At 35.2% G+C, this 136,836-nt stretch overlaps 15 protein-coding genes and 2 long non-coding RNA genes across 19 annotated transcripts in view; 10 read left to right on the top strand and 7 right to left on the bottom strand.

Moving 5' to 3' along the window:
• LOC140789137 (probable carboxylesterase SOBER1-like) overlaps positions 1-4,041 on the bottom strand; it is a 9,656-nt gene extending 5,615 nt beyond the window's left edge. The window contains exons 1-5 of the mRNA XM_073138744.1: positions 3,759-4,041; positions 3,236-3,288; positions 2,525-2,648; positions 2,322-2,443; positions 26-133 (exon numbers count right to left, since the gene is read on the bottom strand). Coding sequence (XP_072994845.1) covers positions 26-133; positions 2,322-2,443; positions 2,525-2,648; positions 3,236-3,288; positions 3,759-3,909 — 558 coding nt within the window. The 5' untranslated portion in view covers positions 3,910-4,041. The remainder of the gene's footprint in view (positions 1-25; positions 134-2,321; positions 2,444-2,524; positions 2,649-3,235; positions 3,289-3,758) is intronic.
• Positions 4,042-6,876: 2,835 nt separating this feature from the next.
• Positions 6,877-15,238, top strand: LOC140789954 (mediator of RNA polymerase II transcription subunit 11). The gene is made up of 4 exons (XM_073139880.1): positions 6,877-7,052; positions 7,148-7,264; positions 8,111-8,305; positions 14,907-15,238. The coding sequence occupies exons 1-3, from the start codon at positions 6,999-7,001 to the stop codon at positions 8,285-8,287; spliced, it is 348 nt and encodes a 115-aa protein (XP_072995981.1). The 5' UTR covers positions 6,877-6,998; the 3' UTR covers positions 8,288-8,305; positions 14,907-15,238.
• A 2,159-nt stretch (positions 15,239-17,397) lies between these two features.
• Positions 17,398-20,079, top strand: LOC140789865 (small ribosomal subunit protein bS21c-like). The gene is made up of 2 exons (XM_073139738.1): positions 17,398-17,848; positions 19,677-20,079. Exons 1-2 carry the CDS (start codon positions 17,478-17,480, stop codon positions 19,795-19,797), a joined length of 492 nt encoding a protein of 163 aa, XP_072995839.1. The 5' UTR covers positions 17,398-17,477; the 3' UTR covers positions 19,798-20,079.
• An 8,281-nt stretch (positions 20,080-28,360) lies between these two features.
• Positions 28,361-50,501, bottom strand: LOC140788808 (methylthioribose kinase-like). Its single transcript, XM_073138271.1, has 7 exons — positions 50,431-50,501; positions 50,127-50,337; positions 35,565-35,874; positions 33,612-33,786; positions 33,294-33,495; positions 32,425-32,639; positions 28,361-28,765 (listed from the first exon to the last, which is right to left on the bottom strand). Exons 1-7 carry the CDS (start codon positions 50,484-50,486, stop codon positions 28,591-28,593), a joined length of 1,344 nt encoding a protein of 447 aa, XP_072994372.1. The 5' UTR covers positions 50,487-50,501; the 3' UTR covers positions 28,361-28,590.
• Positions 36,704-38,699, top strand: LOC140788810 (uncharacterized). Its single transcript, XR_012109096.1, has 2 exons — positions 36,704-37,525; positions 38,210-38,699. It is a non-coding gene; the product is annotated as an uncharacterized lncRNA (long non-coding RNA).
• A 1,549-nt stretch (positions 50,502-52,050) lies between the features above and the next one.
• LOC140788709 (methylthioribose kinase) lies at positions 52,051-63,198 on the bottom strand. The gene is made up of 6 exons (XM_073138106.1): positions 62,882-63,198; positions 59,319-59,628; positions 57,372-57,546; positions 57,054-57,255; positions 56,185-56,399; positions 52,051-52,455 (listed from the first exon to the last, which is right to left on the bottom strand). The coding sequence occupies exons 1-6, from the start codon at positions 63,068-63,070 to the stop codon at positions 52,281-52,283; spliced, it is 1,266 nt and encodes a 421-aa protein (XP_072994207.1). The 5' UTR covers positions 63,071-63,198; the 3' UTR covers positions 52,051-52,280.
• Positions 63,199-73,024: 9,826 nt separating this feature from the next.
• Positions 73,025-74,336, top strand: LOC140788527 (transcription factor MYB77-like). Its single transcript, XM_073137792.1, has one exon. It carries the CDS (start codon positions 73,178-73,180, stop codon positions 74,066-74,068), a length of 891 nt encoding a protein of 296 aa, XP_072993893.1. The 5' UTR covers positions 73,025-73,177; the 3' UTR covers positions 74,069-74,336.
• A 6,918-nt stretch (positions 74,337-81,254) lies between these two features.
• LOC140789491 (putative invertase inhibitor) lies at positions 81,255-82,081 on the bottom strand. Its single transcript, XM_073139205.1, has one exon. The coding sequence runs from the start codon at positions 82,027-82,029 to the stop codon at positions 81,415-81,417; it is 615 nt and encodes a 204-aa protein (XP_072995306.1). The 5' UTR covers positions 82,030-82,081; the 3' UTR covers positions 81,255-81,414.
• Positions 82,082-83,474: 1,393 nt separating this feature from the next.
• LOC140789139 (elicitor-responsive protein 3-like) lies at positions 83,475-85,065 on the bottom strand. Its single transcript, XM_073138745.1, has 6 exons — positions 85,020-85,065; positions 84,823-84,927; positions 84,600-84,726; positions 84,121-84,192; positions 83,986-84,034; positions 83,475-83,564 (listed from the first exon to the last, which is right to left on the bottom strand). The coding sequence occupies exons 1-6, from the start codon at positions 85,063-85,065 to the stop codon at positions 83,475-83,477; spliced, it is 489 nt and encodes a 162-aa protein (XP_072994846.1).
• Positions 85,066-88,525: 3,460 nt separating this feature from the next.
• Positions 88,526-89,588, top strand: LOC140789140 (elicitor-responsive protein 3-like). The gene is made up of 5 exons (XM_073138746.1): positions 88,526-88,574; positions 88,679-88,783; positions 88,886-89,012; positions 89,322-89,393; positions 89,477-89,588. The coding sequence occupies exons 1-5, from the start codon at positions 88,526-88,528 to the stop codon at positions 89,586-89,588; spliced, it is 465 nt and encodes a 154-aa protein (XP_072994847.1).
• A 6,249-nt stretch (positions 89,589-95,837) lies between these two features.
• On the top strand, positions 95,838-97,960 carry LOC140789594 (elicitor-responsive protein 3-like). The gene is made up of 7 exons (XM_073139357.1): positions 95,838-95,922; positions 96,023-96,127; positions 96,503-96,629; positions 96,941-97,012; positions 97,092-97,146; positions 97,556-97,622; positions 97,711-97,960. The coding sequence occupies exons 1-7, from the start codon at positions 95,874-95,876 to the stop codon at positions 97,737-97,739; spliced, it is 504 nt and encodes a 167-aa protein (XP_072995458.1). The 5' UTR covers positions 95,838-95,873; the 3' UTR covers positions 97,740-97,960.
• A 1,394-nt stretch (positions 97,961-99,354) lies between these two features.
• LOC140789298 (16 kDa phloem protein 2-like) lies at positions 99,355-101,645 on the bottom strand. 2 transcript variants are annotated; one of them, XM_073138953.1, is made up of 7 exons: positions 101,370-101,645; positions 101,169-101,273; positions 100,647-100,773; positions 100,394-100,465; positions 100,256-100,304; positions 100,076-100,136; positions 99,355-99,622 (listed from the first exon to the last, which is right to left on the bottom strand). In XM_073138953.1, the coding sequence occupies exons 1-7, from the start codon at positions 101,413-101,415 to the stop codon at positions 99,534-99,536; spliced, it is 549 nt and encodes a 182-aa protein (XP_072995054.1). In that variant the 5' UTR covers positions 101,416-101,645; the 3' UTR covers positions 99,355-99,533. The 2 variants fall into 2 exon arrangements, with proteins under 2 accessions (XP_072995054.1, XP_072995055.1); XM_073138954.1 differs by having other exon boundaries at positions 100,076-100,133; positions 101,370-101,595.
• A 2,998-nt stretch (positions 101,646-104,643) lies between these two features.
• On the bottom strand, positions 104,644-110,768 carry LOC140789631 (protein RER1A-like). Of its 2 annotated transcripts, XR_012109223.1 has the most exons (4): positions 110,238-110,741; positions 106,062-106,242; positions 105,869-105,981; positions 104,644-104,941 (listed from the first exon to the last, which is right to left on the bottom strand). XR_012109223.1 is itself a non-coding variant. In XM_073139400.1 (3 exons), the coding sequence occupies exons 1-3, from the start codon at positions 110,624-110,626 to the stop codon at positions 105,925-105,927; spliced, it is 627 nt and encodes a 208-aa protein (XP_072995501.1). In that variant the 5' UTR covers positions 110,627-110,768; the 3' UTR covers positions 105,795-105,924. The 2 variants fall into 2 exon arrangements, 1 of the variants encoding a protein (XP_072995501.1); XM_073139400.1 differs by lacking the exon at positions 104,644-104,941 and having other exon boundaries at positions 105,795-105,981; positions 110,238-110,768.
• A 9,038-nt stretch (positions 110,769-119,806) lies between these two features.
• LOC140789611 (cysteine proteinase mucunain-like) lies at positions 119,807-123,064 on the top strand. The gene is made up of 5 exons (XM_073139379.1): positions 119,807-120,660; positions 121,145-121,380; positions 121,492-121,632; positions 121,780-122,229; positions 122,764-123,064. The coding sequence occupies exons 1-5, from the start codon at positions 120,180-120,182 to the stop codon at positions 122,860-122,862; spliced, it is 1,407 nt and encodes a 468-aa protein (XP_072995480.1). The 5' UTR covers positions 119,807-120,179; the 3' UTR covers positions 122,863-123,064.
• An 810-nt stretch (positions 123,065-123,874) lies between these two features.
• On the top strand, positions 123,875-129,065 carry LOC140788071 (protein trichome birefringence-like 11). Its single transcript, XM_073137178.1, has 4 exons — positions 123,875-124,535; positions 125,232-125,621; positions 127,439-127,597; positions 128,269-129,065. Exons 1-4 carry the CDS (start codon positions 124,102-124,104, stop codon positions 128,636-128,638), a joined length of 1,353 nt encoding a protein of 450 aa, XP_072993279.1. The 5' UTR covers positions 123,875-124,101; the 3' UTR covers positions 128,639-129,065.
• A 699-nt stretch (positions 129,066-129,764) lies between these two features.
• On the top strand, positions 129,765-134,942 carry LOC140788069 (uncharacterized). The gene is made up of 7 exons (XM_073137177.1): positions 129,765-129,922; positions 131,803-131,897; positions 132,148-132,227; positions 132,342-132,394; positions 132,519-132,631; positions 133,329-133,390; positions 134,600-134,942. The coding sequence occupies exons 1-7, from the start codon at positions 129,832-129,834 to the stop codon at positions 134,892-134,894; spliced, it is 789 nt and encodes a 262-aa protein (XP_072993278.1). The 5' UTR covers positions 129,765-129,831; the 3' UTR covers positions 134,895-134,942.
• LOC140788070 (uncharacterized) lies at positions 130,265-131,235 on the top strand. The gene is made up of 3 exons (XR_012108955.1): positions 130,265-130,394; positions 130,503-130,581; positions 131,192-131,235. It is a non-coding gene; the product is annotated as an uncharacterized lncRNA (long non-coding RNA).
• Positions 134,943-136,836: the final 1,894 nt, after the last annotated feature.

Genomic DNA, 136,836 nt, shown 5'->3' on the forward strand with positions numbered 1-136,836 from the left:
ATGAAAGAAATAATGCAGGGACTACCTTCAACTCACAACTCACACCAATTTTATGTAAGAAATTGCAACCTGCTTGCCCAGCCTCAAATAGTACAGTCTCATCAGCCATCCCATGAAACCATAATATTGGTGTCTGCATAAATTAAAACCATCAGTCTACTTGAGCATTTAAGAGTATAATTACTAGCTAACCTGTAAAAAAAAAATTCATACTTGATTAATAGACCAATCGAAGAAAAGTATGTATTCGTTATGTGAAGTGGGCTTTGGGGAGATTATTACATAAATTATACAAAACAATACCCTTGTCAAGGATAACCAATGTTTTGAAGCATAATAAACATTTGCTCCTCTCACCAAACTTGGAAGATTTTCTCTCTATATATTCTTTTCGTTTTCATTTTTCTTTACTATTTCTAAAAATATCTCTATAATCGGAGATAGTGTTTCTAAAAAAGGTCCATGTGCTAGTCAAGCTCGCGGGCTCGGCTCGAGCTATATTAGGCTAAAAAAACTCTTTATATATATATATGCATAGAATTATTAGATCTTAGATCTAATGGTTATTATGATGTATATAAATAAATAAAAAGATCACTTCTACCATGGCACATCAACTTACACATTTTCAGGTTTGGATATGGTTTAACATCAGGTTATATATTCAATCCTTCGATTGATCTCTAACAATTTCTTAAGAGAAATTTCGCAAGTTTTAAATGTCCGCATAGCTTGTTATTTTACAACATGTCAGGTGTTAACATGTAAAAATATGACACACTTGATTTGAATTTCCAAGGTGAGTTGTATTCTATCTCTTCATGTGTTAGTTTATGATAACATATATTTCGTTTGCTGACTCAAGTGTCAAGAGAAATATTATTATAAGGTTTGACGCCAGAATATTTATAGAGAAAGTTTCAGTTTGCCTCATCTTAATGATATTGAACTTCACACCCTACGTTTCTACTATTTAGCAAAAATACTTTGTATGATTTAATTCAAAACGGTCTTAACTCATAACAGAAATGCATCAACAATAGTAGACAACAACAAGCTGCAACTCCCAACTATTTGGGTATATTCTATTTCGACCAAAGTTCTCCGTTGTCTGTTGGATGTCCACAATGTTATATTTTTTTTAACTTTTTAGTTCATTTGGCTTGTTTAGGAAAAAATGCTTACTGTCCACCTGATCTTCTTGTAACCCATCCATCTAGCATCCAGGTCCATTGTCGTTAATTCTGAGCACTTCATTGCATAATCTTCCAATCACTGTGACTGGTCTGTTATCCAAAACATTCACCCTTGATCTCCATCAGTTAATTGTAGGTCAAGGTATTTCACTATTTCCTCAAATTATAACCTTCTTACTTTTGATAAAGATCTTGCCAATTACCACCTAACCATATTGACCATTTATGTGACAGGAGCAGGCAATGTTTTAATATTCTAATTTTCCTACTACTAATTTCCAAGCTGATAGAGTACCACTTCTTGTATTTCTACTACTGATACAAAAATAAAAAAAGTAAAAAAGAAAAGGAAGACTATCCTAATCTCACTTAGTTGTGAACAAAATTCTGTTTTACATATTTCTCATTTGCATAATTTGGATATTTCTGAACAACTTCAACTCAATTGCTCAACCATTCAATCAACTATAGATTTTACATTAACAGGACAGTTAATATTGCCAATAATAATAATAACAATAACCTTAACAACTTCTCATTTTGCACTTCATAATTGCTTATATAAGTGACTTAACTGCAAAATAGTTGATGGAGGACCTGGGCCTACATAGAACTGAAAGGTGGAAAAGGATTCATGTATTTACAACAAAAGATTGCAACATAAGCGCCTGATTCATGTACGTGAGAGCAAACTATTTGGCATGAAGCCTCTAGTATAGTGTCATTAATATTGTATCATTTTCTGAGTTTGCTCAGAAGGAATACTTTTAAAGTTCTTAGTGCTATATTGAATGGAGGAAATGTAATGAGACAGAAGCAAGTGCATGCCTATGTACATTTGTTTTGGTCCACCTAAAGTCTGAACTGATGTAAACTTGTGATTATAGCTCAAAGATGGGATGCCTTGAAACTTGCTGTGAATTTAATTGTACTAAGGAATATAGACTATATAAAGACCTGCAATACTAAGATAGACCAAATATTGTTTAGTTTTACACTTTTACTATAACTGGGTGAAGAAGTTCAGCTACATCACAACTAATAATTCCCAAGCAATCATAACCATGCTGAAGAAGCAAATGCCCAGATAAGAAATCCATACATGTAATTGCTTCAGTTAAATACCTTTCTTGCTTCAAGTGAAATTTGTTCTGCAATTGATGTAGTTAAAGGAACTGAACCGCTGAAGATCACACCTCCTCCCAAAGTTTTTGGGTAAAGCAAAACACTTGCTACTGCTAAGGCACCTGCCAAAGTACTACTAATTTGTAAAGGAAGCCCATTTCTCTGTGAAATTTGAACAAGTTCTACAATTCAAGATGGTCTACCTCCTTGGCTAAACCCACAAATAAATATGTTATCAGGACTTGTTCCAGCAGTTACTTCCCTATTAATCATAGCATGCACATTCTGGACAGCTTCAAGCACTCCTTTTTCATCTCTCACGGTTTTCTAATGGACAATATTATGTTAGGATACAAGTAACAAACGTATATAGGTGGCTCGTAAAAGATATACAATGTAACTAGCTAGCAAAGGTGGAGCTAAGAGGAAATTCTGTCTTGTCCCTTTTTCTTGATAAATGATATTTGCTTCTGAAGATACATGACTCTTTCTTCTGTCTCTTTCAAAGTTTCACAGTTTCACAGGTTGTGCCACTGGCATGACAGTCCCTAAGCAAGACAGCCAAAGGAATAAATGCCTATAAGTATTAGCAGATGAAGTAGGAACCTAGTAAACTATCGGCCCATGCTTGAGACGAGGAGATTTTGTTCAACTTTTAACCATATGTTCATTTTTAAGAACTTTATGTTGCTCACAAGAACAAGAGTCTGAGTTTATTTTATGCCTTTCTAAGGTTAATCCATTTAACGAAAACATTGTCCATATATTCTTGACAAAAAAAGACATTATGGCTCGATAAGATACAAATTTTAATGATTAGAAAAAAATAAAAAATATAAACCATGCGCCAATGCAACCATATCAGGTTCTTTCCAATAGAATCACAGAGATATACTTCAGTGGGAATAAATTACAGCGGTAATAGGTACTTCAGGAATGTCAAACCATGAAGACATAATAGCACCACCTGCAAGAAAACCTGGACATATTAGCATTAGTAGCATTCTTAAATTTATAGATAATTAATTGGAATATCAGAGGTTCTTTTTCTCCTCTGTCTGCAAAATTTAGTTGTTTCCAAATTGACAGTAAATTGTTCCCATTGAAATAGGATCTACCATCGTGATACAACTGAATTAAATTGAAGCTTTGTTAGTAAGAACAAGCGGGTTTAACTTAAATGAGCTCCAACTTTAAAGAACTGATACAATCTTCATAAAATCAATTTGGCAGAGACAGGGAAAACAGCAGAGCATATTAATTTTTACCATCATAAGTATAGCCATCGCAAGGTTCGAAGATTTAGTTGGCCTAAACCATCAAAATCAGAAGTTCAACGAGTACCAACCAACGATTAGCCATTACATGAAGCATATTTATTATCCAAGGAGAAGAGAGAAATAATATAGCCCAAAAAAAGATTCAAGGAGAACGCACCCTTGCAAGTAACGGGCGAGGAAGGAGCTGTGGGAAAGGACCATTTGGTGTTATTGAACTCGGGGGAGGAAGAGAATAACTGTCGGATAGGCTCGCAGGCGGGGCCGGAGCCACCGGAGCCATGGAGCCAAAGGATGAAGCTATGCGCCATAGATGTTCGACGTTATGCCCCACCGGAGGAAGTAGCCTTGATGGTTAACACGAGGAGAAGAGAAAGTCGGAGGGTTATTGGATATGAACTTGTCTGGCAGTTGACAGGAATCAAAACAATGCCCTATGGCTATGGGTGATCCCATGTGAGAAGTATGGGTGTGGTTAAGCCAAAAATTTAAGCTTATCTTTCTCAACTAATTGTAAACCGTTAAAGCCTTGTGTTGGTAGACTAAAGTTTAATTAAGATTTAAAATATTAGAAAGTTAAATACACCAAAAAGTATTAAAAAAAAAAAAAAAAAAGGAAAGTAGATATTGAATCTATTACAAGCCTCAATACTTAGATATTGCAAACTAAACAAATTAAGATAAATATAAATAATAAGCTAATTGAGTAAATAATAGATAAGCACAACTTAAAATAAAATTCTTGCAAAGGACTAATAAAAGTTGGATACATGTTTATCTTTATTAAGAAAATAGAGTAAGTTCTATAAATACATTACTTAATTAATTAGAGTTCATAGGCTAAGTGGGTTGGACAAGATGAGACAATTTTCTTTAAATACATTACTTAGAATAAGTTCTATAATCTATATCACATTATACCTGCAACTTAATATACCATGTGTCTTTTTCTATAATTTCTATATAAACTCAAGTATGAGATTGAAATTAAATGTATAAGTTTTATGGCACCAATATTTTGTCAAAAAGATATTATTTTAATAGTATAACATTGAGTGTTAGTTAAGTTACTTATGTATTTATAATCATCTCATATAACATATTATAGTTATCTATAAAATTATAAAGAACATTATAAATAGCTCGAAATATTTTTAGTTCTTTTATTTTGTTTGCTTTTTCATATAATTATTATTTAGAACTTTTCAAGCATCATGATTGTAGTTTTGTCTTTCAAAAGTATCTATTGAATATAATTCTTTATTTTTAAAAATAATATTTATGAATTATTTTTAGTTGATCATTGTTTCTTCAATTTTTTATATATTTTTAAGTCGCAAATTATTGATTCAACGCTAATCTTTTGCAATTTGATACCATCCTGATATTAAAAATTAATATGTGTCAATTAAGCTATTTATATATTTAAGTGACACTTAGAATTAGTGTAGTAATTTTTTTTTAAACTTGATTAGCGCATACTAACTAGGTTTAGTAATTCAAATCATGTTTAAAAGATGCCATAGGAAAGGGAAAAGATTAGTTAGAGACTAATTTGAATAAGTTCAAAGGGATATTTGTACCTATAGTGCATTTGTCAATTTAAGATAAGGTATTATAATAATCAATAATATTTATAGAAGACTCAAGACATTTTCTTTTCTTTTTAATTTTTTTACATAATTATAATTTAAGACTTTTCAAATATCATATTTATCACTATATTTTTTTAAATATTATAAATGACATTGAATTAATTGCTTTGGCATATATTATTACACCTAGGTTTTAAAATAATATTTATTTCTTAAATAATGGATGAATTAACCTTCTCTTAACATATAGTTTGTGGCCTAAATTTTCTTTAAACATAAAGTTGAACTGAGTCCAATCATTTACATTATATTTAGAGTTGACTCAAAACTTTTTAAGTAAACATATTAATTTATCTTTTAGCATTCTACGTAAAACACATATATTATATAAAATTTTAATTTAAATAAATATTTAAGAATTTTTAAAAGAAATGATATATTTCTTGAATAGGCCGATAGAAGCTACCAATAAATAAAAGGTTTTGCGTGAGATAACATGGTTTTTTATCTACTACTTATGTGACAAATATGTTTGATGTCTAGCAAGAATCAATTAAATAAACCTTAAAATTTTATTTTAAGCTAAAATATGTATGTAAATATGTGAAAGAAGAGATAACAATATTTTTGCATCTCTAATTAAAAGAGAGATTAAATATAGAAAAAATAATTTAAAATTTTGTATTAGAAAGGAAGCCTACAACATTTGGGAGATTTCTTCTCTCTTCCATTAGAAGAGTGGCTCCTATAAATTTGAACAAAGAGAGATAATGCATAAAAAAGAAGATAATTTGATAAAAAAAATATAAACACTTAATTTTTGTAAACAAATTTAATTTATCTAAAATGAGGCTAAGCAATAAGTCTAACAAACCGTATTATAGTGCACTAAATGAAAATTGTAATAACTTATATGAGGCGTTAATCGTTTTTAGCAAGCCGGTTTTTTACTTCATGGGCTTAGCAAGTCGACTTAGCGGGCTTTCCGAGTCAGGTAGAGTTAAACAGAAAAAGAACTCTATTATCAAGAATAAGCTCTAAAACCCTCACTCGAGCTCTCTCCTCTCACAATGGTGGATGATAAGTGACACGCGATGGCAAGTGGAGCATGGTGGAAGATGGTTCTCTCCTCTGTAAGCTCTCTCTTCTCTCACTCTAACTTTCTCTCACCACCCGTGCCGGCGGCCACTGCCTCCCACTCTCAATCTCTCACGAGTCAATATTCCTCATTCTCATTTAGTCACTCTCTCATCCACCTCTCAACCTTGGCGGCGGCCTCCCCCCTCTCTCACACACACTGTTTCACTCGCACTCTTCTCTCTTTCACTCTCACTCCCGATTGTAGCATTCGTCTTACGATCCTTGTCACTTTCAGCTTTTCACTCCCTCTAGTTAGTAGATTACTGCTAAATTGTTAATTAGCTTTTACTTTTTTGTACTAATAAATTGTTACTTGTGAAATAGAGTGGAGTGTGGAGCATTTTTGAATCATGCTTGTGATTTATGAATACACACACATATATATATATATACCGGCTAATGCTAATAACTATACATGAATTATGATCATGTTATTTTGTTTGGTGCAGTGGACTATTGAAATTTTTATATACTAATTAGTATATTATATATCATATATAATTAATTATAATTTTTATCTATATTAAAAATGCTAAGATCTATACGGTTTGTTGACTGCCAGCATACTCCGGGCTCTTTTTGAAACATTGAAGAAAATTTTCAGTCCCATAACCTGATCTAAAACAGGAATTTAAAGCAGTCTCCACTCTTCTCTTGTGACAGGAATGGGTCCTCAGGGCCAGAGCACTTCGCTGCAGCGCCTTCACCATGTTGAGAAGGTATCGATCACAACTCCACATCCTTAAACCGTAAAATTCTTCAATACAACCCTTTCTCTTGGTCGCTTTTGGCTTCATCTCTCTCTTAATTGCAGCGAGTAGTGAGGCTACTGGAGCTTGCGGGATCCGTCATGGACGAGCTCGCCAATCCCACTGGCCCAAGAACCGATGCCCTCACCGCCCACTGCCGCGAGTTCATGCTTGCCATCAGGGTAAAAAAAATCACTTCTTTCCTCTTTAAGGTTCACGATGCCGGCATGCTCGAGAATCGAGTGGAACTGTGGAAGGTATCTGAAGGGAAATTTGGTGGAAATCTAGGAGGTGGAGATAAGATTAGATTTGGTGGGTCGGGATTGGAGATTGTGATTTTGATGTTGGGGTTTTAGATTATTTGAAATTTTCATGGAACGGCTTAGGTATCAGTCATTTTATAATTCAATCATAAAATTACTATTTACTAGGGCGGTTCACTTTAAGGGTGCTAACTATAAATCATCCTCAAATTTGTGTTTTGTATGTTTTTCCTTATGAAGATGGAGGCAAATCTTAATCGATACCATTCATACGATATTATGGTCTTGGTCATCTAGGTCTTTCATATGTAGGTAGAATTTAGAGGTTTGCTATTTGGGATAATGATAGTATTACTATTAGCTATGCCATTTTCTTTTTAAAAGAAGGGCAAGGTTTACCCTCTTTTATTGCTAAACCCAAAGAGCTACCTATGTAATGTTGGTTGGTTCTGATTGAATTAACTTTGCAATCACAAATTATTTCAAATTGTAAAACTTATCGTTGCTTTATATGAGGTTTTTATTTGATTCTCTTTTGGGGTGGCTAATGCTGTAGCCTCATCACATACATGTATGATGGATATTTGCTTCAAAAGGTTACCTTTTGCTTAATTTGTAAGAATGAGTGCATTTGTCTTTTCCTGTTTTATAAGTTGCTGAATATTTTACTATTTGGTAATTACTGTTAAAGTTTCTTTCATCTTAATACTTGTAAATAAATCACAATTTTATGATGTGATTTGAGAATCAGTGGAACTGTAACAGGAGATACAGACAACCTTACGTGAAGAAATCAAAAGTGCTTGTGAGTATCGTCCATTTGAGAAGTGCGATTATAATGCCAGAATTTCTAATGAGATATGCTGCAAGAAGTTGGAATATATAATTGAACAACTCGATGCCATGCAACAGAACATTGATCAGAGTATGGATGGAATTTAAAAAGTAGATGATTTGCTGGTAAGTGCATTATCACATTTCTATATTCGCATATCAGCATTATGTTATTCTTAGTGAAGAACCTCTCTAGTAATGCATTAGATTTGAATGCAATACTAATGCATGACATATAATTGAGTTGCCTTTCTGACATGGCCATTTATTTGAGATTTCACCTTCTAAAATGTCAGGTTCTTTCAAACGTAGAAGTCAATAATCTAGTATTATGAAGAATTTTGAAGAAGGTTAAATATTATGTGCAATAAGTTTGCTGGTATAGAATCTGGAAATAGAGCATCTCTTAAGAATATGTAATTAGTTTTCTTGGAAAATACAGGAATGAAATAAATCCTTTCTGTGCCAATAGATGGATGGTAAATACATCCTTAGTGTCTTTATTGTTAGTTATGTTCATAAAGAAATTTCTATACCTCGCTAAGACCGTTCTCTGCAAAGAATGCCATTGCCAGCTGGCATCAACACCTTGTACCGCCTCATATAAGAGTTGTTTTACATATATCCTGGCTATTGACTAGTGGTAAGAGAACTAAGAGATGCTTCGTCACATGTTCACCAGTATAGATTTGCAAGAGATTGCTCATGGCTTGAGGCTTCTTTTCAGTTGCCAGTTTCATCCTATTGAAAATTGTGTCTTCTACAGTCATTTTCTTTTTAAGGCTATCTAATCTTTCACGGCTGTGCATGTGTATGTGCATTGAAAACAAAATGAATTTTGGAATCTTAAAAGAATAAGTGCTAGCTGAATTGGAAGCGAGGCAAGCGAGTGGGTCTAACTCAATTGACATCCTCCTGGTGGTTAGGAGGTTAAATAATTGAACGTAGTATTTTCTATGCAGAATACTTCTTTTGATAGATTTTTCCCCTCTGGTAGTTGTTAGCCATGAACTGTTGTATATTTTAATTTGATTCTGTTGGAAAAAATGGATTTATTGCAAAGTAGATTAATTGGATAAAAGGGACAATGTCTTCTAGCTCCATTGCAGAAAATTAATGGGAAGCTGGGAAGTTACTTTAAGTGTCAGAAGGGTTTGAGACAAGGTGATCCACTTGCCCCTTTTCTATTTGTATTGGCTGTTGATAGGCTGAATAGAATGTTGCAGTTGGCAAAAGAGCATGGCCCAGTTAATGGTTGAAGTTCAGATATTCTTAATTTGAGTGTAATCAATTTGCAATATGTGGATGGTATTTTGATTTTGTCAAAGCTGATGAGAAAAAAGTGGCAGTGTTAAAGTTCCTCCTTTATTATTTTGGGAGCATTTTAGGGTTGAAGATAAATTTCAATAAAAGCTCTCTAGTTTATCTCGTAAGTGTTGAGGTGGAAGATGAGAAATTTGTCTCTCTGCTTAATTGCAGGATTAAACAATTGCCAGTGAAATACTTGGGTTTACCACTTCATAATCAATCGCTCAGAAAACAAGACTGGTTACCTATCATAGAGAAAATTGAAAAAAGGTTGCCAGGTAGAAAAAAAACTTTTATCATTGAGAGGCAGACTGACCTTGGTAATGTGGTACTCAGCTCCATTCCATTGTACTACTTGTCATTCTTCAGTATTTCCATGTGTGTTACAAAGAGGATTGATCAACTAAAAACAGATTTTTATGGAAGGGTACTAGTGAAAAGGCTGCTGAATATCACCAATTTAATTGCAAATGAGTTTATATGAGAAAAGAGTTTGGAGGATTAGGTGTCATTAATATTAAAGAAATGAATATTGCTCTCATAGCGAAGTGGTGGTGGAAGTTACTGGTTGGAGAGAATCATGTTTGGCTGATATAATCTGTCAGTGTTATTATAGGTGACTAAAAATGAATGAGTTCAATTTTTACTGGCATCTAATAGGGTGTCGCCCTTTTGGAGAGGAGTAATACATACAAGAGTTCCCTTTAAAGCTGAAACTCTTAGAGGTATTGGAGATGAGCTTAGTATCAAATTCTGGAAATATATTGGATGGGTGAATGCTTATTGGCTACTATGTTACCTAAATATTTTGGAATAACCTGGGATGAAAATGTCTTGGTGTTAGAAGTTTGGAATGGTCCAAATAGGAATTAAAATTTAAAATATAGAAAAATGCTTGATTCTGCTTTGCATGATGAAAATTTACTTGTATAGCTCTTAGATATGAAGTTTCGCCCAATTAAGGGGATAAAATATACTATATGATGGAAATTTGATACTCACATATTTTCACTGTGAGATCCCTATAGAGATTTTTAAATAATAGAGGTCGTATATCTTGAGTGGTTCCTGGGTTGTGGAACATGGGAATTTCTTTAAACATTAAGGCTTTCATTTGGTTTATTTCTAATAGTAGAATTAACAAGAGATAATCTATTCAGAAGGCATTGACTAGGGAATAACTACTGTAACTTTTGACAGAAGAAAATGTCAAACTGATATAACCCTAGGGTTAAGGTTTTATCACTTAGATCAAGGATTGGTCGAAACTAGCCAAAAAAAAAAGTAAGCTCAGCCTTATGCTCCCCGGATTAGCTAGTAGAATGGGTCTCGCTGGCTAGGGCTTTTGAGTGTCTTAGGTAGTAGAGAGTGAATCTAGGCTTAGGATTGGGTTTGTTGGATAGTCTAGACCTTAGGAAAAGTGAAAATTTGAGAGGGCTTATGTGTAAAAGAGGGTCAAAAGTGAGAAAGCTCCGAACCCGTTGTTTGGCTGGATCAGCTGGGGCTTTTGGCTTGCATGAGCATGCGAGGAGTTCGAGGCTAATATTTGACCAGGACGTGGGTTAGAGTCTTAGCAAGATAATGACTGGGGTTTTGTTGGGTTATTGACACGAACAAGGCTTGGACACGTGGAAGCCTCGAGCTAGCGTATGGGCGTGCTTAACGGGTTGGCTTGAGCTTGGTTTGGACTTGAGTGCATCTTGGTGCAGTTGGGGTGAATCCAAGGGTGGGAGTTAGCTGACTTGGATGTGGGGAACCATGGTTAGGATTTTAATAGTGTTTGGAGCAAGGATGAGGGCTGTTGGGGTATGAACACAGCTGTAGATTGAAGATGGGTTGGCAGTAGCTTGAGGGATGGCCATGGCCAGGACAAGGCAATGAGGGCTGTGGCTTGTAGCTGATGTAAGGTTCTCAATCAAGGTGGTGGCTGGCGGTGAAAGATGGTGGTGATAAGATGGTGGTGATAAGATGGGGCCAAGTGGAGACGGGGTGGCTCAGTCAAATAGATGGTGCGGTGTAGGCGGTGATTGCTAGTGGGGGTGGACTCACTGGTGTTTAAGGACGAAAGCCATGTGAGAATAGGAACGACTAGGGCAAAGAAGGCCGGGGAGAGAAGCTAGAGACAAAGGAGAAAGAGGAGGAAGATATGTTTAATAATCAAGCATAACATAAATCTGAGTTGCTCTCCACATTTTATAACATATTGGAGGCTAACCCGACTAGCCTAGCCGGCTCAACTAGGACTCAACTAAATTAAGAGATCACTCAGTTTAGATTGAACTAGACTTGGATTAACTTATGCGAATTAATAAGGGCTTGACCATCTCGGTCAGCCCGTGGTCTCGAGCTAATTTGGACTCTGATTAAATCCGGACCGTATCATTCCAACACACTTCTATCCACCTTGACCTCAAGGTGAGGCTTCAAGCTCCTTTGGATTGAACTCAAGTAGTTTAGGCCCCTTTGAATCTAGCTCGTCTGAGTAAGAGGCTAACTCAGCTAGATTAGGTTGTTGCGATAATGCATCTGTGGCTTAGCTCTTCGTTTACTTGTACACCATCTTATAGTACTACATGGATACCCAATTTTGTTGTGCTAGTGTATGTTTTCATTGCCCCAATAAGTAAGGTAAATTATGTTGATTGGTGCGAATAGTGAAGCGAAGCCTGATAAGATAAGGACGTCGCTTCGTGACGGCATGGGTGATCGCTAACATCTCTCAATCATAAGTGAATAACTACCGAGATCTAAGTGAGAGAGCCTTACTAAGATAGGCTACAAGTTGATCTTCTTGCATAAGCACGGGTCCAATGCTGGTTCCTAGTGCATCATACTCCACAAAAGTTGTTGAAAATTGAGGAGCACCAAAATAGGAGCGGATGCAGTAGTTGCCTTCAACTTCTCAAATACCTCGTGCCTTGTCCATCCACTTCAATTCACCCTTTTCAATAAGGCCATTAACGGGGCAACAATCTTTCCATAGCCTTTAATGAACCGACAATAATAGCCCGTAAGCCCAGGAAAGCTGCATAGGTCCTTTGAGTTTGTTAGTAATGACCATCTCACAATATTAGCTATTTTCTCCGGGTTTGCCTCAACACTTGCTGCTGAAATGTAGCCTAAATAATCCACTCTTTGTTGACTCCAGAGATGCTTTGACATTTTCACATATAGGTGGTTTCAGCGGAGTAGCGATAACACTCCCTATAGTGCTTCAAGTGGTCCTCCCACGTCACACCAAAATGTTATGAAAGAAGACAAACACATACCGATGTAAGAGGGTCCGAAGATGTCATTCATGAGTCCCTGGAAGGTTCCGGTGTGTTGGTGAGGCCGAACATCACCACCAAAATCTTATACTACTTGTTGGATATGATGATATCAAGCCCTTAAGTCCAATTTGGAGGTATGTTATTCTCGCTAGCTCATCCAGCGACTCCCCCATGACTAGAATAGGGTATCAGTTTTTGATGGTGATAACATTTAGTGCATGATAGTTAATACAAAAGTTCAATGTCCTCTCCTTCTTGCATACTAGTAGCACAGGCGATGAGTATGCACTATGACTTAGACGAATAATTCCATTATCCATTGTCTCAACAACTGATCTAGTGATGTCTACCTCTTGAACATGTGGGTAATGATATGGCCACACATTCCTTTGACCCTTAAGGGGCACTATCTCAATACAATGTTTGTGAGATCTTGCCGGTGGGAATCCTTTTGGCTCCTTAAACACCTCACTAAATTTCTGCAACAATGAGCTAGATCAAGTCGCCGCTACATCCTGCCTTCAGTAATCTGATCAACAGATGCAAGGTTGCACCTATATCCAATTGTTGCCCTTCCAAGTGCACCTCTTGGTCGCAACTTTGGAAGTCCATAGTAACTCCCCAAAGTCAAAACTAACCTTTTCAAGCCCTTGGAGCTACTAAATGCCAAGTACTACATCCGCTTCTCGAAGGGCCTGGGGGTGTAGCTCCAAGGTAAAAGAGTTCTCTTGAACTTCAAGCACTACTTTGCGACATATGCCCTAAGCACGCAACTTTGTGCTATCTCTAATGGCAAACAATCTTCCTAACCATCTTCTTATTAAGGAAGTTATGAGTACTTCCATTATCAATGAGAACTCGGATCGAGCATCTCGTCACCATTCCATCCACCCGCATATCAGAATAAGTATGCATAGAGATCTCGGCATGAACCATCTCGATCTCCTCTACCGCGTTAGTTACATCACCATCTGGTCATCCTCCTCCATATTCCTCAGCCTTAGTATCGACTCTTTATAGTTCTTCTATGAGTACCATGATAGTCGATTTTGTATATTTGTGTCTTGGGACGAATTTCTCATCGTAATAAAAGCACAAACCCTTGGCTCTTCTTTCCTTCACCCAGGCTACCACGAGGCATTTTTTAGGTGGCCTAGTATGTCCTCTGTAGGCCAAAGGCATCTTTGGACCAGCTTTGGCCATTGTTGACCGAGCCATTGGTCGTGCACCAGTTGGTCACATTGCCATGGTCTTGGGGCTGTCTTGGGGTAGTCAGGGCACGTCCAAGGGTGGGAGTTAACCGACTTAGATGTCGGAAACCCTAGTTAGGGTGAGAGCGATTAGGGTATGGATATGACAGACTCGGGATGGGCTGGTGGCCTTAAGGGATGGCAGTGGCTAGGACAAGGCGATGAGAGTTGTGGCTTGTGATTGATGGAGGTCTCAGCCAAGTGGTGGCTTGCTATAAAGAATGGTGGTGATAAGGTGGGGTTGAGTGGAGATGGAGTGGTTCGGCCAAGTGGTGGTGCACTGTAGGTGGAGATCGCAAGTGGGGGTGGAATCAGTGGTGATTAAGAACGAAAGCCATGTGAGGGTCGGGATGGCTGGAGCAAGGAAAGTCGGTGGGAAGAAGCTAGAGACAAAGGAGAAGAGGAAGAAGGCAGGTTCAATAATCGAATAAACCCGAATTACTCTCTGCAGTTTTAATTGTAGGCTAATCTGACTTGTCTAGCCAACTCGGCTAGGACTTAACTCAATCAAGAGACCATAAATATGTAATGCAAATAAATAAGGACTCAACCATCCGACTCATCGGCTTGTGGGCTTGAGATAATTTGGACTCGGACTCGGATTAGGTCTGGATTGTATCATATATATCTTTTTTTTTTTAAATGTAAATATGCATAATTTAATAGTTGGCAAAACAAACTAGGGGCAAAGCAAAGGCAAAATATATTGTAAATATTTGGCAGAAGAGGAAGTGCAGAGGAGTGGGGCTTGTAAATAAGAAACAGTGGAGAGTGTGGATGGCTGCATATCTTTGGTCTGTATGGATTGAAAAAAATAGTAGAACGTTTAGAACTATCATCCAAAGCAACTTCATAAGTTGTTTCATCGAATTAACTTCTTGTTTATTTTTTGGGCAGGTATACAAGGAGAGAACCAACAAAAGAAATCCAGACTTCTTATGTATAGGAGGAAAAAAGAGATTATTGCGTTGGATGACTTGCTATTTGGTTTGATGACTTTGATCCAGATGTTTTGGATAGTTGCTGGGATATTACTTTTGTAAATTTTGCTCATACTTGGGTATAGATGTTGTTTTGTTAGATAAACTTGGTTTAGGTGCTATATTTTGTTGTGAAATGATACATTTCCTCACTACCTAATTGGGTGTAGCTTCTTGATTAGCTTGAGCTTCTGATGTAAACAGTGGAAGTATCTATGGCAGATAGATACTCTTTTGGGTGTTCCGTAATGTTGAGCTCTGTTACCTTCTTAATTCAAGCCAGAAAGTGACATTTTTGTTGTAAAATAACAAGATGCTCACTCCATATTACATGTCGTATATATCCTTGGACACCCGTTCTCTGAAAGGTCTGTCAACCTTGTTGGACTTCATGTCAGTTTGTACTTCTCTAGGTCAGCGATGTTGTTTATCTTTATTATACCTAATGTTTTTCGCATTACATATAACCACAACCTTCCATAAGTAATCTTTTGTTTTAATCATTGTTAAAATTAACGAATTTGCATTTGCTTTTCCTTTTAACTTTTCACTTCCAAGGTCAATTGCATCCAATGCTATTTCTTGAGCAGTTATGGATGATTCATGTTAGAGGAATGTACGCAGTAGCACAAAGAGAAACAAGAACTCTCCATCAGAGAATAGCTCGAGCAACACCATAATAATAGTGAAGAAGCGTTTGATGAAGCAACTGATAGCTTGGGAAGAATCTTGACAATATTCTTCTCTTCTGAAAAGGCAACTCTAGAAATGAAGTTTCTCCACACTTGTGGATGCTTTAATTAATTACATGATGGGTTTTCATGGAACCTTTTGTGAAGCTTTTATTGCTTTTTTCCTTCGTCTAGAACTGATTATGGTTGCATCCTCTGAATCACTGATGACATTCAAAGTGGTTGCCCATCATAACATACAAAGATGACTTGTAGAGAATCATATTATCTCTGATTCATCAGATTGTTGTACTATCTAATGCTTCACTTATCAGCCCTGCAACTCATTTTTGAGGTAGCTCCATTCAACGTCAATTACGCTTTATCGACAATATAGATAAGATAAGTGTGGAACACACTTATGCAACTCGAGTTAGACGGTTTCATTTTTTTTTGTGTGCTTAATTGAGAGGAATATCACGTTTATATCCATGATTATTATTATTTTTTTAATTATTTATGAGCCCGAAGGTCTTAGGCGGAATCGAGCTTTTAGCTGCTTAGTATAGGCTTCAAGTCATATGCGTCGCCGAATAATTGCTCCGAACTAAACGTCGTCGAAACTTGCTCTAAGCCGTTGCGTTGTCAAGTTGTTTTTCTAAGCTAACCGTACTGTTGAATCGAATTGAGCTACTTCACCAAACTACCAACCACCAAATAATGCTTCACTTATTAGCCCTGCAACTCATTTTTGAGATAGCTCTATTCAACATCAGTTACGCTTTATCGACAATGTAGATAAGATAAGTGTGGAACACACTTATGCAACTCGAGTTAGACAGTTTTAGATTTTTTTTTTTGTGCTTAATTGAGAGGAATATCAGGTTTATATCCATGATTATTATTATTTTTTTAATCATTTATGAGCCCGAAAGCTTTATGCGCCACCGAGCTTTTAGCTGCTTAGTATAGGCTTCAAGTTATATACGTCGCTGAATAATTGTTCCGAACTAAACATCGTCAAGACTTGCTCCAAGCCGTTACATTGCCAAACTATTTTTCTAAGCTAATCGTACTGTTGAATCGAATTGAATTAATTCACCAAACTACCGACCACTAAATAATTTCTCCACAATATTATTTGGAGTTAGAGTTGAACTCATGACCTCCTTAGTTATGAGAAAGATACTTACAAACTCTACTTATATCCATGATGCAGAATGCCAGTATCTGTTGTTTGGTTGCCGGTATCAGTCAGGATCCAATGGAATCGGATTGCCCCAGGATTGTGATTCGTTACTTTATTGCTAGTTTTTGGATTGCATCGATCCACATTGGAGCATCAATGCATCTTTCCCTTGTGTCACGTCATGCAAGTGTTAAAAGTTCTTTATCTTTGATGCTTAAATTATATGATTCAGTCACATAACATCCAAGCATTTGATGCAACTTAAGATGCCATAAGTCTAGCACTAAGCCTACAAAAATTCCAACTTTTCTTCGAAAATAAATTATGATGTTTTCCTATATATTACTTGGAATATCTAATAACTCGTCATTGATAAGGCAAGGAAAGAAAATCTTTTTTTATGCAAGAAAAAAAATTGGAAAAAAAATATATTTTAGTCATTTATATACGTTTGTTAACTTTAATAATTAATTATCTATTAGGAAGATTTTATAAATATTCTATTAAAAACTAATAATATATATATATATATATATTAATTTATGTATGGATATATTCACCTTCTAATTTCCCTCCTCACTCTGAGAAAGGATAAGCTCTAATCTTCTATCTCCATCATCGGAAAGCCATGGCCACATCCTCCAATCTCCTCCACCTCCACCTCCCCTTCGCCAAGCCCCCTCCTTTACCCTCCCTACGCCCTTCTCGTCTCTCCCACCTACCCGTCCCCTCTTGCCTCTCCTCCTCCTCCACCTCCCTCTCCGCCGCCTCAGTCGACCCCGCCCTTCGCCACGCAAACGTGCTCTTCTACAAATCGGGTTACAACGTCCAGATCCTTGTTGACGACGACGAGTCCGAGGAGGCGCTCCTGAGGCGGTTCCGGCGCGAGGTGTCGAAGGCCGGCGTGATCCAGGAGTGTAAGCGCAGGAGGTTCTTCGAGAACAAGCAAGAGGAACACAAGAGGAAAGTCCGCGAGGCCGGGCGCAGGAACCGGAGGAGGTAAAATTTTGCCCCAATTTGGTCCTTTTTCCCCATTGCCCATCATTTGTTTTTGTTAGTGTACATTTATAAAATATTGAATTTTGTTGAATTGTAGAATGGATCTCGTAATGTATTTAAGTGGAAGTGAGAGGATAGAGGTGATTTGCCCCGATTCGGTCTATATATATATATATATTGTTAATCCCTGTCTGTTTTGTTATAATTTTTTTCTTCTTTGTTTTCTTTGCAACTTTTGGTATAACATTTCATATTAGGATAAACTAGTAGAGCTGGTAAATTTATGTTATTTGTCTGGAAGGGAGACGAATAATTTTTACATTATCCATTGGACAAACGAATCTTCATCAAATTAAGGGGCATCAAGGTTAACTCTAATATATAATCAAAGACTTTCCAAAGATATAAGTAGGACATTATTTGGTTCTCATTGCCCTCTCCAGTCTCCACCATCATTACCACAAAGCAATTAGTACTTATTAAGTTGCATGATTGTCAGGCAATCAGATGTCCTCTTTTTGGGATGGATCAAGGAGGCTATCTGTCATATATTTGCAAATAAATATTCATTTGTTTCCTTTCCTGCTCAGTATGCAAATGGAATTTTGTATGGTTTCTTAAAATTATGGCCAAAATTCTATAAGTGTATCTTCGGTGATGAACTATGTTGAATTTTCTAGATCTAGAAACATGCATAAAATCTAAAGTTTACCTAAGAGCTTCTTTTAAAGTCTAAACAAATTCTAATACATGGCTGTTGTTGATTTTGGAGGACAACCCAAATACTCATAATATTCAGCCAATCTAAAGGACCCATTCCTGTTATCGAGTCTTTATTTAAAAAGATGTGTCAGTGATATAAATATGAGGGAGCTGCTCCACCAGAGCTTCACACTCACAATAAAGAAAGATAAAAATACCAGATCAACAAGCATCAATTACTAGAAATTGACTTATTTCCTGAAAAAGATAGCTTCTTTGCATTCCAACTAGAAAAAAGAAAAGGAAAAAAAAATCATGTGAGGACGTCCGTCTATAGAATGCTGTAGTCATTCAATGGAAATGAAAAGGATGTTTTTTGCAGTTAATTTATCTCTACATTTTGTATGAATTAGTTGGAAGGAAACAGGCGTTCTGCATTTACATGGCCATAGATATAGGTTTTCCAAGCATAATGCAATGTGCCTTCTTTCTGATCCGATCCAATTTTTATATTGACAGATTATATTTTATATAACCCAGAGATCTTAAACTGCTTATAGGCAGTGCATTAATTTACTAGTTGTCTTGGCAAATTTATGTGCATTGAAGATCCCATGGTTTCGAGGATAGTTAACAACCTAGTATGTGCTGAGCTTTAATAAGTTGGGTCAGCTGTTTCGATATCACTTGACATTTTACTAGTAATAACCAAGTTATCTATTTGCTACATAAGTTAACCCCTTATCAGGTATCTACATCTCTATCGATGTGACTACATCTTTATTTTCAGCTGATCTGTCTAAACTTGCAATTACTGCTTGTGCTAAATCATCAATCTCTTTATTATTAACTCAGCATATCTGCTACTCCTTTTACTTGAGAATATCTAATCAGACTCTGTACCAGTAGGACACACTGAATTATCTTTCATATCTATGTATATTTGTTGGCATTATGCTTTCTTCAATCTAGAGCTTAAGCAGTTTAAGCATGCTTGCCAGTAATTCTTGCACCTGCTGCTGAAACAAGCAGGTCCTGTTCCACTATTCTATAAATTGTAGTAAATTGTGCTGTCCAACATCTTAGGAGTGCAAAACTACCAATGCATTGTTAACTTTCATTGCAGATGGTCTTCGTCGGGGCCAAGATTCTCACCTTCATCAACAACAGATGGTGAAGCTCCTAAGAGGGCTAGTGATGACCTAGATGACAACTGGGATATGCCAGAAGGAGACCTTCCCTATTGAAACCTGTAAGTATTTTATTGCAGAGAAATTGCAACTCCCACATTGAGCGAATTAGACTCACCAATGAGTTGTACATTGTTCTCTTTATCGACGGTTTATTTTCGGAATTTCTAAGATTTTTATGATGATGAAGTGGTTCCACATATGTATTCTAATAAGCTTGTAATCTGGACATCTTCATTTTTGGATAGTCATCTTGTTCTGTTGGCTGAGAAGTTTAGCTAATGTAAAACAACTATTCATTAGATTATAGCTAAAACTATACACTATCAAATATTGGCATGCTTTGATCAGCTTCATCTTGAACCTAAGAAAAGCAGAATCATACGCTGTTGGCTTCTGTCATAAAATCAAAGATTACCTGAAACCTCGCTTGTCTAGAAATAGGAAACTTGCTACTACTGCAAATTAAAGCCCAAACAATAACAAGCCATTGGCCTCTAATTTTGCCTACTTTGAGCATACTAGTTTAAATCAATCATATAAATAATAGACAAATAGTACATATTGAAATTTTATTAAATAAAAATGTGATAATTAATTAATTTACTAATGTACTTCTTTGAGACAGAATTGTGTTGTAACAAATAAAGAGTACAAGATACATAATCCCCTATGCACAAAACCCCTCCAGAAGATTTCACTCTCAAAGCAAAATCAAACAGAAAAAATATCCCTCCCAAAGATCTAAACCTTCAGGGGCGTTCTACTAGGCCATACAAAAATATATTTTTGGAGAATAAGTTTTGATTGACATGTGGTCTCTGGAGCTAATAGTTTGTCGTAAATTGGTCTTTGGGTTCCACAATTGAATTCAAAGCTAGTATATATATATATATATATATATATAGGATTATATTTTGTCTAGAATTATTCTCTTTCTATTTTCTTTACTCAATATATTATGTATTGGTTTTTACAATACAAATGGATCTACTCGCAGATAGATCGTGCTTAAATAATTAAAGAGACTGGTATTATTTATTGTATGAGTAACTTCGGGTTCGGATCCCAGTAGTATTAGTTTATCTAAGACTCTATCAAAATTTCACTTTTCTAATAAAATATTCCTAAGTTTCATGTGGAAGATTGAAGAAGTCTTCGAGTTTGGCACTAATAATTAAGCGAACTAATTCTTTATACCGAGAATGTGGTATAAATTCTAAATTCGTTTAGCTATACTTATTTTTTAAACTTAAATAAACTAACTTAATTCGATTTAAGCTAATATTGTGTTTAGATGTAAATCAATATATATTATTATAATAAATTTAAGAAAATTTTTTTAACAAATGTCCAAAAATACCCTTTATAGTGGGTGGTTGACGAGAGTAGAGAAATGAAAGAGATGCTAGAAAGATAAAAAATAATAGCTAATCAAAATGATGTTTTTTCAAAGATAAAATAATTATTATATTTTAATGATAAATGTAAAATATTAGATAGAAGAGGAAGAATGAAGAGGAGAAGAGAAGAGAGAGAAGTAGGTTATTACTAAATTAATTTTGAGATAAACTATTGTTTGATATTAAACCAATATAACCCTCACTATATTAGAATAAAGTTAATACTTATTCCTATCCAAACGCAGCCGAGACTCTTTGCTAAGCTTGAGACCGTCAGGAACTGAACAAAGTATACAGTCATCCCCAATCTTCAAATAGATTTCGATTACGAGTGATGACCCATTTAGATATCCACTTCCCCTTGGTATATTGGAGCTGTCTTTCTCTGTCTTCCCAATTGCCATGCATGATTGAAAGGTAAACCATTCTAAAACCTCTACCACTTATCTTTTTGTCATTCATGCATATGAGAGAGAGAGCTTTAATTTGTATTGTTTTGCCTAACATACACACTCATCCCCACTCCACGAAGAAGAACGCACTGATCTAAAAAGAGCCACAACTTCAACTACTCAAGACAACCAAACATCTTGAAGAAGTGCTCCTCTTTACTAAAAGGTGTTATAGTTGAGTAAATCCGACAGAATCATTTTAATGGGGAAGTGGTTCTATGCATGCATGGTACTATCTCTTGAAGCTTCGACGAAGCCGGATGGTCAGTGGTCCCTCGCTTCCAAACTAAGATATTTCGATAGGCTCTAAAAGTAAACTTAAATGAGTCAGAGGTTTTATATTTTAAACGGCAAACGAGTGATAGAATTTGAACTCATAAAATCTTATGCCGTTCGAGAATGAATGTTTTTATATTTTATATTGTAAGGTTTTAATGTACTTTGGCCATGTATTTCAAAATATTCTAATTATGTAAAGTTGTCTAGATTATTCCTATAAGCATATATGCAAGTCTTATGATGGACAATGCTGATTTTTGGTAGTAAAAAGAATATTTTATGCACAAATGTTAAAAGATTGGTTTCTAACTAAGTAACAACTCTTGGGAATAGAAATCAAAAAAATTACACTTTTTGTATCGGGCATTCAGATCCACTTTAGATCTTGGAGGATTTTATCTCGAGAGTATTGCGTTGAAAGCATCAACCTCAAAAATCACTGAGATTAGAAACTGACAATGAAAAGCAGTACACAATGAGTTCGAGCGAGTAAGACCTTATAAATATAGTCATTGACAGATGGATAGTAAGTCCATCTTGTCAACTATCACGAAATATAAATATGCTAAAATTTTCTTATCCCAATTACTTTAATTATTCTATTGAACTATATATAGACACACACACACACACACAATAAGAACAAGTGAGAGTTGATGTAAGAGTCAAAGTTTCGTCACTTAGTAGATTGGAAAGCACGTCGTTAACATGCATACAAAAATATGTAATAATATTAGCATGTGCATGGGAGTGGGGAATATCCAAGGAAAAAGTTGGACGTGCGATGAGGGGAAAGTATGTTGGTGAGAGCAAAACATGGATGTTTCTTTGTCCACCCCCACCTTATTTTACTTTATACATCGATCATCTTTTACTTACTTCTTCCCATGAGATAGAAATAGAAGAATTTTAAGTACCAACAAGGTGAGACACCACCTGTAAATTATTATTATATATATATATATATATATAGCTCTGAAAGCTTACTCTCTTGTGGCAATTGGTTAGGATTTAGTTGGGTTAGGGTCATGTTATAAATACGACTGCGTCTATTATAGTACAAATACAAATGAATTATTCCGATGATAAAGTGTTATTCAGATTATAATCAGATTAGATAGATTAATCCGTTTACGACCCTAATCTGATTATATAAAACTTAAAAAGTTTTTATGCTCGTATCGAGTTATCGGATCAGATTAAATTTGCTACGTATCCATATTTGTATCAGTATAAAAGATAAAATTATAGCTTTTGCTTATATAGGTTGTCTCGATTTCAATTTCTATTGTGGTTCACACTGGGTTATAAATATTAAATAGATATTAATAATAAATTAGTAGTTGAGTTAGTGCGTGGTATAAGATATAATTTTAATATTTAGTTATGTTAGGAAAGAAAAGAATTAAGACTAGAGAAGAGATGAGAGAGAAACTTATAGTCCTAAGATCTGAGATGAGAGAGAGAGAGAGAGAGAGAGGGAGGGAGAAAGAGAAGTACTAAGATGATCAATTAAGGCGTGGGAATCTGGCTACAATTTAGTGGGCACGCCACAAGAGCTACCCACTTCTCTTATCATGACCTTCTCTCACCTAATTTGTGAAACACAACTGATCACCTGCGTAGCCCACCACAGCAAACCACACCACCCCCCTCATCCACCCAACTGCCACGTACCCCTCTCTCAGATCGATCTCCTTAATTATTATGTCAACTTCTTCTATATATATATATATATATAGAGCGAGTGATAGAAGTAGTTGTTGTTGTGATGCTAAAAGAGAAAGGAGAAGGAAATAAGCTTGTCCCCGTTTGTGGTGTCATGGCAGAACCACTTTAACGCCGTTGTCCGCGCTTTGTGGTTGGTCCATATTAGATAGAGAGGGAGAGTCTTTAATTTAACGTATCGGATAATAAATATTCTTTCTAGGCGAGCGCGAGCGCGAGCGCGCGCACACCCATACACATACATTCTGCGCTCCTGCTCCCAATGTTTACATACAAGACCAACCAAAACCATTAATTATGTTAGACTTACCTTCAACTATATATATATATATATATATATATATATATATATATATATATATATATATATATATATTAAATGTATATTAAATGTAATATGTATTATTGAAATGTTCACCTATTTTGAACTATTATAAATATCTCAAACACCTGCTCTGTTAAGCTTTCATTATCTTTTCTATCCATAAGTTCTCAAGTCATATGAATATATGATATGTTTACTTATATTTGAGTACTCTTACCTTCTTATGAGGGTATCTTGAGATACTTTTAATAGGTTTAAGGGGTCTATGTGTTTTAACTTTTTTTCATTTTTTTCAAAGGAGGTACTTAAAAAATAATAAATAATTCAGAGGTCTAAGTATAATTATTTCTTACTATTATTATTATTATTATTATTATTATTATTATTATTAGTTAGGTTTTGGCTAGCTCTACTACCATGCACCCACTTCATCATTCCCCTCACCATCCTATTCCCATGCCCTTAATATCCCGAGGCACCTCCTTCTACCTCTTTTATACCCCCTCTTCCTCCTCCTTTCAAGCCACTTCACCCTTAACTTTTCTCTCTTCTTGTTCTTGTTCTTGTTCTTGTTCTTGTTCTTGTTCTTCTTCTTAGTTTCCATGAGATTGTTTCTAAGTTTTTATTGCTTTCCCTTGCTTCCTTTGCTACCTAAATGTGGGCAAACATGAGATAGTACTATCTACTAATTAGGATATATCGGTCACACTATCATGATGTCTTAGAAACTGGTCTCAAGCTAGCCATGAAGTGGATGGGAAACAAAGAAACGGAAAAGGAATACCTATATATCTATGTTCATATCTCCCGGGAGGTTTTTGAGGTGTTTCATGAGGTAATAAATCTTTGGTATATAATGAGAATGGTTGTCCTTCGTGGATAATATCTCTCGGTGTACGCGTGTAGCAAGCGATATTGGTGAGGTTCAATCTGATGACGGGCTTTACATAGGATTGTAAACCAATATCTGATTGAGCCGCGCCAATATCACTTTCTCGACAGCACTCACTCTCTACATCTCAGGTTCTGTCATCTACTTCTGTATCTTTCTCTCTTCCTCTTCTTTATTGTTATTGTTTTAATTACTAGCTAGAATTAATGATACTTATTTTTGGAAGAATTAATTACGCATAAGTTAACCAAGACAAACCCTCTTCCAGTTCAGTTCAAGTGAACACAGGTAGTGCTATGTAGCAATCTTCTTTTCTCATTGTACTATTTTTTATCTTCTTCATTAGATCACTAAAAGAATTATGGTTGCTTCTTACCAGTTGATTGATAGTGAGAAACACAGATCATGCGATTTGAATAACTTATCAATTAGTAAGGCCAAGATGCATCACCTGTATATATATCAATTCTAGATCTATGCATCATTTCGCATTGGTGCCGTTTAATAATAAAGTTTCTCCTCCTCTCATGGTCTAACGAACTTAGCCTAACTCAATTTACTTGATCATTATCCGATATATGTAGTACATGTAACAGCAATTAACTTCAATGAATAACTAAAACCAATGTAATTATCTGATAAGGATGGTATATTATAAATGATGAGGTTAGATACAAAAATTTCATCAAATAACCAAGATATTAGATGAGATAAAAAAAAAATGACCTCCATATGATGAATGCCAGGTCTTGTGTGAGAACATCCTGGGGTTTGAAGCATTCTACTCATCATTTTGTCTCAATTTAAAGTTACTGGACTCTTACCTTCTATTGATTATAGTATGTGAGTTTATTAGCTCAGAATTTATCACTAATTTCTACAACCAGTAAACAAAGGCCATCCACCTGAAACTAATATATGCATTGTCCGTTATATATGAAGATATTCAATATTACTGTTTCTTTTCCAACTGCAGGAGAGCAATTAATATTGTCAATGCTGGTTATAACTTATAAATTGGCATGTACATAACACAAACTCGATGGAAAGAATATTAAGTTCATACATATATATGATTCAGCATAGTTTTTGTCTGTGTTTTGACGACTGTTAGTAAATCAAATTAATAAGAATAGACATATAATCCTTACCTAGATTATCAATACTACCCATCGAATCAATACTTAATGTGTTTGTTTATATCAATACTTCCCACCGAATCAATCCGCTTCATATGATCCTTTGGCTCATAATTGTAGGATTTATCATCTTTTTGGAAGTAAATAAAGAAATGGCATCACTCTTCTGTCTATTTCTAATGATTCGTAAGAAGTACTTACCTAGATTTTTATTATTCTTAACCTGTTAGACCTCTTTTGGTTATGCATCACTTACCATTAGAGACAAGTACATTGGTCAAATTACAATCTTAAAGTCATAAACTTGTTTTAACTCTAAGATACAGTAATTTTTTTATGTTGTCTACTGGTATAGTTTGATCTAGTTCTAGAAAATCAGAAATATCTCTTATACATGTGATACTTCTCTAGGACACATGTGATAAGGCCATTGCATCTTAACTTGGAAAGGATTATCTTTAACACGAGAAATTTATGGGTATAAAAAATAGGGTTCAATTTATTTCACTATCTTATACTTATGCTCAAAGTTATTTTATCTCCTTATACTTTAAAAAGTCACAAAACTCTATGCTTATGACTAAGGTGAGACCTTTCTTTTTTTCTATTAAATTTAACTGAGCACCATAACTACTTTAGTCATTTAACAACATTATCTCAAAAATCTGCATGTCTTGTTTATAAACATGATAGAGTATTTTGATCATTTTAGCGTTGTTCAATTAAGTTTAAAATGACACTTTAATTAAAGTATATGAACTGATTTAAGGCTTTTTAGATGTATAGAGTAATAAAATAATTTTGGGCATAGGTACCTAGTGCTAAAATATATTTAACCCTAAAAATTACTAAATGTTTTTTTCATAGATATTCTAGAAAGAGTAACTAGCCATATTATTGTGGTTGAGCTCAAGATTATATTAGGTTTAATTGTTATAGTCGAATTTAGCAATTATCAACTATTTCAATAAACATGTATAACAACTGAAGTACTTAGGATGAAAAGGTCAATTCCAGAAGATAGAATGTATGATATAGTGCTTGAATTAAGGAAACTCTATTAGGGTTATATGGTAGACTTGTGATTTAGTAGCAAAATAGACACAGCTGAATCTACTCAATATATCGATACCTTAGGCTTTGAGCATTGTCCAATCTTAATGCAAAATGTCCACAAAACCTACAAGGAGAGATGCCATATATGCAAGTGATGTGGCATGACTAAACCTTAGAATCAATCACCATAACAAGGTATTATTAGACAGGCCCATGTTAATCCTATGATCAACTCATGTGGAGCATTATGGTGGAGATGAACTTTATATAGTACAGAGCCTTCAAATTTTGACAGGATGTTGTAATTGGATCACTGATTTTGGAACACAAGAAAAGATTTATTATTTTGAAAGGGGTAGTACACCAACCATGTTAATGAAAGAAGATATTATCTTGATATGATATGAAAGGGCAAAGGTTTAGGAATCAATGCTTGAAGCTTCGTTCATCAACCAATTTAAAAAGTAGTATAATTAAGGACAAATAATCGAGTTTTCAAGTGATGTGGTGTCCTGGAATCAATAGTAATAAGATAAATGTTAGTAGAAAATCCTACTAGGTTTCTAATGCTTTTATGTTCTTCATCTCCAGTACTCTTTGGAATTGTTGGTCTCGGCTTCTTCCTTTCAAGATTTAGGAGTCGACTAGTGGAAAAGTTTCATTCATCACACCCTTTAGAAAGAAGCTATGAGATGCTAGTAGTATTCATGCAAAAGATAATTTTGCTCTTTTGTAAATTTAATTATATTTAGTTTTTTTTTTAAATTTAGCTGAGTGCATATATTTTTTATAATTAATGCATTTTTTTTTATAATGAAGTCCATTATTATAAATAAATAAAAATTAAATACAATTAGATTACAAAACCCCGGACTATGCCCACTTTTCTCAAGGAAAAAAGAAGATAAAAAGTTGTACCATGCCAAACTTCGATCAAATTGGCTACATATAAGATGCATACTTGCTGGGATTTTATTTCCAAAATATCATGTCATACAATTTGTGCTATTCTATCAAAATGCCTGAGTGTTAAGAGTGGCTGTCATGGTTAGCCTTCATGGACGGCAATATTAGCTATAGACAAGTGAAACATGCATCAAGGGGCTTATCTCGACCTCCAAACTACTAACAAGATATGATTGACTCATGCTTGTCCTACATGTTGCCATTCATGGCGGCAAACAAAGAAACATGCATCAAGGAATCAAGGGGCTTCTTAGCTGATGTCATTTCTAAATCCATTGATGCAACTACAAATGTGTTCTTCACAAATATCTTATTTTGAATCAACACTACTTATGTTCTACAATGGATCTGCGATAATTACTTCAGCTCTAGCTTCAAAATTCGAGACAAATACTTGTTTGCATTTAGACAAACTTGAGCTCAATAATGTAACAGAGAAGCAACTGTGATATACCAAGTGCTAAGAGAGGCAGCCCATACAATAAGAGCAGATTATAACCACGGTATGATATACAAATTTGTTGAGCACTCCTTATACTGGTTAAAAAAGGGACAATATAGTTCTTAAACCATGCCACTTCTCTAATCATCCAAGTTACTTACCAGAGATCTAACACGGTCGAACCTCCTGAATTGCAGAGATAACTTGACTGATAGTTCTAAATTGATGCCGCTCCTTGAGAAGCAACTTACCACAGTCAAGAGCGCCGCGTTCGCAGAATGCTCGTTTGCCTGCATCGGCAATTGCTTCAAAATCTTCAACATGAGCAATTCCCACTATTCTCCTGCATTTAAAACAAACTAGTTTAAGCTTGAGGAGGTACCCAGATTTTAGCACTTATCCAGAGGATTACGGACAAGTATCTGAACTGTATAATTATAGAGTATTATCACTGATAACAGAACAAGTTCTAAGACAAATTATTCAACTTAAGGTACATAGATTTATTCTCCTGTTTCGGCTGTACAATGAAAAATAAAGATCATCACAATGTATCTCGACAACTAGACTGTTTAGCTATCCTACAGATGGAATGAAAAGGAAGTAGACCAGCCCAATCTCCACTCAAGAAGGCTTTGACGGTTGAAGAAAAAGCAGAAATCCACAGATGTAGGTCTCTTTGGAAGTTCAATAATGAAAACATATAAGAAGATCAATGTTTGATATAGCAGGTTTACTTGATGTCTATCTTACTATATGAACTGTAACCATTTAATCACTATGAAAGGACAAAGTTGATCATCAAATGAGAAATTTAGGACACCATACAGTTTTCTTCTTTGACTACAGTTCCCTACATCAAAACTTGCAATTGTTTCTTTCATCTCGATGTTTCACAAAAAAATAAAGGAACTGTTTGTTGTTTGTATGAGCTTAATGTGTACTATAAGATATTAAGATGGATTTTCCTAGCCCTAAAACACCCTACTTGATTTCGGGTAAGGATCTCCTATATCTTTTACTAGGGGAGATTAGTCACAGGAGGAATGATCTGCCAGTATGTCGTTTTGTACTACTAGAAGCAGTAGCATCACCTGCCTACAACAAAGCAATACAAAGTGTCCAGTGATCAAAATAATGTGTCAAATAAACTGTAAACTTTTTTTTTCTGATTTTTTTTTCAAGTAAATTAAAATGATTAAGAAGCACCTATTGCAACTTGCTATCAGCTTTGTTGATTTACAGGAAACCTCTTCAAGTTGACCTATTTGCGAATATACCGTGGTTTCAAACTTCTCCCCAACTGTCATTGGTTCCAATCAGCTTATAATTGGTGATAAGTTACCTTCCTTGACATATTCAGCAAATACCCTTGACAGAAATGTACATTTCTTTAACTTCGTTGTTTTTTCTTTAACTGCATGCTAAACCCACTCGTATAAATGAGTTATCTTTGAGTAGATTCTCTATCATGAATCTTCTCAATCTGACCTCTTACTAAGAAATGAAATCTTGAGAAAATATGAAGACAATTTAGTTATTTTTAACAATTCAACCTATACTGGACATTTTATGCAATTGATTTGCAAGTGCACAGTGCACTTCAATAATCTTCTCTAGCACAAATACTTCTTAATGTAAGTTCTTTCTAGTACCTTGGAGAGGGTCTTGTAGCTTTTAGTTTCTACAAAAGAAGCCACAAGCTCCAAGTGATCCTCAAGCTTCTGTCCTAGTTTGATAATGAGGTGATATTTTTTGGAATCTTGAAAATCTCTGAGTTCTTCCCAATGGAACTTACATTCTTCATGCGATCCATATGTAAATAAGATTCTCCAGACCAAACACCTCTCAATCAGAACTGTCAAACAGTCATTGGAAAGGTCATATGCAGTTATTGCTGATTTAACTTTGATTTGATTCTCTAGCATGAATCCACAATCTAGCTCCTTTTAGAATTAACTGAATCTCTAACTCATAAGAAAAATTACATATTAACAACATTCACCTGGGTTATTCTCAATCTAATTTGATCATCTCATTAAATCGATTTGCAAGTGGGATTCAGCATGATTTCATACAAGTACTTAATGTACAGATGCTTTGAAAAAAGCCTTGTAGCTCTTTTAGTTTCTAGAACAGAATCCACAGACAAACTTCAGATGATTTCATCATCTTCTGGTTTAATTTGATATTGTTCAGCAGCTTCAGCTCTGCTGGGACATCTTTGAGTTATTTTCTACTGAAGTTCCATGTAATGCACCCATTAGTGAGTGAATAAATAAGACTACTTCCTAGCATGGAACTTTTCACAATCTAGAAGATTCAAAGAGCAATTGGAAGGGTCGTTTGTGAACATTGCAAGTTAAAATTGACTAAACTCTCTATAGAAAGTTAGAAACCCTTCTCCATAACCTCTTGATAGCAGTCCCTGAATCTTTATGTGCCATTATGGACATATTATGTTAGTTTTATTCAACCATGTTAGTCAATGACTCAATATATGCAGTCAATTTGCAGAGTATTATGATTTAAGATTTTCTAGCACAAATAATTCTTATGACTTTGAAAAGGTCAGTAAGCTCTTCTAGGTTCCATGAGTTAACCCACAAACAAAATTCAAAGGATCTGCAATTTTTTTCTTTCTATTATTTCAGAGATTTAGGTACTTTCTATCAGAGTTGCATACCTAATGTGATTCATTTATGAACTAATTGTTAAGATTCTTGTTGTCACTGCTACGGCAGTAAAAGAGAGATGGGAAGGGAAACCACAAAGACCACCCAGCTCTCTTTGTTACCTTACACAAATTCCACAACCTCAGCCTGCCTCCACTTGAGGTCCAAATGCATCAAATTTGTAAAAATATGAAGGCAGAAAAATGGGGTAATCTGACCAATATAATAACTTGATCAATTTTGTAAAGTCATGTGACTAACTTCTTCGGCAGTCATTCTCCCTTTGCTTTAAAAGACCATTTATTATCAAATAGGTACTATATGTGCCGGTCAACATAAGGCGTGCCTATCGGCATGCCCTTGTGTACCACTGGCAGACATTTAACATAATTTTAATAAAATTTAAGGATATTTAAAGATATTTTTAAATCTTCGGCATATTGATTTTTAGTTTTTAGTTTAAAAATATATATACATTAAAATCTACATTATAGTATTTTATCTTTAGATTATTTTTGTAAATGACCTATTTTATTAAAGGTAAAGCAATAGTCAAATACAAATATTATTCAACACATAATATGATTGAATGCATTCATTAAAACTGATATTAATTATTAAACATTCCATAATATGATTAAACACATAATAACATTCAACACATCATATTAAAGTTGATTGATGATGATTGATGGAACTTAAAAAAATTTATAAAAAATGAGCTCCACTTGTCATACTATGTTTGTTAAAAAAATGAGTAAATTAATTTGATGATGATTGACGAAAATAAGAAAACTACAAAAGTATGGCTCTACATCGCAAAAAGACCAGCACAGCTCAGCACACAGCCGTGCCACTGGCACATCCTATGCCAAGTGTTGTGCCACCACTGCCACGGCCATTCTTGAGTACCGTCAACAATTCCCCATTAAATAGAGTTAATAGACAATTACTTCTTTCTTGTGGTCCCTCTTGGCTATCTACCTCAGAACAAAGAATATTCAAGACAACAATTGGCACCAAGAAATTGTTTATTTCTGAAGCATAAGATAAGCATCATCCATCCTCCAGTATATAGCTTCTTGTAGGATTTGGCAAGTCAAAACATTATCATTTTAGAATTATAAGAAGCCATGGGTGAAGAAAACATGAGAACATTGTGCGATAAACAATAGTTAAAAACTGAAGTGAACTTCTTTCGCTCATTCCATCATCGGTACAAGCGAATATGTTCTGTCACTTTGTTGCAAACAGATCTACTGCAAGCTTGAATTAATTTGAATATTATACTAAAGACAAAACAGAGATACGATTTCTAAAGGTTTACCTTATCATTTTGGCAGCTCCAAATCCAAGAGAATCATGAAATAATTCTGTCATGTACTTCTGCTGGACAAGGCGCTGAAGTTCTGGCTTATTGTATATAGAAGCAGGATATGCGTCGCCATTCCCATCTTTGTGCTCATCCCAAAGACAAATGAACTTCTTCTGAAAAAGATTCCAAGTTTCTTCAATCGTCCCTAAGACCCATTGCTTGTATGCCTGCAAAAAGAGAAAACCTTACTACAAAAAATAATCAAGTTCCTTGGAATCTTGAGCCCTAGATTTTGAGCCACTACAGAATACAGCTTCAAAAATGAGGATAATGATGATGATATTATAACAGATAGCATCTTCATCAGCACTAACAAATGCTTCATTCAAATAAGTAGACGCAAACACCAAAATCACTTAGTAAGAATCATAAACTGTACTATAGCAGTTGAAGCAAAGGATGAAGACTGACGATCTCCATAAATAATTTGGCCTTCTTCCCAGTTTCTAGAACAACAATATTTTCCCTTAACTGCCACACTGTTGTTTCTTTCCTTCTAGATTCGCAGTCACAAAGTCAATTAATGAAAATATAAGTATTTGGAATGAAGAGCTGAAGTACTTATAAGTTATAACACAGTTCATTAAATATTACATGGTAAAAGTTCATATTCAAATGACGATCTCATATGTTGTTGCATGTAAACTTTTTATTTTCCTGATTACATGTAAAAATTATACAAAAATCAAGTAGCTGGAGATCCAATCCACTTTAGTTACAACTTACTAGTGAATTACAAGAACATCTATGGAACTGGGAAACACAAAGTAGGTAACTGCAATTAAACTTAATTTTCTTTATAAAAGAAATTGCACACATACTTTACGGTCATTTCCTTCATCAGCATGCCCGTCTTGTGCAAAGTAGGCCAAAATCAAATTCCCTAAGAAGGCACCTATATCAAAGCCCATAGGACCATAAAAAGCAAATTCTGGATCAATAACTTGAGTAGAATCAATGGTCACCATAACAGAACTAGTATGGAGATCTCCATGAATTAAAGCTTGTGCTCTCTCACAGAACCTACAGGTAGGTAAATCGTTGTCACTTTCAATGCAAACCACAAATTAAGATAGAAGCCCCATGTATTCAGATTGAAAGCATGATATGAGAAACGTGATTCTACGATAGCTTAATACATTGACTTTAATCCTGCCACTTCAATCTTTAGCACATCATCTTCCCGAATTGCTTCAGCATCATGATCAAGATAAGGAGAAGTCCAGTGATTATACTGTGCAACCTTATAAGGGTCTGAAAATACAACTTGCTCAGTGAGCCTACATAGCCCCACATTACCACAAAATTCCGCAACTGCATTTGCAATTGAAATCCGTGTTAACAAGATGATAATAAATATGAGAGTTATGCAATACTCTAATGGGATGATAACAAAACACCTCTACCACATACTGTTAAAAATTCACAAAGTTGCAAAACATAGATCACTTACAAATAAATCCAGTACTTAATGCAAAACCATTAAGGTAGGTCTCTCCACTCACCAGCTGACTAATTATAACATTTCAATTGGTAGTTGCAAGTTAAGAATCAGTGATAAAGAACCTAGGATCATCTCCTAGCTCATGCCTAAATCAATACAACTGCTGGATGGACCTTCCTTAAATAAAGGTTGAGATCCGGACATCAATCACACACTGCCTCTTTTGTAGTCCAAATGAGGATCTCCTTGGGACCCTTTCTTTTCTTCTCCTCTTCTAGATCCATGTCTTCATGCAGACAATTCTTATAAACTTCTCTCAACTCTAAGCATCCAACTAAGCTGTGATGACAATTAGATTTTTCATTTATTTTGATTTTCGTATGTATTTGGTTAAATTTTATAAAATCCTAGATTTTATTGTTAACTTGTTTTTATATAATTATTGCTCGGATTTGGTTGATTTTTAACTTCAACTCTTAGTTTAGTTATAGATTAGATTAAGAAAGATCCAAATAGTTTTAAGTTGTGGTTTGATGTAATCTCCTCATCTCTATATATAGAGATGATGAAAATTCTGAAAATGAAGAGAAAAATTGAAAATGATCACTTTTGTGAAGGATACCACAAGATATCTATTTCCTCCCTCTTCTCCTCCTTTCTTCTCTCTTTTGTGGTGGATTCCACGATGTCTTTGTTTCCCACAATCTAGGTGGGGCTTTCTTCTTCTCACCCAGATCAGGTGAGTCTTCTTTCCCACACAGCTAAGTGGGCTTGATCTTTTCCCCCTACATCTTTGGTGAGTTATCTACTTCTTTTCTATATTTTCTATCTATCTAGCCATGGTAGTATGGAAATGATACTTAGAGGCACACACACACACAAAAAAAAAAGGAACTCATTGAGGCCCTATCTTTTCTCATTAGGCGTGCATCTAAGTACCTCCTTATATTTCCACATATCAGCATGTTTGCTCATCCCTAGGCCACATCAATTTGATATCAAAGTAAATTCAGATCTAGCAGATTCAATCATGAAGGAAATCTAACATATTGATCAAGTTATCTTACAAAGAGAATTTCTAAAAGATCCAGATTATGAAGATAATCTTAATTCAAGATTTGCATAGCAAAAGCAAATTATGAGAGTTAGATTTTATTAATTTTTTTAGTTTTGGATGTACTTTTTAGCTAAAATTTAGATTTGTTTAGAGTGTCATATTTGGTTAACACTCTTAAAATCTAGGAGATTTTGTTGTTTGCTTGTTTTAAGATAAATCTTGTTGGAATTTGGTTAAATCTAATATGACTATATAAGAGGAAAAGAAAAAAAATCTAGAAAAGTAACATTTGCATGAGATTCATCCAGGCTAACCTACCCTAAAGAACAAATCAAGAATTCAAGATAAACACTAGATGTATTTGACAACTTATGCATTACAACCTTTTCTTCTTAAATGTTGCGTTAGATATTAAACTAAGCAGTTTATGTAATGATATCGCAAGATGACTCCAAGAATAATCCAAATTGGTGGTTCCATTCAGGAGATACATGTCGAGATATGCTTGACTATATTTATGAAAACTTAAAGTCAAGAAGTATAGACTAACAAATGAAAAATTAGATGACCTATGTTCAAGTTCAAATATACCTGCACGTCTATGCTCTGTCGTGGAACGGTAAAGAAGAGAAGTGAAGAAGAGTGTCCTTGACATATACTCTGCCATATGTTGAGCAAGCAATGGATATTCTATTCCAGCAATCAACCCTTTTCGTAAAATTATGTGTGGAGGCTTCAAGTATCGCATGGCAATCAAAGACATAGGCCGATCAAAATGGTAAACTTCTGGTACATGATCGGGACACAAATGGCCTTGCCCCTTTAAGGCCAATGCTTCAAAATATGCACGTTCTTTTGTCATAGGCCATGACTCACCCACACAGCGAACATATGGCAGAGCCTATCATATAGATACAAGAAAAGATGAGAAAATCTGAGTATCAGTAAGAACAGAAATTTAGTAAGGGAATCCAAAATCTCAAAAGTTGATATCAGACAATGGAGAGACATGGAGAAAATTTCCAAGAATGATAGTCAAACAGTTAGAAGAAAGACAGAATTGTTTCCTTCTGGATAAAGAAAATAATGCACACAGCAATGGGATCAAAAAAACATCTCATGTTGATAGCGAGCATGATTGCAAACAAGACATAGCATGCCATACCTTATCAAAAATCTTTCAAGGCATGCATGGATTGTCTACAGACTTTTACTGAAAAACAAAAAAAAGGCATGCATGGATGAAGAGAAACATGAGAGACGATCATTTTATTTGCGCCAACTTATCGACTATTTGAAAAACTTTAGCTGTTAGAGAACGATAATTTTTATTTATTTTATTCCTATATTCCTTTTCAGTTCTGGGCTTGAGATGTTTTGAAAGGCCCAAGAAGTAGACTTAAATTAATTGGGTGAAGATTTTCTATTTAATGATAAGGTAAGCTTGGTGGGATTTGAATTCCTCCTCCAAATCCTCTGATATAACTAGGGGTAGCAAAATTTGATCCGACACGATAATTCAGCTCTTAATTGGGTTTGAGTTTAGTCTAATCGGGTTTGGGTCGTAAACAGGTCCACCCACCTAACCCGTTTAATAATTGGGTCGTGTTTGAATTTATACTACCGACCCATTTTGACCCATTTAAGTTTACAAGTCGGTTCGGGTCAACTCGCCAACTCGCCAACTCGCCAACCCGTTATATATATGTAAAAACTAAAACCCCTAACTCACTCACACACACCTCTCCACTCTTCCTCCAGTCGCCTCATCGAAAAGGGGAAAAATATTCGCCTACCTTTGTCTCCGCGGTGCCTCTCCCTCCGCCTACCATTTGCCCTAAGCATCTTCGTCTCCGTCTCAGCCTCCATCTACCGCCCGCCGTGGTGCTTCCTTCTACACCTCTGTCTACCGTCTGCTACATTACTTCAGAAATAAAAGAGAGAGAAGAGAGGAGAGAGAGAGAGGTGACCCAACCCACAAGAGCGGTTCCTTTTCTTGAACTACTGCATGTAAACCCCAATGACAACAATCCTTCTAATGTAAGAGAACAACAAATTGCACAACTCTAGTTTGTAGCCTCGACAATTTGTATAAGGAGGCGAGTAAGAAGATGAAGATCTCAAGGGATGTTTTTGACGCAAATGGGTGAGCTGTGCAAGTTCTTAGTTGATTATTGGCTATTTGTTCTTGCTTTTGGATGCTAGATCTTCACCGAGAGTGTTCTTATGAAGATTATTTCTTTATTTCTGGGTAACTTTTAGAAAAAGACTTTTTTTTTTGCCGTCAATCTTGGATTGAGAGATAAAGGGGATGGGCCAGGAGCCGCAGATATCTACAACAGAGATGGGTTTCTCTTGTCTTCCTTCAAGGCCAACTCCATTGCTACGACCAGGGACTGGCGAGATAGGTCTTCTTCCATTAAATTAGAAAGGGGAATCTAGTGAGAGAAAGGGAAGAGCTGTAGGCCAACTCCATTGCTACCTCCAAGTGTGCTCTTTTTAATCATAGGGAAGAGCTACAGGTCGAGATGGATTAGCAATTGTTATCAGAGGTGGATTTTTTAGATGTCGAATTCAGTTGTTTTTTTGTCTTTTATTACTATTCTCTAATTAGACCCTCAGTTTTGCTCGAGTCCATCTGTTTGATTTTGGGTGTTCTGCTTTAGAATATGATGAGAATATTCCGAGTGCTGATTGCAGTTGTTCCTTTTGTTATATATTTATTTTATCTTTCTTCCATTGCTTTTTGTCAATAGATTCATATGTTTCATGCCAACTACCAATTAGACCAATTGAAGCTGGAAAAGAATTTCCACCTACTGTTTAGATATCAATGCATGTAAACAATCCTGCATCAACTATTGAGACAATCTATACCAATTTGCTTTTCTAACTTTCATATAGCCGCATAGTAGAACCTGTGGTTCACTTGTTTGATGATTACTTAGTGCCATTCCACCTTGATGTTTTTGGTCTTTTGATCACTTATTTGGTGTTGTAGCCCTTTACTTCTTTCTTACCCTCAATGGAGAGTGTCATACTTGTGCCTTTAATGTCTATTGTAGCTTACTATATTATCATTATGTTCTTACCAATGATGCTACTCTGCCGGCCAATATATGAGTGCTTCCATATTCTTTCTTAACATATCCATTGTTTAGTATTCCCTATTGAATTTATCTTGATTGCTGCTTCGCATACGGACTAATTCCTTGCATTGTTCTTTTACTTATTAGTCTAGATGTTGCAAGCCTCCCGCAAGAGTGTAGGTTTACCTACCAGAACGCAACTTCATGGGCTAAAACCACCACAAACTCATCTAACCATGATTGTAACACATGGAACAATGATCAATCTACACTTTGCTATGATTGCCAATCCTGCAAGGCTGGCGTGCTGGCCAACATCAATAATGATTGGAAGAAGGTTGCCATTGTCAATATAATGACCGGAAGGATTTACTGTTTACTTGTTTGATCTGTTTAATTATTGCAATGATTTACTACAGTTTTTATGCATTGATTTGTGGCATCCTTTTCTATGTCATGATATTGTTTCTCTTACTTTCATATTAGTTATGGATGAAATTGTCTTTTCTTTCTATTTATATTTTACTTATTTATTTCAAACTATTTGTAATTTGTAATTAACTGTGAACTGTAAATTTTGTTCTAATTGTCATGAAATTGTTATATTTGAAGTTAAAACTAAAACTTGTTGTATAAATTTGTTTCTAAACTCTGTTCCATAAAATAGAGTTGAAAATTTGTTCTAATCTCTAAACTTTGTTGTATGAATTTGTGTTATGGTGAATTATTAGAATTATTATTTTTATGTTGTATGAGTTTGAATTGAAAATAGGTTATTTTGTTTGTATAATACACTATTTATATTAAATAAATTAATAAATATTAAATTTTATATAGGGTTAATATTATTGTATCATTCGTGTCGTGTTAAATAGATTAGACGGGTCGGGTTAACGTGTCATGTTAACACGACTCATTTATTAAACAGGTTAGACAAGTCGTGTTAACACAATTCTTTTATTAAACGGGTTAGATGGGTCGTGTTAACATGTCGTGTTAATATGAACCGTTTATTAAACGGGTTAGACGGGTCGTGTCGTGTTACCCATTTAATAATAGGATTGTAGTCGTGTTTGTCAAATGCAACTCGTTTATTAATTTGGTCGTGTTCGTGTTAAGATAAAGTTGACCTGACCCAACCCAAACCCGCTTAACCCGACCCGATTGCCACCCTTAGGTATAACGCTATTTAAATAGTTGACACAAAAGGTTAACTATTAGGTGACAAACCAACAATGCATACCTTTAGGCTTTATCTACTTGTGGAATAAAGTCAATTCTAGAAGAACTACTCCAATATTTTGTGCTAGAAGAAGAAAGCTAATATCGACCTAAGTTATTCTAATGTTTAGTTGTATATTAGTATAAGGAGTAATAATTATATTTGATATGATATTAAGTTAATATTAAAGTAATAAAGAATAGTGAGATTGTACTTGAAAATAGTGATATTTCATACTAAATGACCAAAATACCCTTTAATGGATTGAAAGTAATAATGCATATATAATATTTTTATTTATCTTTACTTGTGTACCTTTTAATTAGAAAAGTGCAAGCTTTTTTCCATGCAGTATAGACTTTTTTTGCCATGCTATACAGTTAGAGCTTATCAAACGGCCCACCCCGCCCGTGCTCAGCTCGACACAGCATTGTTTGGACCGACCTAAGCCCAGCTCGGCCAGAGCTTGAACTACCAATAGGTGGCGCGGGCTAGCTAGCCTTTGCCCACCCAGCTTGCCCATCGGCCCAACCTAAAAGCCCAGCCAAAAAGCCTACTCGTAGGCCGCCTATTGGCTCGCCCGTCAGCCCGCATGCAAGCTTGCCCGTTCGGCCTGACCGTCAGCCGGGCGTAAGCCCCACCTTATAGCTACAATAAAAACTAATGAAAATTTTATACTCTGTACCATTTAAAATCTTTTTAAAACCCAACTCTCTCATTGGCCTAGCCCACCAAAGCTGTACAATACTTTGTATTGTTTAAATTATTTTTAACATATTATTTTTTTCTAAAAGTAGGTTGGAATGAGAATATTTTTAAAAAAAAATAAGCTAACGGTAAAAAATTCTAAAAATAGCTAAAAATATATTATGAAAAATCAAAATAGGACCTACATTTCGTTAACCATTTTACCCTTTTAACACAAATAAACTAGTTTAGAGGGGTGATTTGGTAATTTTTAATTTTTCTCATGCTTATAAATAGATGATAAATCTTCTTAATTTCATCACACATTCTCAAATTTTCACCAAATTGAAGGCTTCAAGGTTTTGCCTTGCAATTAGCAAATTGAGGCTAATTAAGGGTCAACAAGAAGTGATCGATCTCTCTATATAATGGTATTATTATTACAAGTGATTTTCTTATTTGTTAATATGGATTCCTTTGATACTCGTATAGAATCGCAACCGGAGGGCAAAGATTGAATTAATCTTACAACCGCAGAATGAAAAGAAAGATGCTTAAGGTAACATTATAAACTATAGAGCTAAATGTCTTCAATGTGATCATAATTTTACTGCATTAACTATAAATGACACTACTCATCTAATGAAGCATATTAAAAATAAGCATAAAAAATATCAATTTGATATCGGTCAAATGTTGCTTAATCAAGGTGCTTTCAGTAATCTTTCTTATTTTCAATAGAATTATGAAAATGCTCGTAAAGAATTAGTTAAATATATTATTCGTAGAAATAAACCTTATGCTATGGGTGATCCAGAATTTGAAGGTTGTTTACAAAGAGATTTTGCTCTAGCTTTTAAAAAAATTTCTTGTCACACAATTAGAAAAGATGTTTTAAAATATTTTACAAAAGAAAAAGAAAAATTAATTTCAATATTTGTAAAATTAAAATCTACAATTTTTTTTCCTAGTGATATTTGAACTTCATGCCAACGTTGGTCTTTTATATGTAAAACCACAGATTTTATTGATGATAATTAGAAATATAAAAATAAATAATTTCGTTCAAAAAGCTTGATGAGAGTTAACAAGTTATAATATCTAAAATAGGATTTTTTTTCTCTCTTAATAATGATTCTAATAATGATTCCACAATTTCTAATCTTCAACATTTCTTCCTTTACTTTGTAGCAGTAAATTATTATATATAGATGCATGTGTCATATTATAATTTAATTGTACAAAGTAGCATAAAAGAAATTGCTGAGATAATTCATAAAATTAGGGAAATTATATATCATAAAAAAGAGCATAAATATTTGCAAATATGTGCAAAAGGTGTTGATTAAAAGCTAAAAAACTTCAATTAGATGTACAATATAGATGGAACTCTACTTATGAGTTGTTAAAATTAGTACTCGAAGATCAAAAGGCTATAATTTCTTATGTTTCTTTAGATATTAATAATGAACTAGAATGTCCTACTGATTTAGAATGGAAAAATGCAGAAAAAATAAAAGATATTTTAAAAACATTTTTTTATGCTACTAATATGTTGTCAAGCTCTTATTCTCCTACAATTACGATCGCTGATATGCAACTTGTTAATATTATTCAACTTTTTATTGCTTTTAAAAATGATCGGTCTTTACATAATGTTTTACAAAAAATGAAAACTAAATATGCTAAATATTTAACATTTTCCTTTATTTATTAGTTTTGGCGTTTATTAAAACGTCAACTTAAAATTTTCATAAAGGTTTATATGAAGATAAACAAAAAGACTATGTTTCTCGTGCTGTAACTATTAAAAGTTATTTTGAAAGGCTTTTTAATGATTATCCTATTATATATGGTTCTTCTTCCTTTATGTCTTTACCTTCTATTATTCTTCCTAAAAGTGGTAGCACTAAGAAGTCATTGCTTGCCCGACTTAAAATGAGGAGAACTTCTTCATCAATGTCAGGGGAAATCATCGTGCTTCAAGTATATTACAATTATTTTGTAAGTTGGGATGAAATAGATACTTTAGTATGGTAGAAGATAAATGAGACGAGATTTTTAATTGTTGCCACTATGGCCTGTTATACATTAAGCATTCATATGTCTACTGTACCTTTGGAATATGCTTTTAGTACAAACGGGCGATTGATTGATGAATGTAGATCATATTTGAGAAAAGAAACAATTAAAGGCTGATGTGCTTGCAAGATTGATATGTTGTTGAATCTAGATCGCACAACCATTTTGCAATTGAAAAATATAGAATTTGAGTTTTTAGATCCCAATGATTCATGTAATTTTATTTTATTTTTCACAATTAATAGATGGATTATGCAAATGATAAATAGCTGGGTAGGTGCCAACCTAGTTGGGATGTGCCCATTCTATAGTGATGCAAAAAAAAAATCCTCCTATTTTTTGTATAACTATTTGTTTAATTATGAAAATATCTTTCCATTCACTCATTTGTTTTTTAATAACTACTCATTTATTTCCATTTACTTCATTTATTTTTTGCTAAAAGTCACTCAGATCCGACAGTTAGAATGATCCGACGATTAAAATCACTGATATAGAGGTGATCCCATTAAATTTAGGAATTTAGGCGTAGGACTAGAAGAAAATGCGACCGAAGGGGTTGCTATAGGTCAGTAGGCTTGGCCCTGAGATATAAGTAGCTGCAAACATCTCTCTCTCCCACCCTCTCTCCATCTCTCTCTCTCTCTCCAAGAACAGTGGTGGATGTTTCAGGAGACGCATAAATCTTATATAAAGGAGTCCTCTCCACTATGAATGAGAAAGGTTCCGGGAACAGTAGTACCGAGGGGGAAGCAGAGGAGCAACTAGAGCGGGGTGGAGCGACTCCGACCGCACAAAGACCACTGCGAGTAACGGATCTTGACGAGGGAGGAGAGGAGAAGACCGAGGAAGATGGCGGCAGAAGAGACGGCGACGACGAGAGAGTGGGCCACGGGGAAGGGACTGAGGTGAATTGGGCGCCGGCGGCCGAAGACGTGGGGGAGGTGGATGAGGAGGGCGACGAGGAAGTAGAAGACGAGGGACGACACAAGGAAAAGACCATATGGAGATGAAAGATTGGGTGTGGCTTTATCGGAATTTTACAATCGCCGGGTGCTCCACCAACCAGTAGGTGATCCCTCGCATCTTTCAATTTTCGCCCTCTTCTCTCTTCCATCTTTCTCCTAACCTTGCCTTCTACCTATTCAACAAATTGCCCCAACGAAATCACAATAGGTTTATATACGTCTCTTATATAACACCTGAGAGCTATAGGAACAAAATGCGAGGTAGTTATTGGGAAGTAATTAGAGAAAGGAAGCAGCTTCTACTAGTGAGGATATAGGCGTGGAGAGATCATCGCAAGCCGGATTGCCTCACTAAGGGGTTGAGAGGGTCTTTTAGGGTATCGGAGGGGAGGAAGAAGCTAGAGCAGGAGAGGAAGAAGGCGGAGCCTGGCACGGCTAGTCCGCTCTCTCACGGGCCAATGGGCGGTATCGGGCTAGACATTCTAGACCGGCCCGAATTCGATCTGGCCCGACCCATTCGCGGGCGGACTGGCAAACACAGTGCCCAGCTCGGTTGGCCCGATAGGCCCGGCTCAAACCCAACCAAGGCCCGCCCAATGATCACCTCTATATACAGTGTGGATTTACATAAACAGTGCATATTTTTTACCATGTAGTGCGAGCTTTTTGCCATGCCATGCAATGCAAACTTATATATGTAGTGCAGGCTTTTAAGAGAAAGAGAGAGAGAAGAGTACACTTAATGTGACCTTAAAAAGATAGTACACTTGATGTGAACTTTGAGAGAGAGAGTATAATAATAAAATGACAAGTTGATTTGGGTGTTGTCCTCTCAAGTGCAAATATGTAATCTTTTTATTATTAATTTGTGGTATAAAGTGAGAGGAGAGAAATAATAATTATTATAGTAATATGAGCCTAAATGATTTTTTAGTTATTATACCAATATAAGGAGGCTTATTTCAGAAAAAGTTAATTCTTATTCCACAAATGAACGGAGGCTTAAAAATTCACATTAATATATGTTGCATTTCATGGACCTGGACATATACCTTAGCAGTTTATTAAACTCAATTGAAAATAGGAAAAGTTTGAAATAATATCCTACATTTAGTGATGCTGTGATTGGCACCTTATCCTTAAGCTATTTAAAATTCGAATCCTTACTTTTGCCAATAATTGTATCATACCCAAGGCCAAGGTTAATTTAAATTTTAAAATAACCAATCTATGACGAAATGGTATCTAAATAGGAATGTTCTATCAAAAACACTAAGTTTACCTACTAAATTACCTAAAGTACCATTATCTTCCATTTTTCCCGTTCATTTAACTTCAATAATGCCCTTAAATAAATAAAAAAACCATTACAAAATCCAAACTCCTTCAAGAACATTTTTCTAAAGTATGTTTTAGTATATTTGGTTAATGGTGTGTAGTTTGATTAGAAAGTGTCTTAGGGGGTGATTTTGTAACTTCGTTCATAGAGGTACATAAGTTATAGTCTAAGGTTAAGGGTAGTTTGTCAAAGTAATAGCAAGGTGATGCGGACATTTTTGATAGGACATGATAGCGTGTATACTAATGCAGAAGGCGCTGACATTTGATGATCCCTTCTATAGGGATTTGGTTATGCTCGAGTTTATTTATTACATGATATTTATGATTGATTTTGTATTTTGTATTTATTTAGGGTAACGTTTGCTTATTTCCATTAGAGGTCTATATATAGACCCATTATATTTATTTTTGAGGTTAAAGAAGATTATTTGATTTGCTCTCCTTTGTGAAAATTGGTGTGAAACCATTTTAAGTGTGGAGGTCTGAAATCCAATTTCTCTTCTATCTCTTTGAGTTATATTCCATCTTCTCTCCACCATGTTTTGCATCATTTTTGGTATCAGAATAAAAGATCCTAGTTTATGGACGCCCGTCCTCTCAGATTCTATGTTGTCCCACATTTGTTCTTCGCCCGACCGATCGCTTCACAAACACTGAAATGCTAAGAAATCCAATACACGATAAGGAACAAGAGAAATCTGTTGCCATTGCAGAATCACCAAATAAGATTCAAAGATCTTCAAAAGTTATTTGCTCTGGTATCTTTTAATGATCTATTACTTAGATCCATCTTTCTTTTTGTCATAGATTAAACAAAAATTTGGCTATTATGTTTCTTTTAGGATCCCAACAAATACCCTATTTTCTCAACTTTCCACCAAACTTCCTTTTTCTTCTCTCTACCATATCTTAATATTCAAAATTCCCTCTCCCCTAACTGAACCCAATCCAACCAAATTAACCTCAGCCTAAACCCTCTCACTCAACCAAACCCTTACCCACTAAATTGAAGCCCTCTCAATCGAACTAAAATTCATTAACCAAATACTTCAAACCCAATCCAAACTCACTTAAACCCATTAGTCACCCCCACCAACCCATTAGACTTAAACCCAAAACACATTTGATGTAAAACGTGGTGGAGAGAAGGAGATGGAGGAAACAAAGAGAGAAGAGGAATAAGGTTTCATACCTCCACCCTTAAAATGGTTTCACACCAATTTCCCCAAAGTAAGAGCAAATCAAACAATCTTCATTCACCTCAAGAGAAAATACAACGGGTTTATGTATAGACCTATAATGGAAATAAACAAAAGGCACCCTATAAAAAGAAAAATATAAAATCAATCATAACCAAATCCTTATAGGGGAATTATCAAATATTTGTGCCTCTTGCGCTAGTGCACGCGCCATCATATCCTATCAGTGATGTCTGCATCATCCTCCCCGGGTGGGAGAGAACTCGACTTTGTCGAATGTGCTCCTTTGCTGCTCTCATACTGCTCTAAGCTATCAGGGTAGTACCTCTCTAAATGATGGCAATCAAGCTATATGTAGGTTGTCCTTTCCAACAGATAGAATGTTGGGAAGTAAAAGTAAAGAGGATCTCTCATAAATAAGCTCATTAGGAGGCTCACTAGCTAGTGGGTTATCTGGAGTAAAATTTGGACCTTATAAGCTACTAGATCCTCAATACTAAAAGTAGAACTGATGCCGAAATTATTTGGTAGATCTAGAACATAAGCATTATCATTGATTTTCTTGAGAATTTTAAATGATTCGACACTTCATGCGTGCAACTTTTTGACAGTTCCAGGAAGAAACCATTTTGGATGTATCCGGACCATCACATCATCTCTAACATGAAATTCTTTTAATCTTCTTCTTAGATAAGTTTAAATTTTATGATTAGTATTATTTTAAGCAATTTTGTTACTTTTATGCAAATCATAAATATGTGATACAAATGCAGATGCAAATTTAGATAACCTATGATAATGGGTTATAGAAATGAGATCTATAAGCTATCTAGGTTTATAATCATATACTGCCTCAATTGGACTTAGACCTATTGACCTATTAACTAAATTATTATATGCAAATTCAGCAGTTGGCAATTTTTGATCTCAATCCCTTATATTTTAGTCGACAATAGTCCTTAGTAGGTTCCTAACTCCTATTAACAACTTCAGTTTGCTCGTCAGTTTGTGGGTGGAAAACAGTTGAATAGTGAAGCATGGTTTCCATTTTATGCCATAGCATTTTTCAAAAATAGCTAGTGAATTTCACATCCCTATCTGAGACAATGGTTTTTAGGAGCCCATGCAGCCTCACGATTTCATTAAAATAAAGTTTCGCAATTCGAGAGGCGTCAGAAGTTCGAGAACAGGGTATAAAGTGGGTCGTCTTAAAAAAATCGATCCACTATCACAAGAATGGTGTCGTGCTTTCGACTAGTCTTAGAAAGTCCAAGTACAAAGTCCATACTAACATCATGTTGTCGTTTAACAGATAGCCATCCTGCAAGATGAAACCATCTCTTTTTCGAGTCATTCCATCGATTAATAGGTTGTAAACTTCATGAAAATCCGAACACGATTTATCAAAGTCTGTTACCTCCGCAATCATTTTTTGAAAAAAAGGGTCATGCGACGATTAGTGCACCGGCAGTTTTGTTCTCCACTCCAGATTTGCATTGCAAGGTGTATGTATAATTTTGGAGAAATTCAACCCACCTGTCATGTTTGACGTTAAACTTCTTCTAGGAGTTGATGTCATGAAGAGCATCATGGTTAGAAAAAATAATGAATTCTTGTGGGAGTAAATAATGCCTCCGGTGGCGAAGAGACTGAATCACAACATAGAATTCCTTATAGTAAGTAGTATATCGATACCTAGTTTTATTCAGCTCCTCACTAATATGATCTTTTTGGCTTAGGATTCCACTTATACTAATTCTAGAAGCATCACATGCGACCTCAAAGATTTCAGTAAAATCGAGGAGTCACATGACGAGAGCTTCCACTATATTCCTCTAGAAAGCTTTGGTGGCACTCTTTGACCACTCAAATTCACCCTTCTGGAGACATTCAGTTATTGGAGCCATAATGGTATTAAACCCTCTAATAAACTGACGATAGAAGATAGCGAGCCCATGAAAACTTCTTATATCTCCTATGGTACAGGGCTCAGACCATTCATTAATAATTTTAACCTTGTTAGCGTTTAGACGAAATAAAACCCAAGAAAACAACTTAATAAAACCTAAGAAAATAACTTTGTTTGTTAAAAAAGTACATTTCTTAGGGTTCGCGTACAATTGTTTTTACCTCAAGACAGCGCAGACTTGACGAAGATGATCTATGTGTTGCTCCCGAGATTGATTGTAAATATGGATGTCATAAGGGTATACGACTAAAAATTGTCCCATAAAGAATCGTAATAATTGAGTCAACACTCCCATGAAAGTACTCGGAGAATTAATCAAACCAAAAGGCATGACATTCTATTTATATAATCAATCTTTTGTTTTAAAAGCGTCTTCCACTCATTGCCACGGCGTATTTAAATTTGATGATAGCCACTTTTTAAATTTATCTTTGAAAAGATCGTGGCTCATACCATTAAATCCAACATGTCATCCAAGCGAGGAATGGGAAAATGGTATTTTACCATTATTCCGTTAATGGCATGACATCCAACGCACATATGGTAAATTCTATCTTTCTTCGACATTAACAATGCAGGAACTGCGCAAAGACTTAAGACTTTACCTCAAAAAGATTTTTCTTAATAGTTCGTCAACTTGTCGTTTAAATTCAGCGTGTTCAATTGGATTAAGTCGGTAATAAGGCAAGTTGGAAAGAGATGCACCCGGGACGAAATCAATAGCATGCTGAATGTCTAGCATTGATGGTAATTTATTCGAAAGATTCTTAGAGAAAACATTCAAGAATTCCTCAATCACGAGAGTGACATTAAGAGGAATCAACTCATTAGGCTCGTTCAGAATCTCTCGAGCAACAAGAATTATAATAGAAGTTTCTTTACTCATCTCACGCTTAATGCTTCGGGCACTAATCAAGTTGACTCTACTATCAGATTGGATGAGAGTAGACTTTTTTTCAGCATTGTCATTTCTAGGCTACGAGGGAAAATTTTGATTTTACCCTCGTGTTCAAACATGCAAATATTTGAACGACCATAAATATGAATATCATTATCAAATAGTCAAGGCGTTCCAAGGATAATTTGACCCATGTCCATAGTCAAAATATTGCACCAAATCTTATCCTTGTAAGTTTTGAATTCTAACAAAAAATAAAAACCAAAAATTAAAATTTTGAAAATTTTAATGAAGGTGGTAGCAAGCGGCGACCAGTCGGCAAAGGTTGCATTGATTGTCCTTCTCTCCTCTCTCAATCCTCCTCTTCCGAGCTATTGTGGATGGCAGCGGACGACTATGGACGGTGGCAAAAATTATTTCTCCTCTCTCCTCTCTCTCTTTTACTTGATGGTTGCTTTAACTTTATTAAAGAGAAACTCAGAAAAGAAAACAGAGAGAAGCAGCAGAGTATCATCAAATTCTATGATTTGTTTCAAGATTTTAATCATTAAATTACTCAATGCATTGAATTTGGCAGCCGCCATGTCAAGGTGACGCACAGGTTGCTCCACTAGCCACGTTGGCATAAGTGAAAAACGGGTTGCCGCCTAGGCACTAAAAAGAACTAGGTAGGCTGAGTAGTTCAGCGCGCCAACTAATGAAGCGGGCCAGATTCAAGTGAAGCAGATAGGATTAATTACTAACCTTTATATAAAGAAAAAAACCTCAACTCTCCTCTTTTGCTCCTCTCTCTCTCTCTCTCACAATACTGTAAAAACCTTCCATGGCAGGCAGCAATGAAGGCAGTAGCAAGCGGCAACCAATCGGCAAAGGTGGCATCAATTGTCCTTCTCTCCTCTCTCAATCCTCCTCTTTTGAGTTATTGTGGATGGCAACGTACGACTACGGACGGCAGCAAAAAGCAATGGTACTATCTTTCTCCTCTCTCCCTCTCTCTCTCTCTCTCACTCTCCCACTCTCTTTCATTCTCTCTCACTCTCTCCACTTCTTCCCACCATGTCAAACACTAATATCGAATTACTATTATGCAAGAAGATTTGTTTTTTAACTATCTTAATTTCTTAATTTGTCAATTGCTGAAATACACTTCAATATGTTATGCTAGACAGTTAGATGTTAGAGGAATTAATTGCTATTTCTTGATATATACTATATTATATACATATAACTTTATACTAAATATCTGTATTATATATGATTATTTATTTATTTTAAAAAATTAATATTAAAAATGCTAGACATCATTATCACCCGCTTTGTCACCCACCTTCCGCCTGGGTGCTAGACATCCGCCATCTTTAGCCGCCTTTCAATATACTGAAATTACTTAATTCTCTCTCACAAGAAAGATGATTTTAATAAATTGTCAAATTTGAAATATCCATCTTGACCTTAAAACTAAAGCTGGTGGATCTTGAATTTTCAGCAACAAATCCCCCAAGAAACCAGCATCGTCAGTCCGCCACTTATCAAGAACTTACTGCCTAAGAGATTTCTATCTACCACTCACCCTTATATAAGTATCCTTTCAAATAGAGCTCTGCCAAGAAGCCAAACCCAAATCAAGCGAAGATCCACATATCTTCTATTAGGATCATTTCAAGAACATCTGATTTGCCATGAAGGCAAAATTCTAACCTGCTTGACGACGAAGGAACCGGCGGGGCCGGTGACGATGTAGACGAAGTTGAGATTGCCGTCACCGACTTCCTTGATCGTGAGATCATCCACCTGATTACCCAATTGGGCGACGAGGGCGGGCGTCTTCTTGATGTATTCCCCCAGCGACTTCCCGTCGAGGGGCCTAAACCCATCGCTCGAATCCATGGGTATTAGGGTTTTGGAGCAGCTGAAAGAAGGAAACTAGAGATTAGGATTCGCAAATGGCGAAGAGGAAAGAGACTTTTTGAATTGGAAGATGGATTGATTCGATTCATTGAACCTGACCGGTCTTTGAGATTTCTCTAACCTATGCGAATCTGTTGATGATAATTGCATATACACCCTCGAACTATAGCGAAATAATATCTTCCTTAACTATTTTTCTCAAAGTTGTTCCGTCAATTGTGGATCAAAATGAATAATCTATGTCATGAACCTTCTGAGTTATGAATGATTTTATTCAATAAAAATTAAAGATGATTAATAAAGAAAATCACTTGAGCTATGGACTCCTCCAGGATCAATCTGGGTCTTCTAGAGCAGAATTCAAGCTTTAGAAGGGTAATGCTTAGTGAATTTTGATCCACATACATGATTAGCATCCCTACATGGAATATTTATTTGATGTCTGCTATCAATAGATGCAACTCTCAAGCCTTTTATATGTAGAAATGCCATTAGCATTGTGAATACTTAGGTGACATTTGTAGATGTCCATATGATATGTATACAGTAATATTCACACCTCAAACAAACAATTCCAAATTCAATTTTTTTAGAAGATTAGGAGCAGAAAAGATAAATGTGGCCACTATAGCATACTTTTAAACATATCCAACTATAAAATTCAAAGACTTTGAATATTCAAACTGCTAGTAGTTAGGAAAACTGTCAGGATTCCCCACTAGCCAAAGACTCGTCCTTTTCCCTTGTTACCAAACCCAATCCTATCTCCTCTCATATCAACCTTAGAGTCTCTTCTTAGCTGAGTGGAGAAAAGTCAATCTCAGCACACATATGAGAAGGAAAGGAGTGACTTTGTTAAGAGCTTGCTGCCTACCATGAATCCAGTGGTAGGTGGGACGAAAGACAGTCCAATTTCCCCTTTCGTTTTCTCTCCACTTGTATGGTGATATGTGTGGACTTTTGAATACCTTCGAATCAATTTGCTTTGTTCTACATTGAATTAATTAGTTGGATGATTATGTTGGCTTAACATGATTAAATATGAGATAAATATAAGTTGCTAGTAGTATTCATGCAAAAGATAATTTTGCTCTTTTGTAAATTTAATTATATTTAGTTTTTTTTTAATTTAGCTGAGTGCATATATTTTTTATAATTAATGCATATATTTTTTTATAATGAAGTCCATTATTATAAATAAATAAAAATTAAATACAATTAAATTACAAAACCCCGGACTATGCCCACTTTTCTTAAGGAAAAAAGAAGATAAAAAGTTGTACCATGCCAAACTTCGATCAAATTGGCTACATATAAGATGCATACTTGCTGGGATTTTATTTCCAAAATATCATGTCATACAATTTGTGCTATTCTATCAAAATGCCCGAGTGTTAAGAGTGGCTGTCATGGCTAGCCTTCCTGGACGGCAATATTAGCTATAGACAAGTGAAACATGCATCAAGGGGCTTATCTCGACCTCCAAACTACTAACAAGATATGGTTGACTCATGCTTGTCCTACATGCTGCCATTCATGGCGGCAAACAAAGAAACATGCATCAAGGAATCAAGGGGCTTCTTAGCTGATGTCATTTCTAAATCCATTGATGCAACTACAAATGTGTTCTTCTTCCCAAATATCTTATTTTGAATCAACACTACTTATGTTCTACAATAGATCTGTGATAATTACTTCAGCTCTAGCTTCAAAATTCGAGACAAATACTTGTTTGCATTTAGACAAACTTGAGCTCAATAATGTAACAGAGAAGCAACTGTGATATACCAAGCGCTAAGAGAGGCAGCCCATACAATAAGAGCAGATTATAACCACGGTATGATATACAAATTTGTTGAGCACTCCTTATACTAGTTAAAAAAGGGACAATATAGTTCTTAAACCATGCCACTTCTCTAATCATCCAAGTTACTTACCAGAGATCTAACACGGTCGAACCTCCTGAATTGCAGAGATAACTTGACTGATAGTTCTAAATTGATGCCGCTCCTTGAGAAGCAACTTACCACAGTCAAGAGCGCCGCGTTCGCAGAATGCTCGTTTGCCTGCATCGGCAATTGCTTCAAAATCTTCAACATGAGCAATTCCCACTATTCTCCTGCATTTAAAACAAACTAGTTTAAGCTTGAGGAGGTACCCAGATTTTAGCACTTATCCAGAGGATTACGGACAAGTATCTGAACTGTATAATTATAGAGTATTATCACTGATAACAGAACAAGTTCTAAGACAAATTATTCAACTTAAGGTACATAGATTTATTCTCCTGTTTCTGCTGTACAATGAAAAATAAAGATCATCACAATGTATCTCGACAACTAGACTGTTTAGCTATCCTGCAGATGGAATGAAAAGTAGACCAGCCCAATCTCCACTCAAGAAGGCTTTGACGGTTGAAGAAAAAGCAGAAATCCACAGATGTAGGTCTCTTTGGAAGTTCAATAATGAAAACATATAAGAAGATCAATGTTTGATATAGCAGGTTTACTTGATGTCTATCTTACTATATGAACTGTAACCATTTAATCACTATGAAAGGACAAAGTTGATCATCAAATGAGAAATTTAGGAGACCACACAGTTTTCTTCTTTGACTACAGTTCCCTACATCAAAACTTGCAATTGTTTCTTTCATCTCGATGTTTCACAAAAAAATAAAGGAACTGTTTGTTGTTTGTATGAGCTTAATGTGTACTATAAGATATTAAGATGGATTTTCCTAGCCCTAAAACACCCTACTTGATTTCGGGTAAGGATCTCCTATATCTTTTACTAGGGGAGATTAGTCACAGGAGGAATGATCTGCCAGTATGTCGTTTTGTACTACTGGAAGCAGTAGCATCACCTGCCTACAACAAAGCAATACAAAGTGTCCAGTGATCAAAATAATATGTCAAATAAACTGTAAACTTTTTTTTTCTGATTTTTTTTCGAGTAAATTAAAACGATTAAGAAGCACCTATTGCAACTTGCTATCAGCTTTGTTGATTTACAGGAAACCTCTTCAAGTTGACCTATTTGCGAATATACCGTGGTTTCAAACTTCTCCCCAACTGTCATTGGTTCCAATCAGCTTATAATTGGTGATAAGTTACCTTCCTTGACATATTCAGCAAATACCCTTGACAGAAATGTACATTTCTTTAACTTCGTTGTTTTTTCTTTAACTGCATGCTAAACCCACTCGTATAAATGAGTTATCTTTGAGTAGATTCTCTATCATGAATCTTCTCAATCTGACCTCTTACTAAGAAATGAAATCTTGAGAAAATATGAAGACAATTTAGTTATTTTTAACAATTCAACCTATACTGGACATTTTATGCAATTGATTTGCAAGTGCACAGTGCACTTCAATAATCTTCTCTAGCACAAATACTTCTTAATGTAAGTTCTTTCTAGTATCTTGGAGAGGGTCTTGTAGCTTTTAGTTTCTACAAAAGAAGCCACAAGCTCCAAGTGATCCTCAAGCTTCTGTCCTAGTTTGATAATGAGGAGATATTTTTTGGAATCTTGAAAATCTGTGAGTTCTTCCCAATGGAACTTACATTCTTCATGCGATCCATATGTAAATAAGATTCTCCAGACCAAACACCTCTCAATCAGAACTGTCAAACAGTCATTGGAAAGGTCATATGCAGTTATTGCTGATTTAACTTTGATTTGATTCTCTAGCATGAATCCACAATCTAGCTCCTTTTAGAATTAACTGAATCTCTAACTCATAAGAAAAATTACATATTAACAACATTCACCTGGGTTATTCTCAATCTAATTTGATCATCTCATTAAATCGATTTGCAAGTGGGATTCAGCATGATTTCCTACAAGTACTTAATGTACAGATGCTTTGAAAAAAGCCTTGTAGCTCTTTTAGTTTCTAGAACAGAATCCACAGACAAACTTCAGATGATTTCATCATCTTCTGGTTTAATTTGATATTGTTCAGCAGCTTCAGCTCTGCTGGGACATCTTTGAGTTATTTTCTACTGAAGTTCCATGTAATGCACCCATTAGTGAGTGAATAAATAAGACTACTTCCTAGCATGGAACTTTTCACAATCTAGAAGATTCAAAGAGCAATTGGAAGGGTCGTTTGTGAACATTGCAAGTTAAAATTGACTAAACTCTCTATAGAAAGTTAGAAACCCTTCTCCATAACCTCTTGATAGCAGTCCCTGAATCTTTATGTGCCATTATGGACATATTATGTTAGTTTTATTCAACCATGTTAGTCAATGACTCAATATATGCAGTCAATTTGCAGAGTATTATGATTTAAGATTTTCTAGCACAAATAATTCTTATGACTTTGAAAAGGTCAGTAAGCTCTTCTAGGTTCCATGAGTTAACCCACAAACAAAATTCAAAGGATCTGCAATTTTTTTCTTTCTATTATTTCAGAGATTTAGGTACTTTCTATCAGAGTTGCATACCTAATGTGATTCATTTATGAACTAATTGTTAAGATTCTTGTTGTCACTGCTACGGCAGTAAAAGAGAGATGGGAAGGGAAACCACAAAGACCACCCAGCTCTCTTTGTTACCTTACAAAAATTCCACAACCTCAGCCTGCCTCCACTTGAGGTCCAAATGCATCAAATTTGTAAAATTATGACGGCAGAAAAATGGGGTAATCTGACCAATATAATAACTTGATCAATTTTGTAAAGTCATGTGACTAACTTCTTCGGCAGTCATTCCCCCTTTGCTTTAAAAGACCATTTATTATCAAATAGGTACTATCAACGATAGCCGTGCCACCATCAGCACAGTATGTGCCGGTCGGCATAAGGTGTGCCTATCGGCATGCCCTTGTGTACCACCGGCAAACATTTAACATAATTTTAATAAAATTTAAGGATATTTAAAGATATTTTTAAATCTTCAGTATATCGATTTTTAGTTTTTAGTTTAAAAATATATATACATTAAAATCTACATTATAGTATTTTATCTTTAGATTATTTTTGTAAATGACCTATTTTATTAAAGGTAAAGCAATAGTCAAATACAAATATTATTCAACACATAATATGATTGAATGCATTCATTAAAACTAATATTAATTATTAAACATTCCATAATATGATTGAATACTCTATAATATAATTAAACACATAATAACATTCAACACATCATATTAAAGTTGATTGATGATGATTGATGGAACTTAAAAAAATTTATAAAAAATGAGCCCCACTTGTTATACTATGTTTGTTAAAAAAATGAGTAAATTAATTTGATGATGATTGACGAAAATAAGAAAAACTACAAAAGTATGGCTCTACATCGCAAAAAGACCAGCACAGCTCAGCACACAGCCGTGCCACTGCTCAGCACACAGCCGTGCCACTGGCACATCCTATGCCAAGTGTTGTGCCACCACTGGCACGACCATTCTTGAGTACCATCAACAATTCCCCATTAAATAGAGTTAATAGACAATTACTTCTTTCTTGTGGTCCCTCTTGGCTATCTAACTCAGAACAAAGAATATTCAAGACAACAATTGGCACCAGGAAATTGTTTATTTCTGAAGCATAAGATAAGCATCATCCATCCTCCAATATATAGCTTCTTGTAGGATTTGGCAAGTCACAACATTATCATTTTAGAATTATAAGAAGCCATGGGTGAAGAAAACATGAGAACATTGTGCGATAAACAATAGTTAAAAACTGAAGTGAACTTCTTTTGCTCATTCCATCATCGGTGCAAGCGAATTAATTTGTTGCACTTTGTTGCAAACAGATCTACTGCAAGCTTGAATTAATTTGAATATTATACTAAAGACAAAACAGAGATACGATTTCTAAAGGTTTACCTTATCATTTTGGCAGCTCCAAATCCAAGAGAATCATGAAATAATTCTGTCATGTACTTCTGCTGGACAAGGCGCTGAAGTTCTGGCTTATTGTATATAGAAGCAGGATATGCGTCGCCATTCCCATCTTTGTGCTCATCCCAAAGACAAATGAACTTCTTCTGAAAAAGATTCCAAGTTTCTTCAATCGTCCCTAAGACCCATTGCTTGTATGCCTACAAAAAGAGAAAAGCTTACTACAAAAAATAATCAAGTTCCTTGGAATCTTGAGCCCTAGATTTTGAGCCACTACAGAATACAGCTCCAAAAATGAGGATAATGATGATGATATTATAACAGATAGCATCTTCATCAGCACTAACAAATGCTTCATTCAAATAAGTAGACGCAAACACCAAAATCACTTAGTAAGAATCATAAACTGTACTATAGCAGTTGAAGCAAAGGATGAAGACTGACGATCTCCATAAATGATTTGGCCTTCTGCCCAGTTTCCAGAACAACAATATTTTCCCTTAACTGCCACACTGTTGTTTCTTTCCTTCTAGATTCGCAGTCACAAAGTCAATTAATGAAAATATAAGTATTTGGAATGAAGAGCTGAAGTACTTATAAGTTATAACACAGTTCATTAAATATTACATGGTAAAAGTTCATATTCAAATGACGATCTCATATGTTGTTGCATGTAAACTTTTTATTTTCCTGATTACATGTAAAAATTATACAAAAATCAAGTAGCTGGAGATCCAATCCACTTTAGTTACAACTTACTAGTGAATTACAAGAACATCTATGGAACTGGGAAACACAAAGTAGGTAACTGCAATTAAACTTAATTTTCTTTATAAAAGAAATTGCACACATACTTTACGGTCATTTCCTTCATCAGCATGCCCGTCTTGTGCAAAGTAGGCCAAAATCAAATTCCCTAAGAAGGCACCTATATCAAAGCCCATAGGACCATAAAAAGCAAATTCTGGATCAATAACTTGAGTAGAATCAATGGTCACCATAACAGAACCAGTATGGAGATCTCCATGAATTAAAGCTTGTGCTCTCTCACAGAACCTACAGGTAGGTAAATCGTTGTCACTTTCAATGCAAACCACAAATTAAGATAGAAGCCCCATGTATTCAGATTGAAAGCATGATATGAGAAACGTGATTCTACGATAGCTTAATACATTGACTTTAATCCTGCCACTTCAATCTTTAGCACATCATCTTCCCGAATTGCTTCAGCATCATGATCAAGATAAGGAGAAGTCCAGTGATTATACTGTGCAACCTTATAAGGGTCTGAAAATACAACTTGCTCAGTGAGCCTACATAGCTCCACATTACCACAAAATTCTGCAACTGCATTTGCAATTGAAATCCGTGTTAACAAGATGATAATAAATATGAGAGTTATGCAATACTCTAATGGGATGATAACAAAACACCTCTACCACATACTGTTAAAAATTCACAAAGTTGCAAAACATAGATCACTTACAAATAAATCCAGTACTTAATGCAAAACCATTAAGGTAGGTCTCTCCACTCACCAGCTGACTAATTATAACATTTCAATTGGTAGTTGCAAGTTAATAATCAGTGATAAAGAACCTAGGATCATCTCCTAGATCATGCCTAAATCAATACAACTGCTGGATGGACCTTCCTTAAATAAAGGTTGAGATCCGGACATCAATCACACACTGCCTCTTTTGTAGTCCAAATGAGGATCTCCTTGGGACCTTTTCTTTTCTTCTCCTCTTCTAGATCCATGTCTTCATGCAGACAATTCTTATAAACTTCTCTCAACTCTAAGCATCCAACTAAGCTGTGATGACAATTAGATTTTTCATTTATTTTGATTTTCGTATGTATTTGGTTAAAATTTATAAAATCCTAGATTTTATTGTTAACTTGTTTTTATATAATTATTGCTCGGATTTGGTTGATTTTTAACTTCAACCCTTAGTTTAATTATAGATTAGATTAAGAAAGATCCAAATAGTTTTAAGTTGTGGTTTGATGTAATCTCCTCATCTCTATATATAGAGATGATGAAAATTCTGAAAATGAAGAGAAAAATTGAAAATGATCACTCTTGTGAAGGATACCACAAGATATCTATTTCCTCCCTCTTCTCCTCCTTTCTTCTCTCTTTTGTGGTGGATTCCACGATGTCTTTGTTTCCCACAATCTAGGTGGGGCTTTCTTCTTCTCACCCAGATCAGGTGAGTCTTCTTTCCCCCACAGCTAAGTGGGCTTGATCTTTTCCCCCCTACATCTTTGGTGAGTTATCTACTTTTTTTCTATATTTTCTATCTATCTAGCCATGATAGTATGGAAATGATACTTAGAGGCACACACGCACACAACAAAAAAAAAAGGAACTCATTGAGGCCTTATCTTTTCTCATTAGGCGTGCATCTAAGTACCTCCTTATATTTCCACATATCAGCATGTTTGCTCATCCCTAGGCCACATCAATTTGATATCAAAGTAAATTCAGATCTAGTAGATTCAATCATGAAGGAAATCTAACATATTGATCAAGTTATCTTACAAAGAGAATTTCTAAAAGATCCAGATTATGAAGATAATCTTAATTCAAGATTTGCATAGCAAAAGCAAATTATGAGAGTTAGATTTTATAAATTTTTTTAGTTTTGGATGTACTTTTTAGCTAAAATTTAGATTTGTTTAGAGTGTCATATTTGGTTAACACTCTTAAAATCTAGGAGATTTTGTTGTTTGCTTGTTTTAAGATAAATCTTGTTAGAATTTGGTTAAATCTCATATGACTATATAAGAGGAAAAGAAAAAAAATCTAGAAAAGTAACATTTGCATGAGATTCATCCAGGCTAACCAACCCTAAAGAACAAATCAAGAATTCAAGATAAACACAAGATGTATTTGACAACTTATGCATTACAACCTTTTCTTGTGTAAGATATTAAACTAAGCAGTTTATGTAATGATATCGCAAGATGACTCCAAGAATAATCCAAATTGGTGGTTCCATTCAGGAGATACATGTCGAGATATGCTTGACTATATTTATGAAAACTTAAAGTCAAGAAGTATCGACTAACAAATGAAAAATTAGATGACCTATGTTCAAGTTCAAATATACCTGCACGTCTATGCTCTGTCGTGGAACAGTAAAGAAGAGAAGTGAAGAAGAGTGTCCTTGACATATACTCTGCCATATGTTGAGCAAGCAATGGATATTCTATTCCAGCAATCAACCCTTTTCGTAAAATTATGTGTGGAGGCTTCAAGTATCGCATGGCAATCAAAGACATAGGCCGATCAAAATGGTAAACTTCTGGTACATGATCTGGACACAAATGGCCTTGCCCCTTTAAGGCCAATGCTTCAAAATATGCACGTTCTTTTGTCATAGGCCATGACTCACCCACACAGCGAACATATGGCAGAGCCTATCATATAGATACAAGAAAAGATGAGAAAATCTGAGTATCAGTAAGAACAGAAATTTAGTAAGGGAATCCAAAATCTCAAAAGTTGATATCAGACAATGGAGAGACATGGAGAAAATTTCCAAGAATGATAGTCAAACAGTTAGAAGAAAGACAGAATTGTTTCCTTCTGGATAAAGAAAATAATGCACACAGCAATGGGATCAAAAAAACATCTCATGTTGATAGCGAGCATGATTGCAAACAAGACATAGCATGCCATACCTTATCAAAAGTCTTTCAAGGCATGCATGGATTGTCTACAGACTTTTACTGAAAAACAAAAAAAGGCATGCATGGATGAAGAGAAACATGAGAGACGATCATTTTATTTGTGCCAACTTATCGACTATTTGAAAAACTTCAGCTGTTAGAGAACGATAATTTTTATTTATTTTATTCCTATATTCCTTTTCAGTTCTGGGCTTGAGATGTTTTGAAAGGCCCAAGAAGTAGACTTAAATTAATTGGGTGAAGATTTTTTTATTTAATGATAAGGTAAGCTTGGTGGGATTTGAATTCCTCCTCCAAATCCTCTGATATAACTAGGGGTAGCAAAATTTGATCCGACAAGATAATCCAGCTCTTAATTGGGTTTGAGTTTAGTCTAATCGGGTTTGGGTCGTAAACGGATCCACCCACCTAACTCGTTTAATAATTGGGTCGTGTTTGAATTTATAGTACTGACCCATTTTGACCCATTTAAGTATACAGGTCAGTTCGGGTCAACTCGCCAACTCACCAACCCGTTATATATATGTAAAAACTAAAACCCCTAACTCACTCACACACACCTCTCCACTCTTCCTCCAGTCACCTCATCGAAAAGGGGAAAAATATTCGCCTACCTCTGTCTTCGCGGTGCCTCTCCCTCCGTAGTTCCTCTCCCTCCGCCTGCCATCTGCCCCAAGCATCTTCGTCTCCGTCTCAGCCTCCATCTGCCGCCCGTCGTGGTGCTTCCTTCTACACCTCTGTCTACCGTCTGCTACATTACTTCAGAGATAGAAGAGAGAGAAGAGAGGAGAGAGAGAGAGGTGACCCAACCCACAAGAGCAGTTCCTTTTCTTGAACTACTATATGAAATAATGCCTCCGATGGCGAAGAGATTGAATCACAACACGGTAAATTCTGTTAATGGCATGACATCCAACGCACATATGGTAAATTCTATCTTTCTTCGACATTAACAATGCAGGAACTGCGCAAAGACTTAAGACTTTACCTCAAAAAGATTTTTCTTAATAGTTCGTCAACTTATCGTTTAAATTCAGCGTGTTCAATTGGATTAAGTCGGTAATAAGGCAAGTTGGAAAGAGATGCACCCGGGACGAAATCAATAGCATGCTGAATGCCTAGCATTGATGGTAATTTTTCGAAAGATTCTTAGAGAAAACATTCAAGAATTCCTCAATCACGAGAGTGACATTAAGAGGAATCGACTCATTATGCTCGTTCAGAATCTCTCAAGCAGCAAGAATTATAATAGAAGTTTCTTTACTCATCTCACGCTCAATGCTTCGGGCACTAATCAAGTTGACTCTACTATCAGACTGGATGAGAGTAGACTTTTTTTCAGCATTGTCATTTCTAGGCTACGAGGGAAAATTTTGATTTTACCCTCGTGTTCAAACATGCAAATATTTGAACGACCATAAATATGAATATCATTATCAAATAGTCAAGGCGTTCCAAGGATAATTTGACCCATGTCCATGGTCAAAATATTGCACCAAATCTTATCCTTGTAAGTTTTGAATTCTAACAAAAAATAAAAACCAAAAATTAAAATTTTGAAAATTTTAATGAAGGTGGTAGCAAGCGGCGACCAGTCGGCAAAGGTTGCATTGATTGTCCTTCTCTCCTCTCTCAATCCTCCTCTTCCGAGCTATTGTGGATGGCAGCGGACGACTATGGATGGTGGCAAAAATTATTTCTCCTCTCTCCTCTCTCTCTTTTACTTGATGGTTGCTTTAACTTTATTAAAGAGAAACTCAGAAAAGAAAACAGAGAGAAGCAGCAGAGTATCATCAAATTCTATGATTTGTTTCAAGATTTTAATCATTAAATTACTCAGTGCATTGAATTTGGCAGCCGCCATGTCAAGGTGACGCACAGGTTGCTCCACTAGCCACGTTGGCATAAGTGAAAAGCGGGTTGCCGCCTAGGCACTAAAAAGAACTAGGTAGGCTGAGTAGTTCAGCCCACCAACTAATGAAGCGGGCCAGATTCAAGTGAAGCAGATAGGATTAATTACTAACCTTTATATAAAGAAAAAAACCTCAACTCTCCTCTTTTGCTCCTCTCTCTCTCTCTCTCTCACAATACTGTAAAAACCTTCCATGGCAGGCAGCAATGAAGGCAGTAGCAAGCGGCGACCAATCGGCAAAGGTGGCATCAATTGTCCTTCTCTCCTCTCTCAATCATCCTCTTTTGAGTTATTGTGGATGGCAACGTACGACTACGGACGGCAGCAAAAAGCAATGGTACTATCTTTCTCCTCTCTCCCTCTCTCTCTCTCTCTCTCACTCTCCCACTCTCTTTCATTCTCTCTCTCTCTCCACTTCTTCCCACCATGTCAAACACTAATATCGAATTACTATTATGCAAGAAGATTTGTTTTTTAACTATCTTAATTTCTTAATTTGTCAATTGCTGAAATACACTTAAATATGTTATGCTAGACAGTTAGATGTTAGAGGAATTAATTGCTATTTCTTGATATATACTATATTATATACATATAACTTTATACTAAATATCTGTATTATATATGATTATTTATTTATTTTAAAAAATTAATATTAAAAATGCTAGACATCATTATCACCCGCTTTGTCACCCACCTTCCGCCTGGGTGCTAGACATCCGCCATCTTTAGCCGCCTTTCAATATACTGAAATTACTTAATTCTCTCTCACAAGAAAGATGATTTTAATAAATTGTCAAATTTGAAATATCCATCTTGACCTTAAAACTAAAGCTGGTGGATCTTGAATTTTCAGCAACAAATCCCCCAAGAAACCAGCATCGTCAGTCCGCCACTTATCAAGAACTTACTGCCTAAGAGATTTCTATCTACCACTCACCCTTATATAAGTATTCTTTCAAATAGAGCTCTGCCAAGAAGCCAAACCCAAATCAAGCGAAGATCCACATATCTTCTATTAGGATCATTTCAAGAACATCTGATTTGCCATGAAGGCAAAATTCTAACCTGCTTGACGACGAAGGAACCGGCGGGGCCGGTGACGATGTAGACGAAGTTGAGATTGCCGTCACCGACTTCCTTGATCGTGAGATCATCCACCTGATTACCCAATTGGGCGACGAGGGCGGGCGTCTTCTTGATGTATTCCACCAGCGACTTCCCGTCGAGGGGCCTAAACCCATCGCTCGAATCCATGGGTATTAGGGTTTTGGAGCAGCTGAAAGAAGGAAACTAGAGATTAGGATTCGCAAATGGCGAAGAGGAAAGAGACTTTTTGAATTGGAAGATGGATTGATTCGATTCATTGAACCTGACCGGTCTTTGAGATTTCTCTAACCTATGCGAATCTGTTGATGATAATTGCATATACACCCTCGAACTATAGCGAAATAATATCTTCCTTAATTATTTTTCTCAAAGTTGTTCCGTCAATTGTGGATCAAAATGAATAATCTATGTCATGAACCTTCTGAGTTATGAATGATTTTATTCAATAAAAATTAAAGATGATTAATAAAGAAAATCACTTGTAAAAAATAGTTAGGAGTTGGAAGCGAGCTGGTGATACTACTTAATGATCACATATTATATCAAAACCTAAATTTAATGATCATGTTACTTGGATGAATCTCTCCTGTTCCACTATTGCTCTAAGTTTATATAAAAAAAATGTATTTAATTTTTATTATATTTTGACTCTTATATATAATTATTATTATAGAGAAAATTAAAAAAAAATATGATAAAAGATTATTTAATAATCTAGTGATTTGGAGGAGCAATATAATAGCGACGTAATATATAGATAATATTTAGTTCGAAATATTAACTCAGCGACGTATACAACAAATGGAATAGTATTTAAGAAGAGTTCTTTATTCTCCGTCCACCCAAATCTAGTTGAAAAAATATTAACAACTATCTTACTCTCAATTATTTTAATATAAAAATAAAATAATCTTTAAAGCATCTAAAATTAATTACTTCAAACAACTAATTCATAATTAAAGGGACATTTTTGAGACTGTCGAGATCACCAGTTTCTTACTCTTAGGGTTTTAATTTTTGGTGCTTTTTTCTTTACCTGAGCTATGGACTCCTCCAGGATCAATCTGGGTCTTCTAGAGCAGAATTCAAGCTTTAGAAGGGTAATGCTTAGTGAATTTTGATCCACATACATGATTAGCATCCCTACATGGAATATTTATTTGATGTCTGCTATCAATAGATGCAACTCTCAAGCCTTTTATATGTAGAAATGCCATTAGCATTGTGAATACTTAGGTGACATTTGTAGATGTCCATATGATATGTATAAAGTAATATTCACACCTCAAACAAACAATTCCAAATTCAATTTTTTTAGAAGATTAGGAGCAGAAAAGATAAATGTGGCCACTATAGCATACTTTTAAACATATCCAACTATAAAATTCAAAGACTTTGAATATTCAAACTGCTAGTAGTTAGGAAAACTGTCAGGATTCCCCACTAGCCAAAGACTTGTCCTTTTCCCTTGTTACCAAACCCAATCCTATCTCCTCTCATATCAACCTTAGAGTCTCTTCTTAGCTGAGTGGAGAAAAGTCAATCTCAGCACACATATGAGAAGGAAAGGAGTGACTTTGTTAAGAGCTTGCTGCCTACCATGAATCCAGTGGTAGGTGGGACGAAAGACAGTCCAATTTCCCCTTTCGTTTTCTCTCCACTTGTATGGTGATATGTGTGGACTTTTGAATACCTCGGAATCAATTTGCTTTGTTCTACATTGAATTAATTAGTTGGATGATTATGTTGGCTTAACATGATTAAATATGAGATAAATATAAGTTACACTAATCTTGCTGTCTAAATCAGCATGTCTTTATTGATAAATTAAGAGTCTGACCCTATTTCTCAATATTCCTCAAAAACACTAGTATTCTGCAAGAGATGTAATTTTCTTCAAAGTTGATTAAGATGATTTAATTAATTCAGTAGTAGGTTGTGAAGTAAGTCTGGAGCTTGAATGAGATTTAAGCTTGAAACAACTGCATATAATATAGTTTAGACTTCCAATGAGAGTGTAATAAAAAGTGGACTTAGAATTTAGAACATTAGAATAATATTGGCAAGACTCCAAATTAAGTATATACAACATGTACGAAATAACAAACATGAATCATTTTGCTTCACCTACTAGTAGCTGTCATGATATCTTTTCTTACTAGTTGTCATTTTAAGACTTAGGTATAAGTACCTAATATTCAGTTGGTGTTGGTTAAGTATGATATTGACTTGGCACCAAGATTTGATATATATATATATATATATATATATATTATAATTATTTTGAGTCTTATTGAGCCGAGCTTGAACCGGCTTGATTATATAGACACCGATGAAAGTAACTGAATATCTAACTAGGAGTTTTTGTTTCCTTCTTTTTAAAGATATTTAGACAAAGGAGATATATATATGTTTGATAATTGTGATAATCTTTTTAAAAAATAGGTCACCATATATATATATATATACAAAATATTAAGAAGAAATTATATTTCACAAAATTCTTATATACTTTTAACATAAGTTCTTAAATCTCTCTAGAGTATTTAAAGATTTCATTAGAATAAAAAGTTATAAACGATTTGAATTTAACTTTCGAAAGCATTTAAAAAAATATACATATATGACAAATATATTAAATATATGTATATTTTTATCATATATTTGTCATTCAAAATTTATTTAAGATGTGTTAGAAGAATATTCAAATTCAATCTGCATCCGATCAAATATGATGAAAATAATAACAATTATATCTTAGTCAAAATCACATGAGATTAAGCGCTTATGTTGAAAGTATATGAGTTTTATAGAATTAAGCCAAACTACACAGGGAATGTAAAACCTCAATGTCCACGGGGATTCATACGCATAACCTCGGCCTAATTAAATTCCCATTTTGGAGTTCAAAATAACCTAAATATTGTGTTTATAGACTAATTAATTATTGTGTTGCAAAGTGTTACTTTGTCACTTGCTCAAAAGGAATAGATGGAAAGCCAAACTCATTTATTTCATGGTGGACCCAATCATGTAAGTCTTTGTTAAGGTAAGACATTCAATAGTGGCTACTTTTCTCGAACCACATGATGTTTATTCACAGATCTATGCAACTTTCTCATCAAATATAAAGGAGGACGTATCTTTAAAGATGATTCTTTCATAACCCTCATTGTCTTCTAGATCTACTGATTAATTATTTGTGTGAAACTTTTTAATTGTTGAGGAATTCCAAAATAGATGATAATGAAAACTTTATCGAAGCACGTGCAATAATATTAGCTAGATTAATTTAGTTTAGAGCAATGATTCGATAATAACCAATTAGTTATTATAAATTCAAAGGTACATAGGACATTTTGCATACGTGACTAGATTAAATTAATTAGAATTTAAGTATTTTTTTTATTGCTTAACCTTTTGTTTAATAATGGGAGTGTCAACTTTTACTAATTTATTATTATTTTTAATTTTTTTTATAAGAAAATAGATAGCTAAGAGAGAGAAATAAAATGGACTAATTTATCTTTACAGTATAAAAAAGTGATTGTTACTTTCAGTTCATATAACCACTAAATTTTTATTGAATCATTAGTCTTTGGGTTTAAAGAAAGTTATTTGGCACGCATTAATTAATCCTTGAGGCTTCTCAAGAAAGAAAAATCAAAAGAAAAAAAATATATATATATAAGAAATGGGTTGGATAATAAAAAATAAAGAAAATGTGAAAATATCCTCAATGTATTTACCAAATTGTTACAACAGTAAAAGATATTCTCCAAAGTAGCATACTATTCAAACTATTTTCTAATCTAGTACTACAGTCAAAAATTATTGTCTCAGGTAGCCATTCTTTAGTAAATTAATCAGTTTTACAATAGGCTAAAAAAAAAATAAAAAGAGTTTAGGGTTATTCGTTTTGATCATAAAATATATCGTTGTAAAGATATGAAAAAAGATATATAAGATAAAATGATAGAATAATTCCTCTCAACTGACGCTGCATTTAGAATCGCAAAACATAGATCATAGATCCTCTAAATTTTAATTTCAAAGTTGTTGTATAATAGTTTATCAATCGTTTTTCTTGAAAGCGTTTTATAGAGAAGCAATGGTAAAAAAAAGTTCATTATCTAAGGCAATAATTTTCGTTAGTGTATTAGAAAATTAATTAATCCATTAAAGATCATTGTGTAAAGCAGCAATTTTATAGAAAATAATTTAAACAGTGATGTATTTTAGAAAATATTTATTACTGTAGCAATATTTTGGTAAAAAACTCGAAAATCCTCGTCTACCACGTACGTGTGTACACAAACAAATAGAATGTGCATTGCATGGTGGATTGACGAGGAGGGAAGGCAGCAAAAATAAACTGGAATAACGTGTTACACGACGTACCTCACTCTATTAAAATATAAAAGGAAAAGTGGTGAGAGAAAGAAGGAAAGCAATCGGAGAGATTCATATGAACAAACCTTACATATCTTTTTCTCCATTATTGATTAGAGTATATCATGGTAGATTAGAAAAATATATCATATTATTTGTACTATAGAGCAGAAATACTATTCAAATTATTACACACATAGGTCTAATTATAATTTTGTATATATTCTTGATTTGATTAAAGCTATTTTAAAAATTAGTTTTCTTCTCTCCCTTACTATCTATTTATAAGGGTGTCAAAATAAAGGTGTCAAAATAAAGGACCAGTTCCGCAGAAGCTCAAACTCAGATCGACTCAGCTTAAATATAATATTTCAACTATTATATCTTCGATCCAATGTCTTCTATTTCTATCTAACCATAATCCTAAGCCTAATAAAATTACCTCTAAGAAACCCAACTTCGTTCTCTCATTTTTCTCCTTCGGTAAGTCGTCGTCTCCTCCTCCAATTAGGCTCGGACTCGAGCTCGGTCTTGAAATAAATTTCACACACGAGCTTGACCTAGAGCTAGACTTAGCTAGCTTAGACTTGACTTATTTAAAACCCTACTCCCCTATCTAATTTTATAAATAAAAAATTTCGCTTAATTTTTCCACCTATTCCCTCTCTCCTATTGCTCACTCATCTCATTACATTTTTTTTTTCCTTTAAGAAAGGGTTCACAGACATTTGATTTAATGGTCAAGCGTACAAAGAACCAATGGTGATCAATCCATTCTTTATGGAGATGATCTTGAATGGTTAGACTGGTAATAGTATGAGCGGCTTGATTGCTAAACCTGTTAGTGTATGAAACCCTAGGGAAGGGAGACATTTAACATCCACCTTTTACAATCCAAAATAAGGGTGAGATGCTAGAGTTACAAGGCTTAACCACAGTAAGTGAATTAAAAAAAAAAAATCCAGCAAACGTAGCTACCCTAGCTAGGCAAGGCATGGTAACACATAGTCATAGATTGCCCATGCAAAATCCCCTCACAAACTGTTCAAATATAAGAATTAATCCACTTGGAAAATTAATCCATGCCACTTGGAAACTTTGGCAATGTAAACTTCCATACCACCATCCTCACAGAAAATTAATCCACTTAGTAACTTGGCAATGTAAACTTCCCCGCCAACCACCAACCAGCAAAGAAGATCGATCACCTAACTTAGGAAGCAATAAATGAGAATATTTTAATTAAAGTTATGTATCAAATTAAGAGCATCTGAGTCAATTTTTTTACTTCTTGTCTGTACTTTATATCCCACGAAAAATAATTATTATGCTAATATTTTACATTACAAGTAAATAGTAGAATATGCTACCTGAGGAAAAGAAAATCTAGAATAGCTATTGTAGATATTTTTCCTTAATCTCATTTAGGTTATTATATCTTTTAGTACTTCAATTAGAAAGATATTTCTTAGAAGTTAAGCAAATATAATATGTAACACGAGTCATTTTATAGTATATAGATAGAGAAAGATGGAAAGCAATGTAACAACTAACGGCAATGTCGGGGGGATATAGACTACTTTGAGCTTTGAATTATTCCTCCTTTTATGTTGTTAATGGCCTAGTTTATTTTGATGTCGCCTTCTTTTATGATCACTATGTCAAATCCTAGGAAAAGACGCCTTTAGTTGTCCTACTTCTTTTCACATTAACTCTTTTTAGGGTTAATTATGAGGATTTACAAGTAGTTAGTCAGTCATTAACAGAGATGCCCAAGTACTCAATTTTTTTACCCTAGAAATATCTGATTTGATAATAGTAACGATGAGAGTTTTTGTTAATAAAAAATATATCACAATTAGCTCTGTCTGTATTTCTTAGATGCATGGGTGTAACGATGTGGCATCTCTACGTGATGGGTCCACCCACCTCAACAAACGACACACGGAAGGAAGCGAGGCCACCTCGGACGTCACTATCCGACAAGTCCGTGTAGACGTGGCAGGCTATCTCCACTTGGACTCCTTCCGACAAGTGGCTGTCCACCGGAGGACGACCGACTCTGACGTGGCACAGTTGCCGTGAGACGTTAGCATGCATTCATGCTAACGTTGATAATTGAGGAGAGAGGAAAGACGGAGAGAAGGTCACAACCAACGTTTGATGTTGCCTATATAATTAATGATGGAAAGGGTATGAGGGTGATGTGGATGTTTTAAGAACGGCACGTTTTCCACTTAACTTTTCTGGGCTTCAACTTGTCGTTGAGGCCGGCGGATTTCTACACACTTTATAATTATGATGGTCAGTGTTGGATTTTAGCTTAGATACGTTATTTCTAGTTTATATGATAATTTTATTAGTTCCAAGTTTTACGTGGTTAATATAATATTACCATCTTTTATTTTCTTTTTTATTTGTTTTTTTGGGGATATATATATATATATATATATATATATATATATATATTGGAACTCATGGCATTCCAGGCATCTAGAAGGGCATATTGAGAAGATTCAAAATGCATGCAGACTTTTCATCAAAAACAGAAAAAGGAAAAGAAAAGAAAAACCTGATCTATTTGATATATCTAGGTTTGCTCAAATTTTAATTCAAACCTAATTTTACGCGTAGTTGACATAGAGCTAAGTTTGAGTCTCAACCCTCGCCTGTAGTGAGCGGTTGGCCTTAGGTCTACTAGGATTTTAACAAGACTCTTTTCTTCTCTCATTTAGAGAGAGATTTTCTTATATTTCTTGATCCTCTCCCCCTCTGTTCTGAATGGTTACGATAGGAGAGAAACATTTCGAAACATTTCTCCCCTCTTTAAGAGGTTTTTCCCATTTTTCTTCTCCTCTCCTCCTCTCTTTTTTTTTTCTTTTTCTTCCTCCTTTTTCTTCTATCAATTTCTCTATTTAACCACCTCACTTGCTTCTTGTTAACCGCTAAAAGTTTTAATGTTTAATTTGGATCCAAGTTTAGATCGGTAATTTTTTACCCGGTTTAAAATTTTTCCACATAAATAATTTTGTGCTCAATTATTTTTATTATGCTTTATTTTCTGCATATTATTATCGATAGCAGATCCCGTCTCTTAATGCGTTTATTATTTCTTCTTTTTTTAATTAGTGTCATAACTTATCTTATAGATCACACTAAATAGATAACACCTCATCTACTGGCTTCTCTTAAAAAGAGAAGTTTGGGCCTCAACACAGTAGCTTGATAAATTTCATATATGAAATCTACCTAGAAAAGTAGCACAAATATTAAAGCAGGGACATAAAGAAGAAAATTGAATGTTTCCTTTTTTTCTAAAGATTAGCTTCGCTAATAAATTTCAGTAAATAAAATAAAACTTATATAATTTATAATTCACCGCACTCATGCATAATAATTTATAATTTCTCTCTCAACTAAATCTTTCATCAGAAAATAAAAAAATAAAAAAAAGATTTCTAGGCACCGTATCAACGACGAGCATGAGAAGAAGAGTTGAACACGGCAGCAAATGCTGCTCGCCGCACGTGCGTTCCGCGGCACAGGACTACAGTGTGCACGTGCAACCAGTCCACCTCCTCCACGGGAAAGTAAAAAAGAAAAAAGAAAAGAAAAGAAAAGAAAAGAAAAGGAGTCGTCGGTGGAGTTGCATGGCGCACAGCTGTCGACGCGTAAAAGTACGATCCAATCCAAATCCGATCCTTTATTATCTTATTATGTTTTATTTTTGTTTTTTTTTTAAACACTTCAGTGGGGGAGGTTGTTATAGCAGTTAGCCTTGATGGGGACCAACCAAAGTCCAAGTGTTTTATTAATATCATATATATACATATGTGTATGTATGTATACGGTACCCATAAGGGCCATAGTAGTATTTTGACCATATGAGAATGGCGTGCCAGCTATCCTAACTAGTTGCAAGAGTTCATATGCAATGTAAAAAGTATACTCACCTTCTAAGTAATCGGATCGGGTCCAGTTAAGTCTGATCAATATGTTGTTAAAATAGGTTACACTAAACGGATAATAAATGCTTGCAAGTTGCAACAAAGTACTTGGCATCCTCTGAACAGAAAAACTAAGGCAAAAAATACCCCTAAGAGAGTAATAATATTTTAGTAAATTAAATTTTTTTTTTCTTCTCTATATATAACATATAAGAATAAATGTGTCGTTTAGTTGGTCACAAAATCTAATATGGGGGTGGGTAGGATTAAGCCCCTCCTCCAACCGGCAATCCAATCAAGAATAACGTACCTCAGATAAATATGTGAATAAAGTATAAAAAAAACTCGGATAGATTACTATCTGATCTCGTACACTTTCCAATGGAAGCAACCCGGAAGGTGCAACGATGGTGCATGCATGAGGAGGAGGAGGAGGAGGAGGAGAGAGAGTCAGACAGACGAGATAGAGTTCCGTGGACTAGTGAACGTTTTAGTCAGCCTTGGCGGTTTGGAAAACTGGCAGCTGTCGGTTGGTTAGGAGGCCGTTATGAGGTGTACAGCCTGGCCTGACATCGATTGCCGCAACGATCCGCTTGTCGACTACCGCCACCTGTCCACCATCATCCGACCCACACTATTCAAACTACTTATTCCAATTTCCAACTGGTGGTGCTTTATTACAATTCGCCAAAACAATTTTATTTTTCTAATGCAATTATGAACGTGGGGGAAGTTTATCCAGGCTGGCGGGGTCAGAGAGTGCTTTCCAGTTTCCACCCATCCAGTATTTTTATCCGCTTTTGGGTTATCTTATTCGGAGTTAGGTAGAATAGTTACGAAGGTAATAATAAATGTTACGCAAGGTGGGGAGGGGCCATGACGTCGTACGTACGATTTGTGTACAAGGGTACGGATAAATATATCGAGAGGGGTCTACTTAGGCTTGGACGATTGTTATTAAAAGCAGGGTCCATAGGATAAGCATGGAGAGTCCAGTTACCGCCTTGTCACATTACCCTACACATTAGTTTCTAGAAATTAGTTTTTTTTTTAAAATTTTTATTGTAGGGATTATTATTAGTGTAGTCGATGCCAAATATTAATTAGTCTTTTTTATTTATTTTAGTACTAGTTGAGGAGATTAAGATATAATTAATTTTATTTATTAAAATGTTAATTTAATTTAAATTAATTTGAAGGATAAGAGTTGCACTGCAACAAAGCTTGAATTTTTATGTAACCGTGCAGCCAAACTTTGTTTGTCCACCTCCTACCAGTAGCACCGAGTCAAGAAAACACCACATGGAGTAGTAAATGACAGCTCAGAGGTCCGCCAAAAAGAGTGATGCATCTAAAAAATTTCGGTTTCTATAATAGGTGTCTGCGTCAGAGTCACTGCTGAATTCCACTTTAACTCTCAACCGTTGCTTCTCCCGACTTCTCCAGTCCCAGAGCTGGGAAACTCGACCGTTAGTTGGAACGGGGGGGATGGAGATTTTGCACATAACCTCTTCAATTCAAGTGATTTTACACTTTCCGTGTCTTACCGTAGTTGCGAAGTAAGGTGTGATTTTGTAAATAGTGGAACATTTAAGGGATCATGTGCAAAGGTTTTCTAAGGAGAAACGGAAAGTAACGAGGCAAAGTGGGTCCCGCGAGTCCAGATGCCAGCTGTATGAAAGCAACCACCTGCCTGGAAGAAGCGCAACGCGTGCCTCCGACGCACTACAACCGGCTACTCCCGGTCACCCGCTCTTGCCCTTCTCTCCCTCTCTTGTTATATATAACCTCCCCCACCTCTCCCCCACCTCCTCCTCGCCTATCTATTATCTACAGTTGCACTCTCTACGACATCTCCTACCTCCTCCTCCAACTTCTTACCCTTCCTCTAGGGTTGGGGTTTTGGATTCCTTTAATGGCGTCGATGGATCGGATCAAGGGCCCGTGGAGCCCCGAGGAGGACGAGGCGCTCCGCCGTCTAGTGCAGAAGCATGGGGCAAGGAATTGGTCTCTGATTAGCAAATCGATCCCGGGGAGATCGGGGAAGTCGTGCCGCCTCCGGTGGTGCAACCAACTCTCACCGGAGGTGGAGCACCGCCCCTTCACCCAGGAGGAGGACGACACCATCCTCCGCGCCCACGCCCGATTTGGTAACAAGTGGGCCACCATCGCCCGACTCCTATCCGGCCGCACAGACAACGCCATCAAGAACCACTGGAACTCCACCCTCAAGCGCAAATACTCCCCCTTAGCCGGAGGCGGCGGCGACGAATCCGGCGCCGCCTCGGCGGATCCGGCGGATGATCCGCCGCTGAAGCGCACGAGCAGCGTCGGCCTCTGCTGGAGCCCTGGGAGTCCTTCTGGGTCAGATCTGAGCGATTCGAGCCACCACAGCCATCCGATTAGCTCGCCGCCGCATCAAGCGGCTCAGATCTACCGCCCGGTGCCCAGGACCGGGGGCATCGTGCCTCCCTCCTCTTCCAACCACCATATCGAGATTTCCGCGGTCGATTCCCCGTCGATCGGCTCTACCAACGAGGATCCCCTCACCTCCCTAAGCCTCTCCCTTCCTGGATCGGATCATCCCGACCCCTCTACCGATAGGAATTCGGCTGATCGGCCGCCGTCCTTCGAGCTCAGCGGCGAGTTCTTGTCAGTCATGCAGGAGATGATCCGAAATGAAGTGAGAAGCTACATGTCGAACCTCGAGATTCGCACATCCTCCGCCGCCATGTTCATGCCTCCGCCGCCGGAAACCGTTTGCAACGCCGTCGCGAAACGCCTAGGCGTTACGAGGATCGAGTAGTTTCGGAGCGTTAACGGATTATTTAAACTTCTAACGGCCTCCTCTTTTTCCCGTTCTTCCCTTCTTTCTTCGGGATCGAGTTCTGTTCTATATACAAAATAAGAAGAGTTGGGGGGGGGGTTGGGTGAAAAGCTTGGATTTTGTACAGGAAAAAGGAGATAAAAACTATCTCAATCTGTTTTAGTTGGTAGAGAAAAAAATGGAACAAAAATCCAAGAAAGAAGAAGAAAAAAGAAGAAATATTTCGCCCTTAATTATTGTTGTATAAGTGACAGTTATCTTGTCGTTTTGCTTGTTGGCTTATGAGGTGAGTTGAATTGTGACAAGTCACAACTTACTGTATGGGATTTTTCTATTGCCCTAAAAGCCAATGACGTGGCAATTGGTAGACGGTCCAATGGCAAGATTAAAATCTCATCGCTTAAACTATTGCACTCTGATTACATGGCGAGAAGAGACAAGATAACTTGTTTTCATCTTGTTTAAATATAATCATAGAAGAGAACAGAAAAATAAAATATTTATTTAGTTCAAAAAGAAAACAAATAATATGTTTACTATTATACTCTATACCAAATATTTAACTATCAAAATAAATCAGCATCAGTAACAGTTAGAATATAAAATATAAAAACTATTACTTTTCTAATAGCTTAATAGTTAGGGAGTTTAAATTTACTTTGCTCGAAAAATATAAAACTCTATTTATTTAAATTAAATTTACTTTTTGTCCATCAAAATATCTCTTCTTTTATCTAAAAAGTATAAAATTTTATTCACTTAAATTAAATCTATTTTAGCTCATATGCACTAAGATACTTAATAATTAATTTTTTAAAATTTTCAACAGAATATCAAGAAATTAAATAAAATATATAATAAAATAGGGGCATATCTGAAATATTAAAATATAAGAAGAATATGCTTTTTTTTCTTCTCTTTCTCTCTCTATTTCTCTCTATTTTTTGCAGAGAAAAAACTATTATTTGTTTTGTCTCCCTTTGTCTCTTAAAAATTTAATCTAAATAATAAAAACTTATTTTCTCTTGTGACTTCCTCTCCTCTTCTCTTTTATCAGTCAGAATTTGATACTTAAACTATAAATTTTTCGTTCTACCTTAGATACAAATACTCACTATAAAAGTTCTAGATCATGACACATTGATTTTATTCAATTGGCTTAATAATATTTAGACATTAGATAACTATATTCTAAATATGTTTTCAAAATTACGCAGAATTTGAATTTTGAAGTTGTACTAAATTCTAATTTGACGTAGTGTTAGAAAATTATATTCTAAAGATAATCATCTGATATTCAAATAGTATGAAACTAATAGAATAAAATCAGTGACGTCATGATCTAGAACTTTTATATTAGTGTTTATTTAGATGTAGATGTTGCGGTTTTTTTATTATGATACGGATTGGACATAATCAACTCGTCTTGAATTATATTATTTTCTGTTTTTGTTTTGGATAAAAATAAGAAAACTTCAAGCTAGTACAATTGAACGATGATCAAACGCCTACACATCGTTCACACATACAAAGCGATGTTTTTAACTATTTGAACATGGTGGAAGGACGTTTGAATGCTCGTCGGTTAAGTTAACAGCCTCCAAATATGTGGAATACCAGCCATTTTGAGATTATTGATTATTGGAGCTTTTATTTTGCAACTAGGCTTGAGCCAGCTTTCTCCCTCCTCCTTCCTCCCCATTGGTATCCATCCCGAGCTTCCTTCTATGGTGGAGGTTAAATCCTCCTTCGCTTCTTCCTCCTCACTCTAGCGACCAGCCCTGGAAGCTCCCTTCCCCTCACATCTTATTCAAGTTATATTCCACCCACCTTACCATTATTTCATTCCCTAATCGTAACCATACCACCATTTTCATCAATCACGTTCATCTTGCCATCTTTTGACTTTTGGTCATTATTTCCTCCATGTTTTTTGAAATACTTACCTGATAGATGAGATTCAAATTGTGTTGGATTTCTAACTTTCAGAGCAATAACATATTTGAATCTCATATCATTTCAACAGTTAGAATGATCCATACTGCCTTTGAAAGTTTCGTGTTCAGTTTGTCCAAAATAGCAACTCAGATTGACAATCATTTTCCTCGAGGGTGATTGTAATAGTGGTATCGAGCCAAGTTTCCTCGGGGTGCATCCACAATGACACCAACCACTAGATCCATGGCAGCATAAAGGAGAGAAGAAGAAGAAAAGGAGACATCCAAGTGAGCGGGAGAGAGGAACTCTAAATCTCCACCCGCGGATACCCAAGAGCAAGAGGACCGCACACACATAACACTGCTTCCTCCACCCTCCATCATCGACCCAAACATGGAGATCCTATTAAGGTCATTTGATGCTTTGGGCCACACCTTCTTCACCATCCTCGCTCAAACCATTGAAATCTTAAGCCAAACGATCGTGCAACAAAACATTGATTTGTTGCAGGCGACCTGAGAAGGGCCAATTCAAGGACATGAGGTACTTAGATCTTCCACATCGGAAACCCCCGTGATGGTTCCACTGGTCGGCCAAGGATAAGAGAGAGTTACTACGCTCGAGTCAAGGCAAGGTGGGCCTCACCGACTAGCGCGACTTGTAGATGAAGATGATGCTGATCCCTAAATTGAGAGGGATGAAGAGAAAAATCAAGAAGCTAATAAAGGACGTCGAAGGAATCATGTATGGCTAGAGGAGCACCCACCTCCGACTAGAGCTGGAGCAAGATTCGACCCCCAATTGTGATACTAGCATCCACAAGCGTATTGTTTAGTTAGAGTTTCCCAAATTTTGAGGTGAAGATCCAGTTGATTGGATTTATCGTGTTGGACAATTCTTTATCTTCCAAGGCATGGAGGAGGACAAAAAGGTTATCCTTACATCCTTCCACCTCGAGGATGTGAAGCTACAGTGATTTAGGTCAGCTATCACTCATAGGTGGATTGAAACATGGGCGAAATTTCACTGTTTGGTCTACAAATAGTTTGGATCGTCGGGCTATGAATACTTTCATGCTATCTTGACAAAGATGACCCATAATACTACTGTTAGAGCATACCAAAAGGAATTTGAATGAGTATTTAGCCTATGCGCACCACCATGGTTGGATAGTCAGTTCAAATCCACATTCATTGTTGATTTGCGGAGGGCATTCAAGCCGACGTACAAGCTCTACGACCTACGGATCTGGGGCAAGCCATAGAGGATGCTATGCTCATGAAGGACAAACATCGAGCACTTAGAAGGGCATAAGTGAAGACAATCCTGAGACCTCCTATGCGTACTCTAACACCTGCATAGGTGGAGGAGCGAAGGGCTAAAGAGTTGTGCTTCAAGTGCAATGAGAAGTTCACCCTAGGACATTGTTCCGCACGGTAGACTAGTTTGGTGATGCTTACTGATGGTGAGGTTGAGGAGGATGTACATGAAGATGATGTCGCTGTTAGTGACGAGCATGAGGAGGAGAATGATTCAAAGGAGATACGGGTGGGCATATCATTGCAAGCATACTCTAGAGCTACTACACCATTGAAAGTCTTACAAGTAGACAACATCATTAGGAAGCATACTGTGGGTATCCTCATGATATGGGGAGTACGCACAACTTTCTAGATGAGCGGCTGGCTCGAAAGATCGGGCTTATTTATGAACCGATGGTAAGATTTGATCTCACCATTAGCGATGGGACAATGCTTCAAGCTGAGAGTAATTGTAGTATTATTCAGGTGCAAGTCCAAGGGCACATATTTGTCATGGACCTGTATCCGATTGCACTCCGTGGAGTGGATGTCGTCTTGGGGACATAGAGAATACAAAGCTTGGATTCAATCACATTCGACTTTGGAGAGATGTGCCTCATATACAAGCATAACAACGGGAGGGTGCGACTCGACGGCATTCGATCACACTTGGGAGTTACCTTGCAATCACTACTTGGCTTGCCGAGCACTGCGGACCCAGCTTATTTGATGTAGCTAGCTCCCACTGAGCTTGAGGAGACACAGGAGCCAAGTATAGCTGATGATTTTGCTCATGTCTTACATGGCTTTTCGATCCTATTTAAGGGGCCCAAAGGGTTACCACCGGCGCATGAGGTGGACTAGCGCATCATGTCGGGCGCTGGACTAGCAAACATGAGGCCTTACTACTACCCTCACGTTCAGACAGAGATCTCTAGATTGCTGACCGAGATGCTGGATCAGAGGTTCATACAGCCTAGTCAAAGTGCATATTCTTCACTTATGCTACTGATGAGGAAGAAAGACGGGAGTTGATGATTCTGTGTAGACTACCAGGTGCTGAAACTCCATCACTGTCAAGAACCAATATCTTAATTATCTCATCACTATCTTTAATTACTATCTTACTTTATTAATTAAAAAGTAATTAGAGAAACTTGTATAGAAAAAAAAGAGTGATTAAGAAATAGAAGAAGAAGTAACAACATAAGAAGAAGAGAAAAAGATTATGGGTCACTTTTCTTTATTTTTTATATTGTTCTATCAGCATTTAATGAACACTAAATGGCAGAAGGTTACATTAGAAGAAAGAAAGGAAAAGTGTCTCTTGTACAAAGAAAACCTAAATTGGGCATGAGCAACAAAATTAAAAATTAATATTATTTTTAGTGCAAATTAACCTTCTCCTTTTGCTTGTTGACTTAGAGGTGACTTTGAATTTTGGGCAAGTCAAAACTTACCGTGGGACTTTTCTATTGCCTTGGTAGACTGTCCAATGCCAAGATTAAAATCTTATGGCTTAACTATTGCACTCAGTTTTTTTTTTAAATTGCACTCCGATTAGATGGCGAGAAGAGAGAAGATAACTATTATTTTCATCTTATTTTAATATAATAGTAGAAGAGAAAAGAAAATAAATTTATTTAATTTAATTAAAAAAGAAAATAATATATTTACTGTTATACTCTATATCAAGTACTTAATTATTAAAACAAATCAGCATAAGTTACTATTAGAATATAAAATATAAAAATTATTATATTTTAATGACTTAAGTTTTTAGAGTAGTCGGTAAATTAACATAGCATCAAAGTCAGAGATAAAAGAATTCAAATCCGGTCGTGTCTATCGTTGTTTGAAAAATATAAAAATCTACCATTTAAATTAAATTCCAACATGTCAAAATTTCGCTTATTTTCTTAAAAATATAAAATTTCATCCATTTAAATTAAATAATAGCATAATAAAATAAGGGCATATTAAAAATATAAAAATAATATATTTTTATTTCTCTTTATTTCTCTCTATTTTTGCATAGAAAAATCTGACTCTCTCCTCTTATCTTCTATCCATTCAAACAAGACGATAGTAATAGATCAAACAATAAGCTCTCAAGTCTTTCTTCAGTAAAACAAAATTATTAAGATTATTACATAAAATTAGTCAGGTTTAACTAGTTGAGCTCACCTCATTTATTAAGTAGGCAAAGTTGAGCTAATCTAAATGATCTAGTTATGTGGCTTGAAGCAAGATTCCGACGGAGACGAAGACGAAGGAGGGGTGGAACAAGATTCTGACAAAATTGAAGACGAAGAAGAGCCAGAGTTGGAGAAGAAGAAGGTGGTGGAGGCTTGGCCTAAGCAGTTCGGCACTACCACCCACTCACCCAGCCACACAAGAGGCTTGCAAAACTTTGAGGTTGTAGGATAGAAAGAGCCCCTATCCTCGCTTAGCACTCGGCTAGAGGAGGGGAGGGGAGAGAAAATTGATGGAGAAGCCCCTCTCGCGAGAGGAAGAAAGTGGTGGCTGAACCCTAGAGAAAAAACATATACTTGTACCTTCACGTTAGTCAAATATGATTAAAAATAATAGTTGTAGGTTAGTTTAAACCATAACGGAGTGTGAAGTGATATAAATATAAATTATAAGAGATGAAGTGAATTTAGAACTAACAATTTTTTCTATTAAGATATTATCGATAAAATATGGTACTCGGAAATGTTGTAACTGAAAATTAAACTAAATATTTTAATGATAGTCATCATATTCCTGATTATTGATCTCACTCGACCTAGTAATCGCCGCTCACATAGAACAATCCTAGTCACCGGAAGCACGGCAACCAACAAGATGATACCGTGAATTTATTTATTTGCCTTCCGATAGTTTGTTTCATTGACTGCAGAGAAAACGACACTGGATTATTATTCAAAAAATCCAATCAAATTCAAAGAATTATCGTCTTCGCCTCCATCTCCGTTGGAATCACTCTCTCTTTCCTCTCAGTGGTGGTGCATCCTCCAACTCATCAACTCTCTACATTTGGTAACGCCAAAAATCGAGTTCGAACTTCAATGCTAATGTCTACAATGTCAAATACATGGTCTCTGCGTTTGAGAATTCTCACAGCTGCATTTGAATGCCCCCAAGTGAATTTTGTCTTCCATTCTTCTTTTGTAGTACATCTGACCTCCAACTTGTGAATATACTCATTATAAAATATCTGAACACATTACTTTTTATCACATTTGCTAACATACAAACTTTACTTAGTTGACAAAAGTTTCTAACATTACAATTTTTGAAAAATTATATCATGATTTTTCTCATTTTCGTGTTCTAAAATGAAAGCATGATGTAGAAGGAGGAATTTCACCAAATGTTATGTTGACAGTAACAATCTGATTCTAAATGTCACAAGAAATTAAATGTAGACTCAAGACTCGAACCATACTTAGAAGGAATGAACAAAAAATTTAGTGAAAAAATAATGCTGGCTTGAAGGGATATGACTAGTCATGAATGGATATACCATTTTGGGTCTGAACCGAATAACAGTTCCAAAGTAAAGAGATGTAAGTTCTAATCAAAGGGACTAAAATTGGACTTGACCCCCGGGTATAACTGAACCCAGTCGGGCAGTGCGCATGTATGAATTAAGTTGCATAGTAATATTTACTCACAAAATATGTATTCCTTTTGTGGCCCAAAGCCCATAAGAAGTTTATCACTTATATATCATATTAATATTCAATATAGTACTAAACTACTTCTCTTTATTTTTTATTACCATAATATCTACTTTAGAGCCATTTTCCATTCACTTCTCTTCATGGATTTGACTAAGTAAATATATGACAATAAAATACTTTTTAAGTTAAATTAATTTTCCTATTGAGTTATTATTAATAATGTGTAGGCCTCACTTAAAACTTAACTCAAAATTAATAAAAGTTCATTCAAATACATAAAATTTCTAACATGTTATACTTAAGAAAAGCATTGATGCGAGAATTTTTTGTTTTTTTCTTTTTGGTTAATGGTTGCAGATCCCCGCGGTTTATTACAATATTTTTCCACAAAAAATCAACCGAAAGGAGCGGCAAGATCCAATGTAATAACGCATTGCTTCCTAAAGTTCTCAATGTTCTCGATTAGCTCCTCCTTCATCTTCCCTTTCACTTCCTTGCAGCCTCTGTCGCACGTCTCGATATCCCCCATGGCCGCATTCATCGACCTTATGATGTCAATGATGGCCTTCATGTCCATTGCTGCCATCGAGATGTCTAGCCGTTGGATGGCGTCCTCGAAGCTGCCGGAGCATATGTTGAGGCACTGCCAGAGTGCCTTGTCGTTGACGGTAGCGTTCAGGGATTTGGCAATGTAGGTGGCGATGCCGGCAGCAACCTCGGCAGCAGTTCGGATGGAGATGGCGATGAGGCCTTGTCGGTCAGCACCTTGGCTCTCGGGATTCGCCGCGAGGGATTGAACGCATTGGTAGACGTAGGACGTTTTGTTGCATGCCCCTTGCACATGCAGCAAGCCGGCGGCGGGTCCTGCGGGCCGAGGCCAGTGGGCAAAGGACTGGGTAGGCACGGAAAGACAAAGGAAGAGGAGGAGAGTCTGTCGATATGCCATTTTTATTACTGTAGATTTTTGGAGTATTTCCGCTTCTTTCTGATCATCTAGGTAGGAGTTCATGTGTATATATATACGAGGGTTAGTCTATGCTTAGGAACCAGGATTATGATAAAATGAGAAGACGTGGTGGACAGAGGTTGGTGTTGCATGGGAGTGCATGAATAGAGGAGTCGAAACAAGAGGTTTGGTCAATGGATAACTTGATCAGCTATATAAAATCCCAAATATGGGATATGAGTTTATGGACCCCATGCATGTTCGTTAATGGAGTTCGCTGAATTCAAGCTGCGCCAATCCTTCAACTTAGTGGATAGCCTCGTCAACCAAAATGAAAACGGATTTGGATTTATGCTCATCAACAAAGTCTCCAAATTCCACTTCTTAATCTAATTATCCTAAGTATATCTCATTACAAACTTTCACGGGTTTCCATCCTTTCCTTGAGTTGCTACTACTCCTATATTACCTTTTCAAGGACCAAAGAGTCTTAAATTTTATTCAACAAAACACGTCAATATATTACATTAAATGCAATGAATCAGGGTTCAACTAGGTTGCTTCATCTTTAAAAGGATCCGACGTGTGCACTTGCCAAATTCCGTGTACTTATATAAATCTGATACTTAGTCATCAACTATTTATACTTGACCATCTCTATAGGTACAAGATAAAATTTTCGCAGGTATGCCGGATATGCAAAGCTGAACATGAGATTCCCAAAAATGAATTGGTTAGCGTGATTCTAACACTTTATATCTGAACTTCTCTTTTCGAGCATTGCTATGCTAAAACACGGATAATATAAAATTTAATGAAGCAAGGGTGAAACTGTAGTTCAAGCGAAGACAAGCAGCAATAAGAGATTGTTATGTTTTTATTAATATCACATGAAACTAATCCAACCCATTTGTTATTTCATTCTGCCATCTCGCAGGAATACATGCAACAACATCCTCCTTATAATACACTAGGTAAGAAGATTCAAAACGAATGTACTTTTTTGCTATTACATGTTGAAAGATTATATGGACATGGTTGTGATTTCATTCAGTAAATCTTTTGCGCAGGTCCTTAATTACCGAGAATATTGATATCAATTTGATGAAAGTAATGGATGGAAGAGATGCTCAATGGGAATATTACTTGTCCTCGAGGGAGAACAAATAGTTGTAATTTTAGAAGATAACCTATATGTTGATAGTTGGCCTGGCTTCTTAATACATAAATTTGCCATTTGACTTAAGGATATTGTCCGTGTTTAATTTTTCTACCTAGCTCAATTGCATGAATTATATATATACACGCGATCATGAGATAAAGTTGCTTAACTAGATGATATGAAAGGTTGAAGAACGAAACACACTCTTACAAGGTTTACATCATTAACCTGAGTTTCAAATGATCCATCACTCTCTCTTTACAACGCCATTATTCCTGCTGTCCATCGATAAGAACCAAATCACGCCAATATTTATTTCCAATAAGTACATTACAATCTTCTAAAGCTACATGTATGTCCAATGCCCCTCCTGTACACTACAATAAGTATCTGCTTGTTGATTTGTTTCAGTATCAGTAATGTCTGCGGTGCGGATCTGCACAAAATATTTATGAATCAAGCCACCATCATACTCATATTACGTTTAAATGTTTTTACCTAGAATATTCATTGATTTACGCTTAATTACCTGGTGGATAATAATTCTGTGGCATGTATGTCTCCGTCGGATATGTGGGAGGTGGGTAGGTCTGCGGTGGATATGTTAGCTGATGCATGAGAGGTGGATACACATAAGCTGGAGAAGAATTAGGACTAGGAGGAGGATATGTAGGTTGATGGTAAAATTCATGATGGTGAGACACAGAAGGAAGGTTATAAGGACATGATAGTGCTGGTGGAGCAGATGGACCACAGCTTGATGCACATCTATGCTGCTTGGTAAACAATGAATGATGATTTAGTGACATTCTTTTTGAAAAGGAAATTTATAAGACGAGAATGTGAACGAGGCTTACTAATGGATTTCTTGAGAAGTGCATGATCAATTTAACGTCTCCAGCATACCTGCAAACATTTGTCTTGGAACTTTCAGAACAAATTAATTCAGGTAAGTAGTTGATTGAGTTCGGGTTTTGGTTACTTATACGTACTTGGAACCATTAGTCTTGATAACGCAAATGGAATCATCAAAGCCTTCTGTGATAACTTTATTCAGCTGAACTCTGAAAAGACGAATGCAGTTGTCAATAGGAAGCATTGACATTAAACTTAAATTTGAGAAAAGGCATTCAATACCGAGTACATGATAATGTCGAGATAAACTAAAGAGTTGACTTTTATATTGAGGTTCTAATTCATCTTTAGAGTCCTATCATACATATATTTCGAACTGAAGGGGCATTTGCATTTGTACACCTAATAAGATGCATCTTTCAGTATGTCTGATGAAAATTCAGAACTCATATCTTTCAGATAGTATATTTTTGAATTAATTTTCAATATTCTAGTGGCATATATTTACATTTTAGAGTACCGATGGGTTTACATTCAAACATCAAGCTTTCTCAGAGGTGCAAGTACACATAGCTAACTTTCTGAAGGGACTAAGAGAAACTTATGATGATAATACCTTCCACTGCCAATGAAAGTATCACGCATCACACTGTTGCTATTCCACACATAGATGTTCATGTCAAGGATCCCAGCAATGAGTGTTATGTGGAATTTCTCATCGAAGACCGGCTCCGTGTCTCCATCTGATTACCAATTTCCAGATTACGATAACCCAAGAACACTTATAAATTATCCAATTTGATCACTTATAGACGTTAATTAACAAGGTCAGATCATACCAGTGCAGGTCCGTGTTTGAAACTTGCAGTTATTATATTCAACTATGACATAAGGATTTTGCTTTGTGAACAGCCCAGTGTTCTTTAGCTTGTTGCATCGCAGAACTGCATATGGACAATAAATGCATCGATCTCTAAGCTTTATAGCAGATGAGAGGAAATGAAACAAGTAACAAGCAGGATTGAAGATATCTTACTTATGACCTCAAGAGTTTGGCCGTGAATACCATAAACGTCAGACATGAAGGCAAGAGTAGGAGAAGGACAAGAATATGAGTTTAATCAAATTAAGGCGAGGTATATATATATATATATATATATATATATATATATATAAAGAAGGCGTCAGGCTAGTGATTAACTTGTCTAGTACGTAATAATTTGAAAACTTTCCTTTGAATCCAGATTGCCTTGCTTAGGCATCAGAGATATCAATTTATTTGATCCAGCTTAGTCTATTAATACTTTTTTCATTAGTAATAAATCTCAGTACTGGTTACCAGCTTGATTCTGTTGATGCTTAATTATTTGACCATTAATCAAGTGACATAAGCTCTCGGAACAGAAGTTACCATCATTATCTATTCCTTCCCATATCTAATTAATCCAACAAAATATAGTTTTATTATATCGATCGTTAACAAATTCCGAGTATAAACCAATTCAATCAACGGAGTGGAGGAGACCTGACTAGTTCATATATATTATTGCATAATCATGCGCCTAATGTAAGGCGACACCTAGTTTATTGTCAACCCACTGAAATGCTCGCGAAACAAGTTGGAGTATCAGCAGTTTCTTTTATATTTGCTCACGTAATTAAGTATTTTTAGAAGTCAACCATATATGAGATTTGATCAGTTTGATCAGTCTCAACAATATTCTAAATTTAACAAGCTATTTCTATTGCTAGAAAGTACGAGTAATAAAAAAAAGACAGGGTGTTAACGTATTCATTTAACAAGATAGATTTCCTATACTGTCGTCTAATATATCGTGAATATTTTGACTAATGAATGGCATAACTTGTGTCGTCAGACATCATCACAGAATAAACATGACGGGCTGGACCGATCTAAGATATGAGAAAGTCAAATCTACTTAATTTCAGTGGAAGACAAATATAAACTTGATAGAAAAAAGATACTAATCATGCAAACTCGAACAAGAATGTTTAACGAAACCTCGTCCAACCAAGGGTAAAAAAAATTAAGAATAGTTTTCATGGATCAAAGACTAGTACACTATCAAATGTAAATGTAAGATATACTTGTAATACATTTCATTGCATGACAATCTTGGCTAATTGTTAAAGTTGCTCGTTCTCCCAAGATTTTATAATGAACTCTATTCGTGCAGTAGACCACCAACTCTGCTAGAATTCACAGAGTTAAAAACTCACATATTAATACTCTCTAGAACAGTAATGTAGATGAACAGTTGTAGGTTATCTAGCCTCCAAGATATTCATAATGTAGATTTGGTGATAAAGTAGATCTTGGACAAAAGTAATAGAACTCCCTTCTTCTTCTTTTTAAATAAAGCTTCTATGATTTTGATGTGTAAGAGATCTCTCAAACTCTAATATATATCTTAATTTGACTGATTATTCGAACGATTTCTATTATCTGCTGATTTTTTCTTTGGTCAAGAGTTAGTTCAAAATATTTGTATGGAACTTTCCTCGCCCTCTAACTATGTTTTAAAATAGTGTGTTTAACTAATTACCTTTTAATGGTGATTGCCAATTTGTGACAAAAATAAGGGCAATGTGCTTGAAATTACTTAACTAGTCAGATGTTTAAAATCTGTTTCGGGGAAAAGCTTGGGTTGTTTATTGAAAGCATTGAAGGACTGTCATTTGAAAATAATTTAGGTATGACACATTCCTATTGAAAAAGAATTCTTCACTTATTTGAGCATGGTGAATCAATTTGATTCTTAAGCCTTTGATGATGTCTTTGGAAGCCTCAAATATAATATTTATATATAAAAGAAAATCACAAAACATCAAAAGATTTCCACACAAAAAACTCTAACACACTAATATTTTTTATTTTTTTCAGTATTATTGGCCTTAATATAACTTACGCAACGAGTCCTCAACAACTCACAAAAATTCTCCTACAGTCATTATCCGGAAGATAAGTCATATTAGAAAAGAAGTCCGACAAAGTTATATTACAATTTGACAAGATAAATTTCTATAATGTAAACAGCTGAATTTTATCATACATTGGTTCTTTTGAGTAGTGAATAGCATAACTTGTTTCACTGTACATAGCTAAAAAATGAACTAATGGTAAAATATTCTAACTGGTGTTGAAATTGTTAGTAACATGCAAGGGATTAGTTCCACATCCAAAAAATTAATGAAAGAGTTAAATATTTATATATTTCTACAACGACTCTCCTCTTCCTATTTTTTAAATTATTTTATATATGCAGTTGGAGAAATGCAGAAGAATTTCTTTGTAAACTCGATCAAATATTGTGGCCTAGTTAGAATAAATGGTGTTGACAAAAATATATGCTGTCATTCCTTATTATTTGACTTAATTAAATTGAGCATTTGACTATTTAACAAGTCCATCCTCTACTTAGCTCCCTATGGCCAAACTTCTGGTATTCTTTTTGGATCTGTAATAAAAATTGAAACAAATAAAAAAAGTCAAACTAGAGGCTTCTATAGTTTTGGTTTTAATTTGGAATATACAATTAGCCTATTTATATACACAGACATGGAAAGATCATACACGAACAGTGGTGTCAACGAGCTGAACTTGAGCAAGCTGATTTTAGCTGAATTTAATTTATTAAATATGAACACAAGCTAAGTTATATAAATGAGTTAAAATTCTAGCTTGTGTTTGACTCAAAATGAATTTGAGGTAGCTCATGTTTCAGTCATTTGGCTTGGTGAGCTAAGTTAGGATTAAAATAATAAATATAGAACCATTACATCTTAATGTAACGATTATAATACCTTATAACTAGTAATCAATTTTTATTCATCAGACTTGAATACGAAGGTCACTCTCTTTCTCTCTCTATATACACTAAGCTATATCGAGCCAAATATAAGCAAATTAAGCTTGGCGCATGTTTGATTCCTTTATATTTCGAGCTCAGATCCTAGCTCATGTTTGGCTCAATATCAAACTACTAAGTTAATCTCGAACAAGATTTTGAGTCGAATTATTCAAAAACAACAAGCTAGATTGACAACTCTATAAATATTATTATATTTGTCAAGCTTATCCATTGCTTCAACATTAAGCAATTTGATGAAGGGAGCGAATGCCTAATACCATTAATATTTTGTTGTCTCTAAGATTTATTTAGAGGTTTTAAATAAATAAAAGTGTAAATAATAACAAAAACACCCCATGTAACACAAATATTAGTTGGATTGACAATCAACTAATTGAAAAGAAATCAATGCGATAAAACTAGTAACCAATTGTTAAGCCTCAGTATATGTACTAGATTAAGATTTTGGAAAGTGTGCTTATCACAACACCATTAATCAAAATTCTTGATATATTAATAGATTAAACTGAATGAAAAGATCAAAAACCATGTCCTAGAAGAGCAAGACCAATAGTGGAGGACTAATCACCTACATCTATTTAAATCCTCTAGATTGTCCTCTCAACTGATCCACCACAATTTCCTCCTCTTCCTACCTCTCTTTGGCTCCATGTTCCCTGTCAATTATGGGATCCAAAACCAGACTCTTGAGGTCAGAGGTAAGAATCAAATTGCATTAAAATTAATATATGATTGCATCTCACTTTGTTTCTCTTCCTTCAAGTTATAATGCTTTTGAGGTGCATTTGGCATTCTTCTATAGTTTTGGGGTGCAATATGTTGAGGAACACTGAGTACTTCACAACCCAAGATCCTTATGTCATCCTTGAATATGGCGGAACCAAGTACCGAACTCGAACATGCACCGGTATGTATATCAACTATTTTAGCTGATCTATTTGGCCTAACAGGCCCTGAATTTTTATTAGTTTTTTTTCCTAATTGAATTACTTGTGTTGTCATGATCAAGATGGAGGCCGAAACCCCAGCTTCAATGATAGATTCCTGATAAGGCTTATCGAAGGGCTTCTCGAGATGAATATCTACGTGTGGAACAGCAACACCTTTATGTCTGATACCTTCATTGGCAGTGGGAGGTTGCTTAATTTTAATTCTCTTCATGGAATTAGCTATCAAGAGTGTAATTTATGTTTATAATCTTATAAGTATATTTGACTTTTGAACATGCCTAGTCGAAATTCCTTATAACTAGCTTTGAAGATCATAATTAAAATTGAATTTTTTTTTTCATTTTGATGAGATAAAATACACACAGAGAAGCAATTTTAGATCATTTTCTCATTTGGATTTTTAGTTTATATGAGAGTGATTTTTCCTGGTCAATTAATATATTTTCTTGTTATAGTGATGTCAATTGAAAATTAGATCTAAATGCAAATCCTCAGGGTTCAACTGCAGACAGTCATCGATGTTGGATACAGTGGTGATCCTTGCATGCTCCAGACTACATCTGAAAGGTAACTCGTTTAATACTGAAAGTGAAATTTCGTATACTATTTATCTGAATTCGTTCCTAGAAGTTCAAGACAAATGCTTTCAGGTATGCTGGACAAGTTAACTTGATCATGCATTACTCGGGAGCAAATGTTTCAGTAAGCCTCCTTCCAACACTCTTCATGGGCTATATATCTTTTCTAAAACCTTTTAATTAGCATTCTTTAATGCCTTAGGATTGTGTTAAACATCTGGGAAACAAAAGGGATTACACTATGTACCACTAAATCTAGGCTGTTTCTTTTGGCAAAGTCTGAAAACAAATTAAGATAGTTTGTAAATAGCAAAAGTGTAGGATGTGAGTCATAGAATCATATGATTAAAAGGTAATTAGTAGCCAGGGTATGAATCTGAGGTTTTCCCTTCTTTTAGAACATTGATATTGTGAAGAGCAAATCCAGCCTACATTTGGTTTTGTTTTTTTAAAAAAAAAGAAACAAAGAAGTGTAACAATGTTTACTTCACTTACCCAAACAATCATGTTCTTCCACAAGCACCATGTCCTGATCCTAATATTTGTCTACCTCCACAAATTCTCATGCAGCAGCAGGCACATCCACCTCTTCAGATGCATGGGCAACAGCATCCCCATATGCATTGGCAACAGCATCCTCCTCATATGCATGGGCAACAGCATCCCCATATGCATTGGCAACAGCATCCTCCTCGTATGCATGGGCAGCCTTATGATCCACACGGTAATTAAGATTCAAAAATTTATTCTTCCTGCTAATTATAATTCTTCAGAAGTTGTACATTAATGCAGGCATAAATATTTTATGCAGGCCCATATCCACCTGAACCCTATCCACCTCCTCATATGCATTGGCAACAGCATCCTTGTTCTATGCATGGGCAGCCTTATGATCCATGCAGTAATTAAGATTCAAACAGTTATTCTTCTTGCTAATTATAATTCTTCAAAAGTAGTGCATTAATGCATGCGTAAATATTTTATGCAGGCCCATATCCAGGATGTCGACGATAAATCCACTAAAGATATCGAGAAGCAGAATAAGCTTTAATGGTCACAGATTTGCTGGTAGAAAAGAGTGATTTTAGACAGGCATATTATAGTTGATGAAGAAATACTACTGTTTGTTTTTAGTCTTCTACCAAGTGCTGCATGCCTTCTATTATACATAGAAGGACATGATGAAATTACGTACAGACAGGAAGTTTGGCAAGATGTGTGCTCTGATTCTGTTTTGGACGTGTCAACTACCACTCTATGGGCTCACCCGAAAAATATTGAACTTGTTAACGTTCTGCACTAAGACTTTTTTAAGTTGAACTTGTCAGCATTTCATCTATGCTAGCTAATTGTGATGCTCTATTAAAATTTTAGTCAAAATCATAGTAAAGCATAAGTCCGTGACATAATGACTGAGTTAAAGTAAAGTCTTCTATATTACTGTTGTGGTAAACCAATCAAGTCTTGATATAAAACTTCGATCTGTAAAATAAACGCTGATCATATAATTAGATTTCAATATATATTAGCAAGAAAATAAATTATTGGAGCTCAGCATGTCTGGAAGCAAAAAATCATTGATTGAAGCATAAATATACACATCTGCCGGGAGTGGTGGATAACAAGGCTGCCCATGCATATGAGGAGGATGTTGCGGTACGTATGTCTGCTACTGGATGTGATTTGGGCAGTGGTACGTAGAAGGTGGAAAGTGGCCAAAATTCAAGACTACTAAGACTAATAATTATTATAATAATAATAATAAAAACAGATACATAACGGACATATCACTATCTGAGGAGACAAGGGTACTCCTCAGCCGGCCCTAGCATAGCACTCTACTAGGGTTTGGTTTTTTTTTTCCTCGCAAGAGGGCTTTCCCCTACCTCCGATGATTCTTCTCACCGTCGATCTTCTCATCGTCTTCGACGGGTTGCCTCTTCCTCTCCCCCTAGTGGGTTCTCCCCTCCCTTTCTCTCTTCTTTCCCTTCTCTTCCTCCCTCGACTCTTTCCCCTTCCTCTTTACTCGTCCATTCCTTACTACCCTTCATCCGGGCTGCCATCAACAGTCGCCACTTTCTAAGCACCGTGGTACCTGTCCGATCCCCTCCTCGACCTCTGTGTCACCACGGTCGGAGCTGAAGACTGCGGATCTAGCCGACCCACTCTCTACTCGTCCGTTCCTTGCTATCTCTATCGCATCGCCTCAGCCTCTGTCGCTGTGCCTCGCCACGTTTCGCCATGGCCTTCGGCGCTGCGCTTGTGCCTCGCCCCATGTAGTCTCGACCTTCGTCACCGCGCCATCACCTTGCCTTGTCTCAACCTCCGTTCGTCTCGTCTTGTCTCGACTCACCTCGCCTAGCTTTCGTCACTGTCGAAGCTAGTATATGCACTATTTCTTCCTATTTTGAGCCATCTATTTTTTAAATTTAAATCTGTGTCTGTGTGGATGCAATGAGATGTAAGAGGCAGTAGATCCTTGCTCTTCCATGTTCTTAGATTCACAAGTCTATCCAAATGGAGTTTTTAGGTGTTTTGTTAAATTCACCGGACGTCATCATTGGCGTGCATGTATCCTTGTCAAAGGTGGCTCCTTAGTTGGGTGCTTAGCTTCTCAAGACTCATGTTGTTCTACCTATAGTACTGCCTACTGGCTAAGCGAGAGGTTTGCCATTAGAGTGTTCTATCCCCTCTACTTTTATTGTGCTTGAATACTTGTTATGATACATGCATTAATCATTGTTCAGACTGTACTAGAGCCAAGTGTGGGGCTTGCTTCTAGGGCTCTTGTCCTATTTTTTCTTATCATCCTTTATATCAAGTTGTAATCAGTATATTGAAATAAATAATATGATCAATCTACGGATTTTCTTTCAAAAAAATAAAAATATAACAAAACAAATACTGAGAGGAGTGTTAGAAAGAGACTTGCTGATGCTTGTCTTGAGTGCACATGATCAGCAAACGTTTTTATCAAACTTTAATTAGGAGCAAATTGATCAAGTAACTAGTTAATCGATTAAGTTCCTGTTTCAGTATTGGAGATGTACTTGGAATTCTGAGTCTCCAGCATGCAAGGCAAATCATCAAATTCTTCCAACATGACCTTTCGCAGATTAACTCGTTTAATTTTATGATAACCATAACCAAAACTGAACTTGTTCTTTACTTTCTTGAAGTTAGCTTAGGCCAGCACTCAAGAATGCAATGCTATCCACGCCAACTAATTAGTTTCAAAACATCCGGATCAATAATTGGGTCATTCGAATGGAATTCCAGTGAAATCCTTTCGATAAACATTCAAATAGCTTCAAAAAATGAAACGCAGTATCTTTCTTTTGTTTTCCATCTTTCATTAAATCTTAGGATAACTTATGTCATATCTCTAATACTCTTTTTTCAAAGATTAGATGTTACAAAAATATGAGAAAAATAATATTTAAGAAGCAAAAATTGTTTGGCACAGAATATTTTTTTTTTTTCAAAATGACAAAAAGTATCATCGTATGATTTATTAAGATGGAGGACTTTAAAGAGATAAAGTATGAGTATAATAATAGCCATTTTTCTTATGATTGCTCTTTCAATAGTAATAAATATTATTTTCTAAAAGATATGTGTTTTGTTCACAAAATTGTCAACTATCATAAAAAGATACAGTAATTGGCCATTTTTTGACAATATAAATTTTCTATTACATAATATCTAACAAGTATAAAATCCTAATAATACAAGAGCACAAGTGTACCAAAGAGTTTATCCTACAGAAACTTGTGAATCATATATAATGAGCATGCATTTACATCTTCAGTTCATAGCATATGAAACAAATCATGTAATAGAATAAATATCATAATCACTTTCATCATCATATATGCAAGATAATAGTCAAATAGAAGCCAACTCTACCTCTCTTCCTTTTTGTCACATATTAGCAGTCCAGCCACAATGTAACAATCAAAGACTAGTCAAATAATTTCAAATACCCCCAATTTTGTCGCAGTTAGCAAACACTATAAAAAGGTATTTAGTAAAACAAACAATATTTTGAAACATAGAAAGAGGGAGAGGAAAGTTCCATAGAGATTACCTTGAACTTTTGGAAAAAAAATTCAGCAAATAATATATAAATCATTCCAACAATCACTGAGAAAAAGATAGATTAGAGTGAATGTCAAATATGAGATATATGATTTGCTGAAAATTATCAGAGAAAAATACTAAAAAAAATTCATGACACACAAAAAATTATATATATATATATATATATATATATAGAATTTGTCTTAACTTCTACAACCACTCATCTAAAAAATAATTCTCCAAATGCAAGCCAATATCCGCAACTCAAGTCATATTAAGAAATAAGTTTGACGAAATCATATTATAGTTTAATAAGATAAATTTCTACGTTGTAAACAGCTGTATTTTATTATATATTTGATCTTTTGACTAGAGATTGGATAAGTTGTGTCATTAAAACATAATGTACTAAAGAATAAACTTGTACAATATTCTGACGTTGAAGTTTCCAATCACATATTGTTCCACATCCAAAAAAGAAAAATATAAGGATTTATATATCTTTGTCATGACTCTCCTCTTCCTATTTTTCAATTATATATCCAGTTAGAGAAATGCACAATATAAAAGGATTACTTTGTGAACTCAAGAGCAAATATTGTGATCTAATTATAATAATTGGCATTAACAAAAATAATCAATATTGGTTTCATCTTCAATTTTCCTCGTTCTGAGAATATGTCAGAAATAAAATAGATTCGAGTGAATATCAAATAAGAGAGATATAATTTGCCGAAAATCCATCACAAAGAAATACTATAACAAAACACACACATATATATATATATATATATATATATATATAAACTTTTTTCAATATTATTGGCCTTTACTTAACCTATATATATGCACCAAGCCCCCTCACAAAAAAGAATTCTGCTACATACAAATCAATATCTCCAAGTTAAGTCACATTAAAAAAGAAGTCTGACGAAATCGTATTGTAGTTTAACAAGATATATTCTATATTATAAACAGATGTACTTTATCATATATTAGATTTTTCTGACTAGTAATCTCACTGGGCATAGCTAAAGAATAAACTAGTTGCAAATTATTCTAATTATGGTTGAAGTTTCCAATCACACACAATGGATTAGTTCCACATCCAAAAAAAAAATAGAGTTTAAACTATTTATATATCTCTATAATGACTCTACTCTTATTTTTTTTAATTATTTTATATTTCCAGTTACAGATATGCACAATATAAGAGGATTTGTTGCTGAACTCAAGAGCAAATAGTGTGGTTTAATTAGATTAAGTGGTGTTGACAAGAATAATCAATATTCGTTACATCTTTTACCAAATTAAAAATATATGCTGTCGTTCCTTATTATTTGATTCAAATTAAACATATTGACTATTTAACAAACCCATCCTCTACTTAGCTCTCCTTTGCCAAACATATAATTTGACTTAGTTTTAATTGAATGTATAACAAGCTTATTTATATGCAATGACATGGAAAGATCATACATGGACAGGGGTGTCAATGAGCAAAACATGAGCAAGCTGGGTGTTGCTTGTGTTCAACTAGAAATTAAATTTATTGAACACGAGCCAAGTTGTACAAACGAGTTGAAATCTTAGCTTGTGTTCAGACTCAAAAAGAGAATTCTAAAGTAGCTCATATTTCAGCCATTTGGCTTGGTGAGCTAAGTCATCCTGATTTATAGCTCTACTCAACTGGCTATGATTAAAGTAATAAACTTATAGAGTTAAATATTTATTATTAGATCTTAATCTAATAATTAGAAGACCTTACAAATTGTAATCAATTTTCAACCATCAGATATGATTACAAAATAGGCTTGGCTCAGATCTTAACTCGTATTTGGCTCATTTAATTTAATTAGTGACTCAATCTCCAACAAAATTGTGTGCTAAATTGTTCGCAAACAACTAGCTAGATTGACAGCCATATATATATATTATTATATTTGTCAAGCATCTTTGTTGGTTCAACTGCTAAGCAATTTGATATACGAATGCCTAACACAATAAGTATTTTTTTTCCTCTCTAAGATAAATAAAAGTGTAAGTAATAACAAAAATTAATCCATGTAACACAAATATTTAGTTGAATTGGCAATCAACTTATTATAAAGGAATCATTAGTAATCAATTGTTAAGGTTCAATATATGTAATAGATTAACATTTTGGAAATTGTGCTTATCAGTTATCACAATACCATTAATCAATTTAGTTGTTACATTAATAGATCAAACTGAATGAAAAGATCACACACCATGTCCTAGACGTGCAAGGGCAATAGTTGAGGACTAAGCACCTACATATACTATTAAATCCTCTTCTTCTCCTTTGCCTATCAACTCATCCATCACAATCTCCTCCTCTTCCTACCGAGATCTCTTTGATTTCATGGCCGCTGTTAATTATGGAATCCAAAACCAGACCCTTGAGGCTACAGGTAAGAACTCAATTCCATTAAATTGTATGCTTGCATCTCACTTTGTTTCTCTTCCTTCAAGTTATAATGCTATAGATATGCATTTGCCATTCTTCTATAGTTTTGGGGTGCAATATGTTGAGGAACACTGAGTACTTCACAACCCAAGATCCTTATGTCATCGTTGATTATGGCGGAACCCAGTACCGAACTCGAACATGCAGTGGTATATATAAGTATTGGGATAATTTTATTCAGACCATCTGAATCATTATTGTTTTTCTTACATACACTATGTAAATTTTTTTATTACCCATATATATCTCTTGAACTAAAAAAAAATATTCACGTATGTTCTCTTTAAAAAAAAAAAAAAAAAAAAAAAGTAACTGTATGGATCTCTAAATCAAAATAAATTTTGATTTGGAATGTATGTGGTAAAAAAAAATTTCAGAAAGTATATATAAAAAATAATAATATCCAGTCTTAATTAGAATTATTCTTTAATTATTTTAGCGGATCTCTTTTTGCCTATCCCCTTAATTTTTATTAGCTTTATTTCTACTTGAATTACTTGTGTTCTTGTGTTCTCATGACCAAGCTGGAGGCAGGAACCCCAGCTTCAATGATAGATTCCTGATAAGGCTTATCGAAGGGCTTCTCGAGATGAAAATCTACGTGTGGAACAGCAACACCTGGATGTCTGATACCTTCATCGGCAGTGGCAGGTTGCTGAATTTTAATTCTCTTCATAGAATTAGCTATCAAGAGTTCAATATATATGTTTATAATCTTATAACTACATTTGACTTTTGAAAACATACCTACTCAAAATTTCCCGTAACTCGCTCTGGAGATCATAATTTTTTTTTTTTTTTAACCATCTTGGTGAGATAAAATACATACAGAGAAGCAATATAGATAATTTTCTCATTTGGATGTTTAGTTTATATGAGAATGAATTTTCTGGTCAATTAATATGTGTTCTTGTTATGGTGAACGTGTCAATTGAGAACTAGATTTAAATGCAATTCCTTAGGGTTCAACTGGAGACGGTCATCGTTGATGGATACAGTGATAATCCTTGCATGCTCCAGACTACATCTGGAAGGTATAACTAATTTAATACTGACAGTGAAACTTAATTCATTTACTACTTATCTGAATAAATTCAAGACAAATGTTTTCAGGTATGCTGGACAAGTAAACTTGATCATGCGTTACTCAAGGAGAGCAAATGTTATAGTAAGCCTCCTTCTAAAACCTTTTAATTAGCATTATTTAATGCCTTAGAGTTGTGTTAAACATTTGCAAAACAAAGAGATTAACACTAGGTGCCACTAAATCTAGGCTGTTTCTTTGGGCAAAGTCTGAAAACAAAATTAAGATAGTTTGTAAATAGCAAAGAAGGATAGGATGTGAGTCATAATATCATATGATCAAAAGGTCGGTTTGTGGATATCTTGAATTTTTCTCTTCTTTTCGAACATCAATATTGCGAAGAGCTAATCCGACCTACATATGATTTTGTTTTCAAAATGAGCAGCAAAGAAGTGTAACAATGATTTACAGTGCTCTTCCACAAGCTTCGTGTTGTTATTATACAAACCATCCTGATCCTAATACTTGTCTTGCTCCATGCGTTCTCATGCAGCAGCAGGCATATCCACCTGAACCTTATCAACCCCCTCATATGCATGGGCAACCTTACAATCCACACGGTAATTAAGATTCAAACAGTTGTTCTTTTTGCTAATTGTAAGTACTTCAAAAGTAGTACATTAATGCATGCATAAATTTTTTATGCAGGCCCATATCCAGGAGGATATCGACCATAAATCTAATAGAGATATCGCAAATCAGATTAAGCTTTAATGATCACAGATTTGCTGAAGAGAGGGTGATTTTAGACATGCATATTGCAGTTGAGGAAGAATATTACTGTCTGTTTTTAATTTTCTACAAAGTGCTGCATGCTTTCTGGTACATAGAAGGCCATGAGGAAATTATGTACAGGCAGGAAATTTCACAAGATGTCTTCTCTTTGTATCTTCTTCTAGACACAAAACTATGCAAAGTTGAGTATTAGAACTCTTTTCACAGACTTTATATTACAAGGAAACACTCTAAACCTGGGTAAATTACTAATTAATAATAATTGTAGCAGTTATATACAAGATGAACTTAACTACTGCCCGAATGATCCCAATGACTATATTTTTTTTTTTTCTCTCAAACCCACAATGCAACATTTTTGATAATCGAATCTGTAACCTCACTGTAATCCTTTTGTCTCAGTCCTTCCATCTCAGTAATCTGCGTAAAATAGTTCTTCGATATCTAATGTAGATACAATGAGTAAAAAAATTGGTTCACCATGTTCCATCCAAACCCACGATATTTTTTTCGAAATCCTCTCCAAAAGATAATATAACAACTCCAATAATCCCAAAAAGATACTCTCCTCTTTAAAATTGCAAAATGTATTTTGAAAAATTAAATCTACACCCGTGTTTTTGAACCACTTTTATTAGGTTTGACTACATCTATTAACATGAGTATGACCCCTTGACTGGGTAAATCCAATTATATGAGAGGTTGGGCAGGTTAGACCTAGATCAGGCTCAGGCCGGACATGGAAGAATCATGGGCTCATTGGCATTTTGAGCAGCTCCATTCTGATCGATGTAAGCATTTGGGTGCATAATATCTTATAGTGATTACATGATCTATAGAACACCAACACTGAGGTTGTTACATAGAAATTAAATTGAACATGTGGATAATGTCCATATACTTTTAGATGCCTCAGATATACTAGTATTTCAACAGGGACTAAACAAGGCTAGACAAGGTTTAAACTTATGACCTCTAGACAAACTAGCTATTATACTATTTTAGCTAACTAGTTAATTCAAAAGCTTAATCTGTTAAATAATAATTCAATATCCATGTTATATTCAAGATATAAGAGGATTGGTAAAATGTGGGCAAGGTGACGTTTGATTGAGAGAACAATGAACCTGTGGGGCTCCTACAAACATTATAGGTATGATCAAACTGTTCTTAAGTCGATTAGTATAAGTCTAATCTTTATCGGATTAGGGCACTTGGGTTAATCCCTAGTATAACTCTATCTAAGAACACCATATATATATATATATACAATAGAAATACATTAGATCTATAGATCATATCTTTTTAATTCTTTCTCTCCACTCAAAGTTACGTCTAAGTTAGTATGAAATTAGTGTGTCGCTCTCGACAGATATAGTATGGTTCAATATCAACCTTGAACTAAAGTGTATGTACATCTACTTGATTGTTATTTTATGATCGAGCCTTCCTTTCTCTGCATCAAAGATCCTACATCTGCTACATCCGCATAATTGAGATCTTTCAATACATACCAAGGTGATACTTTACCATAGGTCCTGCAGTGGGAAACTAAGATACACCAAAGGTGTGATGTCTTTCCATTTATTGTGAAGAATTGTACAAGGAACAACCAAAGACAAAACATCACGGCACTCTCTCTATCTGTGAACAAAACAAACTATAAAAGTTACAGAAGCACCACCAGGCCCGAAATATGATTTATGCATCATCCAAAACATAAAAGTTTTCCAAATCTAATCGTCATCCAAACAGATTGGATCTTCAATCCTCTGCCCTTGCAGCATCCTCTTTGCCCTCCTACTGGTTCCCTCTCCTTGCACACCTGCTCAACAGAGAGAAGGGAATTGATGCCAAATATATAGATATACCAATTACTTCCTCTCTAGGATGTAATATCCCTTTATTCCTCTCCAACCAAAACGCCCAAATGACCTACCCCCTAAACTTCTTTCCTTTAAGGGTCTGTTTTGGACATGTCAGCTGCCACCTTATGGGCTCATCAGGAAAATATTGAACTTGTTAATGATCTACACTACAACGAAAATGTTGAACTTGTCAACATTTATCTATGTTAATGCCTAAGTTATAGTCCTCATGATAATGAGGTGGTAAACCTATCAAGTCTTGATATAAAGCTTTGATCTGTTTAGCAATTTAATTTAAAATAAATGCTGATCATATTACATTTTAATATCTATTGGCATGAAAATAAATTTGTGGAGCTCAGCATGTTTGGAAGCAAAATTTGTTGGTTGAAGCATATATATATACCTACCTGGTGGATAGCAAGGCTGCCCATGTATATGAGGAGGATGTTCCGGTACGTGTGTTTGCTGCTGCATGTGGTTCGGGAAGTAAAAAAATTGAAGGTGGAACATGGCCAAAAGTCAGTACTACTAAGACTAATATTAGTAACAAAATTATCAGACTTGAAGAGTGTTAGAAAGAGACTTACTGATGCTTGTCTTGAGTAACGCATGATCAGTTTAACTTCTCCAGCATACCTGCAAACATTTTTATCAAACTTTATTTAGAAACAAATTCAAGTAACTAGTTAATCAATTAAGTTCCTATTTCGGTATTGGACGTGTACTTGGAATTCTCAGTCTTGAGCATGCAAGGCAAATCATCATATCCTTCCGAGATAACCTTTCGCAGATTAACTCTGAGGCAATTCATTTAATCCAGTTGTTAGTATGATCATCATAAGCAAAGTTGAACTTGTTTTTAGTTTCTTGAATTTAGCATAGGCCAGCACTCAAACAGAAGGGAATAATAAAGCAACAAGAAGAATTTAGTGCCAAGCAAGATGTTGGAAGAATAATAAGAGAAACTTATGATCATACCTAACGCTGCCAATGAAGATGTCAGGCATCAAGGTTTTCCTGCTCCAGACAGAGATATTCATATGGAGGAGCCCTTCGATGAGAGTTATTTGGAATTTCTCATCAAAGTAAGGTTTCCTGCCTCCACCTGGATATCCATTGACAGATAATGAGAAACCGAGAATATTTAACCGATTCAATTGCATTTCAACAAAAGGAAAATAAATTCTAGAGATCTATATGCATGTGGTTACCTTTCATATGAAAAGATCAAAAATGTCCCTTTTGATAGTATAAGAATTAATTTAAGCCTTATAGTTCTTTCATCACAAATCCCTCTCAATTTTGTACATTCGACATTGTGAATATTTCAGAAAGAGAGAAGATAAAGGGTTAAAAAAAAGGTCAAACTTTAACAGTTTTGATGGAAAATTACAATCGCTTTCTTTTGACTAAAAAACGAACGACTGCACATCGATCAAGAATACAAGACCACTCTAAATTTTTTGGCATAATTACAGGGATGTAAATTAGAATTAATACCCGAGCAGGTCTGAGTACGGATCTGGGTTCCGCCATACTGAAGAATGGCATACGGATCTTGCCTTGTAAACCACTCCGTGTTCCTCAAGTTGCTTCCCCCCACGACTGCAGAAGAACAGCAAATGCATCTCTAATAAGCATTACAGCAAATAGGAAGAGAAACAAGTAAGCATTCAATTGCAGTCATACACCTTATATTACCTGTGACCTCAAGAATTTGGCCTTGGATACAACAAGTTGTTCTCATGAAGCGCAAGAGATGTAGATTGATCACACCAAGCAAACAAGAAGGTTGGAAACTATCAGATGGGTTCAAACAAAATCCACCAAATTGATGAAATGAGATGGTAAAATTTGATCAATTTAATCTCCGTAGTTCCTTCCGATTGCAAGTCTCCTGGCTCGGAGAAACGCCGTTACCCGACCCGGCGCTTCTTCGATGGTCTCGATATCTTTTTATATTTGTTAGGTCAATTTATGAAAAACACCTTACTTTTTGAATTTATTGTCGTTCAAACACTACTGTCTCAATATTTGTGAATAAGGACAAAATGTAAGGTGGTTTTAATAAATTTCTATTTTTTATATTATTTTTACTAAGTCGGATAGAATAGAGAAAATGATATTATTCAAGAACAAGGCAATATGGATTGTATTTGTATAATATAAGTACTCACAATTAATATCAGCACTTGATGCTCAATTAATTAGTTCACAAAGTCAATGTCCAATTGATGAACTTCGTGGTGCATAAGTAACCACCCTTGTATAATACTCCTTTCATATATCTAATTAATCACAGCCACCATTGCATCATATCTTTCTTTGTTATGAGATTATGGATTTAAATACTTATGAGTGCAATTTTTTTTTTCGGCGAAAGAAATTAAAATAGATTGTATCTATATGCGTCTGATTTCTTCTATTAAAAGTGTTGTCACATATATCCAACTTATGTATCAAAGAGAGCTTTTAGTTATATTATATATATATATATATATATATATATTCACACACAAATCTAATAGTTTAAAGTTCGATTACTAATTAATTTATATTCTAGTTGTTATATTGCAATTTAAAGGTTCGACCTTTAGTTGTATAAGTTTATAATTTTAATCCTAGCTGGTTGACGGAGTTAGCTCATCAAGCCAAACACAAGCTTGATCAAATATTTCTTTTCTTTTTCAGCTCAAAAATATTTGATCAAGCTTAAATAGTTAGTATATACCTGTGCAGGTCCGAGTGCGGATCTTGGTTCATAAGGATCTTGCTTTGTGAACCACTCAGTGTCTGCAGAAGAATGGCAAATGTGCAAGTGACATGCAACTGTGCAAGTATATATACATCTTATGGTTTATTACCTGTGACCTCAAGAGTTTGGCCTTATATCCTTGGTTGTTGTCATGAGGCAAGAGATGCAGATAATAAGACCAACCAACCAAGAAAGCTAGGATTACTAACATATTCATGAAAAACTCTTTTGAACAAGAGAGAGAGAGAGAGAGAGAGAGAGAGAGAGAGAGAGAAAGGAAAATTTCTTTCCTTGCATGGGTGGAAGGTAGACTTTAGTTTTATTAGCTTTATATTACTCTATTACCTCTATTTCTTTCCTGTTCTGAAATGGTTTGTAGAAAGGAGTTTGGAGCTTTGGCGGCATTGAATTTAATTATAAGATATGAATGTTGTCTTACATGTAAAATGATGGTGAAGTTATTGAATTCTGATAAGCAGTATTGGGCTGTGATAGTTTGCAAAAGATATTATGACACAATCAGAAAAAGAAAAGTTCAAATTGAAAGTCTTTTAAGAGACTCTCTCACTTTCAGAGAGTGGTTATACAGTCTGGCCAATCCTTTAGAATTAGAATTATCGAAAAAGTTGGGAATGGTGCAATTGATGCAGCTACTACTGAACTCTCCACCTGATAATAAAATTCAGAAAGATGAGATGAGATTTTTACTATAAAGTCACTTTACAAATTCCTTAATAATAATGGTGGGAGGATATAGAAGGTGATACTTGGATTGTGAAAAATGAGAATTCCACTTATAATAACTTCTTCTTCTTTTTTCTTTGGTTGGATTGTAATAATCGGTGCTGACCAACCAGGGATAATCTTGGGGAAGTGAGCAAAGATGAGTGAGTTATATACATCTATCTACTTTTGAACTGTACATATGCTAATGGTGTTCTAATAGAGGCTGAAGAAGTATGGGGTGGGTCATTTTAGAAGCTCTAAGAAGCTGATGGAGAGGCTGGACGGCGGCTCATTGTTGGTGTAATATGGCTTGAGAGGACTTTTTAAAAGTCAATACCTTTTGCTAATAAGTCTACGGTGAGACTCTTTTGGTAATAAATTCGAGGGACATCTATTTTGATAAATAAAAAGGATTAATTTGGTCTAAAACTCACAAAATTAGTGACAAGGAGAGTAGAACCCCTCAAGGTCAAGGTGGGGGAGCCCAAATATAAGTTTGACATTCTTGGAAAAGAGATGGAAATAAACATGCAGTAGTGTACTTGGTGGATACGTACTAGGTGGCCCGTTTGTGGCGAGTGATTGACCAAACTAGCCATTTTCTAATTCTTTTTATAACTAAAATAAATTATTTTCTTCAAATTTATTAACAAAAGTTGTCTATTTATTAAAACCCTAACTAAAATATTGAATTTTTTTTTTCTTTTGTAATGCTAAAAAGCTGAATATTTCAGCGTTTTAGTTGTAGAAATCCATTAAAATTAGTGTTTCAACGTTAAAATTTTATTTTTATATACAAGCACTTATCTTAGTAGCGTTTTTATCCTAGAGATAAAATAATTATAAGTTCAAAATTTTTTTATAGAGCTATAATAAAATAAACATATTTGATAATAACTTTGATGCAGTCTATATTGATAAATAAAGTTTGGAGCATGACTAGTTTGATCAAAAACTCTATTTGTGGCGACCCAGTTCAGCTAAGTGAAGTTCACTATGGAGCAATTCTTCAAATATTAATTTTTTATTTTTATTTTAAAGAAAGTCCGCATAGTGATAATTCATTCAACTTAGCAATTTATTACAATTTAATATACCGAATAGAGAAGGGCATGCATCGGTCTTTTAACAAGCTCTACACTTAGCTGACATATAGACCAACTAATAAGAAAGCAAAGTATCAAGTATAGTATACAACACAAGCATTCTTACAAAAGAAAAAGAAAATAAAAAATAGATAAAACAATCTCAAAAATAAGCCTCTCATTTGGCCAATGCTAATAGCACCGCAAGTAATATAAGAGGGGATAACACAGGCAAAGACGATTCAATTGCCTACGATCATCATGGGCAAAAAATCTCCACCTTTAATATCTAGCCCAACATGTCAAGATTTTTTTTTTTCTCTAAATTAGAATATACATTTACCTAGCAAAAGAGATTATGCTCAAATTATAAAGGAGAACATGTGTATTAGTATTTCTCGAATTCGAATTTCAGAGCCGCACTAATTTAACTTAACTGAGACGCCATTAATTCTCTAAAGAAAAAAAGAATCTGTTGGGTTGAGGGTTGTTCTAGAACAAGCGTTTGTATCATGAATTATTATTCGTGGAAACTTCAACCCTCAAACAACACATAATCTAGGTTAAGTAATCATATGATTATGTTGTTTTAATATTTGAAGTGCTGTCGACACCAGAGAGCGATAATTTTGGACTTTATACTTGGAACTTTTTTGTTATTGCTGATCAGGCATAATATCCAAGGCGCATGCCACATTAAGAATGATCTGGAGACCATTAAGAACAAATTAGATTAAAAATAAATGGACATCAATAAGACATTGGCAAGTTTTAAACTCTTCATCTACAAATATTCCAATTCTACTATCATTTCAAATAATTAAATAGTAAATAGTTTAAACTTACGAATGATAGCAGGGTGTAAGAATAATCTCAGCCAAACATAAGAGGAGAATATCAATGCTATTGCAAATCATTTGTAGCATTTAAGAGGTATACTTCGTGATGTGCAAGACAGAATTATGAAAAAGTGGCATTCCTTTCGGTTAAATCATAGTAGATTAGTTGTAGTAGTAAGCACAAAACAACAATTCCAACCTTAGCGATCATTTACTATAGATTTCATATGCAAGAACATAAGAGAAAAAGGAAATCTAAAGCTAATATGAGATAATTAAGACTTTAATATGCCTCATTATAAGCAAAACCAAAACATTTTGTAAACTTCACAACTCTAGAGTAATGGTAGCTAACGGCAATTAAAAAGAACATCTTGCAGGAGTCTAATGAAGATCACATAGCAAACAAGTAATAAGAAGTGTGTGTAGTGTCAAATAGAACACATAAAAGACTTTGATACCTGAGAAAAAGAAATAAAGTTCTTATCATTGGGTCCAACAGAGTTGATCAAAATCTTGCTATAAACCTAGTTTCTAGACACAAAAGAGAAAATGAACTTCATAGGATTTTATAGTAGTATTAATCTTCAAGTAATTATATACTTTAGCATTCTCAACTGCATATGAGAATGTTATACTTTGACGGATGGGAAAAGATAGAAGCAACGTTATACAATGTCGTGGAATTCACAAAAACAAAAAATAACTTTTATGTGTCATATCATTAAAATGCTACTTGATTGAAAAAGAAAATTTCGAGTATTATGATCTGAGATGAAACAAACCACTTTTTACCTCTGCAAATGTAATGTCAAATTATCTCCTAATGAAAGCATTCAATTACAAAAGCTTTAATCCTTAGTAAGGCTTTCATCTTCACTAGAAGCTGCCTTCTTCCCAGTGTAACGCTGACAAGAGAAGACATTTGTCAGAAATATCCAAACAAAGAAGATAGATAACCTTTTAACCAACAGCAAACTTTAAGTACCTGTTTCCCGAGGGAGAAAGGAACGTATCTGTGTTTCACCATATGAAGAATCTGTCTCTTCATTGTGACAGTAAACAACACCATCCAATAGAAGAGCAGAATAGGCCAAAACACAGGCACATCAAACACACTGAAGAATGTTAATATGAAAGCAATGCAAAAGGCTCTCGTAATTGAATACCTGCACAAGAGAATAAATAAGGTTGCTGATCGAATCTAATAATGTTATTTCAATGAAGGATAAATTTTATAAATTTTCTCAAAAAAAAAGGACTACGACAAAAAAATTTTCTCAAGGAAAATGGAGTCCGTAGTCCATTGATCATTAAAAATATAGACACCATTTTGGAATGATTAAGCAAAATAGTTGAGCTACCATCTTGATATTTCATCTAAAGGCAGAACAATAAATAAACAATATACCGTGTATATTTGTACTTAAGCTACCATATACATTTCATATAACCAAAAAAAAAAAAAGACATTTCATATAACTCATCGACAATGGTATCATTCCTATACCATTTTAAAAGTGGAAACTTTAGCATCCTCTTCTTTGAATAAATCTCAGTCATTGTCAGCTGAAGAATCAGGAATGGTTTGCAGAAAGGTAATCTAAATTCTAAAGTGTCTCTATACAGCATCCACTATTATGAAACTTCTCCTAGGTTTACACCCTGTTATTATTCTTATTCACATTTTTCTTCTAACCACTTTTTGCCAAAAAAAATTCCCTAACAATACTTCAAAGATTGTAGTCCATATTATCCAAGAACAGCCAGATGATAGATATTGCTAAAGCTCGAGGAACATGTGTACACTGGTCAGAATGCAGCTGCAGTCTGCAATTAGCATAAAGTTCTCCTACGTGACTCAACTGATCGTATGCTCGCCTTCCATAAATGAACCATAAGAAACAGTTAGACTTAATCCTATAGGTAGCTAGTAAAGAAGTTAGCAAATTCATCAATCAATGATCAGTAACCTACATGAGTAGCTTACAGAATCACTGTGAAGACTGTTTTAAACTTTAATGCATCATTTTATGCTTTAAAGTTTTGCTTGATAATCTGCAAGGTGAAAATGAAAAGCTTCTACAAAAAATTGGGATGATGCCGATATTGGAGCTTCATCTAAAACAAATTTATGCATTCATGATAAGGCAGTAAGTTGTAATCTCTTACAGAAAAGTAAAAGACAGAGCTTTTGAGTTTTGACCAAACTAGCTGTCCTAGATTTTTTTTACACGTTTAATACATTTCGAGAGTTAAATACGAGACTAGGAATTTACATGGTTTGGCTAAAGCCTACATCCACAGATGAAACTAGCACAAAAGAATATGCTCGAGCTGTTTATTGCTCTTGCTGCTTCTCTATTGTTCCACTGCAGATATCTTCTTTCGTTGAACCTTACTCCTAACCCAGACACAAACAATAGTCTTTTCCCCATTATATTGACTGTACTCAAACTTTGGATGTTTCAAACATCAATTTCCTGTTTCGATATCAGATTGATTTTGAATATCTGATTATGCTCATTAATATGAGATGCAACTTTCAGGTATCCACCCTGAGACTGAATCTTCCCACGGCAAATTTGACTTTCATTATAAACAGGAAGAGATAGCAGATTACTTCAAATTGACTCTTGTAAGGCCTTCAGAATTATGCAGGTACTTTATTTTAAGAAATTAGATAGCTAGAAGAAGCATTTGATATGTATATGGACAAGCCTACAGTACAAACGTATCCATTATTCTGAGCCAGCAAGTAGGCTTGTTTCACTGCACAAGGCAGTCTAAGTCAATTTACAAAAAGTGTATACTCAAAACAAGATTTCTTCTTCATCAATATTCAAGTAGATAAGGAGATAAGATATCTGACCTGATATGCATCTTCATATAATCTCCATCCTCTACTTTCTCTAGAACTTATCAACTTCTGACAAGTGATAACAATGAAATGAACCCAATCCAACACTAAAAAGCATGTATATTTCAGACAACAGCATGTATGGTGAATTCATATATGGTTCAAACTATAAGCCTATAAACTGGTCAGTACTAACTACAAAAAGATATCTTCAGTTTTTTAAGTTGATTTCCCATATTTGTCCCTTCCAATTAATCCTCACTACTACTTAAAGCATGTCAACCATATCCAAAGTCCAAACTTTTCCCAAAGTGGAATTAGCAGGATTCACACATCAAAATTCCATCTTTCATTGCATAAATACAAGATCCAACCCAAAGGACCACTCCCCAACGAGTAAATAGACCAGAAAGCTCAACTTAGCTAAAAAAGTTACCCATCGGTAACGATTGAACCAGAAGTTGAACACGGGAAGGTGGTGGACTAAGGAATATATCTCATAAGAGGAGCAGGTAGCAAGATGCAACCTACAACTTTGCTGTTCTTGGGCATTTTATCTAGATCTCTCTTACATATGATTTTCTCCAAAACATGAAACTGGTACACATGAATTAAAATTCATCACTTGATCAATGACATATTGACATCTTTAACCCTGATATCAAAATCCCAACTGTCAACGCACAAACATAATTTCCAATTCAAAGGATCACTACCAAACAAAGATAATTTGAAAACCACTCAATTTGTCACCATAAGCATGTCCTAGTGGATAGGAACTGCACCAGAACTTGAACTTAGAATTAATCAGAATATGGTCAGCAGGATGGGAGCGTCAAGTTATAAGCTTATCTTTCCTATAGCACACAGATTGAACACTTCTGTTATCTTATCTATAACTGTCTCTTAAGTCTCACCTATGAATTTTGGCCAAACATAGAAATAGCAAGTGTTAAGGCACACAATTTATACTAGAATACAATCAATAGATAAATTTGATCCTCAATCTTACATCAAAATCCTGATAAGAGGAAATATAGATCCAACCAAAAGAACAAGTACTCAACAGATACGACCAAGAAACAAAACAAAAACCTGTAATTTTTGCCAGAAAGGGCCCCAAAGGATCAGAATTGCACCAGAATATGAACTCCAGAAGGCGACAGATGAAGAGCCAAACTCATCCAAGAAGCAGGTGGAGAGGGAGGGGCAAGCTATAAGGTGGTCATTCGTAAAAAATATATATATATATATATACAATTCTTTGGAGTTTGGATATCCTATCTAGAATCTAGACATGTCTCTTGGATATGATTTTCAAACCCCCTCCACACACACTCTTTTAGTAACTTAAATCTGTCCCCTGCATATGATTTATCAGTTCCTTAGCTGCCAATTATCATAGACAGATCATTTCCATCCTCAACACATCAAAACCAGCTTTCGCTGTAATATTTAATTCAAACCTTAAAGGGCCAATGTTGCAAGTGATAATCCAGAAAAAATATCAACAGAATAACTAGAATTTATCTAAAAAGGCCAAACACGAGAGGCGTAGAACCAGAACATGCACAGCATGAGGGGTCAAGCAATAAGCTGGTAATTCCTACAGAATATATTAAAATCTTTGGATATCTAGATCTCTCGTTGATAACATTCTACCAGATGTAATATTGGTCAAAACCATCCTCACTCCTCATATCATAATCTCAATTTTCAAGACCAGAAGAATCATTATCCAAGAGAGACAATCCAAGAAATACATCTAAAAAAGGCTCAAGTTTCATCCAAAAAAAAAAGGAATCTAAAGGATGGGAGTCGCACAAGAACTTGCATTCTGGGAAGCATCGCGCAAAGTGGGTAAAGTTATAAGGTCGTCGGATTCCCGATCTCAATGCAAAATCATAATTTGAACCCCAAGATTAGCAATGCCCATAATCAAATAAATACAACAAGAATGTCCAAATTGTCATCGGAAGAGATTCCAAATGACAGGAAGTGCACCAAAACTAGAGGACAGAAAGGCTGAACTCATTGAAGAACGGGTAAGAGGGAGAATCAAGCTATAAGTTGATCGTTCGTATAACATATCTAACATAGATCGCCCAAACATGGAACTAGCAGGTGCTAAAACATATAAATTATCATAGAAACCCATCATCAGACCAGCAAAATCGTCAAAATCCAAACTTCCACAGCAGAAGCATAATTCCACCCAAAAGACCAATACGCCCACAGGAAAATTCCAAGAAAAAAAAATCTCAGATGTCGACCAAAAAAGGACCCAGATGGCAGGAATCGCACCAGAACTTGAACTCAGGGAGACGTCGAACAAACGGCCGGAACTCATCGGAGGACCGAGTAGGGAGGGAGGGACCGGATCCATCGAGAATCTCCTGCATCTCGGGATCCACTTGGGGTGACAGGAAGGCGATGAAGAGGTTGAGGACGTAGATGGCGAGGGCATAGGTTACGATGTAGAAGCCCTGGACGAGCCACACGCGGAGTAAGTAGGCGAAGGCAACCAAGGAGAACCCCACCCACCGGCGAAGCACGTGCGGCGTCGCCTTGTCGAGGAAGTGCTGGTAGCGACGGGATACCACGGCGGTCCACGAGGTCAGGACCGCCGATACGCCTCCGGATGAGGGGTCTCCGCCGCCTCCGACCACCCCGGCACCGGAAGGATCCATCATGGTCTTTGTCCACGCCGGTGTTCGATCAGGGGGAGAGGACTTATTCTTGCCTCCCTCTCTTTATCTGTGGTCTATTCGGCTTTTCTCTATTCTTTTATGCGATGGGTTTCACCATCGGCCACAAGATCCAGTTTTGGAAGCCGGATAAAGTAAGTTTATCACGGTTATTCTTACGGTTATACCAAACGCGTCGAATAACGAGCTTCTTTGATTAATGGGCCGGGCTGGGCCAAAATATAGTTCGTAAGTCGTAACTCTATGTAGTAGAGCTTCTTTACTTCTAGAAGAGAAAAAAAAAATTAGACTTTTTTATGCGGTGAAACTAAAATTATAATATATTGCTACTAATGTAATATTATTGTGGCAAAAGATAAAGTTTAAAGCTCATATCCTATTTTTATTTTTATTTTTATTTTTATTTTTAGCAAGTGTGGTGAAAAAAATTATATTAGAAGGATATTCCTGTAGGCTAAGTAAATTATATTTTAAAGCTCATATCCTATTATCTAAACAAACTTGACTTGATTTACTTAGCCTACAGGCTAATGTTGATATATATCTATATATTAGAAGGCAGTAGTTATTAGTTAAATAAGAGCATAGCATATTATGTTTAAGAAAGTAGTAGGAGTTACCTAAACTATATTTATAATTACAAGCTAAAATACTTATATACAGTATCTACTATAATCTCAAAACGTTACTTTTGTATATGTTATTCCTTATAATTGAAACTATGGCCCTAATTATCTAAAATCACTTACATGAAGGGCTTATATTTATTTATGTCAAGCAGTAATGAGTGATATATATTAAGATTCATACATCAATAACTTCATTAAAAATATTCTTATATAACTTATTTTTGTATTAATCATAAAATTCATCTAATATCATCACTTTTTGTATATTTATATATCTATTATAAATTAATACTATTATCAAGCATTTTCTCATTATATTTAGCATTATTATTTTTTATATATAAAAATTAATCGTAAAAATTTTAATCACTAACATAAGTGGCTGGGGTCCTACTTCACTAACTAATAAGTTAAAAGGTTCAAATCGTTGTAAACTCGAATTGTATTAAGTCAACTTCGTATTAAGTGCACCGAAGTTGACGTATTTTGATGAAAAAGTTAACCCAATTGTCTAATCTAAATTGTCAAATATGTTAGTTTTAATGTACAACTTATAGTTGTTACGAACCGGTCTAATTCGATCCACAACGCATATGAACTTGATAAAGCTCGTAACTTTCGAAGGGATCTGCGAACAATCTAACTAACGGATCCTTCCGAATTTTGTTGTTGCTCTTGGAGAGAACTTTCCAATAAATCTTAGATTACAAGATTCGAACGGTTAGATTTCAAGATATCGATCAAACCATGGCCAAAGGTCAATTAGATCCTAGTTTGATAGCCCACCAATGGCTAGATAGATGCTAGGTTTAGTTCTTGGTGTGAAGAGGGAGAAGTTGTTGTAGAAGAAGAGGGTTAGAAGGCTGACCAAAAACTTGGGCGGTGAAAAAGGGAGGAGAGAGAGCACCAATAGCTAGAGACAAGTAGAGAAAGAGATAAAGGTCAAAGCCAATTTAATTATCCAAGATAAACTCAAATTAGGGTTTCCTTCACATATATATAGAGGCTCATCCTAAGAACTCATCAATTGAGTTAAACAACCCTAACAAAACCCGCACTTTCATCGCGGTGTATTCGAACGGACCCGATTGCGTTCGAATGCGAAATTTTTGTTCTCTATCGATGCGAACATATACCAGCATTCAAACGATCGCATTCGAACGCCCGATTCCGTTTGAACGCACAATTTGTATTCTCTATTTTTACGAACGTGTGCAGCGTTCGCATCCCCGTTGGAATGCGGTCCATGCGTTCGAACGCGCCCAGATAAAAAAGATTTTTATTGCTTCTAACAAACTCAACTAGATAAATAGGCTCATCCAAATAAACTCAATACCACACGTTGAGCCAATATGGACCGAATCATATCAATAGCCTTACTAGCTACTAAATTATCAATAAAAAAAGAAGGTAAATAAAAAAAAAGTCTAATCCATTATTTAAAATTTTCATCATCTCTCCTTCTATCTTGTAGAGTTATATATATTATCTAATCTTATGTATCCAAACTCTACTAATCGTTTTGAGATGACTGACATCTTATTGTTTATCCTAAATATTTAAATTTATGTTGATGAAAAAATGTATTATATATTAGATGATAATACATGTTAGTTAAGGTAAAAATATAAAATATAGGAATACAATGGATGTTATTTAGGTTTTTTTGCAGTTATAGCCCATGATCATATAAAAAAATATATCATCAATGATAAAATCTATCACTAGTGACATATATTATCCAACACAATGTTGTATGTATTGAACTTTAATTTCTAAAATCTTATAAATCAATAATATTATCAAACACATTCTTAGCAAGAATAGAAATATTATTTTTTTTCTTCTCTTAAAATATCATGACATAATTGTTGGTAATTTCATGTTTTTTATATGAATTTTTATTAACTTTGAGCTAAGTTTTAAGTGGGGCCTACACATTATTAATGATGGTTTAATAGTAGAATTAATTTAGTTCAAAGTGTACTTTATTGTCAAATATTCACTTAGTCAAATCCATGAAGAGAAGTGAATGAAAATTGGCTCTAAAGTGGGTATCATGGCAATGAAAAAATAAAGAAAAGAAAGTTTAATACCATATTAGATATTTGAGAAATGTTAGTATGGTATATAAGTAACAAAATTCTTATGGATTTTGGGCCCCAAAAAGGGTACCTATTTTGTGGGTAAAGGTTACTATACAACTTAACTCACACGCGCGCCGCCCGGCCCGGCTCGGCTCGGCTCTGTTCGCACGGGTCAAGTCCAATTTTATATTCTGTAAGTTATTTATATTATTTGATCGAATTTATTGTGACTCTTTGGAATCATATTGTTACCTCAAACATAATCTACCACATACTAATTATTTAGGATTCTTTCTATATGAAGTATAATAACTCAATCGGTTGCATCACAGCATTACTATCACATTATTAGAAATTGATATCAGTATAAAGTTCTAATCTAATTTACATAAAATTTAACATTTTTACATAACCTAAAACTTAAGTATTATATAATAATCAAATGTTTATATGAATAATCAGATATTTTTAAATTATAGCCAATTGAGTTATATAATTAAGAGGATTTGTCTTATATTGTTTAACCCACTTAATCTATAAACTTATGTCAATCGATTAAAAAGTATAATATATAAAAGATAGTGAATGGTAGTTAAACTAAATATATAATATATGAAAAGAAGTCATGTAGAGTTCTAATCTAATATACACAAAATCTAGAACCGTTAAGTAATCCAAAAGCTTAAAAATTAAGTGATAATCAATAGTTTAAGTGAATAGTTTCAAATTATAGTCGATTGGATTAAGAGAGTTCATCCCATATTATCTAACTCATTTAACCTGTGGATTCATATCAATCAAAAGAAAATGCATTGTATATCAGAAGATAATATCAATTAGTTAGGATAATCATATAATATATGAGAAAATAGTGAGTGCTATCTAGACCTACTATATTAAACTCGTACCAAAATGAATATCAACAATATTATTTAATACACCCTAAGTTATTATTATTTTTAATTAAATGTTTTAACTTTTAAAACTATTGTTCTATCTAAAGGCAACTCTTTTCAAAATCTCAAAAGGAGAGTTAAAATACTCTATCTCCTTCAATAATTTGTGTTATATATAGTAGGGTCATCTAATTATAAATTGAGAACTTTTAAATAGTAGATTATAATAAAATATTAGTTTATTTTAAATGAAAATATCTAAAGGTAAGCAAAGCTTAATCAAACAAAGTATAAAATAATAGATTCTGTAGCCCTTAATATAGGCTATTGGGCCACTTTTTTAGGTCTGATACATTTGTAGGCCTAACTCTAAATGAGCTCTTAAAGATTATAATAATTTTTAAACTTTTATTCTGGGCCCTAAACAATGATGAACAATTCCTAACGGTTTCACGGGAAGCTCATTTTGAAGTTCGAAGTAGGTTAATTGCACACTTACGATAGAGAGGCAAGAACAAATGAATATAATTTTTTGATATATTTAGTGTTAAATTTTAAAGATAATTTTAGATCATTATCCAAAGTGTTTTGGGACACTTATCGTGATGCGAACCGGGTCAGATCGGATCACATCAAGGGGAGATTGGGCTCAATAGATTGAGTCTAGTTATCTTATTTTCTTATTTAGTTTAGTTAAAGCCTCAGTATGTTAGGATCTTATTTAATTAGCTAAATCCAGCTATGCGCAATTTTAGAAAAATATTTGCAAAATATTTTACAGATGTCAAAATAATATCAAACTAGCTAGATAAGATCACCAACCTCCAAATCTGGTTCACAACATTGGTATCAGAGCTGACATTCCTCGGACAATGGTGAACGCCTGATCCAAAGCTAACCTAGGGGAGATCGTAGCTATGGAGGACAAAGAACTCATCTCCACCCCTATGGAGATTTCCTCGGCACCACTATCAACCCCCAATGATAAGCCACCAACATGGGCGAAGGCGTTATTTAAAAAACTTTCGGCCAAATTGAAAGAGAACTCGAAGGAGATCCAAACTACCATCAAGGACTCGTTTCAGGCCTTGACAGAGGTCCTACTAGCCGCCCTCCATCTCCCTGCACCGCCAGCGCTGTCGGTCATAGCGGAACCAACCTCCTCACGGCACAAAAGTCCAAATCATGAGGGAGGGGAAGTGCTAGCCCAAACTGCGACTAAAGTACCACCTCTGCTTGTGGTGGAGCTCCTACCATCTACAAATTGTTTCCACCATCGACGTAATGCAGGAGCAGCGACAGCCCCAGTCGTGGTGGAAAATAAATGTCGAAATCCTAGTCTTCCACCTATGGTGATCTAGGTAGGCACTTTCAATCCAAGCCACTACCGTCAGCACTTTCCTTGGAACAACCACATCCAAACCATATCATAAACTGCATGCACTAAGACCTTGGCTCGAACCACCCATGGCAAGGATTTGGTCTAAGCCAACCGTGGCTAGGGCGGACTATGGCTCAAACTAACAAGCCCTAGAGAAGAAACCACCATGGGCCCCTTCCATGTGGTAAATGGGACGCCCAAGGAGATCGAGGACATAAAATTCAAAAGTGAAAGAGGGTTTGAAAACCACCATGGACACCTTGAGGACAAGGTGGTCGAAAGTATAGTTGATTGATGCGAACCGGGTCAGATTGGATCATATCAAGGGGAGATTGGGCTCAATGGATTGAGTCTAGTTATCTTATTTCTTATTTAGTTTAGTTAGAACCAGCTAAATAAGATCGCCGACCTCCAGATCTGGTTCGCAACATATCGATTCTAAATATATAAAAAATAAAAATATTTATTATTTAATTTAAAAAATGACTCTAAAATAATTTAATCTTAATCCCATTTGAAGGTCTCGACTAGAACTTTCAACACTATTATTTTTCTCAAAACCAATTAGTGAATCTGAATATACAAACATAACTTAAAAAGATGTATACTTTGATACAGGCTAATTTTGAGATTCAAAAAGTGTAATAGTGTTTTCGTTTCCTAAGCTCTAAATTTAAAGCTGTATTGCAGCAAGTTCTTAATTTGGAAACCCTTTTATAATATATATATTATAATATTATAACATATGAATATTATAATATACAAATATTATAATTATATAATACGCTATTTGTAGGCTTAAGTGCATATCTGTTGAGTTATTTAGTGTTTATAATAGTTCCTTAGGGAGTGCATATTTGATAAATAGTCATTTATGGAGTGCATAGTCATTTATTTGAAAGCTTAAATATATTTACTGGCTTATACAGTGTAGAGAGAAGAGAGAGACTCGATTAGATAAAAAGAGATCAGAGATAAGATTGCTAAGACATGAAATTAATAGATTTAAGTCACGTGAAAATATAAAAATTTTGGAAGAGAGATACGAGATAAGATTGTTAAGACATAAAATTAATAGATTTAAGTCATGTTAAAAAATAAATTATAATCAATTTAAAATAATATTAAATTATATATTTTTAATATTTATTAGGAAAGTGGTTATAGATTAGGAAAAGAAACAATAATCTATTGTTTCGTTATTTAACCACAAAGCAAGCAAGTATGAACACTCAAAAGAGAAAATATTATAAGACCTCGTTCGATTGTTGAATAAATATATGCTTATAACCTTACAAGCTTCTTTTTTATACTAGTACAAAAGAAAAATTAGAATAGCCACAGTAATATTGGCCTCATTCCACGACTAGGCCTAAAATAAATGTGAACAATAAGATATGACAATGATATCTTATCTTGTTCCCCGGATAAAGTCCCCTTATCCATGTTGTCCCTTTCATAAATCACTTCTAAAAGGGATACTCATAATTGCCATGTCCTCACTTTTTAAGCATTATGTTATATATATATATATATATATAATAATTTATACTACTTGGTCTACCACTTCGTGCCAACTCCAACGTCTATCTAGCTATTGAATTAGTGAATTAAATATCCAAAGGAATACCTAAATTAAATCATATTAATTTTAGAGTACTTAGTAAAGTACCCATATGCACTTACTAAAGTCAAATTATGATGCATAAGGATTAAGGAATACAACATTGACATGAAGCTAAATTTATCATCTCGCATTATGTTCGTGGTCTGGCTTAATAGTCCTTACATGAAACACATGAATCAAAGTTTAAATAGTATAATTGTTACTATAATTATTAAAATATTATTATAATTATCACTCAAATCTTTTGATTTTCTTAGGATAGACAGTTGTTAAATTAACAAATACATATAAATATTTGATTTCCTTTCTTGAAGTTTAAAGCACAAAATATTTATTAATAATGTTTTTCTTACAAAAAAAAAAGATTTTTTTTTCTTCTCATGCTAAGATATAGGATAACATTTTGAGAAACATTTTAAACAACTTATACAATGAAAAATTAGTTTTTTATTAATCTAAATTTAGTTTTAATAATGATTAATTAGATTTAAGAATGATAATTATAATATTTAAAAAAACTCAGCATCTTTCGTGATACTTTGAAAGCTGCAATTAGCCAATTACCTAATTTGCTAATTGACAGTATATTCTTCAAAATATTATAATTATTATTAAAATCTTAACTCTTTCATAATTAATTCTTGTGATTAATTTTTAACATAATATTCCTAATATATCATTATTAAAGTTAACATACTAGTATAAATAATTAAAATGAGCCATTTAAAATTTTAAGGGTATAAATATTTATCAATAATTTTTATTTCACATAAAAATAAGATGTATTTCGTATAATATTAGCTAGTATTTTTGGATCTAAGTTATGTTTTAATTATGATTAATTAGATATAACTAACATAATGATATATTTAAAAGAGCAAAATATTGTTTCAATAGTAATTATAATATTTCGAAAGCTTTCAGCGGCAATTATATAAAAAGAAAGTAAGTTTATAGGATTCGCTTACCTGTCATACAATTCTTTTACAAATAAACAAAGACCAACATGTCTGCAATGAAGTCGATCAGCAGCTTCTTGATGAATAGGGATCGTTTAATGAGTCAGTGGAGTGTTATCTTGATAAACTTTGTAGTCAATTCCACAATTTAGTCTAAAAGTCTTATCTAATTGACGTGTATAGTGGATTACGTCTGCTGCTCTTTTTTTTTTTTTCTTTTATCGTTTATTAGTTCAAAGGCTAAATATGAAGTAGACAAAGGGTCATCCCTCTTTAGATATTTCGAAGGCATTTATGTTTCACCAAACTTTTTAGCTACTTAAGTCTAGACTTCAAACTATATACGTCGCCAAACAATTGCTCTGAGCTAAACGTCTGCTCTAAGCTATTGTGCTTCCGAGTTATTCATTCAAGTTAATCGCACTGCTGAGCTATCAATCAAATTAAACAAACCACTAAACCACTAAATAATTTCTCTATAATATTATTTGGGATTGGAGTTGAACCCATAACCTCCTTAGTCATAAAAAATGTACCTTTTAACTCTACTAGAGTGGTTGATCCTTGTGCCGCTCTTTTGCTAGAAGAATTTTTGTATAGCTTAAGATCGTTGTGTTAAATTTAATTTTACGTTGAATATTTCACATTATTTCTCATTAATTATACCCTTTGTTTTCAACCGAAGTCACGTTAAAATTAGCACTGCACAGAGACGTGAGAGTTACTCTAATTTCTTGTATTTCTCTAGTTTATAGGATATTCACATGATAAACTAGTGAGGTTTATTATGTTAAAATAGATAAAGTAGATAATGCTAGTATATTCATATATAAATATAATGAATACAAATCCAGGTTTTCTTTTCAAGTATTTCTAAGAATATAGGAAGATCTATACCTATTGGTTAGATTAGCAATCCAATTATACTGTAAAAAATGAGATATCAATTCCCTTTGAAATGGTTGACTGATTTAATTAGGAGTTCTGTGTCAATCTTTTCCAACCATCTAAAGAGATAACATGTCCGAACAAAATAAAGGAATTCGGTATGATCTCTTTCATTAAATTTAAAATTTTTATTATTATTTAAAAGTTCAAAAATTAGATATGAACAAGACAAATAATCAACTATCTCCGGATACAAAGACATTTAGGTTATACTACCAAACTTTAGCCAATATAATGAATTGTCTAATATATGCTTCAAGTCGTGTGCATCGCAGAATAATTGCTTCGAACTAAATATTGTTTCTTCAAATCAATCGCACTATCGACAAACTATCCAAACTATCAGAATACTAAATAATTTTATTCATAATATAGCTTTGGGGGTAGGAAAAGTATCTACAACTCTAAGAGAGTTAGATTGGTATTAAATTTAAGTTTGTGAGTAGACACAGGAATGTGCAAATATAATCAAAATTTTCTCTATTTATCTTTTTATTTTACCTACACCAGTAAAACAAATTAATCCACTCTGGCCAGTCTTCTTTTTCCTAGGACTAGTGGAAGCAGCCCATCCCTCTTCCCCACCGCCGCTCTCTCATCCAATCAAACACCGCCCACATCCAATCAAACACCGCCCACCTCTCTCTCTCTCTCTCTCTCTCTCTCTCCATTATTAGTTGCTCTTCTCCCTCCCTCCCTCCCTCCCTCCCTTCTTCTCGTCTCGATTCAAATCCCCCACCTTTCTCCGATTTCCCAGATCCCAAGTCTCCTCTCTGTTTCCTCCCTCACCGCCAAATTAAAATTATTATTCCACCCTTTTCCCCTTCAATAATTTACAATCCGACCCACATTATCACCTCAACTTTACACAGAATCCCCCGACTTGCTCCTTCTCCATCTCCTAGGGGCGTACGCCACCTCTTCTATAAAGGGCCACCCGATTCATTCCCCAAACACTCGCCAAGATCCCACCTTTCTCCTCTCTCCCTCTACAATCCCCGATTCGACGAAATGGGTCTCTCCACGAATCCCCTCCTCTTCTCCCTCCTCTTCGTTCTCCTCCTCTCCTTCGCCTATGGCGACATGTCCATTGTAAGCTACGATGACGCCCATGGCGTTAAGGGCTTGGAGAGGAGCGAGGAGGAGATGAGGCTTCTCTACGAGGGGTGGCTCTTAAGGCACGGGAGGGCGTATAATGCTCTCGGGGAGACGGAGAAGAGATTCGATGTGTTCAAAGATAATGTTCGTTTCGTCGACGCACATAACGCCGCCGACGGAAAGTCCTTCCGGCTCGGCCTGAACCGGTTCGCCGATTTGACCAACGAGGAATACAAAGCGATCTACCTCGGAACTCGCGCTGCCGGCGAGAGGAGGAGCAGGGAGAGGGTGGGGAGCGGCCGTTACCGTTATGGTGCCGGCGAGGAGTTGCCGGAGACGGTGGACTGGAGGGCTAACGGCGCCGTCACGGCGGTCAAGGACCAGGGAAGTTGTGGTGCGTCTCTCCCTCTCTCCCTCTCTCCCTCTCTCCCTCTCTCCGTTTGCTTCGGTTTCGTAATTACATTTTTGCCCCTAGATGGGCCCTGGTCGACCTTTATTTAATCGAGGATATTTTGGGATTTACGAGTACTCCGGGTCTTTCGGAAAACGAGGTGGATTTTGGTGCCGAACTTATCGAATCTTCCGTTATCTTTTAGATCCTCTCGCTTTCAAAGTCGTCTTTTCTTGGTTATCTTCCTTACCGGATAATTCAACCAAATGCGGATAAATGTGGTGGATAAAAACCACAAGTGATTGTGCAATCCGTCCCTTAATGTACGGATTTATTCGGAGTACCAAGTTTGTTTTGTAAATGGTGAAGACATAGACTTATAGACTATAGAGAGAGAGAGAGAGAGAGAGAGAGAGAGAGAGAGAGAAAGAAAATACAGTGGAGCTATTGAGGTGTTTGATTGATGAATTGGTTGATGGTGGTGCAGGGAGTTGCTGGGCTTTCTCGACCATCGGCGCAGTGGAAGGAATAAACCAGATCGTCACCGGCGAGCTGGTATCGCTGTCGGAGCAGGAGCTCGTCGATTGCGACACCATGCAGAACGAGGGGTGCAATGGTGGTCTTATGGACTATGCCTTTGAGTTCATAACTAGGAACGGTGGAATCGATACTGAGGAGGATTATCCTTACACTGCCCGTGATGGCAAATGTGACCTATCTAGGGTATATATATATTTGATTTTGTGATTGATAACAGACGGGATCTGAACTCATGGCAATGTATGTATATCATATCTTTAGGAGTACTCATAGCGTTGCAATGATTTGTTGCAGAAAAATGCGAAGGTGGTTTCGATTGATGGTTACGAAGACGTTCCCGAAAACGACGAGAAGGCTCTGCAGAAGGCCGTCGCCCATCAGCCCGTCAGTGTCGCCATTGAAGCCGGCGGTAGAGCGTTCCAGCTCTATGAATCGGTGAGGGTTGCTATGTTACTTTGCTGTCTGTTTTGGTGCATGATAGAACAATAACAAGCCTAAGGTCAAAGCTCATTAAATGAAGGTCGAAAGCACTTGTAAGATTGTATGTCTTATAGTAATCGTCATCCCATTATGTTCATGCAGGGTATATTCACAGGAAACTGTGGCACTGAGCTTGATCACGGCGTAGTCGCCGTCGGCTATGGCACCGAGAACGGCGAGGACTACTGGATCGTCAGGAACTCCTGGGGCTCGAACTGGGGCGAGTCTGGATACATCAGGATGGCCCGGAACATCAACGCGACGACAGGTAAGTGCGGGATCGCCATCGAGGCTTCTTACCCTGTCAAGAATGGCCAGAACCCTCCTAACCCCGGCCCAACCCCTCCGTCGCCGGTGGCTCCACCGGCGGTCTGCGACAACTATTACTCCTGCCCTGCCAGCACCACATGCTGCTGTGTCTATGGCTATGGCAACACCTGCTTTGCCTGGGGTTGTTGCCCTGTTGAAGGTGCTACTTGCTGTGAGGATCACTCCAGCTGCTGCCCCCCTGACTACCCTGTCTGCAATATCCACAGTGGAACCTGCCAGATGGTAATTCCTTACAGTTTTGTGATTTGGAATTTGCTTTTGCTCTTGTTGTTTAGCCTGCTCCTCAGTGTCTTTGCCTCTAAATTCTTGTAGTTTTGAAGCAAAATGATGCTGATGCATTAATTTGGTTACTGCATGATCAGCCTAATTATTATGAGTATCATGTAGGAAGAGATCAACTCTTTAGAGAAACACAATTGTCTTTGCCTGCCAACATTGTAGCTTCGAACCAAAATCATGCTGGTCTATTAACTTTGTTAGGACATGATCATGCTAATAATTATGAGTATCATGTAAAAAGGGAATTAAATTTATAGAGAAACACATTTGTCTTGTAGCTCTGAACCAAATTTATGCTGACATGAACTTTGTTAGTGCATGATCATGTTAATCATTTTGAGAATCATGTATATGCCCATGAACTCTTGTACATTATTAACATTACTACTGCATGCAATCTGAAACATTATAGCAGAGCACAACTTCCTTTTAAGTTAATTTTCGGCATAACTTGTTGCATTTTGCTTGTATTAACAGAGCAAGGACAACCCACTTGGGGTCAAGGCTTTGGCTAGAATCCCAGCAAAGCCATTCTGGGCTTACTCAGGTGCAGGAAAGGAGGCCATTGGTGCATGATTAAGAGCTAGTGGAGGGATAAGAGAGCATTGCAACTTGAATGTCCTGCAACAGTTATCCTTTATGAATTTGATAACAATTTTATTTTATTTTAGCTAGTGAAGGGAGTTCTTGTACATACCTTTGATTTCCATTGTTGGGAGCATCCTACAACTGATTAGCTGTTTCTGAATTGCTTCATCAATAAATGTGAATTTAACAATTGAGACTTTGAATTCAAAACTTCAAATCCATACTCCTTATTCATGCTTCCCTTAAATATTAGCTGTTTCTGAATTGCTTCATCAATAAATGTGCATTTAACAATAGAGACTTTGAATTCAAGACTTCAAATCCATACTCCTTATTCATGCTTCCCTTAAATACTCTCATCTCTCTGCTCCAGAGACTCAGATAAACTAAATAAATCTCTGTTACTATATTTACCAGTTGAATCTTTTATACAAAGTCATTGCAACTATAAGATTAAAATTAAAGCCTCTCTGCCATGAATTCTATCTTCCTTTTACCTTTGCTTGCATATCAACCTTCCTCTTCCCGTCTTTCTAAGTTATGTCCGGATTAAAAAGCAACTATCTCTAAACATTATATATCTTATTTCATACAATGGGCCAATGGCATCCAAAATATAAGATTAGATTATAATTCTCTTTTCCATGAATTCAAAGTTTCTTTTATGAATAATCATCTTACCTTGCTTGCGGAGCAACCTTCATACCTTTTTTTTTTCTAAGAGGTTAAAAATAGGTAAAGATAGAGTGTAAATAATAATAGCTTATCCATTTTAGAAGGCTTAATAGATAGAGTGTAAATAATAATAATCTCAAAAAATATAAGTGTAATTACTAATTAGGAAAATTATATTTTACTCTCTTTAGTTAGATCTAAATTTACCTCTTATGATTATATTTAAACTAAAACTAATTTGATCAAACTAAATGTCTAATTTAAAAATACTTATTAGAGACAAAATGGGATAAGTGACACAAAGGGAAGTGAAATTAGGGTAACTAGGAGTCCAGGAGGCAGGAGTGTCCTTTAAGAAGATCTTACACATAATATCGGGTGTGAAATGAGAAAAATCCTGTTAACAATCATAAACCGTCATTAAAATCTCAAACTAATAAATACCACCACTGCCACCGCCGTCACCGTTCACCACCTCTTGCTTTTCTTCTCCCAGAGCAACTTCCTCTTCCTCTCCCCACTAGTCCTCTCCGCGCCGCTCTTCTTGCTCTCATGTTAAGCTCGACCTCTTCGGCGAGGAACCCATCCTCTCCGGCGAAGAGAACCGCCGCCGCCGCCTCTGCCGGCCGAGACGAGATCGTTGCGGCGGCGGTTTGGCGGCGGAGTAAGCCCTTAGAGCGTATGACTTCTCGCTGGTTCTTGACCTCGACTTCCATCTTTTTCTTGCTGTTCTGCCTCTTCTACTTGGACAATGGGGTGTTGCGGCCTCGGCTGGGAAGTCGGGGGAGGTGGGGATTGGAAGCGGAGAGCGGCGGCGGGGGCTGCGACTTGTTCGATGGGAAGTGGGTTTGGGACGAGAGGTACCCATTGTACGAATCAAAGGACTGCCCGTTCTTGGATGAGGGTTTCCGGTGCTCGGAGAATGGACGGCCTGATCAGCACTACACCAAGTGGCGGTGGCAGCCTTCTCGCTGCAATCTCCCCAGGTTTAAATTCTTGCATGCATCTATCGTTTGGCATTAAAGAAGTTAATTTCGCACTTGGTTTTGTTGATAGAATAATTGGTGTATTTGTTCACAATAATTTTTCTTCCTCTTTGGATGAAGAAAAATCGCACTTTTATTTAATATTAGACAACCTAAGTTTATGGAGAACATTGCGACATACTGTTTGGATGGAGTATTTTACTTTTTATTGCCTACGTTTATAAAGCACTCCCCCTGAATTTTTGGAGATGTTCTACTCAGCCTATCTTTTATTATTACATCTCCACTCCCTTTTCACTCACCATTTTCTGAGAAAAACCATACTTTTAGAAGAACAAATATATTATTATGCGGAAGTCCCACATTTTGCAACCATATGGGTGAGAATCAGAGAGAAGGGAAGAGAAAAAATTATCTTGTTCATTTGATAAAGTTGCATAACGGTTGTTCCATTATAAATTTCACCTCTTTCACTAATGGAGTCAAGATAGAAGTTTATGATACACTTTTCTGCCAAATTGTCCATGTCTTTTATCAAAGGTATTTATGTATCTCAATGGCAATTCTTTTTTTTTTAATCTTATTTAACAAAATAGATTGAGTATAGTATGAATAGTACTGTCTTCCAATTCTGAATTTGGTTGAAAATTTTGTGAGAAGATTAACTCTGAAGTTTTTTTTCTCATTTTCCTTAAGATTTGATGCTAAGAATATGCTGGAGAAGTTGAGAAATAGGAAGTTGGTATTTGTGGGTGACTCAATCGGACGAAACCAATGGGAGTCTCTACTCTGCATGCTTTCTAGTATTGTTCCCGACAAGAGTTCAATCTATGAAGTCAATGGGAGCCCAATTACAAAACACATGGGCTTCTTGGTGTTCAGGTTCCGGGATTACAACTTCACTGTTGAGTATTACAGAGCACCCTTTCTAGTGCTTCAGAGTCGCGCCCCATCAGATGTTCCAGAGAAGGTGAAGATCACACTTAAATTGGATACCATGGATTGGATGTCCACTCGATGGAAGGATGCTGATGTGCTAATTTTCAACACTGGACACTGGTGGAACTATGAGAAGACAATGAGAGGGTAATTATCTAGTCATAGATGCACTTTAATTAAAAAATATATTTCCTAGTAAGATTTCAATTGAGGATACACTGTAGTAGTACTCATGGAAATTATTTGTGTGATCTGGATCTGTTTGCTAGGGCCTCACCCTTATCCACTGCATAAGAGAAGTTAATTATAGCTAGGAATCTCAGCATCTTATTTGTTTCAATATATTCTACAAAAGAAGAAGCGAAATTCCAACCTATTACTCTTAGCAAAGACTGTTGGAAAAGACATCAAGAATTTCTTTAGCGATTTTTAGAAGATTTTCCATATTTTTTCTGCAGACCAGAAGCTTCTCAAACATCGGAGATTTGTTTTATTATTGAGCTTTCTATGTTTTTAGAAAAATTTAACATCTTTGTGACATTATGTATATATATAACTGATTTTTATTGGTTCTGCTGCCTTGATGTAGTTTTCTTTTTTCTCGATTCAGCTATAGAAGGTCTAGAAAAGAAAAGAAATAAGGTGTGTAAGAAAGAATATATCACTCCAGTTAACGAATCAGAAATCCCTTTAGTTGTTTTAAGAATGCAAAACGAATATGTAAAAATGTAAGGGTTGCTATGGTACAACAATAATGAAAAATAAGGATTGCAATACCTTGGTGTGGTACAAGAGTGCCAGTTAGCCATCAGTATGATACTTCGGTGTAGTTTTGTTTTTTTCTCGATTTAGCTGTAGAAGTCTGGCAAAAGAAAAGATAGGTGTCTAGAAAGAATATATCACTCTGGTTAATGAATCAGAAATCCCTTTCTTTGTTTAAAGAATGCAAAACGAATGCATAAAAATGTAAGGGTTCGTATGGTACAACAACAATGAAAAATAAGGATTGTAGTACCAGTGGCACAAGAGTGCCAGTTAGCCATCCATATGATATAAGCCTGCACACGCTCGTTCTGAATAACGTACACTAGTACAGAACAGGGTTGATACAGGGTGCCATAGGCCTGCACTGAGCAGTATCAAGATACAGCCTTGTTTTGGTTTCCAGAAGGCACTAGCATGATACATGTCCACTTGTGCTGATTGGCATGCTCAGGAGTCAGGATAGTAATCCATGATAATGACTGACGTAGATGGCTACAACAACATAAAAGCCTTCAAACCCATCTATTTTGAGGTTGACTATATGGATCCTTTTCCTCCATTCATTTCTATTCAGAACGAGGGTCTAGTATATCATGTTCTGTCGTGTCTTTCTCTTACTACTTCCCACATTGGTTTAAGTCTTCCCCTCCTTTTGAGAAAGCTTTTACTTGAATGAATTTACTAGTCAAAATTGATGCATTATGTGGTACCTTTTGTGATGTCCAAATGCTATGATCCATTTTTATAAGGTCATTTGTAGATCTGTCAAGCTATCTGACATAAGCATCCTCCTGTGATCTTGGACTCTCTGTTAAAAAATGTAACACTTAATCATGGATAAGTGAAATCATATGCTCCTGTAGTTTTATACTCTGTTAGTTTAATAACTTTAATTCTTTTGTCACAAACTGATTTTGTTGATGAAGTTTGGAAACTTCTTTGTTGTCCAAAAAGATATATATTTTATTCTTATGTAACTTATTGTTCAGTGATTCTGAGAGGGCTGTATTATGCTTAGATTTTTGACAGATTCTTTTTTATTTCATTAGATATATTTCACAGAATTCGGCAGAACTGCTCAAAGCCTCAACCAAATAGTTCATGTTTTCTGAGATTTTTTGAATTAGCAGAAAGTAGAATTTGCAAGCTTGCCTGCTTGTACTTATACCCAACTTACATCAATCTATTTCTCTAATCAGAGATTGCTATTTCCAAGTGGGAAATGAGGTAATGATGGAGATGAGTGTGCAGAGTGCTTATAGCAGAGCAATAGAGACACTGTTTGACTGGATTGACAGAGAAGTTGATGGAAGTAAAACTCAGGTCATCTTCCGCACATATGCTCCTGTACACTTCAGGTTTGTTGGTTCCTTGCCTGTTTATTCCCTTTTAACTTTTCTGGTGGTATTTGTTAGAGGAGAACATGGATGATATCTTTCGTAATTGTCTAATGTGGTCATTGAATTTCAGAAGACTAGTCCAGCATACTCATGCCTTACAAACAACCTCTTAAAAAAACAAGAGATAGGTTGTGTATCTTCTCTCCACAAGCATTAGAATTTTTTTATTTGGTATAAGAATTTTTAGTAAATTTTTATAAATAGTAATAATTGTCCCACCTTGTATCTAAAAAAGCTTCCATATACTCTTTTCTTTCCAAATAAATACATTATAGTATTGAAAATTATAAATTCTTTTAGATATATTTTATCTATCCTTTTCTGTACATAGAATATTTTTAATTAAATTATTCTAACATAATATTTTCATAAAGTACTTATAGGCAGTAAGAGAATAGAGATATTGGCCCTCCCTAACCAAAATTCCTAGCTCCGCACCTGTCCATTGGCCGTGTAGTTGAGATAGTTTGATATCCCTTACCCACCTTGTCTCAGTTTACAGATAATATTTACAGGTGATCTTCAATGATCCATTGATGGTTCACAGAAAGTAATCTTCTATTGTCTGGTATATGAAAATAAATTGTTTCTTCATGATCCAAAATCATCTACTTCTATGTGCTTGACAGTGGTGGTGACTGGAGGACAGGAGGTAGTTGTCACATGGATATATTCCCAGATTTGGGTTCTCAACCCTCCTCCTTGAGACCTTGGGCCCATTTTCTGAAGCCATTTGAGGATATGCATTTGGAGAATTCAAAGACCAAGGTGATAAATTTGGATCTGTTGAACATTACCAATATGACAGCTCGAAGGAAAGATGGCCATTTGTCTGTATTTTACCTCGCATCAGGCCCCGCACCTCTGCATAGACAGGATTGTAGCCATTGGTGCTTGCCAGGGGTTCCTGATGCATGGAATGAACTGCTTTACGCCCTCTTCCTGAAGAGAGAATCTATGATCCATCAAAATACACCAGTTCTCAGCAAACCAGGGTAATTGCTGGCCGGCTGCTGTTATGTGGACTTATCCATGGATTTTTCTGGAAGAGGCTTTCCTGCTGACAGGATCAAGACAGTAGAGGGTTCCTTAGATAAAGATTAGTCATGCAAGAAAAGCAATTGCTTCTTATTTTGCTTTTGATATTTTGCTTCTTGATATATGGTGGAAATGATAGCTTACTGTAGATTAGTTACAGGTTAGTACTGTAAATAGTTACAGGCTGCCAATGGTCTGTTGTTTTTTATTTGACAAACTCTAGCGGTCTTTAGTTTATTTCCAGAAAGCTGGAAACTGGATTTGTTTCTTCTTTGTTTCCAGAAAGCTTCTGTAGATGCTGTCAATCTTGAATTTATTTATCATATATTATGATGTAGTACTGATTGCAAGTTTAATGGTTCTTTTGTTCTGACGATCATTGTAAAAATTTGTTTCAAATTTCCATTTACTTTGGCTGAGACAGTCGTTTCCAGGTTTTTATTATAAATCCTTGTGGTTGATCCCAACGGGGCTAGTCTTGGGTTTGATCCTTCCTAGGTGCCATGGAAGGTCATGGTAAATTCATAAACGGTGGATTTTTTATTGGAGTATTATATGTGTATGATTTATGCAAATTATAAAGGGTTAATTTAATTGCCCAATCTAATATATTGGGAAAAGCTACCTTTTTATCTAATTTATAATTAGCCTATAGACTTCTTATCTATGCTCAAGCATTAATTATCTATTATATATTATACTTTTACTCTTTATTCTAACCTATTTCGAAGTCTAATTATGAGGCTGAACTAAATTTGAATCAAATATGAATTCAGATTGAACCATATATAGATATCTAAATAATATAACGGGTTAAAATACTTATCTTTGATTTTTTTTTTTAATCACATAGAGTCTCTGAACTCAGAAACTTTTATCATAAGAGATTTATGTGATATAATTTTTTTAGTTCGGAAAATATATATAGATATAAAAAAGAGTTTATATACGGAATAAGATAATAATATAGATGGCCAAGTGTAATTATTCCTAATATAAATTGAGTCTTAAAATGAAAAGAACCCTTAAACAAGTCAACCCGTACCATTACCCGTACCATTACCATCGTTTTGTCGACCTTGTTAGATCCGAGTCCGACCACACAAAATTCTCGCCGCTTGTATATTCTCCTTTGCTTCACGCCTAATTTGATCATGGCATCCGCCTCCTCTTCCTCTTCCTCTTCTCCTTGTCCAATCTGTCTCGAACCTTTGAAAGAAGAGGCCTATCTAGACCGCTGTTTCCGTAAGTCTTTCCGCTCTTCTCCTTCACCTCGCCTTGCCTGCTAAAATTTCTAAGCTTTATACGATCGACACTTCTAATTACCACTTGGGTCCCTTTCTTCTAATCAATTGGGTGCTTGTGAGCTTCCAATACACCGCCGTTTTACCCTGTATTTGTTAAAATATTGACAAAGTTCACGGATCAGGTTGCTTTTATGCATGTAGGATTTGTGAACTTTGTTCTGTTACTTCTTGGAGAAGTCACTTGGTTTGCTACGTTAATTGTTCTCTCAAGGACCTTAGGTGCTGTTATGTGATTTAGATTTTCGAATCAAAAGATAGAAAGAGGGAGGGACTTTATCCTCTCTTTTTAATTGAAAAATCGCTTCTTTGTTGTGTTCAGTAGTGGTTTTCTGATGGTTTAGAGGCTGTTGGGGGCAGTCAGACTTGGTCACTTAAATTTCTTGGAAAAACATTACATCGGACATTTCGATGTACTTCCTTGGGAGATATTGATCTCTCTCCCTCCTAGAACATTAAATCAGACACCAAGACCTCTTTTGTATTTTAAAAGTTCTACTTTTGTCGTTCTCATCTTCCAGGCCTTGTCTTGTGGTTAGGAGGACACAGAGAATTTGAGAAGGCATGAAAGAGTTGGCAAGCTTTAATTTAACGGTGGCAGTATGCATTCTCATGGCCTGTTTTGCCGCTTTTGCTGATTCAGTTTAGTTCATTTATATTTTTAGCAACCCGTAGCTAACTTTGCATGATACCTTCAATCTAGTCAGTGTTTGTAAGCTGAAGTGTTTTGTCTCTGTGACTAACCTAACTGATCTACATGACCTAATTGGCTTAAGGTGGGCTATAATCTACTTAAAAACTGCCTTCATGAAACAATTGTACATCCATGATATTGCTAATGCTGCAAGATGATCTAATATCTCATGTTTGGCTGGCCTTAACTTTGTGGGTCTCTCTTATGCTGGTTGTTATTACTTATTATCATCTTTAACCGTATATAATCCTTCACAGCTTTCTATGGTATATAAAGCTACCACCTTCTAGGTATACATTCTTAGTATTGAATGTGTAATGTCAATTTTTTGAATTGATATTATCTATAATCATAGGGTGGGACGGTGACAGACCTTTAGTATAACATAGTCTCTGCTATGCGTCATGGAACTAAGTTGGGTTGCAAGTCTCATTCATTAGTAATGGAGTATCGACAAATTTGCACTAAACCTTTATAAACAGCACTTATATCATGCTTTTGATGGTTAACTTTCAGGTTGCATTCCTTGATGTCCAAAAGTGATAGTATGCATTTCATGGTGATCTTTAACACTATTAATTCAAATGAGTTCAGAGCCCTCAATTGCTGACTGCTGCACATTTGAGATCTTCTAAATTAACTAAAGCAACTAGCATCTGATTCACTATGTTAGGTTGACTCAGCTCTTTTAATATTCGTTTTTGCTTACCAACCATGACATAAAGATGCATCAAAATTTGTTCTTTACGGCTTTCCATAGTTAGCTTAAACTATTTTCTGTGCCGTAGATGTTATGCCTTTTCTCATTCTGGTATTTTGGTTGTGCATTCAATAGCATATTATTAATTGAACAATTGAACTGGTGAGGACGAGATAAATGTATTATGTAGTCTGTTAAAATGTTATTGCTTGTTATATTTGACTGGTCCAAAGATATACATTTACAGGAAATAACAGGAGAACTACAAATTTTACAAATTAAATATTAGGGACACTATAAATGTATAAAATATTGCTGATTTTTCAGAAAGAAATCTTCTGCTTCAAGGATTTTGCACTCCTTCATATTTCCATGTGAAAAAGGTCAATTCTATCTAACGTATAATCCCTGTTAACCACTTCCACAGATGCATTCTGCTACAAGTGTATCTCTCAATGGCTAAGATTTGTTGGTAACAAGCAACCCCAGCCAATATCTTCGATAAGCTGCCCACTTTGCAAGGTCAGTTCATGGTGACAGGATGGATGCATCCTTTTTATTCGATCTAAACCTCTGATTGAAGTTCCAAATCAGTTTTTCACAAAATCAGGTTCTCTTAATCTCATATTTTTGAGTAATATGCAGGGACATTAAAATGGGACAGAATCAATAATTAGATTGGCATAGTTTTGATTGCTAGGAGCATAAAATCAACTGATGGATTGATGTCCAAAACTTGTTTGTGACACTATTTTCCTCACACTATCTGCAGACGGAGAACTTATCCATAATACATGGATTTAGTGGTGATTCATTCCAGCGACATTATATAAATCAGAATCACAGAAAGAGGTTTTTCCTAATTTGCTTCCATTTTAATCATTTTGATTAGGACCAACTGAATTTCAAAATCTTTCCTACTGGAACATATTCTTATTAGTAGTCTTATTATTTTCTGTACTGCAGATATTTTTCAAATGCTCATGAATTTAGGCTGCAAATCTATAATAGCGAAGAAGGTAGTTTTATTTATTTATATCTGACTCCTTGTTCATTCTCTTAGTAGTTAGATCATGTTACTTTTTTTTTTCTGTCCTATGTAGTTTACATTGTTTTTGTACTCTTATATGATGTTCTGAGCAGAGACCAGAGGTAATATATCTGACGTACAAAGATATTGGAAGCGCCGTAAGTATCTTCAGAAAAACATCTGGCTGCAAGATTGGCTTAGACGGGAAATTCAAACTCTAATGCAGGTATATCCATGGCATCTTGCTCTAGATGTCATTTGGCACTGGAATACCTTGATTTCTGGTTAACCTAATATTAAATTACTGTTATCCCTTATCCTGTCTATATTGGTTAGTTGAATGGGTCACAATTTGATTCTCTTATTGCTTCAGAAAATGTAGTTTACCAGGCTTTCAAGTACAAGAAAGATATGATTAATATAATCACATGTTATAAAGAAAAGAAAAAACCATCTGGCATGTAGAAGTGCAGAAATACAATACAGCAGTTTAATCTGCATCCACTCAAACTTGATATGTCCGTAATGCATCTATTTCTATATTGGATCTGGATCGATCTAGTTCTGCTGAGAGATTTGAACAGTGCAAAATTATGATTCTCGATAGATTCAGGTTAGCTTGTGCATATGCTTTTACAAAAATTCTAGACATAGTTACATATTTAGAGTATTTTGAAACATTGCCTTTACATAAAAACATTACACAACCCACTTAAAAATTTAGTATTTCAGTCATTTACATGTTGCCTTCTATCAGCTAAACAACTATTTAGTAGCATAAGATGCTGAACATTTCTCCAGACGTTTCTTTCAAATTTCATAATTACTATGCATTAAATGATCTCATTTTTATGTTGTATTATTTGCAAACCTTTGTCAAAATTGATTATGAAAGGTTAATGTGTTGTACCATAAATATGCAGGAGGAGAATACTGACATTATTATGTACCACATTCAAGGTGTTATTGAGTCTTTTATGAGGAGGTAAGCTGCTCTATTCAAATAGTGGTAGCATGCAGCCGTGGTTCTCATGCTTATCTACGTTAAATGTCAATGTAAGAATTTGGCCATATGATGTAATCAATAAAATTATTGATCAGTGTCTTCTTGATCATATTCCAAAGTGTACATACTCCCTTCTCCATGTCAGTCATTTCAAATATTGGTAGAATAGATAACCTACCAGATATTGCTAAACTGCCTGAATAAATGAGATCTAACACCATTGAGTTGCTAATTTTCATTCTTTCACTACCAATTTTGGCCTGATCATCTTATGTATAGAATGTGTTTGCATGTGATACATTTCAAATTTTAGTAGAATAGATAACATACGTATGTTGCTAAGCTGCCAGAAGAAATGAGATCTAACACCAATGAGTTGCTGATTTTCATTCTTTCACTAGCAGTTTTTTTGTCTGATTCATCTTATGTATAGCATGTGATTGCATGTCATTTGAGCTGCATTTTTCATGTTCTATTTCTTGGTCACAGTTATCCGTAAGCAAACTAGACATGCCATTCAGAGGTAGTTTAAGGCATGTATAGCATGAAAAATGCAGCTCAAATGGCATGAATCCGTAAGCAAACTGATCACTGCTTTTGGATCACCTTTTTCCACTTCAAAGAGAAAATTCAGAATGAACTATCTACCAACAATTTTCTAGCTGGTGTCATGATTCTAGAATTTGATCCACCATGCAGAGGTAGTTATAGGCAGAATGAACCTTAATTCATGCCACCTTTCTAAGTTCTATTGGTTGGTGGGCAACTCTGCTTAAAATGACAATTTTCTAAAGATTCTGATATATTGTATTGATCTAAAGCAAGATCAGTTTCTTTGGTAGTTGGTATTAGTTGCAATTTCACATACAACTAAGTGAATTAGGTTCTTTACTTCTATTATGCTAATGTCTATGCGTGCAGTGAACCACTTCTGAAGTTCAATAAAACAACCATTGCATCTTAAGTTCTTAATTTTCTGGATAACATTAGCGTCCTATAGATGGATCAACCATGATCTCTTGAACACAGTTACTTTTAACAGGAAAGAAGTGGTTGCTGATGTGATCTTGATATTTGGTGGAGATTTTATTGCTGGTCTTGCATATATATATACTTGTATATTTTTGTTATTTACTCATTTATCATCACAATAGAACACCAATTTCCAAAAATTAAACTGAACTGCAGGCAACAACAAGAAGGCCTCAAGGGTACGCCTGAGCATAAGCGCGAAGAATTCAAAAGTTTACTTTCTGATGCTGCCAGGCCATTTCTTCTAAGCCACACAGAGAGATTTGTCAATGAGGTAGAACTCTTCCTGGTTTCAGGTCTAAACATTGATGCTTACGATAGAGTCTGCATGCAGCGGTTAAACATGTCCACCTCTGATGAAAATAGAGGGCAGGATGGTCAGTTACATCCTGATTCTCGTCGAGATAATTACTTGTATTTGCTCACTGATGAGCCAGATACTACTGAATGAGAAAATAGTTACAATTGAAACAAATCAAATATGTGATTTTCTTGTGCTGCTCTTATTAGGTTTACTATGTTCTTCTAATACAGGTAATATCTTGATACACATTTAGTTCTACGACACATCTAGACATGTTGTCTGCTATGAAGGTTGTCCATATCCAAATTGAACATGGTTGATGTCAACTTCAACCTATTATTCTTCAGGTTGATAAAAATTTCATCTATGTTCTGGATGTAGCATGGTTTATATATGTTGAATGATATTGGAACGATGAACAGACAAGACATAAGGTTCTCATTATCTTGTCGAAAACAATAATTTTTATTGCGGAAATTGTACGACAAGAAGAAAAAAACAAACAAACATATTCATAAGTACTCTGGTCATGGCCTATAAAATAAAGTAAAATAATCTGGTCATTTTATATGCAATTTTTCTATTAAAAAGAAAAAAGATAACCGCGTCTCTTTCAGCTGATGTTGTTCTTGTATTCCACTGTAAAAGTTTAACTTCTAAACCCTCAACACCCATGATATATATAATAACTTAGTCGTCTCCCTCATTCTGGCCTCAGATATAAGCGAACAGTCAGTCGTCAGTATGTAATAAGAGATGTGTAGAAACTTGAAAGTGGACCAACAACACCCTTCATGGATCTTTCAAGAGCCTAAGAACGAAACTCCTGGACTGATGCAAAATAAGGGACTTCAAATCAACCTCAATCACCATCACTGCTTTCGTCCTTGGTGCACGCGACAAAGAGTGCAGAATCTCCTTCAACAAGTGCAGACTGCTCAACGCCAATCAAGTGGTCGAGAAAAATAGAGAAGAAGAAGAAGAAGAAAAACAACCCCCGGACAAAATTGAAGTCACGATTACACAAACTAATCAGCTGGAAGTCTTTAACCTGCCCTCCTCGAGTTGGCAAACTTATTAGAGCATCTCCAAGGAAAGGCTCTATATTTGGAGCCAAAAGATTCCAAATATAGAGCCAAGAGCCTGGTGCGCTCTGATACACCGAGCTCTATATTTATTATTTAATTAATATAATATTATATATATATGCTAAATCACTTAATAAGACCTCTTAATATTATTATTTTTTAATGAAAAATATATTATTATAAAACTCTCATCGATATCTTTATAATAAGACTAATATTCAATAGTTTCATAAATAATTTTAAATTATTATTTTTTTAATTAAAAATATTAAAATTATATTACACGAAATAAAAATAAAATATTTAAAATAACTTAAATAATTTAATATTAGACTCATTTTAAAGATATCAATGAGAGCATTCTAATGGTACTATTTTTATTAAAAATTAATTAGCAAAACTAATTATATATTCAGTTTAATTAATTAGATTATTTAATAAAAGATACATACGAAATTTAAAATTTAAAATTAAGCTTTTTTAGGGCAAAATTAGTATTTTTAAAAGTTGAATAGTATTGTAGCTGCGCTCTAAATTTCTAGATGTGGCTCCAAATTTGACTTCATATATCTATTTACTCTTTTTATATATACAATGATTTTTTTTTCTTTATAGAGCAAGCAATCATATGACATTTAATAGAATAAAATAGAGTACATATACAAAGAATGATTGGGATCTCCTTCCTGTGCACCACAATTATGTTTGCACGATCCCAATCCCAATTAGGAATAATACTATTTTTAGAATAGGTATTTCTTTATGTTATTTTTAAAATGAGATCTTTATTTTAGTAATAACTATTTTTATGTTCACTTATATTTTGGAATAAGAGTATAATAATTTGAAAGAAAAGATAAATTTTTTTTTATATAAAATTATCATGAATGCTTTTGATTTGATATAATATAGGCCGATGGAATAGATAGTAAGAATAAATTAGTAATTAGATTAGTATAAGATATAAAATATAATTTTGATGAATAATATTTATATTTTAG

The sequence above is a fragment of the Typha latifolia genome, chromosome 5, assembly GCF_019914945.1.
Source record: "Typha latifolia isolate L0001 chromosome 5, TyphaL0001v2, whole genome shotgun sequence".
Classification (NCBI taxonomy): Eukaryota; Viridiplantae; Streptophyta; class Magnoliopsida; order Poales; family Typhaceae; genus Typha; species Typha latifolia.

Excerpts from the sequence above, each read along its gene's own strand:
- LOC140789954 (XM_073139880.1), top strand. The coding sequence starts at position 6,999 with ATGGGTCCTCAGGGCCAGAGCACTTCGCTGCAGCGCCTTCACCATGTT. Across the intron at positions 7,053-7,147 it reads GCCTTCACCATGTTGAGAAG|CGAGTAGTGAGGCTACTGGA; the intron begins GTATCGATCACA and ends TCTTAATTGCAG. Across the intron at positions 7,265-8,110 it reads AGTTCATGCTTGCCATCAGG|GAGATACAGACAACCTTACG; the intron begins GTAAAAAAAATC and ends GAACTGTAACAG.
- LOC140789865 (XM_073139738.1), top strand. The coding sequence starts at position 17,478 with ATGGCCACATCCTCCAATCTCCTCCACCTCCACCTCCCCTTCGCCAAG. Across the intron at positions 17,849-19,676 it reads GGGCGCAGGAACCGGAGGAG|ATGGTCTTCGTCGGGGCCAA; the intron begins GTAAAATTTTGC and ends CTTTCATTGCAG.
- LOC140788808 (XM_073138271.1), bottom strand. The coding sequence starts at position 50,486 with ATGCAATTATCATCAACAGATTCGCATAGGTTAGAGAAATCTCAAAGA. Across the intron at positions 50,338-50,430 it reads AAATCTCAAAGACCGGTCAG|CTGCTCCAAAACCCTAATAC; the intron begins GTTCAATGAATC and ends TCCTTCTTTCAG. Across the intron at positions 33,787-35,564 it reads GACAGAGCATAGACGTGCAG|TTGCGGAATTTTGTGGTAAT; the intron begins GTATATTTGAAC and ends TTGCAAATGCAG.
- LOC140788709 (XM_073138106.1), bottom strand. The coding sequence starts at position 63,070 with ATGGATTCGAGCGATGGGTTTAGGCCCCTCGACGGGAAGTCGCTGGTG. Across the intron at positions 59,629-62,881 it reads GTTCCTTCGTCGTCAAGCAG|GCTCTGCCATATGTTCGCTG; the intron begins GTTAGAATTTTG and ends TCTATATGATAG. Across the intron at positions 56,400-57,053 it reads ATGAAGGAAATGACCGTAAA|GCATACAAGCAATGGGTCTT; the intron begins GTATGTGTGCAA and ends CTCTTTTTGTAG.
- LOC140788527 (XM_073137792.1), top strand. The coding sequence starts at position 73,178 with ATGGCGTCGATGGATCGGATCAAGGGCCCGTGGAGCCCCGAGGAGGAC.
- LOC140789491 (XM_073139205.1), bottom strand. The coding sequence starts at position 82,029 with ATGAACTCCTACCTAGATGATCAGAAAGAAGCGGAAATACTCCAAAAA.
- LOC140789139 (XM_073138745.1), bottom strand. The coding sequence starts at position 85,065 with ATGTCTGACGTTTATGGTATTCACGGCCAAACTCTTGAGGTCATAA. Across the intron at positions 84,928-85,019 it reads CCAAACTCTTGAGGTCATAA|TTCTGCGATGCAACAAGCTA; the intron begins GTAAGATATCTT and ends GTCCATATGCAG. Across the intron at positions 84,727-84,822 it reads TCAAACACGGACCTGCACTG|ATGGAGACACGGAGCCGGTC; the intron begins GTATGATCTGAC and ends ATTGGTAATCAG.
- LOC140789140 (XM_073138746.1), top strand. The coding sequence starts at position 88,526 with ATGTTCCCTGTCAATTATGGGATCCAAAACCAGACTCTTGAGGTCAGA. Across the intron at positions 88,784-88,885 it reads CCGAACTCGAACATGCACCG|ATGGAGGCCGAAACCCCAGC; the intron begins GTATGTATATCA and ends GTCATGATCAAG. Across the intron at positions 89,394-89,476 it reads CTCCAGACTACATCTGAAAG|GTATGCTGGACAAGTTAACT; the intron begins GTAACTCGTTTA and ends AAATGCTTTCAG.
- LOC140789594 (XM_073139357.1), top strand. The coding sequence starts at position 95,874 with ATGGCCGCTGTTAATTATGGAATCCAAAACCAGACCCTTGAGGCTACA. Across the intron at positions 97,013-97,091 it reads CTCCAGACTACATCTGGAAG|GTATGCTGGACAAGTAAACT; the intron begins GTATAACTAATT and ends AAATGTTTTCAG. Across the intron at positions 97,147-97,555 it reads CAAGGAGAGCAAATGTTATA|CAGCAGGCATATCCACCTGA; the intron begins GTAAGCCTCCTT and ends GTTCTCATGCAG.
- LOC140789298 (XM_073138953.1), bottom strand. The coding sequence starts at position 101,415 with ATGAGAACAACTTGTTGTATCCAAGGCCAAATTCTTGAGGTCACAG. Across the intron at positions 100,774-101,168 it reads CCGTACTCAGACCTGCTCGG|GTGGAGGCAGGAAACCTTAC; the intron begins GTATTAATTCTA and ends ATGGATATCCAG. Across the intron at positions 99,623-100,075 it reads GCAGCCTTGCTATCCACCAG|GTGTGCAAGGAGAGGGAACC; the intron begins GTAGGTATATAT and ends TCTGTTGAGCAG.
- LOC140789631 (XM_073139400.1), bottom strand. The coding sequence starts at position 110,626 with ATGATGGATCCTTCCGGTGCCGGGGTGGTCGGAGGCGGCGGAGACCCC. Across the intron at positions 106,243-110,237 it reads CTCCCTGAGTTCAAGTTCTG|GTATTCAATTACGAGAGCCT; the intron begins GTGCGATTCCTG and ends TCTCTTGTGCAG. Across the intron at positions 105,982-106,061 it reads CTTTCTCCCTCGGGAAACAG|CGTTACACTGGGAAGAAGGC; the intron begins GTACTTAAAGTT and ends TTCTCTTGTCAG.
- LOC140789611 (XM_073139379.1), top strand. The coding sequence starts at position 120,180 with ATGGGTCTCTCCACGAATCCCCTCCTCTTCTCCCTCCTCTTCGTTCTC. Across the intron at positions 121,381-121,491 it reads GCAAATGTGACCTATCTAGG|AAAAATGCGAAGGTGGTTTC; the intron begins GTATATATATAT and ends GATTTGTTGCAG. Across the intron at positions 121,633-121,779 it reads CGTTCCAGCTCTATGAATCG|GGTATATTCACAGGAAACTG; the intron begins GTGAGGGTTGCT and ends ATGTTCATGCAG.
- LOC140788071 (XM_073137178.1), top strand. The coding sequence starts at position 124,102 with ATGTTAAGCTCGACCTCTTCGGCGAGGAACCCATCCTCTCCGGCGAAG. Across the intron at positions 125,622-127,438 it reads TATGAGAAGACAATGAGAGG|AGATTGCTATTTCCAAGTGG; the intron begins GTAATTATCTAG and ends TTCTCTAATCAG. Across the intron at positions 127,598-128,268 it reads TATGCTCCTGTACACTTCAG|TGGTGGTGACTGGAGGACAG; the intron begins GTTTGTTGGTTC and ends TGTGCTTGACAG.
- LOC140788069 (XM_073137177.1), top strand. The coding sequence starts at position 129,832 with ATGGCATCCGCCTCCTCTTCCTCTTCCTCTTCTCCTTGTCCAATCTGT. Across the intron at positions 129,923-131,802 it reads CTATCTAGACCGCTGTTTCC|ATGCATTCTGCTACAAGTGT; the intron begins GTAAGTCTTTCC and ends CCACTTCCACAG. Across the intron at positions 132,228-132,341 it reads AATCAGAATCACAGAAAGAG|ATATTTTTCAAATGCTCATG; the intron begins GTTTTTCCTAAT and ends TCTGTACTGCAG.